Raw genomic sequence first — 144,179 nt, 5'->3', positions numbered from 1 at the left:
CTTATTAGCTCATCTGATGAATGCAGCTCTTGTTGTGGCTATATCTTGTATATACTCAACTGACCACGTCTGTCTGATTTTCTCAAACTATCATCCCACTCCTCCTCCTGCTTTTCTTTCACTCTTTCTGCCTTCGACTTATGCCTGCACGCATTCTTCTCTCTGCTTTTCCAACGAAGCATAGCTTCCTTCCTCCAATCTCTAACGATATCAAATGCCGCAGGACGTGTTTTCTTTTTCAACAACCCCTTCTCCAAATAATATATCCTCAAAATCTCAAAACTCCTGTGATTCGGCCATTGTAAATCTTCCTATTTTCTGGTTTGCCTATGCCAAATCTCACAAAACATTATTGCCCCTACACCATACTTCACATACATCTCATAAGCCGGCGACCCCACAGGTGGCGCGACCTGGCCAGTTTCCAAAGATTGTCTACTGCAGGGGAAAAATCCCACTAAGGTAGACAATACCCCAGGCATGTTTTAACCTTACCCTTGGCTAATCAACCTTACGCTGGGTGTTTGATTTTGCAAAATCAACTCTCAACCAATATCAGGGTTACTTTGAATTGGGGCATGACACACCTGATCAATCAAGTCGTCTTTCAAGACGCAATTAGTCCGTATACTGACGCAACCAATAATCGTGTCTGCGTATCTTGGTTCACTCTGGCTCGTTTCGGGACCCTCGCCTCCTTGTTCTCTGGCCGGACACGTCGATCAGGGATCAGTTGTGTACAGATCTGCAAAGGAGTCTCTCATCCCTTTCACAGGGGCGCCCGAACACCTCTTGATCCCGGCTCGACCGTCTCGTCCTCGCCGTTTTCTCTGCCTTCCTTCTTTTACAACGTACACGATGGAACAAGTGGGGGAGGGTGCCTATTCGGACGCCATTATGATGTGGCCCCTAGGGCACCCTCGCGTATGGAAACAAGGCACAATCACCACACACGAACTGATATGCCAGACACGAGGTTGTATTCCCAAAAGCTAGGGTTTATTGCAAAGCAAATAGTCTCAGTTGGCCAACTGGTTCTCACACCCTGCAACGTGTGTCTCCAGACCCCGAGGGACGCAAGAGAGCGAGAATTTTACAACAGTTATATACAAAGCAAGCATCTTACAATCAGCAGTGACACATTCAATACCGCCCATAATGTATTTCCTTTGAACTGGGTTCGATGATTGACAATTGTGACGACTATGACACCTTCAAACATTCATTTAGCATCAGTTTGCAATTTCATGAGCCTGCAGACACAATTCTTTGTTTTAAAGAACACATTGCTCCTGTTCTTGCAAGCAAGCTGCGTGCAGGGGAGAGACACATTCCAGGCCTCGCTATCTCCTAGTTTCTATTCGTGTACTGGGGGTCAGCTCACTCTCCAGGACTCTTCAGGGCTCGGGGAAGGGGGGCCGTAAAGGAGAGCATAATTCAAGCCATTAATTGTTTGTTTCTAACATTTCTATCGCACTAGCGAGACTGGCTGGCACCTGTGTAATGATTAAATGCCTTGTTGCTTACTTCCAAGGATTTGTGAGGGAGGAGACCGGGCATTTCTGTCTGGGTCGCCTGCGTTATGTTTCAACAAGTATCTTGCGGCCTTGCTCTATGCATGAACAATAATGTAATAGTGGAGCAGAATAAGCTTTCAGCAAAGCAGTTTCAACAGAAGGCAAGAGGCGAAAGTTAGGAAACAAAATGGCGATTTCAATCACATTAAAATGGCCACACTTTAGTCAAGCTTATGGATATGTATTTCTATACTAAACACATGAGGCGGTTGGTCTTCGGCCAACAAAATACATTGCCTCCATTACTGAGGGGTATCTACTTTTTCTGGACTGACAAATGAGCCCTTTAGATGTTGTAGCCCCCAAGGTGCAGTCCCACCATCACTGATGTCGCTTTTCCCCAGCAATCCATGCATTGAAGCAGGCCTGCCACACAATTGGCTCTTTCCCAAGAGTGCCTGGCCCTTCAAGGTCTCCTGACTCCCCTGTCCTTTTTCAGAAAGTAAGTCCAGGTCAAAACCCATCAAGCGAAAGCTTCCAATTGCATCCAACAGGGTTTGCTTCACTACAGGTGAGGTGATGTGGAGATATACTGCGTCCGTACGGTTCTTGTCTGTAAATCTCACCACTCGCAGATCCTCTGAGCATATTTGGCAGAGGATTGGGATGCAGTATAAAAGTGCCAACACATTCCTCCTGTTTATGATAAGACTTTCATCTCGGTCTATCAGTCTTTCCAGTCGCAGACATCTGGCCCCCTCTCGTGGCTTGTGCTTCTTCTGAGCCTGGCCTGTCCCTCTATCCAAAGTAGAGGACTGGTTCAGGGACTCTTTCCAAAGCCACTTATTTTCTTCAAAGGACCTTTCTTCTTTCAGTGTCCACTCATCTTGCCAGAGAGCGAACCAGAGTCGGGGATGTTCTTGATCACGTCATCCACCTCAGTCAAGGTTTGAAGTTGTGTTTGGCTGGAGCCAGCTGTAGCTCTGTTGGCATGTAGCACCCACGGTAAATCACTCTTTTGCTCCGGAGAAGGTTTGTTTTCAGTTAAGTTCTTCGCTGGCCAAAATTTGGCATCCACTTCCTGACGTCTCTCAGCAAGAGTTTGAAAACTGACATCCAAGCCCTCCGTGCTGGCACAAGGTTTAGACAACTCAGAAAGTTTGTCTTCCATCATGTACATTGCATTGCTACTGTCCAATGCTGCAAACGATCCAATTAAATGAATTGTCCAATCAGGGTTCCTGCTCTGATCTGTAGCCTCCCCAGCCTTCTCAACCTCTATTGCTTCCAAGTCTATCTCATAGGATTGCAGTCGACTAGTCTCTCCTGCTGCCCTTTTGTAGTATTCTTGGTGGTTTCCCAGAATGCCACGGGTGGTCTGGCAGGTTTCTAAAAAAAGACCTTGTGCTGTTAGATATTTTCAGCAGTGCCATATTATGATTTTTAGATTTCCTTACTTGGCCGGGTCGGCCTGATTTCCTTCTACGTCTGTGGCCGAATATCGGAAACGGCCTTGGAGGGTCCTTATCTTCCTCCACTTCAGCCGATACAATCTCAGTTAGTGTTGCGCTAGGGACCTCCAATGGAAGCTCTTGGTCACTTGGATCGCTCCCCACTAGTTGTAATTCCTCCATCGACTGAATGTTGCCCTGCGTACTAGTGATCTCCATCTGGACACCGACCAACGTAGCACTTTCTAGTCGTTCTTGTGTCACTATTTTTCTTTATTCGGGCCAATATTCATGCCCGGATAGACCTGTCAATGTTCATTAAACCTCTTTGGGTCGATGGAGACCACCCCCTTGTTGATTGATGAGGATCGAGTCATACTAACACCTGTAGACTCCCCTCTGGTTACCGCAGCCAGTGGGCTCATGTCCTTATGCACTGTGATATAGCCCTCAATAAACAGGACTTTGCTGTGCAGCATAGCGAGTAGATTTGATTGGTCCTTAATGGTGTCCAGTCATAATATCGAAAAAATAAAGTCGAATGACAAAAAAGTCGAATCAATAATGTCGAAAAAAAAAAAGTCGAATTTGTTTTTTTATTATTTATATATTTTTTTTGGGTTTGGTAAGTAAAAAAAAGGGGTAAAATAAAAAAAAAAATAGAAAAAAAGAGGGATTGGGGGGGAACCCCCCATTTCGAATAAAAAACGTATAAAAAAAAAATTCGACATTTTTTTTTTCGAGATTATTTTTTCGACATTTTGACTTTCGATTTTATTGATTTCGATTTTATGTCTAGGAACCGTCCTTAATACTATCATTGATTGATTCATAGAGCTTCATGAATGGAGGCAGTGCTATAGTCAACATTGACACGTTACTAGAGAAATCCGGCATTGTGATGCTGTGTGCTCTATGCATGCCACTTAAATGGTAAGAGCATCGTGCTGTTTCATGAGATACGCTTGAGGATCCGTAAGATTCAGACAAGGGGTTAGGATCCACCGATGTAAGTCCCTGGTCACCCTCCATTTCGCTCAGGTCCTCGTGCTCCATAATGGGTAGAATATCTTTCCCCTAGTGCGTTATCAAATAATACCTGTCCGTTCGCAAAAGTTGGTTGAGTTGCAGTCAAAATTTGGTTGTCACTATCTCCGGTTTTAGGTGTCCTCTGTGACGTGATTCTTGCACCGCTTGAATCAACCAGCTCAAGCATCTGCTCTATTCTCGCAATGTCTTGTCTCAAAGAATTTCCCATGGCTTCGTCGCATGCCATTAGATCTGCAATGGAACAACAACATCCTGGAGTACTTGTTGGAGCTTCAGGTGGTCTCTTAGGCACTCTTTTAGCATCACCAGATCTACAATTTAGCGGCTGTGTAAACTGGAATCTTCAAACATTCCAATGGTTGGTGCACCAAAAAAACTGGAGGGCAAATACCTCAGTTTCATTCCTCCACCCGACCCCCACGAGATTCTTTGGGATGTCAAACCCAGTGAACTCTACTGCAGAATTAACATTGTTGGCAATGAATACGCCACTTCTGACTTTGTCGAAGCTCTATGACTCACTACATGAAAAGAGCTTAGCTCAGACGGACCTACTGGCTGCACTGCTAAGAAAGGTATTGGGTATTGAAGAGAGATTATTCAATAAAGATAAACGAGATTCAATGACAGTTTCCGTGCCGAGAGATTTACCTTCAGCCCAGAAGCTTAACCATTTGGACAGAGTGTCGATCATGCGAGGTGTGACAATAGAATAGGACTATTCCCAGGTCTCTCACTCAAGAGGATGTGCTGAATACACCCCCACAGGAGACTAAAGTAGGGATCATTAGTGATGTGGAGGAGGAGTCGGGCCCTGTCTCCTTGAATTTGGGAGGCGACTCAAAAGACTCGAGGTTCGCCCATCCCGTATTTGAAATATTTGCAAAAAAGGAAGTGTCAAATTAGAGTTAAAAATCAGAAAACTAAAAGCATCAGGGAAGATCCCAAATTGTGGGGTTAAGAAAATTAAGAGCCCTAACAATCCTGCTGAGGGGCCAGCCGTCACCTATCCCACTGAGGAAAAGGTCGAGAGGTGGGAAAAGAAAAACCGGCGCTAGACCAGAAGGCGACCACCGACATAGAGCGGGTTCTCATGGAGGAAGATGATCCGACCCAGGTGCCGGAAACCTCAAGTCTGCGCCTTGCCAAATATATGCTAGATTTAACTATGTATTTGGTTGACGAACACATAGATGCAGTGTCACTCAATAAGCCATCACTGCCTGTCATCAACCCCCGGGATCCAACTCCAATCCAGTTAAATCTATTAGGTGTAGGACAACTGGCAAGGTTGACACCGTTTGGAGAAGGGGCCCCGGCGGTAGGGACGCAACCTACATCTTTCTTGACCCTCTAGCAGAAGAGGGTACGATCATCTAGCTCTCACCCTACGTCTAATCCCACTTCAGCCCATGTGGCTCACTCGGACTGGGAGCAAAATTAATATCAAAATAACCCTCTAGATGGCCAATTTGCAAACTGCAAAAGGGGTTGTAGGACTAAGGCATCAAGAAGAGCTTTTTGCTAGCCAGCAGGATTGTTCAAAACAAAGGGAGGCCTTAGCTTTGGATCATCAAGTAGAAGGGCATAATGTGGAGGAGAGGTGTTCCCTTCTTTTGGAATGTTTGTCTGACTGTACCGACCCCTGTGTATTGAACCGATTGAATGTCTTGGGAATATATGATATGATCCTGTGACTTCGACCTATTCAATCAAGAGACCAAGTGGAGTTTGACCATGAAAAAGATGTCCATAGAGTATTCCTGTATATTCCATCCAGGATGATAAGGTACATTGGGCTATGTAATATTTGAAGTGAGTACATGGGAAAACCAACAAGTGAGGCTCCTCCCACCTATCCTATCCCCCTTCATCTCCAAGCTAATAAATCTATCCTTTTCCGCCAACTCAGTACCCAACAACCTGAAACAATCATGGGTTCTCCCACTTCTAAAAAAACTATCTCTAGATCCGGCCATTCCCACTAATTACAGACCCATCACAACGGTTCCATTCTTGCTAAAAATCCTTGATAGAGTTGCCTACCTGCAAATTCAGGATTATTTAGAGACCAACCAACTGCTAGGAATGCGTCAATCTGGCTTTCGACCTCAACATGGAACAGAAACTGCCCTCGTTGACCTCAAAAGTCAGATTGATGACATTAAAGACAAAGGTAATGCCGCCATCCTACTCCTTCTAGACTTCTGAGCGGCCTTCGACCTGGTCGACCATAAAATACTCTGCAACCACCTCTCATCTGCAACTCACTTCTCCTCCTCTGCTGTCATGTGGATACAATCTTTCTTGGCCAACAGAACTATGAGGGTTTTTTCATCCACGGCAGCAGCAGACCCCATCCCTATCACCTGCGGTGTCCCACAACGCTCTTGTGTTTCCCCCACTTTGTATAACATCTTTACAAAGCCTCTCTTTGACAAACTGGACCATCTGAGTGTCACCTACACCAACTACGCAGATGACACCCAGATACAGCTCACCATCTCAGGTAACTACAATATTGTCGTCATCAGGATTAACTAAATCTTCTCCATCATTCAGGAATGGCTGGCCACACACGGCCTCTGCTTGAATGATGAGAAGACTGAGCTTCTCCTTCGCGGCTCACCTAATAACCTACAGAAACTCAGCCCCAACTACAACAACGTCATTATCGATGGCAATACAATCCCCATTGTTAAAAATGTGAAACCCCTCGGCTTTTATCTCGACGCTAATACCAACCTCTCCAAACAAGTAAATATGACCGCCTCAGCCACTGCCTACACTGGGAAACTAATTAGGGCCTGCAGACCTTTCTTATCCACCAATAGCTGCCTCACGCTGGCGAGGGCTCTCATACACTCTAAGCTAGACTATTGCAATAGCCTTTACCTAGGTGCTAACCAATCTATAATCAACAAACTATAGGTACTCCAAAACAATGCGCTGCGAGCAACATTAAACATCCCTAGGCGAGAGCACATTTCCGCCACCAGAATATCCTGTCAATGGCTCTCTATACAACAAAACATTGACCTAAAAACCCTATGCCTCACTTACAAAGCCTTAAACCACCTAGCTCCTCCCTATCTCACTAAAAAAATCACCATGACGTCGGCTACTAGAGTTACCAGATCCTCCAATACTCTATGCCTTACAGTGCCCAGATTCACCTCTAAAAGAGCTGGAGGTTCTAGCTTCACGGTCCATGCCTCTCAACTCTGGAATACCCTACCTCTGAACATCAAATCGATTGAATCCTTTCAACCTTTCAGGAAACAAGTAATTGGATGGCTACTGGAAAAAAAACTAATTCTACCATTTCCATCTCCTATGCCTGACGACACTGCCCTTACGTTAACTATAACAGTGTCCATTACAAACTGTATATACTGTACATATTTCACAAATGTTTAACTACAAATTTTATATATTTTGTGCTTCTGTAACTTGTCCATAAGCGCCCTTTTACCTCTGGTTCTGGAGCGCTATATAAATAAATAAACAAACAAACAAACCACCGTTAACAAAATGAAATGGAATCCACAGCTGCAATTTCTGTCACTGAGGGTCACTTGCACTTAAGGTCCCCATTTCGGGAGGCCGAAATATTTAGTATGGCCATATACAGGAGGAGACACATGGGGACAATGATTGGTCCTGGTTGCCAGGGGTGTTAACGGGCAATGTTGATTGTGTCTAGCCTCAGATGGCGTGTTGCAATGCAAGAGGCCACACACATCTTTTACAGAATGAGGATAACCCCCTGGGCTGCTTAGATGTCTTTTGTTTAGAAGAGACATGGATATTGGATGACCTAGTGATCAATGGTTATTCCCTTACTCGGTAAGAGCTAGTAAAGATGCACTTGGTAGACCTACATCCGTCCTGTTGACAGCATGTAGAAATGGCCAGGGTCTGTGGGTGTTTGCATGTTTGTCCCTGTCATGGTCAGACCTGGGTGGACACTGTCCTGGCGCCCTTGGCACCAGGCTCAAGAAGAAAAGTAAATAAGAACATCCATTTAACACAAAAAGCTTTTATTATGGACATAGTACTTCAGATGCATTAACCTGAACATTCCATCCATTAAGCAGGATGCATTAACCTTGAACATTCCATCCATTAATAATGATGCAATAACCTGAACATTCCATCCATTAAGCAGGATGCATTAACCTTGAACATTCCATCCATTAATAATGATGCAATAACCTTGAACATTCCATCCATTAAGCACTCCAGATGCATCGACCTTGAACATTTCATCCATTAAGCAGGGTGCAATAACCTTGAACATTCCATCCATTAAGCAGATGCATTAACCTTGAACATTCCATCCATTAAGCTGCCCCAAGTGTATTCTTGAGTGTGGCTGCTAATGGATTGCCTTTGCACGTGCTCACTCTCTAGGAGTGGCAGGGTGTGACTGGTAAGCCGGCCCTAACGGGCGTGCCCACGATCTCAGCTATATAAGCTGCCCTGATCCTCAAGACAGACGCTTCACGTTATTCTGCACTTGCAAGCAGCGTAACGCTCTGTCAAGACTTGATAGTCGTGTAGATTATAAAGGCCTCCGTCCCCAAGTACTACACAGGGAGATATAAAATGATTCCCTGTGCAATCTTTAAGGCCACAGGTGATAGGTACTGGAACGCCGGAACTACGGAACACCGGAAACTCCAAGGCCGATGTAAGGCAAATAAGTAATTAGCACAAACTTTAATATATAACTGCCAACTAAGGACAGCTGATTAGTATCAGATACAATAGTTTACCTAGTTGTGGAAGGAATGCCACTTTAACCAAACTAGGACCTCTGGAGCAAGGAACGTGGTGGGCGTTAGAATGAGTACCCTCAGTGTATGGTAAGGTCGACAGCAGTAGGATAACAATGGTAGGTCACCACTCCGGACTCGTAAGAAACAATCACTGGAAGTACATGTAGATGTTTTGAAATGGCATGGGAGACTGAATGGGAGAAGGAGCTTGAAGCGTTGCAGCAAAGGGGGGTGCCACTAGAAGTCCAGGCAACTAATCCGTAATCCAGGTAAGTTTGGGAATAACAGAAGAGAACAACAAATACAAGGGCTTGAGCAGAAGAAGTCCAAATAAGCAGTCCATAGATCGAGGCAACAAAAGATCAGTTTGAGAGGTGCCAATACAAAGGGGTGAGACAAAAGGAGTCCGTTAATCGTAGTCTGTGATCAAAAGGAAGCCAGGAATCAAGTTTGTGAAAAATGCCAAACAGTGCTAGCAAGAACAGCTGTGAAGCACTGTGGAGCGCGGAATCATGGCTTTTATCCTGTTGCTATGGAAGCAATGTCACGTGAGCGGAGCTTGCGTGCCACGTGATCCTGTTACGCTCACCTGGACCCCACAGGGGTGTCGATCGGACCAGGACAGCTGCGGTCTCCGTCAACGTGATGCGTAGTGCAGAGATGACTGTCTGGACTGGCCCGCCTAGTCTTGTCTGCTGGACCCGAAGAAGTATTTTCCTGCAATTGGAGACAGGGATTAGCCACCTGTGGGTTTTAGTGATGGCCTCCCAACTGTTCTCTCTCTCCCCTACTAATCACCTCCGATATCCCCTTAGTAACCTCACCTTATGTTTGTAAAAGATTAGCTCTCCATCCTGCATGTCTTGCAGGGGCGCGTAGATACCAGTTGATTCACTGGTTTGAAGGCGTTGGGAGAGTTCCGGTAAGTATTGACTCTGAAGTCCCAGGCGGGATTGGTAAGTATCAGGTTCAAAGAGTTCAATGTGCCCAATGTTCACTCTTGCAACTGAGTTTGTGAGAAGAAGGTCTCGTAGCTGCTGCTGGCGTTCAGGTAAGAGTCTGTGTTACCCAACGCTGTCCGGTAACTATTGCATGCGTTAACGTGTTGTTTTTCTCCCTCTTTACAGATGCGGCATATGAAGATATGGAGAATAATACCACCAGTGGTAAATCAGGTAAGTCTATGGTGGTAAGAGGTTGTATTTGTTGATTCCCTTGGCTCACCTTGTTATTCTTGTGTCCCCTAGGTGCCGGAGTACGGCGAAGAAATGATGGAGACAGTGCCGGATCGAAAGATGCTGTGAGAACTGGTGAATATGGCGCCGTGCTGGAGATGGCGAAGCGACGCGTGCAGGATTGATGTACTTTCCAGGTCCGGAGATGAAATGGATCCGGAATCAGGTGAGGAATTTGAAATAAGTTTATTTTCTAACCTTGTCCTTTTCTTCCTCTTTATTCTAGGAGCTCCGTATTCGAGGCGGGCGTGGCAGAAGACTGGATGCTGGCTGCAGGCACGCGGGCGTGGCAGAAGACTGGATACTGGCTGCAGGCACGGTGAGCGTCACGCTGCTGGATGCAGAATAACACGAAGCATGTGCTGCTGTTTGGGCGTGGTTTAAATAGCCTCCAAAGTAGTCCCAGGTAAGAAGTTCCCCAGGACCACACCCGAGTAAAAAATAGTCCCTGTAGTAAAATAGTCCCATCCAGGCCTCACGTTGGCTTGGATTTATTTGCAGCATGGTCTGCATGAGGTAAGTAATGTCTATGAGCCTGGCGCCTATGGCACCAGGACTGATTTGTATTATGAGCCTGGTGCCTACGGCGCCAGGACTGAACCCAGGCAGCCCCTAGCTGGGGCTGCTGGGGTTTTTGTAAATGTCTGGATGCCTGCTCCCGGGGCTGATGGGCTTGATCCGGATGCCCGGGGGTAGGCATCATGACAGCACTCCCCACCAAGGCCCCTCCTAAAGTTGTTCTTCCCCCTGGCCCCGGTTTGTCTGTGAAGTTCCGATGGAATTTCTTCACCAACCGAGGTGCATGAACGTGTTCACTAGGCTCCCATGACCTTTCCTGTGGTCCGTAACCTTTCCAGTCGATTAAATAAAAAAGTCTTGATTTAACCAACTTAGAGTCCAGGATATTCTTTACCTCGAATTCAGGTTCTCCATCTATTAGGATGGGGTCAGGTGGTTTCGCAAGTCTTGTCCCGGGTTGAACTGGTTTCAGAAGTGAAACATGAAAGACAGGATGGATCCGCATATTAGAGGGTAATTCCAACTTGACGGCCACCAGGTTGATAATGGCCTTAATAGTGTAAGGTCCCAAATACCTAGGATTAAAAGTCTTAGTTCCTTTTAGAGGTTTGTGTTTTGTATCCAGCCAAACTTGATCCCCAATCTGATATCGTGGAGCATCGCTTCTATGTTGATCAGCATTTTTCTTATATTTCTCTTTCGCTTGTTTCAAATGTTCTGTTGCCTCCTTAAAGGCTTGTGTAATAGTAGAGTGTAAATGACTAACTGCAGGCATTTCTAAGTGCTGAGGTGAATCGAGTTCTGAGGTTCAAGGGTGATGTCCGTATATGGTATAGAAGGGGCTTTGTCCGGTTCCATAATGTACTGAGTTATTGTATACATATTCGGAAATCCATAAAATATCCTTCCAATTGCTTTCGGTCTGGTGCAGCATGCAACGTAGGTACTGTTCAAGGGTCTGGTTGGTCCTCTCCGTCTAGCCATCGGTCTGGGGATGGTGACTGGTTGATAACCTCACGTCGATTTGCGCCAATTGACAACATTTCTTACAAAATTGTGAAATGAATTGTCTGCCTCGGTCAGAGACCAATACGGAAGGAAATCCGTTTATTCGAACAATGTTTTCGAGGAACTCCTTGGCCAAAATTGAAGTGGAAGGTAATCCTTTTAAAGGAATAAAGTGGGCCATCTTGGAAAAAAGATCCACAATAACTAGGATGGTGTTAAATCCATTACATGGAGGTAGATCTGTAATAAAGTCTAAAGACAAGGTGTGCCATGGTGTAGGTGGAATATCCAAAGCTTGTAAAGCCAGCAGGTTTTTTCTTCTGGCTTTTGTTTTGGGCACAAATGCCACAAGACATCACAAATGACTTTACGTCTTTTCGCCAAGTGGGCCACCAGAACTGTCTCTTAATTTTCGCTTCAGTTTTTGCGATAACTGGGTGCTCTTCCATCAGGGTGTCAAGGTAATTGGAGACGACTAGTTCTTGTATTTCCTTGTGTGGTAGAAATAGTCGTCCTTGATAGTAAGGTAGGTCATTGATGACTGAGTAGTCCGGGCCTTTCTTTACCCAGTCCTGCAGGGTTGCTGGATCGAAGAGTTGTTGGATTTTTGAATGAATATCTTCTAGTGTCTGTAGAGTAGTTATGCCAAGAATTCTTTGCTCGGGAATTATTGGCACCGGTTCCGGGTTTGCATATGCTTCTCCCATCCCTATTCGGGATAAGGCATCTGCTTTGCCATTTTTGCAGCCTGGTCGATAAGTGATCACGAAATCGAATTCGGCAAAGAACAATGCCCATCGAAGGTGTCGCGATGATTGGGCTTTGGCTGTTTTTAAATACTGCAGGTTCTGGTGATAAGTGATTACGGTAATGGTATGCCTGGCACCAAGAAGGTACTGCCGCCAAGCCTTAAAGGCGGATTTGATGGCTAATAGCTCTTTATCGTTAACCGCATAGTTTAACTCAGGTGCTGAGAACTTTCTGGACCAAAACGCTACTGGATGAAGTTGACCGGTTTCAGGATCCTTCTGGGACAGGACAGCTCCCATGGCTAAACTGGATGCATCAGTTTCTACTATGTATGAAAGCTCAGGGCCTGGATGCTTTAAGACAGGTGTTGATGTGAATTTCGCTTTCAGCTCTTGGAAGGCCTTTTCAGCCTCTTCGGTCCACAAGAAGCGTTTGTTTTTTCGCAAAAGTGCTGTGATGGGGTGTACAACATGGGAGAAGTCCGGAATGAATCTGCGGCAGAAATTAGCAAATCTGAGCATGCTTTGTACCCCTTTGACTGAACTGGGTGATGGCCACTTGAGAATTGCGTCCACCTTTCGAGAGTCCATTCGGACTCCTTTTGGAGTCAGGATAAATCCAAGAAATTCAACTTCCGTAGCATGAAAAACACATTTTTCCAATTTTGCATATAACTTGTGCTGGCGTAGTTTCTCAAGGACTGCACGCACTTAACATGGTCTGATTCTGAGGAGAAGTACACTAGAATATCATCTATGTATACGACGACACAGACGTCAATGAGTTCACAAAGGACATCGTTCATAAAATACTGGAAGGCTGCTGGTGCATTGCACAACCCGAAGGGCATCACCTGATATTCGAATAATCCGTACTTGGTGCGAAAGGCAGTCTTCCATTCGTCGCCTTTCTTGACACGTACCAGATGATATGCCCCTCGGAGATCTAACTTAGTGTAGATACAAGCATCCTTTACCTGGTCTAGTAATTTGGGGATCAGAGGCAATGGGTATCTGTTTTTTACCGTATCTGATTTAATGCGCGGTAATCTATGCACGTTCTAAGGTCACCTTCCTTTTTTGGCACGAAGAATAAAGCGGAGGATGCAGGAGACTTGGAAGGACGAATAAAGCCATTAGCAAGGTATTGGTCCAAGTATTGCCGTAGGTGAAGATTTTCAGGTTCCGTGAGGGCGTAGATTCTACTGCATGGGGGGTTGTGCACCGGGTAGGAGGTCGATTTGACAATCGTATGATCTGTGAGGAGGTAATGTATTGGCCTGTTCTTTTTGAAAAACATCCTGAAATTCTTGGTATTCCTGAGGTAACTGCACGATTGGGTTAACTACTGTAGCCAGGCCTTTGTTCAAAGTTTTCTCTGGGTAACAGGTGTGTGCACAATCCGGGAAGGTTATTCTCTTCTCTCGCCATTCTATACAAGGATTATGTCTTTCCAACCATGGCATCCCCAGTATTATCTGGAACTGTGGGGCTTTGATTAGATCAAACACAATAGTCTCTTGATACCCATCTTGACTCAACAGTGTCATCCCTGTAGTGGAATGAGTTACAGGCCCCGAGGCAATCTCAGTTCCATCAACTTGGTGATGACATCCGAAGTGGTCTTTTTGCAAAGGGGTAGATTCATCCTTGACACCAATTCGTGGTCCATATAGTTTCCTATGGCCCCGCTATCTATGTATCCCTTACTGAGTGCATACGTGATGGCTGCCTGGGATCAAGTAGGACCATTGGGATGATCAGATGCGAGGTCTGAGTGTCCTTCTTTAAGCTCGGCAAGCGGACCTCTATGCTTGTCGGGCGTGGTCGTTTCCCGAATCAGGCTCTATGTGGCTTTTATCAGCAACTCCTACCACTTTCTTGGGTGGTTTTGTAGGGCAATCCCGTAGAAAATGTTCTGAGGTTCCACAGTACAGACACAACTGCATCTGTTGTCTTCTTTCTCTTTCCTTTTGAGTTAAGGGTCCTTCCCCCCCCCCCACGATCTGCATAGGTTCAGATGCATCTGTTCCTTTGGGGGCAACGTTGGATTTAACCAATACCCGATTCTCGAACTTAGCTTGATCAGTCTTTCGGTTCTGAAGTCGGTGGTCTAGCTGGACCACTAAGTCTATAAATTCTGTGCAATCCTGAGGTGGGTTCACAACTTGAGCCAAGACGTCTTTGAGTTCTCCCTGAAGTCCACAATGAAACAATGTAATTCGTTTTTCCTCCGGCCACCCGGTTTCCACCACCAACCTATTGAAGGTTGCAATATAGGTTAGCAGATCCTGGTTACCCTGTCGTAAGGATAAAAGTTCATTGTCCAGGGCTTGACCCTGTGAGTATCTGGCGAATAGTTTTTCCATGCTCCTTTGAAAACCCTGAAAATCCCGGAGAAGAGGATCATCCTGGTTGACTAATGGAATGGACCAATCCGCTGCGCTGCCACTAAGATATGACAATACAAAGGCTACTTTGGCTTGGTCATTTGGAAAGGCTCCCGGTCTGCATAAAAAGTGCAAGCGGCATTGGTTCATAAACACAGTGAACCTTTTGGGGTCCTCAGCAAAGCGTTCGGGTGGAGCTAACGGAATATTTCCTGGTAAAACACTTGCACAGGATTGCTTGATGAAAAAGGGGTTGGGTTTCCCCCATATCCAGGTAGGGGCGTTTGCCCAGCTTGATTTTGCAGTAGTTGCCTAGCCAGATCATCAGTGCGCTCCTTTGAGACAATCAGTTCTCTCCTGAGGGCATTAGTCTCTTGGCGAGCGGCATGTACTTCCGCCCTAAATTCCCCCAATAATTGGGCCAGTTGGTCGGTTTCCGAGGTTTCCATAACACCCGGGTGGGTATTTTTAGAGAGGCTTCGTGTTCTGTTACACTCACCTGGACCCCACATGGGTGTCGATTCGACCCGGACAGCTGCGGTCTCCGTCAACGTGATGCGTAGTGCAGAGATGACTGTCTGGACTGGCCCGCCTAGTCTTGTCTGCTTGACCCGAAGAAGGATTTTCCTGCAAGTGGAGACAGAGATTAGCCACCTGTGGGTTTTAGTGATGGCCTCACAACTGTTCTCGCTCTCCCCCACTAATCACCTCCGATATCCCCTTAGTAACCTCACCTTATGTTTGTAAAAGATGAGCTCTCCATCCTGCGTGTCTTGCAGGGGCGCGTAGATACCAGTTGCTTCACTGGTTTGAAGGCGTTGGGAGAGTTCCGGTAGTATTGACTCTGAAGTCCCAGGCGGGATTGGTAAGTATCAAGTTCAAAGAGTTCAATGTGCCCGATGTTCACTCTTGTCCCCTTCCTTCCTTAAGTTGCAACTGAGTTCGTGAAAAGAAGGTCTCGTAGCTGCTGCTGGCGTTCAGGTAACTGCAACGGTGTCTGGTAACTATTGCATGCGTTAACGTGTTGTTTTACTCCCTCTTTACAGATGCGGCATACGAAGATATGGAGAATAATACCGCCGGTGGTAAATCAGGTAAATCTATGGTGGTAAGAGGTTGTATTTGTTGATTCCCTTGGTTCACCTTGTTATTCTTGTGTCCCCTAGGTGCCGGAGTACGCCGAAGAAATGATGGAGACAGTGCCGGATCGAAAGATGCTGTGAGAACTGGTGAGTATGGCGCCGTGCTGGAGCTGGCGAAGCAACGCGTGCAGGACTGATGTACTTTCCAGGTCCAGAGATGATATGGATCCGGAATCAGGTGAGGAATTTGAAATAAGTTTGTTTTCTAACCTTGTCCTTTTCTTCCGCTTTATTCTAGGAGCTCCGGATACTCTCTCAAATGGGACTCCCACCACTGGGAGAGGCACTAAAGGTGCCACATTCTTGGAACCACTCTTACCAGAGGTTTGGCAGGTGTGACAGCTCTTGCAGAACTTATCTACTTCAGCCCCCATCTTTGGCCAATAAAAGTAGAGTGAGAGCCTTTCCTTGGTCTTCTTGAAACTCAAGTGACCAGCCAAAGGAATCTCATGGGCTAACTGCAAGAACTGAAGTCTGTTTTCTTGAGGGACTACAAGTCGTTTGTAGTCTCCAGGTGCAGACTCAGTCGGTTTACTGTAGAAGACGCCATCTTCCCAGTACAACCTATACTTCCCAGGCTCTTGCCCATCAGCCTGAGAAGCTGCCTGGTGGCAGAGACCTTCCAGAGTTGGACATTCTCTTTGTCCTTTACGGAAAGCTGACCTGCTGGGTCCACCTTCTGCCAGTAAAGACTGCAGCTCAGGATGGTCAGCAGGATCCAGATCCCCAATAAGATCTTGGCCTCCTACTAGCTCTTCTTCAGAGTCTAGTTCAACCACACAGGGTTGTACCTCCCTCTCAGCCTCAGCTGGAGGTGGAGTTACAGGTGTAACTTTGGACAACCTAGGGGAAGTCCTTGTTGGAAGCACTGGAGTGCTTGCTGCTGGTTTCCTTCTAGAAGTCTTGGGTTTCCCCTTTGCTTCTGGTTGTTCAGCTATTGCAGTAAGTAGCTCCAGTGGAGTAGGAGTGATTTCTTTTTCTATCATCTCCTGAGAAGAACCTCTCAAGGTTTTCTCTCTTGCAGGTCTGGTTAGTCCTGTAACCTTTTACTAGGAGGTCTGGGGGTATGTGACACGACTCCAAGTGTTTTCAGGTAATTTCCCAACAGAACCCTTCCTGGTACCTCACATTGAACACTGACAGGTATCTTCACAGTCATATCATTGCACTGGATAAGAACTGGTAACTGGGCACACATCTGCACAAGCCCTCCAGCTAACCTGGTGAGGCATTTGGGTGCCCTGGCAACCTCCTCTGCCTTGAAAAAAGATTCATCCACCACAGTTATGCCGGCCCCAGTGTCCCGAATGGCAGGAGTCTCCTGACCATTCACCTGGACACTGTCCTTATAATACTCTTTAGTATTATCTGGGATAGAATTATAGACATCTAAATTCTGTTGTTCCCACAACCCCAGGGACACTAAAGAAACACTGGCTGAGACTCCAATGGGATCATCAGCCAGTAGTAGAAAGTTTTCACTTGTCATTGGTACTTCCTCCTCTGGAGCGAAGGCTAGGGAGACAAGCTGGACCCCTGAAGGTTTACCCTTACATCTGGGATCCCCTTTCCCATGGTCAGCAGAGGTACAAACATAGCATTTACCAAATGCTTTCACAAATGGTGGCTTACTCTGACCTCCTTCTGGTCTGGGACTAGAAGGTAGACTAGCCTGATTAGGTTTCCCTTGTGGCTTACCCTTATGGTTTTTGTTTGCGGCCCTCTTTGGGATTGGAATTGTTTGAATTCTCTTTGGAGTCCTTTTTAGGCTGTTTTCCCTCATCCTTTTTCTGAGTTGCCCCAGAATCCTGTGAGTATCCCTGTTGGCAACCCACAAGTCAGCAGCCTTAGCTAGCTTCTTGGAATCTATTTCATTTGAATCAGCTAAGTGCTGTCTGAGCTCAGGACAGCAGGCATCACAAATTGACTCCAACATCACAAGGTTTCTCATTCCCTCATAAGTGTTCACTCTGTAACCCTTAATCCATCCCTCTAAGTTCTTCAAACTTTCACTCACCCAGGTAGCCCAAAGGGTACCATCATGCTTTTTGAGGGTCCTAAACCTCTTAAGGTACTGGGAAGGGGTCTTCCCAAATCTAGCTATCAAAGCTAGTTTCACACATTCATAGTCCATCCTATCCACCTCCCCAATTCCATTACGACATCAGATGCAACAGAGGGGAGCCTAGAGAACAACCAAGGAAGCAACTGATTCCCTGTGATGTCCGGGAGCCCATGATTATATTCAAACGTAGCCAACCAATCTAACGCATCCAACTTAGGTTCATACATACCCACAATCTCTTTAGGCATCCAGGGTCTTTTGGACTGGAACTCCTAGAGGATCGGGGGAGAGAAGAATTTTCAACAGACAATTTCTTCATCTCTAGCTCATGCTTGAGCTCCATTTCTCTGAGCCTTAGTTCTTGGTGTTTTTGTTCAGATTGAGCACTAATTCTTTTGAATTCTAGTCCAAGTCTCATTTTTTCTAGTTCAATGAATTCAGGACTTAGTCTGGGACCTGGAAAAGGTCCAGTAGCCATAGCTTGAGGTGGTAGAGCAGGCAGAGGGACAGGGGGAACAGTTACATTAGTTTCACCGTTCTCATCTGTATCTACAGCAATGCTATCAAGACTTTGATTCATTTCACCTTCATTACTGTTGTCTACATTTGCTGGGGAGGTAGGTTCCTCTGAACCACTACCCAGACTTTGGTTTGCTAACAATCTTTCTATCAATTCGATTTTCTTGCATTTAATAGGAAGTTCCTTATGTCTACAAAGAATTCATAAACAATCAGCATTTTTGGCAGACAAGGATTTCTGGCTGTAACTTTCCATAGTTTCGACTTGTTAAACAATAGTTTTTACAGTGCTAAGCTTTGTGGTTAGTTGCACTAAAGTATCAGAAGCACTCTAAAATGTATACTCAATACAAATCCCACCGCTGAACACCAGTGTTAGGCAGAATCCTGTGCAGTTCCCTTAGGGAGCACTGCAAAAAGATTAAGACTACAGGAGCAAGCAGTAAACCCAATTGGTAGCGGTCTGCACCACCCAGATTTACCTGGTAGCTGTTGCTGAGCAGTCAGTCTTCTCTCAAGAAGAGTTAAGCAGTATATAGAGTATACACAATAGGGCCAAAGTACAGTAGAGCAAACAAACACTGACCAGAGCTTTGAATAAAAGTATAGAGTTATTTATTTAAAACACACTTTAGGCAATACACTAGCACTCTTAAGTCAAATCGGTTAAAACACAGTCAAGTAAAGTTTATACACCTCCCTTAATAACTATTAGACAAGTCAGGGTTAAAGCACTACTATTTGTTAAAACAGAGTGAGCGCTTAACCTATATGGCACTCCAATAGTTTAGGTTAAAAAGGGAGAGAAAAGGCAGATCATTGAATAAAACAGTTCCCAACACTTTTAAGAGTTCAGAGCAAGGGAAGAAAGGCAGGTTATACTGTAGAGCCAAAGTTCATAGGCCAGGCCCACGTTAAATGGAGCAAAGCGAAATGTGCCCAGGATCACACGGTTTAAAGTGCACTAAAAGTCTTTGCAAAAATGTTCAAAAGAGGTTGAGGTGATCTTAGAAGATATAGTTAGATGTCTGGAGCCAACCCAGTATAGAATTCAAGGATTTAAGGGTCACCTTGAGCAATCTGTAGAAAGGGAGGCCATGGAGGACACAGTACCTTAAATGGGAAGGATGCTCCTGCGGGGGCAGTTGTTCCTGGCAGTGGTTGCAGTTCATTGTTCCAGCCAGGGGAAGAGAGGATCTCGTTGAGGAGGAAGTTTGGAGTCATTGCACTGCACGGGGATGAAACCAGTGCGGAGTTCCCGATTAAAAGGTGTAGTCCTTTTATTCACGGTTGAAAGTGGTGAGCTTGGCTATCCGGCCGCCGAGGTGCTTGGCACGGGCGATTCGACCAAGAGACATCTTTGAAAGCGAAAAAGAGCCAAACTGGTTGGTCCTACCAGCTCAAAGGAAGAAGACTCTCCTAGCAGAAGATCTTCTCTGTCGTTGGGAAAGTGGTGAGACGGTTACAGCAGGGCTCCACCGGTGGTGTCATCGTTGTAGATGGCTCAGCTTCTTCCCTCTTCAGATTCTTAGGTCCTGTGGCGACTTCTGAAATTCCAGTCCCAAAGGCCCTGCTTTTATGCAGAAAATCCCCCATTCATCAGCCTAGCTGTCAATCACACATGGGCCAATCAGAGTAGAGTGCGACTTGAGTTGCTGAGGCAATGCAGTCCAGGGTGCCTATTCCCCCCTCCGCCCCTCCTGTGAACCCCAGACAGAGAGGCACCACTTGGAGGGCTTCTGTGGAGAAGCCCGCCAAAATACTGAAACAAAGGGCTCGACCTTGGTCAGAGTTACAGAGATGTACACGAACGTCATTTTAGAACTGAGTTCTGGCAAAAAGACCCAACCGGGGAATTAATACTAAATAAATAAACCGGCGGTATCTTTAACATTGCACCAAAAAGTGGTGCGTTTAAAATCAATGGGAAAATCCCATAGAGAATATTCCGAAGAAATATTTCACGTGGTAACCACTGCCACCAGCCAGAAACTCGACAAAGGGGGAATGGGCAGTGCCCCCTTGAAAACAGACCCAGGGGCAATCGAATTACCCCCTACCCAGTACTTCCACAATATGATGGTTTGTACTGGTTCTGTTCACAATTTTGGACAAGTAAAGCCAATTGTGACTTTACATACCCTGGGAGACAGTAGTCAGTCCCAGGGTATGGAGTCTCTGTTTGGGGGTCACTATGGCACCCCTGTGTTACTGCACTGAGGGTGCTGTGTAACACACATAGGAAAAACAGATGATACCCTATGGAGTAAAAAGGCTACCCCATAGCCCATAAGGACATACAAAGTCAAAGACACACCTCAAATCATGCCTAAGAGTGGGAGGAAAAGAGTCTCACTCTTAGCAGGAGAAAAAAACAAACCCCAAAAATCCAGCAAAGCTGCTGGGGGACTAACTAGGTTTGGGAAATTAGCCTTATAAGAGAATTCTCCCTGACAGCCGTAACAGTCCTCATAGGTATGGCTTCAGGAAATCTAGTGGCATGGTCCACTACAACCAGGATAAATCTGTTGCCTGAAGATGTGGGAGGGTCAAGAGGACCAACAATGTCAATCCCCACCCTCTCAAAAGGAACTCCCACTACTGGGAGAGGCACTAAGGGTGCCACATTCTTGGATCCACTCTTGCCAGAGGTTTGGCAAGTGTGGCAGCTTCTGCAGAATTTGTCTACTTCTGTACCCATTTTAGGCCAGTAGAAGTGCATAGATAGCCTTTCTTTGGTCTTCTTAAAACTTAAGTGACCAGCCAAAGGTACCTCATGGGCTAACTGCAGAAACTGGAGTCGGTTCACTAGAGGTACTACCAATCTTTTGTAGTCTCCAGGGGTTGACTCAGTTGGTTCACTGTAGAAGAGGCCATCTTCCCAATGTAACCTATACTTCCCAGGCTCAGTCCCATTGAGCTGAGAGGTGGCCTGTTGGCGAAGGCCTTCCAAGGTAGGGCACTCTCTTTGTCCCTTGCTGAAATCCTCCCTGTTGGGTCCACCTTCTGCCAGTAAAGACTGCAGCTCAGGATGGTCAACAGGGTCAGGATCTCCTACCAAGGTAAGACCTTCTTCTAGATCTGATTCCTCAGTATCTAGTTTGACCATACAGGGTTGAACCTCACACTCAGCCTCAGCTGGTGTGGGAGTCACAGGTGTGACTTTGGACAGTCTCGGAGATGTCCTTCTGGGCACAGGAGTGCTTGCTGGTTTCTTGCTGGCAGACTTAGGTTTCCCTTTTGTCTTTTCTTGCCCTGCAACGGCAGTAAGTAAGTCCTGTGGACTTGGGGTGATAGCTTCCTCTATCATGTCCCCAGGAGAGCCTCTTAAGGTTCTCCCCCTTGCAGACCTTGTGAGCTCCTGCTTCCTTCTACTGGGGGGCTGGGGGTACTAGACACAACTCCGAGAGTTTTAAGGTCATTACCCAGCAGGACCCTCCCAGGTATGTTATTTTGCACACTTACAGGTATCCTGACAGTCATGGCATTACACTGGATGAGAGCTGGTAACTGGGAAACCATTTGCACAGGGCCTCCAGCTAACTTGGTTAGGTGTTTGGGTGCCTTAGCAACATCCTCCACCTTGAAAAAACATTCATCAACCGCAGTTATGCTGGCTCCAGTGTCTGATGGCAGGGGTCTCTTGACCATTCACAAGAACCCTATCTTTGTAATACTCTTTAGAGCTGGTTAATGAACACAGCGGAGCATTGAGATTGTCGGAAGCGGCCTCAGAGACGTAGACACAGAGGAGGAGGTGCGGCTTGACACGAGCGTGAGCAGAACGCGCGGGTCCTTTCCTCAAACTAACGAGGCGAGGCGAGCGCGACGAGAGAGATGGGAGTGGTCCGTGAGTACGGCGGATTACCTTTGGTAACCGTGCGGACTGTGCGGATAGTGCGGACTGTGTAGACTGTGTAGACTGTGGGGACTTTTTCTTGCGGAACCCGCGGAACCCGCGGCACCCGCGGCACCCGCTGTATCTGGACGAGGGGCCCGCGGGAAGAAAGCGGAAGGAAGACTCAAGCACACACGGCACACAGCACACGGCACTCTGCATGGGGAGCGGAATCCCGAGTGCGTGGAGGCAGCCCCCAGTTTCGGAGGCAGTGTAAGTAGAAGGACAGCGTTGGACAACATCAAGTCCAACATCAGGTCCAGCGGCTTACGAGGGTACAAGTAAGTGAAGTGAAGGGGTCACTGGGCCTGGCGGGAGACGGGGTCTCTGAATAGGGCTTGCTGGGCATAGATCTGTGTGCCTTTTTGCTAGGGCAGCCCATTGACTGAGCTGTCTGTGAGATAAAAACGGAGCAGCCTTAAGACTGTGGAGACCTCATTATTGTTATGTGGCTTGCTGGGCATTGATGTGAGTCTATATTCTGCAAGGGGAAGGCCACGAGTGAGCTGTCTATTTGCAATAAATTGTGCAGCTATCTGTAACTGGCAGACCCCACGAATTCCCCAAGCACATTAAGGCACAAGAATAATAATGATGCAGCGGGGGAAGAGAGCGCCACACTCTATATATAATCTGAGGAATAATAAGACACAAACTCAGAAAGAGTCCAAGGAGCCCAATAAAAAAGGGGTCAAACGAAGGAAGAACGCCAAATATGAACTCCCGGTAGCACAAGGTGCCATCACTAAGTTTTTTCCGGTGAATCCCCCGCCTGAGATAAACTCCACTACAATTGATGAAGAGCCTGTGCAGAGTGAGGGGCTGGCGCAAGTGCCTAGGGTCAGTCATTCTATCAATTCTTCTAAGTTTGACGATATCGATAATAACTCCCTCTTGGACTTGTGTTTGACAATACAAAGAGAAATGCAATCCTATACCCCACAGACTATCCCAAGTGGCTCACCGACCCTGAAAGATAATAGCGGGAATCCTGCAGAGGGGGAGTATAACGCGACAGGTCACCGCAAGCGTCTATCCATTTCCCCGAATCTTGCAATGGCTTCAATGGAAGATGAGCCAGACAATGAGACAATGGGGGATATGGGATCTATATCTGGCTCTACTCAATTAGCTGAGCTGCAAACGTCCGTGGGTGCCCTCCAATTTGCTCTAAAAATCCTGCTACAGATGACGGGTCGCATCCTGGTGAATTCCAACGCCATCTCACTAGCATTGGAATTGAAAAATTTACCAAAAGAGGATACGGAAGAAAAGTTAGCAGAAGCCCTACAAATTGCCAAGGAGATGGAAGACAAGGCAGATGAGAGAGAGGAAAGTGTGGTACAGGAGGAACTGGAGACTAATATCTCGATCGAAGAGGTTTTCATCGAAGAAGTAGATCGGGAGCAGAACTATAGTCCTCGGGGGCCCCCTCACATGGAAACAACGGTGACTGGCAAAAAAGGCTCTTAAAAATAGCCCCCCTACAACAGGTTCTCTGCCTCTCTCGGGGAGAAGTGGCCCGGCGAGGGAGACTCGCTCTAAAAAAGCCCGGAAAAGGATGAGGAGAGCGGCGGTTCAGATGGCAGAGAAAAAAGGCCCTCTCGCTGATTGGTTGAAACCCAAAGTGAAGCAAAATGAGGAGAACCTCGATCTCACTACCGGGGAGATCTCTGAAATAGAGTGTGAAGCAAGTATAATAACCCAGCATGATACCTCATACGAGAGACGGTCATTAAGAGAATCATCGGAACCTATATTGCCAGAGAAAACGAAGGATACCCAGATTAACCACACGAATCGCATATGCCTTATAAAGAACCTATACCCAAGGGATAACCACTCCTGGCTGGCACGATCGGAGCTACTGACCAGGTTATATCATATCCCTCAACTCCGAGTATTAAAATCAGAGGATTTCCTATTTGTTGAGCCACTATCGGGCCCTGATCCTAATGTCTCTGCTCTACACTGCGTGTTCCTGAATATCGCCCAACTACTCAGAGAACATGAGGAAGAGCTGAAAGCAGTGGACATCGCTATTGATGTGGATCTACAGGTGAAAGATCCCACAGCAATTCCTGAAATCCCAGATATAACTCTGAATTTGGAAAAAGACTCCTGCCGGACGGTAGGGCTAAACCCCATCCTGGCTGAAGTACAACAAGCAATCAAGTCCCTATTGGAGACACTTCCGCAGTTGGTGCATAAGCATTGAAGCCTATCACTAATATCTTGGAACTGTAGAGGCTTCTCCCATCTACTCAGGGCAGAGGGATCGGCAGATCTTCTATTCCAGCATAGCTTTATATGCCTACAAGAGACCTGGGCCCGGGAACCCCTCTTTTTTGATGGTTATGTTATATACCAATCACCGGCACACCGGGGAAGCAAAGGACGCCTGTTTGGCGGCTTACTTACGGGGATTGCAAACTACATGCTGTCACGTAAAATTCAATGCCGAGCTGAGGACCAATTGTTGGCCGTAGAGGTAGCTTACCCTCAAGATAAGGGAAGTGGTAAGCTCCTGCTTATCAACCTCTACAATCCCCCCGGCGCAGGTGTAAGAGACGATCTTCAAGAGGCCATAGCGGACTTACTGTCCACCTGGGCAAATAATGCTGCAGTCATGATAGCGGGGGATTTTAATTGTCACATGGAAGATGAAACTACTATTTCCACTAATCCAGACCTCAGCACTAGATGTAGGATGACCCATGGAAAGAGAGAAAAGGAAGGCCTAGGGTGGTTGCAATTATTTGATGCTTGGGACCTGGCTATGATCAACGGTCGCACCATGGGGGATAGGCCGGGGAAGCACACTTGGTCCAATGGATCATCACGGTGTACATTGGACTATATATTTATGTGCCCCCTGATGCAAACTAGAGTGGCTGACATGTGGGTAAAGCCCAACAGCTGGAGTGACCATGCAGCAATATTATGCTCATTTAGGACTTCGATTCCGGACACTCCCAAGCTCAACATCGGAAATATCGCAACCAATGGTCCAGGAAACAGAATTATTTGGTCTGAGAAGAATGTTAAAGCGGCATCAGAAGCGATAAAGTGGGATACAGAAGAGAGCGGATGGGATTTCCTGGATATGTCTGCTAATAAAATAGAAGAGTGGATATCAGGTTTTTCAGGCCATCACGCAGCAACCAAAAAGAGATATGTTATGAAAGAAGGAAATGATCCTCTCCCATATAATGGGAACATTAGAGATGCCAAGAGAGGACTGAGAAGAACGATACGTAGCATAAAAGGTCAGAATCTCTCTGAAACCCTATACCAACAGAAATTAAGATCAATTAAAAATCGATACAGGTCGGAGGTGAAGAGCATCAAGTCAGCGGAGAGGAACGGCGGCTATCGGCGACTCATTGAAACAATCTGCTCTAGAAACTCCCGAAGCATCTGGGCACTCTTAAATGAAAATAGGACTAAGGCCAAAGGCTCAGTTGCCAACCCAATAAGTAAGAAATTATGGGAGCAATTTCTTCAAAATCGTAATATGGAAGTAGAGGGGTCGGTAAGCCGGCCTATGGGGAAACCTCCGATCATTCAACCCTTTGATGTTTCACCTGGGGTAATACTTAACAAAATTGTTACCCTTAAATCTTCCAGAGCCCCCGGACCCAACGGGCTAGCGAATGTGGTAGTAAAAAGCAACTCGTCTTTTTGGGCAGAGTTATTCTCCGTACTCTTTAATAAGGTATTTGCACGGGGGGAAATTCCTCGATCTTGGCAAAAGGCTATTTTGATCCCGGTGTATAAAAAAGGCAACCGTACAGATCCTAGTAATTATAGATTACTATCCATGCTGGATGTGTCTGGGAAATTGTTTGCCTCCCTTCTACTTAGTGAAATGCAAAAGTGGGTGGAAGATAAACAAATACTCAGCAGATTTCAATGCGGTTTCAGGAGGGAATTCTCGACTTCACATAACCTCTTTGTAATGGACGTACTGCGTACGAGAGCACTTAGTAAGAATCAGCCCCGAATGTACGCGTTGTTCATAGACTTTAAGGCCGCTTTTGATTCAATCCCTAGAGCTAGGTTTTGGAACAAATTGGAAGCACTGGGCTGTCCCACAGGTCTGCTATATTATCTTAGACTGCTTCACCGATATACATCGGTAAGCCTCCGACTCAATCAGGAGGAGCAGGCAACCCAAAATGTGATCCAAAATAGAGGGGTGAAGCAGGGTTGTGTCACAGCCCCTCTCATCTATAACCTTTATGTACACGACATCCCGGCGACAATTGCGAAGGCTAATAATTGTCCACCAAAACTAGGCGAGGTGACGTGTGCAGTCTTGGCGTATGCAGATGATTTGGTGGTCTTTGATAACACCATTAGTGGTCTCAGGCGGTCTGCACATGTCCTTTGGGAATATGCTAAGATCAATGGCCTGACCATCAATCTGCAGAAGACCAACGTATTAAGATTCACTAAGAAAAGAGTTACCTGTGTGAATCTAATAATACATAAACAGATAATCCTGTACGCCCCTTCCTACCGCTACCTGGGAGTAGAAATAGAGCCTCTAGGAGACTATGCGCTCTGTAAACAGGGCCGTAACACCAGGGCCCTTCAAGTGATTGCACTTATTGCATCTTTCACCAACAAACAAGGGGGCTTAACTCTATGGGGAACACGCCACCTCTACATGCAGGTTTTTGCCCCCATGGTTATTTATGGCCTGGAATCACTGCTGACGGTAAATCTGGCGTGGCTACAAGTGCTAGAGGGAAAGTTCTGGTGGCGTATGTTTGGGCTTCCCCCGGGAGTGCCAATGGCCTTGATAAGATTGGAGCTGGGCCTTCCGTCACTTAAGGCTATGGTGTTGAAAAAAAGAACTGGGTTCTACCTGAAACTGACAAGTGGCTTCCCAAATCCCCTACTAACGGCCCTACATCAGGAACTAAGTAAAAAAACTCACCACCTCATCCCTGTATAAAGATACGGGAAAATTCCTAAATGAAATTGGCTGGACGCAGAGAAGGACAAGTGTGACTAAAGAAATGCTAAATGCACTGGGGAAAAAGGTGGACCATTGGGACTGGCTAGAGAACTTTGCCCATCTAGACTCCCTTAAATCTTATCATTTTGTGAACTACAGAGTATATAAGTTCATGAAACCACAGGACTATCTTTTTCTCTGCCCAACTAGAAGACTCCGCCGTTTCATTATTCTATTCAGACTGGAACAACTGCCTACTTTGACTAAAATAGGAGCAAGGGAAAATATACCTGCAGCAGAGCGAACTTGCCGAATATGTAAATCTCCTGTGTGCCTAGAGACCGCTAGACATGTACTAACACAATGCAGTGCACTCAAGAAGACTATTGTTCATTTTTTGGGTGAATTTGTGCATGATCTGCTTTATATACCCAAATTTAGATTTTGGCAGTACTGTACCAACACATCGAACATGCATTTATTCATAGCCCTATACAACGTCTGGCAACAGATAGAACATGAAGTGGAAACTTGAGTGAACTTTAACATTGATTTTTACGTAGTAACTTGAGGGTGTCTGCAAACCCGGCAAAGCCGTTTAAAAGCATGTAATTAATAATACGAAGGTCTTCAGTGACCATATCTATCTCTCTTCTATTTAGATGCACATTTTCTCTTATTTTTTTTTTTATTTTTTTTGCATTTCGCCTCAGATGTTATTAATAGTGATTCTTTGATGTGTTGATTTTATGTGTATGATTTTATATATATGTATGATTTTCTTTTTTGTTTTTTTTGTTTATGTATATTAATAAATGTGTAAAGTTTGAATTTATTTTCATACTATATCACATTAAAGAATTTGATTGGATTACCTGGGATTGAGTTGTAGACATCTAAGTTCTGTTGTTCCCAAGGACACTAAAGAAACACTAGCTGAGACTCTCATGGGCTCATCAGCTAGTAGCCGAAAGTTTCCACCTGCCATAGGGACTTCTTCCTCTGGGGAGAAGGCTAAGGAGACAGTGTGGACCCCTGAAGGTTTACCCTTACATCTGGGACCCCTTTCACATGGTCAGGCAACCCACAAACAAAGCATTTCCCAAATGCTCTCTGGAATGGGGGCTGTCATGATGCCTAACCCCGGAGCATCAGGCCAGGCCCAGCACCCCCGGAAGCAGGCATCATGCCCTCGGGTAAAAGCCCAGAGGCCCCTTATAGGGACTCTTTGGACTCAGTCCTGGCACCTTTGGCGCCAGGCTCATGTTGGACATCAGCCCTGGCGCCATAGGCGCCAGGCTCATAAAGGGAGGTGTTTGGTGCACTTACATGATGCAGACCATGCTGCACGCTTCAGGCCTCCCTGAGACCTGAAAGGGACTATTTTTTCATAGGGACTATTTTTTCACTCGGGCGTGGCCAGGGAAGGATACAAACCTAGTTGGGGAAGGATACATACCTGGGACTTCTTTGGTGGCTATTTAAGCCACACCCAGACAGCAGCTCATGCTTCGCGTTGTTCTGCTTCCTGCAGCTTGACGCTCACCGTGTCTGCTCCTGCTCCTGAACTACAGCCACGCCCCTCTTGAACCTGCAAGACCTGCAAGGAAGGAAGGGAAGAGAAAGGTGAAAACCAAGGATTATTTCAAGCTTCTTACCTGCATCCGGAATCTTCTCGCCAGCATCCCTGAAGGAAGACTTCAATTTAAAAGCATTGCGTTGCTCGCTGCAGCGCCACGCTTCACTCACCTGTCCTGTCCTCGAGACATCTCCCGGCTCCATCGCGGCTGTCAGCATCGGACGCCACATCTCTGCACCTAGGGGAGAGAGGAAGAAACAAAAGGTGAGCAGAAGGACACACAGAAGGAAAGCCTGATTAACAGCCATAATACTTACCGGCTTTTCTTCCACATTTCGGGTCGGCGCCGCCCCGTTGGCAGGTACCGTACCCCGGCCCCTATGGGGAAAGGACTAGAGACATTTCAGAGGAATGATAAGGACATCTAGAGGGATCGCCCTCATTACTACTCACCTCGGCAGGTTAACCCCTCGACGCATCGCCTTCATTCTGCACCTGAAATAAAGGACAGATCACAGGTGAGAAAGACAGCATAAAGGGGGCCTCACTTGAACTTTGAACTTTCATACTTACGGCGCATCGCTCAGGAAAGTCAAGTGGATTTTGCCAGCGCCATTCTGAAAAGCAGTGAAGTAACTGGACGAACGCGCGCCCCTGCACCAGAAGCAGGATGGAGAGTTCAACCTTCCAAACCATAAGGTGAGCTTAAACCGGGTTTGGAGGAATAGAGAGGAACGGAAGGGGCAAGGGGGGAGCTAGCACACCATTCTGCAGACTGTTAATCCCCTTTCTCATCTGCAGCAGGATATTCCTACAGGCCAAGGAAGCACGATTTGGAGGTCCTGTCCAATCGGTGTTCCGGGTCCTGCGCATCACGCTAGAAGAGGCCGCAGTAATCCAGACTAGATCAGCGCCCCCGTGGGAACCAGGTGGGCGTTACAGGGGCTTGCTCTGACCTACATCTGGTGTGGAACCAGATGGGACACTAGCCTGATTCGGTTTACCTTGTGGCTTACCATGGTTATGTTTGGGGACCTCTTTTGGACTGGAATTATTGGAATTCTCCTTGTTGTCTTTCTTGGGCTGCTTTCCCTCTTCCTTCATCTGAGTTGCCCCAGAATCCTTGTGAGTAGCCCTGTTGGCAACCCACGAGTCAGCAGCCTTAGCTAACGTCTTAGGATCTATCTCATTTGAATCAGCCAAGTGCTGTCTAAGCTCAGGAGAGCAGGCCTCAAAAATAGACTCCAACATTACAAGATTCCTCAAACCTTCTTAAGTGTTTACTTTGTAACCCTTAACCCAACCATCTAAGTTTTTCAAACAGTCACACACCCAGGTAGCCCAAGGGGTACCATCATGCTTTTTGAGGGTTCTAAATCTCTTAAGATACTGGGAAGGGGTCCTCCCAAACCTAACTATTAATGCTAGCTTCACACACTCATAATCCTGCTTATCCTCCTCCCCCAACTCCATTACAGCATCACTTGCAATAGGGGGAAGCCTAGAGAAAAGCCAAGGAATCAACTGATTCCCTGAGATACCTTGAATCACATGATTGTACTTAAACATTGCTAACCAATCCAAAACATCAAGTTTAGTCTCATACATACCAATCATTTCCTTTGGCATACGGGGTCTCTTAGGGCTGGAAGACCTAGAAGACTCTGGGAGAGAAGCATTTTCTAGAGACAGTTTCTTCATTTCTAGTTCATGATTCAGCTCCATTTCTCTGTGCCTTAACTCTTGATGTTTCATGGCAGTTTGTGCATCAATACGTTTCACTTCTAATTCAAGTCTCATTTTCTCAAGTGCAATAAACTCAGGAGTAAGTGTAGGACCTGTGGAGGTCCCTGTGGACAGAGGTTGTGCTTCCTGAGCAGGCAAAGGAGTTGTAGGGTTTCCTAACAAGGACTCATCTGCTTCTTCTAAAGTAACACTCTCAGAATCAGAAACATCAAAATCCACATTTGCTGGAGTTGTAGGCCCTTCTGCCCCACTCTCCAGACTTTTTCCCATTAACTTTGCAACCAGTTCAGATTTCTTTCCTTTACCAGAGAGATTCTTATCCCTACACATGGTTCTAAGAACCTCAGCAGTATAGAGTAAAAGACTCTCCTCAGTGTAGTTTTCCATACTTGACATGATTTCTCAGTCAAAATAGATTTAGTGGTTTTAGCCTTGTGATTAGTTGAACCCAAGCAACAGCAGCACTCTAAGTGTAATCACTCTACTTCCAAATCCCACCGCTGTACACCAGTGTTAGGCAGAATCCTGTGCAGTGCCCTTAGGGACCACTACACCTGATTAAGACCACAGGTGGCAATACAAGGTTTACCTTTGGTACAAGCCTGTACTACTAAGTTATAGTGGTAGCAGTAGCAGAGCAGCCAGGCTTATCTCAAGAGTATATGAGCAGTAACAGAGATTACACAAAGGGACCACAATTACTTATACTCAAGCAAACACTGATTCAAGGTTTCAGGTAGAAAAATATAAGTACATTTATTTTTTAACCATCTGTTATAAACACAACACTTCTATGAAACTTAAACACAAACCACACGTCAAATATACTACAACTAACCAATTCACTTTGTACAGTATTTCTCAAGGTAAATACCCTATGTTTGAATGAACCAGTGTTACGAACAAAACATGTTACCGCGAATACGATTGCGATCACTTTTTGACAGTTCGGTCTACTAAATAAACGGGTATCCGTGACATGAAATGCTACCGGGGCAAAAATACACTTAGCACCTGAGATACCCAGAGGGAGTTGGTGGCAAAAATCACAGGCAATATTTTGGTTAGGCAGACAGAATCGAGAAACACTCAGAGACAGGAGTTCAAAAGTCAAAGGGCCGGAACCAGGTTCAAGTGACACCAGAGACCTATTGCCGAAGATCACACAGTCAGACAGTTCACGATTCAACGTAGCTAAGAGTACTTCGATATTGTCAATGTTTGGAAGCAAAAGTTATAAGAAGGAGAGAAGACAAGGGCAAGCCTTGGAGATGAAGAAAAGGGATTCACCCAGTTTCCTCAAGCAGAACACAGTACCTTATTCCAAGGGTGCAGCTGGTGACCTGGCAGTTGTTCCTGTTGGTTTCCCACAGACCCACGATTCCTGGAACTTTGTTGTGAAGGAGGACGTCTGAAGGGGGTCTGCACCACACAGGGATGAAGCAGGCAGCAGTGACAACGAATAAAAGGTGTGCTCCTTAAAAACAGGAGAGGCTCATCAGGTGGCTATCCAGACCACTACAGCAGTGTGCAGTGATTTCGACCACGAAGGCGACCTCTGGCTGAAGATGAGCTGGTTATCCCCACCAGGCTCAAGGGAAGAAGACTCCGGACTGGATATTCTCTGGTCGTTGAAGGGTAGATAGCTCAGGACTGCAGCAGGGCTTCACCGGGACAGGGTAGTTGCAGCAGCCGTCGTTCTCTCCGCTACTCTTCGGTTCCTTGTAGTTCCAGTGACAACTCTGACTTCTAGCCCAAGAGACCTGCCTTTTATGCGCAAAACCCCCATTCACACAGCCTGGACAACCACCTCAGCCAATCATGGCAAAGTGTGACTTGGGTTTCCAAGGATACCCTGTGCAGGGGGTGACTACACCCCTCCCTCACATTCAGCTCACCTAGACACCCAGGCGCCAAGAGGAGAGCTTCTCTGCAGAAGCCCGCCAAAAGACGGTGAACAAAGAAGGCAAACCTGGTTTGCCGCGCAAAGTAAAACACAAGAAGAACTTTAACAAAAAGAAATGGCGAATAAACCCGACCGGAGCCAAAAGAAAGACAATTTGGTCAAGCGGGTTTATGCTTGAGGCTAATATAATAGCCTAAAACAGTACCACGTTTATATAGTATAATCGCGGTAGAAATGTTAGGGTAGATACCACTGCCACCAGCCAAGTCTAAATGTTAAAAGAGCGAAACAATGCTCTAGGAGGTACAGATAACAAGGGCTAAGGAGTAACCCTTTCCAGTACTCCATGTAAGATGGGGTGTACTGGATCTGTGGTTCAAGTGACTATGTAAAGTTAATGGTAACCTTACTTTTCTCTGGGGGACAGTAGTCAGCCCCAGAGAAATGGAGTCAGAGGGAAGTCTCAAAGACAACCCTGTGTTACTGCACTGAAGGTGCTGTGCAACACACAACAAAAAGGGGGGTCCTGGAGTGGTGTGCTCCAGAGCCCAAGATCACACAAATAGTAGCAACACACATGGCAAAACACATGTAAGAGTGGACAAAAGGTGTACACTCTTACCAAGTGAAAAAAATAAACTCCAGAAAGCTGCTGGGGGACTCACTAGGTGAGGGAAATTAGTCCTAGAAGGAGAATTCTCCCTAACAGGGATCTACAAAACCCAGAGTGGCTACCTGGCAGGGGAGTACACCTGGTAACCCATTTAAAGGGTATGAAAGAAAAAGACATTGTGAAAAGATACCTGGCAGGAGAGTATACCAGGGATCTAAAGAATCCACTGAAGGGTTCCTGGCATGGGAGTATACCAGGGGATCTAAAGAATCCACTGAAGGGTTCCTGGCATGGGAGTATACCAGGGATCTAAAGAACCCACTGGAGGATTCTTGGCATGGGAGTACACCAGAGGATCTAAAGAACCCACTGGAGGATTCCTGAAATGGGAGTACACTAGGGGATCTAAAGAATCCACTGAAGGATTCATGGGAGTACACCAGGGGATCTACAAAACCCAAAGTGGCTACCTGGCAGGGGAGTACACCAGGTAACCCGCTTAGAGGGTATAAAAGGAACAGACATTGTGAAAAGATACCTGGCAGGAGAGTATAAAGAATCCACTGAAGGGTTCCTGGCATGGGAGTATACCAGGGGATCTAAAGAATCCACTGGATGGTTCCTGGCATAGGAGTATAACAGGAAATCATTCTTGAGAAGTTGTATATAAGATACACTTTTACCATCCTTGAAACAGTTGTTGTATAAAAGAAACACCTTTGCCAGCCTTGAGAAGTTGTTGTATGGAAGAGACATTCCTGCCATGCTTAAGGAAACATTGGACATCATTACGGGTCTGACGGTAAGCCTGCCGGTAATACCGGTGGCTTGCTGCCAGACCTGGAAAAAAAGTTACTGGCGCCTGACTTCCCGGTAACACTGGAGTATTACAAACCTGGCATCCGGGAAGTCAGGTGCGGGTAATTCTGTTACTTCCCATTCCCATAGAGACTCTATGGGAGTGGTGACCACGGAAGCACCGGCACTGTTAATAACGGTGCCGGTGCTTCCGTTACGGCCTGCTTACTGTGGACGCTGTGCCCGGCAGGGTCAGTCCTGCCAGGCACAACGACTCCGGCAGGCAGACCCTTAGTGTGCCGTTCCGGTAACAACGGCACACTTATAATGAGGCCCATTGTTTGTCCATCCTCCCTGAAACAATCCAGGGGAAGGGAACCACCCTCTGGATACAAGGACTTCTCCTTGGAAAAACCCTTTTTGTTGGATTTATCTATTTGCTTTACATTTGAACACTTTTTGGCTAAACCTTTTTCATTACAGTTCTTAGTTGTTCATTTCTAGTGTGAGAGTCAGATATGTTTTGGACACAAGGACAGTTTGTATCATTTTGACAACGAGACACAGACTGATCTTTAGTTTTAGTCTCATAGGCAGGGACACTCTTGTCAGGATAGGGACAGAAAGGCCTTTATCCAACCCTTTTCTTTTAATAAAGATGTCGGATGTTGAAAGTACTACCACTTTGTGTCTGCCCCTCATTTCTCAACCCTCACACATGCATAACAATACAGGAGCAGTGCCCTCAATGCAAGAGTCCATCATAGTGAACGCATAAACCATTCTGGTTTGGACTCCCTGGTAGTCCTCCTTAATGGTAGGGGTGGTGAATAAAGGTAGCATTGGATAACGGCATAAATATTATAAGTGTTATAGCTGTCAGCGCCAAGGAGCATCCCCCAACTCTAATAGCCAATACAATGATTTCAATCATGGGTGGGGATACACTGACAAAAGGCACCCTTTTTCTGACATCGAGACCCAACTACCCCAAACCTATATAACTTTGGGGAATGAGAAGGCTTCCTCAGTGTCCCCGAAAATGTATTCCCTTTCTTTCCACGTGGCCTTCAGCTTTGCTGGTCTGAGCAACCCAGCCTTCATCCCAAGGTCCAGATGAACAATTCAACCCAGCAAGACCAGCCATTCAGGGCCAGATTAAACTTTAAGCATTCATGAAATTGCCCCTCTCACAAAGAATTTCTAAGATCAATTGTTAACTCACCAAATTCTGGATTAAAGACTATTCTTCCGGCTTCCTCGGTACAAGGACCAATGAACACAGAAGCTGGGTCTTCATCTTTCCTCAAACAAATCATGAAGAAAAAGTGTCAGAAAGTAAGGACTGAGTTTTAACCATGTAAATCAATATCTTCCAAAAGCAATCAAATATTTGAATTACAAATGTTACAAGTTTAACCTTTTTTACTTTAGTTAATTGTTTATTTATTTATTTTCATTAATAAAACATAAAAACCCGTAGGCATCGAGGCGCTGTTACAGGTCGCAGACATTATGTACAAGGTATATATGAATATAAATAGCGGTTACACAACCAGATTACATACAGAGAGTGAGAATCCCGGCTGGAGCGTCAGGGCAACGTCCACCATATTAAGAATACAGCCAAGTTTTGAGGGCTCTATGGACGACTGTGAGAAAGCTAAAGGTGTCTCCCTAGCTAGTCTCTGTCGATCTGTCATCCAGGTGGCCAGGACACGGCCATCGCTATTGGATCCAGTTCCTAGGGGTGGACCAGTGCAGGAGGATCACCTGGATGGGGGGTCCTCGGGGAGTGGGAGTGGGAAACTGACGGGTGAGACGCAATATCCCCCTTTCTTTAACACCTTTTCCCCATCCTTTTTTGTAAGATGTTCCAAACCACTGCCCCCCCCCTTCCAACACGAACCCTTTTGCACAACATTTCTACCACTCCATCCCTCACACGGCCCTTTGTTTCCACCTAACTGCAAGGTAGCGTGGTAAATGTGCACATACTGATACTCTTGCTAATGCTTCCTAACTTATTCAGACCATCGCTTTGCATTTAATGTATCCTGTACCTTGTACCTTGTATCTTGTTCTTATCACAATTACTGCTCTATGTATTTCTACCTTTGCACTGTAACTAAGTTTTAAGATTTCTTGTTTCTGTTGAGCCCGTCTACACAAGGGCCTGGTGCGCATTACCAAACAAATAAATAAACAAACAAACAAACAACACAAAGGACAATGGACTAACACCAGAGCCATTTACCTCACCTGTCCCAATACAAGGGTCAGGCAATTGATCAAAATCACACACACCTGATGGCCCTTTCCCTTCCCCACAGGGATAAAAGGTGGAGCCAGAGAACACAGTTTGAGCAAAGCGAGCACGGCAGACAGCACGACAAGACAACTATCACGTGGCAGTTCAAGAGTAGGCGGCAGGAATCGAGAGGGTGGCGAGGAGAGAAGTGACTGTGCCCTTTTCGTCCCAGATCCACAAAGCCTTCGTGAAAGAGAGCCTAAGACCATGAACAATAGCACATGTGTCCTGCAGCAGATGTCAACGGTACACGGGGCAAACCTTTGCCAATAAGCAGGAGCGAGGGAAGCTCCCGCACCCGTGGTACCGGCCTTAACTCCAGAGAAGCCAACAGTCATGCGGTTCATCAAAGCTGGTGAGTCGAGGGGAGAACCGATAAGAAACGGGCTGTGTTGAGTAGGAATCACAAAGTGGCAAGTTTTGAACCAAAGCTGATGAACTTTGAATGAACTGTAAAAAGTGTGAAGGGGAGACCAGCGGCACAGGGAAACCGGCACCATGTGGGTGCTAACTCAAGTGACTCTGGTCGAGCCCCATAGAGAGAAACTATAAGTACCAGAAGGCCGTAGGAAGGCCAGCAAAATAGGTCAGAGTGGTCATAAAGAGGGTCAAGCAAAATCCCTCTACAATCGAAAGACTTTGATCTACAAGCACTTTGAAAGAAAGGGACGTGAATCCCGCATTGAGAGAAAGCAAGGGAGGTGAAACCCACATTGAGAGAAAGCAAGAGAAGCGAATCTTGTAACACTTGAGAGTAAAGTGAATGTGAAGTCAAGAAGGGTCAGCGCCCAGAAGAGCGTGGGACCAGGGGTGAACCCATCACTCAATGAATATTGGAAACAAACTTTCATTTGTTAAAAGAACTTTTGTTTTTGTTAGCTGAACATGTCAGGTCCTCGAAGCCAAGAGACTTCCAAGGGAAACTAGACTTAGCCATCAGCGTCCTGCAAGCTGCCATTGGAACTGTCGTCTCATGCTGAAGAAGCCCAAGACTGTACTGTGCTCCAAGCTCCCATCTTACCCTGTGGTCAAAACATGGGGAAGGGAGACGCAGGCTACCGCATCCGGACATATTATTGTGTGAACACCTTTCTTTTCTTGAGAAATATCCCACACCTTTCTTTTTTTTATTAGTTGTGTGGTTTGGCAATAGGTTTCTTAGTATAGGCCTTTCTTATTTTGACATGACACCACTAGGACTGACTTATTTTTCATTTGATGGTCGACGCTTGCTTCCATCTTAGATTTAGGTTTAGAATAGGCATTTTTCCAACCTGCATTACAGAATTCAATGCTCAATAAAAACAATTGAACTGTGTCGTTCTTACTTGATGTCACCATGAGTTCCTCACATATGGTGTAAGAGTGGGATGTGACTCAATTGAAACAAATGGGGGAACCCTACAAATTCAGAAGCTTAGTCAGAGAGCCTCCAGCCCTTCCATTGCCACCAAGGAATCAGTAGGGTTTGATATCTATAGCAGTAGGGAAGCTATTATCCCCGCTCCGAAAAACCAGGAAGGGTAAGAAGTACATATCATTACATTCGAACTACTAAAGGCAAAGTAGTTCACCTAAAACCTTATTGTCTACCCGAGGCGCGAAAACAGGTAGTGATGGAGGAAGTCAGATACCAACATCCCCCTCTTCATCACTCCGCTCCTCAAGCCCAATATTAAATTCATCCTCTTGGGAGATTTCAATCTAGGCTGCAAAGACCCCTCTGCCCTCGCAGCCACCCTTGAAGAAATTAACTTCAGTCCATTGGTCCTCTCACCTACCCATGAAAAAGGTAGAAGATTTGACTGGATTCTCCCATGCAACACTCCCCTCCAGATATCCTCCGTTCTCCCCCTTCCTTGGTAAGATCACTCCCTGATCCTATTCTCTTTTACGGCTACTGCCAAAAACACCCCTACTACAAGCAAACCCCTTCCCATCACTGCCAGACCCACCTGCAATCTCACAGCCGAGCGTATGACTCCCACCATCCTAGCTGCACTCAAATCAGCCCAGACAATCCCCCCCGAAGTCCTTCTAGCATCCTACAACTATGCACTGCTCACTGCACTTGATGAGCATGCCCTCCTTAAAACCACCCCCGGAAAGAAAGGAACCCCCAGAACTGGCACACTGATGATCTAGCCTCTCTCCGGAAAAAGAAACGTGCCCTCGAACATCTCTGGAGCACGAACCCTACACCCACCAACAAAACAGCCTTCCAGTGCTCAGCCGACACTTACAAAACAGCCCTCCAGTGCTCAGCCGACACTTACATTTACATTTACATTTATTACATTTATAATGCGCACAATAGACCCATAGGCATGATGGCGCGGACAAAGTACAAACAAACAATAATACATAAAAGGAATATGGCTTGGGAGCAAGTTCCATATGGGGAAAAAGGCCAAACACTGTGGCAGTGAACAGCAGACTCTTAACAAAGACGACTGTGGGACATTCATCAGATAGCAGAATAGCAATAAAAGGGAGGGTACAAGAGAGGAAGTCCAATGAGGGACTATAACATTTAGAGAATCAGATTACAAAGCCGGAGGGTCTAGCTTCCAAAAACAAAGCAGCTATCATTGCTACCAAAGCCAATATATTCAACACTAGAATCTCTGGCGCAAGCTCAAATACCAAAGAGCTCTTCAGAATTCTCAGAAAGCTCGAAACCCTGGTCCCTCATCCGACAATTTCTAAAAGAACAAAACATGGTACACACTCATCCAATCTTCCCTGGACACCAAAACACGGAAATGAAGAGACAAAGGCCTGCTCAAAAAATCCCTACTTCCAAACTTGCCACCTACCCCCCTGGTCATCACCCATCCCCTGCAGTTCCAATTCTCTGCTGTCTCCCCCCTTGAAGTCCTTACAATCATCCAGCACCTGAAAGCATCCAATTGTGTTGGCAATACATGCCCAGCTCATATTGTCAAAATGTGTGCAGAACTCTTGGCTCCTGCTATAGCCAACTTCATTAATGCATCATTTAAATCCAACTCAATTCCAACTGCCATCAAAGAAGCATGGGTCATGCCCCTTCTAAAGAAGCCCACCTTAGATCCCACCGTCCCCACAATCTACCGCCCTAGCACCACAGTACCTTATCTCCTCAAAATCCTGGACCGCACTGCCTACACACAACTTCAATTACACCTTAAAACCCACTACTTACTAGGTACCCGCCAATCAGGCTTTAGATCCAAACACAGTACGGAATCTGCCCTCCTTGACCTTAAGATCCAGCTTGACCATGTTAGGGATAACGGTGAGCTTGCAACATTCCTCCTACAGCGCCCTTAAGCTTTCAGGTCAGTGGTCTCTGCGCTATATTATTGTTTAAATAAATAAATAAATACTTGACCTCTCTGCAACCTTCGACTTGTTAGATCACGAAATCCTCTGCAAACACCTCACCGCAACTTTCCACCTCGCCCCAGATGGCACCTTATGAATCCAATACTTCTGATCTGGCAGATCCACTAGGTTCTTCGCAGGGCCTGAATCAACTGACCCCATACCTGTCTCCTACGATGTCACACAAGCTTCCTGCCTCTCCCCTATCCTCTATAAAGTGCAGACGAAACCCCTCTTTGACCACGTAGACAGCCTCAACATACCCTACACCAACTACGCCGATGATACGCAAGTCCTTCTCAAAATCACTGGAAACCACGAACTAGACTCAGCCAACATTAACTGCGTCTTCAGCATCATACAGACTTGGATGGCCACTCGTCATCTTTGCCTGAATGATGAAAAAACTGAGCTCCTTATTGTGGGATCCCCACACCACCTCAAACACCTCAGTCCTGCCTTCTCCTCGTTCTGCATCGATGGCAACACCATCCCAGTCTCCGCCCATGTCAAAACACTAGGTGTCTACCTGGACGCTGTCCTCAATATGCAAAAACATGTCAAAACAATCTCCTCCTCAGCAGCCTATTCCACCAAACTAATAAACCACTCCAGAAGATTCCTTACTGCTAACAACTGCCGCAACCTAGGTAGAGCCAACACAGGCAGCAAATTGGACTATTGCAATGTCATCCTAGCAGGGACCTCAACCAAAAACATCAACAAACGCCAACTGCTTCAAAATAACGCTCTCAGAGCTGTTTGGGGCATGAAACGCTCTGATCACATCTCACAAGTCAGACGGGAGGCTCATTGGCTCCCCATCAAAGCTTGTATCAACTTCAAACTCCTCACTATCACCTACCGCTGCCTATAAAACACTGCCCTCCCACCTCATGAACCGTATCACCAAGAAACACAACACACACAATTTCCATTATTCTACCACATCTGCCCTGCACATACCTAGACTTGCCAGAAAGAGATCTGCGGGCTCCTGCTTCACCATCGCTCCCACACTCTGGAATACCCTCCCTCAGCACATCCAAAACGACCCATCTTACACATTCTTTCGAAAATAAGTTAAAACCTTACTATTTAACAAATATGTGCAACTCCTATTATCAATGTTTGAATAGGACTATGTCTGATGAAATTCAACCCAACTGTTTCTAACCATCCTGTAATGCATTATGTCCTGCCTTCCGCCGTGATACCTCCGGGTCTGGGTGCTACCAACAAATACAATTAAAAAAAATAAACAAAATGTTGACGGCTAATATCAGCGAACCTTCCTCAAGTCCCTGGTCCTTTCCTATCGTGTTAGTCACTAAACCTGATCGGTCCGGGAGGTTATGCATCATCGTCCGTCAAGTTAATGCCATATCGGACTTCAATGCCTGTCCCATGCCATGCATCAATGATAAACTGGGAACATCCACCTTTCTATCTACCCTAGATTTAACCAAGGAGTATTGGCAAGTCCCAGTATAGGGGCCGGATAAGGAAGAAACTATGTTTTCAACACCCCTGGGGTTATTCCAGTCCTCCCTTTCGTCCTACACGGTGCACCAGCTACGTTCCAACGTCTTATGAATAACATCCTACAACCATATTCAGACTTTTGTGGCACTTACATTGACGGTATCATCATTTATAGTATGTCCTGGGAAGACCATCTCTTCCATCTTTATACCATCATGAAAGTCCTTAGGAATGCTGGCCTAGCTGCAAATCCAGCTAAATGCAGATTAGCCAATTCACAGTGAAATATCTTGGCTTCTTCGTAGGAAACGGAACTGTACAGCCCCAACATAAAAAAAGTAAAAGCAGTCTTGGATACTCCAACTCCCAAGACCAAACGAGACCTTAGTGCTTTCCTTGGGTTGATAGGTTATTACCGTAGATTTATCCCCAACTATTCGGATAAAACGGCACGGTTGACAGATAAACTTAAAAATACTGAACCCCAGAAACTTCAGTGGAGCGAACACGACAAGGTATGCTATAACATCCTAAAGCAAACACTATGCTAAAACTAGTCCTAAAGGTAGTTGACTTCTCGAAGGAATTTGTGTTACAGACAGACGCCTCCCTTACAGGGTTATGAGCTGTCCTGTCCCAAATTTGCGACTGATTAGAGCACCACATACAATACACCAGTCATAAGTTATTCCCACATGTGAAAAACTACTCTGTGGTGGAACTAGAGGCCCTAGCTATCAAATGGGCCATTATCAATCTCAGGTACTAGCTATTAGGTAGAAGGTTCACACTGGTTACCGAGGACTCACCCTTAGTCTGGATTAGCCAACGTAAAGAGTCCAATCCTCGGGTCATGCAATGGTTTCTAGACCTGCAACCCTATTGCTTGACGGTGGAGCACCAGAAGGGAAAAGACCAGGGAAACGTGGATTTCCTTTCCCGGTTCCCCTGTGAAACAAATGTGGCTACATCGCATGGAGGAAGGGTATGTGAGAAACCTGAAGGCTTTTCCCTAGCTAGTCCCCGGGGATCTGTCATCCAGGTGGCCAGGACACTGCCTCACTATTGGATCCAGTTCCTGGGGTGAACCAGTGAGGGAGTATCACCTGTATGGGAGGTCCTCGGGGAGTGGGAGTTGGATACCGACAGGTGAGACTTGGAATCCCCCTTCCTTTAACACTTTTTCCCATCCTTTTTCATAGGACATTTCAAACCAATTATTGTAATGCCCTATTCCTAGGCGGCACCTCTGTCAACCACCTAAAAAAACTCCAAATCACGCAAAACAACGCGCTCCGGGCAACGCTGTCCATTCCCAAAAGGGAACACATCTCTCAAGCAAGGAAAGAGGCCCATTAGCTACCGGTAAAGGAACGCCTACTCTTTAAAACCATGGCCATCACACACAGATGCCTTACATCTGATGCCCCACCCTACCTCTCGGAAAGAATCACCCTCAACTCCTCTAACAGACCCACTAGAGTCCACCGCGCCAACCAGATCTATGTTCCAACATTCAAAAGAACCAAAGCCCCCAAAAATTGGAATGCCCTGCCAACCTCACTAAGGAATGAAAAATCATACACCACCTTTCGCATAAACCTAAAAACCTTCCTGTTCCGCTAATGTTCTATTACCAGCCTGTATAATTACGCGATTGCACTGTAACCATAGCAAAGCATAACACTTGACCCGCTCTGTCTACTACCACTTGTCATTCTCAATGCTGCACTCAGAGTATGTAATCTGCTTTACCACTGCAACTGACAATGTTTAAATCTTACCTGTGTCAAGTTCAAGCTCGCTGTAACAGCGCCACGATGCCTCAGGGCAGTTTCTGTGCGTTTTTATAAATGCAAATAAATAAATAAATAAACCACTGCCCCCTCCACAACCTATTCCAACACAAAGGGCCTCATTACGACCCAGGCGGTAAGTTACCGCCTGGGCCGTGACTTTACCACCATGGCGTAAACTACGTTTACGCCATGGTGGTTGGCGGACTTACCGCCCCATTCCGAGGTCGGCGGGGCGGTAAGTCCCCAATCCCCATTTACCCTTCCCCATTCCCATTTTTGCCCCATAGGGCATAATGGGAGTGGGGAAGGCGTTAATTACGCCACCGTAAATTACGGTGGCGTAATTAACTCCATGGTCCCTTAGCGCCATGGATTTTAACACCTGCTAAAAGCAGGTGTTAAAAGCGCCATGGCGCTAAGGGACCTCGTAATTGGCGGTAAGGGGTCGGCGCAGCTAACGCTGGCGTTAACCCCTTACCGCCAGGGTCGTAATGAGGCCCAAACACTTTCGTACAACACAAAGGACAATGGACTAATATCAGAGCCTTTTACCTGGCATGTCCCAGTACAAGGGTCAGGCAAAGTCAGACAATTGATCAGAATCACTCAGACCTGAAGCCCTTTCTTTCCCCAAAGGGATAAAAGGTGGAGCCAGAGAACACAGTTTGAGCAAGGCGAGCACGGCAGACACCACGGTGAGACGACTATCAAGCAGCAGTTCAAGAGAAGGAGAAAGGCAGCAGGAATCGAGAAGGTGACGAAAAGAGAAGTGACCTTTCCCTTTTCGTCGCAGACACGCAGAGCCTTCCTAGAAGAGACCCTAAGACCGCGAACAATAGTACAAGTGTGCTTCGACAGATGTCAACGGTACACGGGGCAAACTGATGCCGATAAGCAGGAGCGAGGGAAGCCCCTGCGCGCCTGGTCCCGGCCTTGACTCCAGAGAAGCCAACAGCCAAGCGGCTCATCCCAGCCGGTGAGTCGAGGGGAGAACCAATAAGAACCGGGCTGTGTTGAGTAGGATTAGCAAAGTGGCACGTTTTCTGATGAACTTTGAATGAACTGTAAAAAGTGTGAAGGGGAGACCAGCGGCAGAAGAAACCGGCACCCCATGGGAGCAAACTCAAGAGACTCTGGTCGAGCCCCATATGACAGAAACTACCAGTACCAGAAGGCCATAGGAAGGCCAGCAAAATAGGTCAAGGTGGTCATACAATCGAAAGACTTTGATCTACAAGCACTTTGAAGGAAAGGGACGTGAATCCCACATTGAGAGAAAACAAGGGTAGCAAATCTCGTAACACTTGAGAGTAAAGTGAATGGGAAGTCAAGAAGCGTCAGCTCCCAGAAGAGGGTGGGATCCAGGGGTGAACCCATCACCCAATGAATATTGGAAACAAACTTTCATTTGTTAAAGGAACTTTTGTTTTTGTTAGCTGAATACGCCAGGTCCTCGGAGGCAAGAGACTTTCAAGGGAAACGAGACTTGGACATCGACGGTCCTGAGAGCTGCCATTAGAACTGTTGTCTCGAGCTGGAAAAGCCCAAGACTGTACTGTGCTCCAAGCTCCCATCTAACCATGTGGTCAAAACATGGGGAAGGGAGACCAAGGCTACGGCATCCTGACATATTATTTATGAACACTCCTTTCTTTTCTTGAGAACTATCCCACACCCTTTTCCTGTATTAGTTGTGAAGTTTGGCAATAGGTTTCTTATCCTTTCTAATTTTGACACAATGCCACAAGGGCTGACTTATTTTTCATTTGATGGTCGACGCTTGCTCCCATTTACGTTTAGAATAGGTGTTTTTCCAACCTGCATACCAAATTCATTGCTCAATAAATACCCTTAAACTGTGATCAGTTGTGTCGGTCTTACTTGTTGTCACCATGAGTTCCTCACAAGACCCAATACAACTCTTCGGCCCTCAGCGCATGAGAGTTCCATTGTTTTTCTGCAATGGATGAGAAACTCGCTCCTCTGGTTTTAAATTGTGTTTAGAGCTTTCCAGTCTAAACAGAAGAGCCGAGATTCTCATATAAAGCACCGAATTTTCTAGTGAGTAACACTCTTCAAATTCAGCTATTCCTTGCAGTACCAGGCTACAGCCGAGTTTTGTTATCAATTTTCTATGAACCTTAAATAACACAACAGAGCAAGTTAAAATGATAACCACTTTGCTGGTATAATTCTGAGGTTTGCATGTGATCCCCCTTTGGGGACTGGAGTGAGGAGGGTGGGGTACTTGTTATATATGTTGAATGTCAGTAGTATAGACACTGTACCTTTGCATTCTCCTGAGCGGAGACCATCTTCCTTTCTCTCTCTCCCTTCTGTCTCCGGAGGGTGGATTAAGTGGAAGTCTTCCTCTCTCTTTATGCTGAATGACTCTTCAGGATTGGTCATCGTGCCACCTGTCATATAAAGTAAATATCTATGATTTCCACTCGCAGGACATACATATAATTCTGCTGTCAGACCTACCAAGCATTTGGGTCTTTACCCGACTTCCCATGTCTGCAAGAACTGGTGTTCAGACTGGTCAGCATTCAAGACCACGGGCAAATGTGGCGTATTACTCCCCACGGTGGTCATTCTCCATTGAGAGGGTGCAGGGGATGGCGGCTGTACCGAGGCCATCTGACCCCACAGAGGAACACCACCACAAACTATACGTGCCAGCAGCTCGGGCCGTCAAGCGCGCACGCACGCTGCATGAGCCATATCAGAAGGAGTTGGGGTCTCTTCCACTGCTCCTCAAACATGTTCCGGGCCGTGTTAAGGCATGCCCCTACATCATACATCCTCTCTTCTGTGTGGATTGAGTGCCTCGCCCATGCCTGTCCTCGCTTGTGGGGCTGTTTGCTTCCCCTCTGGATCACATGCATGAAAGGGCTCAGGCCACGCCTTTAGTTTTTGCTTTTTTACTCACCAGCTCTCTACAGTGGGCGCAATGCTGCTGAAAAGAACTTTTTATTCTGGACTACATGTTTAAAGCCTCAGTTTGGTGTTTGGATTGAGCAAATGTAACAGAACCTGGACCTGTTATTCTTTTCTCTGAGGAATTTGTGTTTAGAATTCCTTTGGAACTGTTTTTCTGCCTCTTTTCATCGCATGCCCTTTGGGATTGAACTCTGTGATTCTAGATTTCCCTGGACCTCATTCCCTCTACAATATGGGAACTTTTATTTTTTGTCTGCGTGCTGTCGGGTGCTGGCTGTCCTTGTATAGTCGGGGTTCTGATGGATTGCTGCTTGTACCCAGGATTGGCTAATAGTCTTTTCATGGTACTTCTGGGGCTCAACTCTTCACATTCCCTCCCTTTTTCCACTGGGGTGGGGGTCGGCTTAGCTTTGGGAATTCTGAATCTAATCACTCTTCTTTCCACTGCTGCTTCTGGGCGGGTGATGCCAGGAAGGGACAGGAACTTGCATTGGTAACATCTTGGAGATCTGTGAGGGCTGTTATGGGACCACAAACATTTCCTGATTAAACTAAAAATCTACAGCAGATCATCTGCTGGCAACAGACAAAGACAGGGCTTCATGGAACATGTTAGGTAAGTTCTCCTTCTAGCAACTTTCCCTCCTTCTATGGACCCCCAAACGTTTTGCTTTTGTTTTTGTTCTCTGCCTTGACTTTTTCCACTGCACTTCTGCTCATAAGTCATGGGGAAACTGACCGGTCCTTCAGGCTGTCAGTCCTGGGAAACTCTTTCTTCCCTTAGTCTTTTGACTCTGTTACTTTTTCTGGTAACTTTTTATCATTGCACAATGCATCTTCCAATGCAGTGCAATGGGGTTTCTTTTGTATGACCGTAGACTACACTCAAAGGGATTTTTTGGTTACTTTAGTTGTTCCTAAAGACAAGCTGGTGGTAGTAGCTATTTTTGCATACCTTTTGTTAGCCCTAGAGCGTTTAACATGTGTGGCTACTAACTGTGGCTAGTGTCCCAACATGGTTTTTGCTTGTTCTTTTGGCCATCTTGTTCTGTAGCCTTCTTCCTGCCGTGCCGGGCCAGGTCACGACATTCCTTTAATGGTCATGCACTTGCCGGGAAAGCCTTGGTTTCGGCCCTGTCACCGACCAGAGACTCCCTCGAGCCTGCAACTGCTGGCCACCAAGGACTGGAAGTAACAGCGGGGAAAGGGACCTCCAATGACCCTCTCAAGACCCTCGAAGCCCTAAGAGAAACCGGAGTACGGGGTTGAGTTACATACTTACCTGAACCTCCATCTCCTCGCTTTAAAGGGTTTCCTGACTCTTGAAAGTTATACATTAGTTTGGCTTTCCCATTGCTTGTTTGTGAAAGCACTCTGAAAGCTTGGGGCTATTTTATTCACTAAAATACACCCTCGCCTGACTTTTGCAACCATCCAACCATCCACAAGACCCTCCTAACTTGTTCCTGCCTTACAAAACGACTTGGAACTGGGAAAGTTTTGGGTACAAGGCTCCAGTCAACAGTTTCAAAACAAGGAAACAAAACATTAGCTATTATGGCAATCCATAGGATCCACAACAGCCTCTTCATAAAAAGGAAGCTAAGTCCAGTTATTACCCTAATTACCCCAGTATTAGACAAACACAACAAGCCTGTACCAAAAACTGATTCAAGTAGTTATGACAATTTACAGAATATTGCAGACATTTTTCAAAAATCAGACAACCGCTATCTTTAGCGACATCCCAGAACCATGCAACATTTCCCACCACAGCTTATCAGAAAGAACCCACTCAATAGAGTTTACACATTCTGAGAAATACTCAATCCGTTCTGTCATTAAAGACTTACATTCTAACAAAAGATGACGTAATGTTTCCTTTTCTTTAGGATGATGACAGAACCTACACAGAAACTCAGTTTTCATTGATTCTCTCTGTCGTTTTTCAGACCGTATTTCTAGGATTTCACCCGTAAAGCAAACATTAAAGCGAATTCTCATAATCTCATTCTGGAAAACCTGACTAGGGTATTTTATCAGATATGATTCTGGAAAGCCCACGGCCTTCTGGTGAGTAACTAGATGACAAAACAGCTTCGAGTTAACCACATTAGCTATGGTGTTAGACCAATCTGCACATTGTAGTAACTTTTTAACATGCAGTGGATTGTTTATCAGTGTCTCACTTCCAAACCCCAAATTCAGCAGATATTCGTTACTCCACGCCTACAATTTCAAAAGGTGGTCGAGACCTGAGTTACCAGTCTTAAGGCCACTTCCCAAAATTCTATATAAATTGTCCCCAGAGACATAAATTAATCTTCTATAGAGGGCTAACTTACGCCACTGTGCCCAAAAGTTCCATGTGAGCAATCCCAGCTCATAGTGCAATGCTTCGGAAGCCAGTAAATAATTGCTTTCAGCATTTTGGACTCAATTTTAGAGATTTCGGCTGTTGCACTACCAGGAAAGATTTCTACCCCATAGACCATTTTCGGGGTCACTTTTAGCCTGAAATAACGAAGTAGGGGGGTTATTGAAAATTTCCCAAATTTGTTGTTGATTTTTTTCAATTCTGCTATTAATGGTGTACCTTTCAACAGAAGGTGTTCTCGATACCTACATTGGTTTTTCTTATTAAAGATGGGAAAACCAAGATATATCATGGCTGACTGAACCTGCAATTTTTCGTTATTCAGAAACTACGATATCTCCCTACCATTTTTTAATCCTTTTTTGTTTGAGAGAGTTAAAATAACAGTTTTACTTACATTAATGGAAAGATGGTTTGCGACCGTATACCTATGGAAGGCCGTAATCATACGCGGTAAGCCTTTTGGGGACCGATCAACTAAAAGAAAATTGTCCACATAGGCTATCCAGGTAACTGAAGTCCCTCCAATTTTTGGTGGGATGAACAAACTTTTCTCTAAGCAATTCCCTGCATCGGAGACATATAGATTGAAGAGTGTCGGGGCAAAAAGACACCCCTGTCTTAAGCCATTCAGGTTTTCAATGGGGCTTGTCAAGAGACCATCCATATTTAACCTGATCTGAACTCGCGAGTGACGATGGAGATGGATAAGGATGGATAGAAGATACCCAGTAGATTCAATTTCCACCCTATCAAACGTCGTACTCAAGTCAATAGCGGCAAGGTAAACAGGAGTTGCATCCGTTTTTCATGCCCTATTTTGTACAATAGTCAGAAACAAGCCACCCACTTCCGTCCCAATACCTTTTCTAAGTCCATATTGCTGGGGGCACAAGATGGATTCTCGCTTCATCCATAGCTCCATCTCCTTTAGTACCAGACCCGCAAAGATCTTCGAGTCTGCGTCTAGTATGGCGATTGGACGATCATTTTTAGGAAGATTCCCATAACCCTTTTTAAATATGGGGATGATGTACAATAGGTGCCATGTTGTTGGAATATTTTTGGTTTAGTTTAGTATATTTTCTTATATTGTGCGCCTCACCCAGGGATAACTGGGCGCTTAGACTTAGACATAGAAATAGTGTTACAATACATCTGGTACAAATCCCGCCAGACGGGGAAGGGTTACAGTTCACCTTTTTATGGAGATAGATACTGGAGGTGTGTTACAGATCACCTTCAGGTCAGAGTCGAAGAAACAGGAGATCAGAACAAGGGCGAAGTATTATTGGTTACAATTATACATTATTATTAATTATGCTTCTACATATATTTACGGGTGAAGCCCGGTGCGAGTCAAGGGCGGTGCTTCGTTTTGTATTCACACTGTTTTACTGCTGTGGCTCTGGTCAGGACTACCGACCATTGCAGTGTGAGCTACAGCGCTTTTTTCATCTGAGTTAATTTGGAACTTTGAGCTTGCGGGACCGCAGTACCGAAGCATATTCATTAGATAGGGAGCCTTTCTCCTTTAAGGCTTCCCGAGCAGCAGGCCACGCCCCCTGGAGCCAGGAAGTAAAACGAAGAGTCCTGAGCCCTTGCGACGTGAAGCCCGGTGTGAGTCAAGGGGCGGTGCTTCGTTTTGTATTCAGCCTGTTTTGCTGCTGTGGCTCTGGTCAGGACTACAGACCATTGGAGTGTGAGCTACAGCGCTTTTTTCATCTGTGTTAATTTGGAACTTTGAGCTTGCGCGACGGCAGTACCGAAGCATATTCATCAGATAGGGAGCCTTTCTCCTTTAAGGCTTCCCGAGCAGCAGGCCACGCCCCCTGGAGCCAGGAAGTAAAACGAAGAGTCCTGAGCCCTTGCGGCGTGAAGCCCGGTGCGAGTCAAGGGCGGTGCTTCGTTTTGTATTCACGCTGTTTTGCTGCTGTTTGGCTCTGGAGGGCCTGGAGGGCAGCAGAAAGTGATATCATCGTTGCTGGTCCTGGAAAGGGAAGGAGCATGCACAGAAGGTAACCAGCGGTGGCTTTTAGTATTAAACAGCTAGCGCTACACAGCTTTGCAGTTGATGAACTTCTTAACTGGTATGAAGAAAAGCAAAAATACTGCGAGGCAAACCCGCATTATTCCCTGTTTATACCCCCTGCCGGGCACACTGATCGTTCTGGTTGCTGTTGTTACGATAAGACAGCTGCAGCACTCGCAGCTCAGTGAGCTAACTAGAACTCTGCTGGAGCGTTTACTTAGCATTTGAAATTCGAGTAAAACTCGACTTGGCTGTCTATTAAAGGAGTCTGCTCTTGTGTACGGGGGCTTGAGCAGGGTTCAGCGGGAGTTCTGGGCGGCAACTGTGGGCCGTTGGCCTTTGAACCGCTCGGGCTCTCTGCAGTCGGAGAACCCCTGTGCAGGAAGTAATCACGGGCTCACTCTCGTAAACGGACGCTTTGCTTAAAAACCTGGGCGGTGACTGTGGGCTTATAGCCTTTGAGCCGTACGGGCCTTACGCCCAAGGAAGAGTGTGCCATTATATAACAGGTTCAAAGGCAGATATTAATAAGCCAATGAAGTTACGGAGCAACTTGCTCCAGGATGATCCCCGAGCCACAGAATGGGAGGAGCCTAAAACGATAAGTAGCCCCCCAATACATGATCCTAGGGGGCTACATGAAGTAAATAGGAAGGACCAGGCCTCTGGGGAGGAGGCCCACCAGATCCAGGTGCAAGTGCATGTACATTCCCTCTCCCCTGTCCATACACCAGTGAGATGCGTGGGGGTACAGGAAGCTGAATCCGCTCTGGCAGAAAATTAGAAAAAGGGGTTGGAATATACAATAACTACAACTAAAATCCAAAAATAAATTGAGGAGCATTTTGGAGAAAAAAAACTGTCACGTGAAAGAGCAACTCATAGAGATACTGCCTCGACCCCAAGCCCCACCAGAAGCTACGAAGGATCAAAATAGCCCGTCAAGTCCTTTTTGGACCTTGATATAAGCTCTCCCACGTTGAGGAAACTGAATCTATCTGGTATAGATAATATTCAAGAACCTGCTGGTTTAGTGCAGGAAGAATTACCAGCAGAAAGGATAACAGCAGTAGACTCAAGAGAAATCCAGGAGGAAATTAGGGAAGAGGGAGGCCAGCCTAACGCTAACACACTGAGTGCACTAAATTATGTATTAGACTCCCTGGTCTCTGTCTTCGAACTTTTGAAAGCTGAAGTACAACTTCAATCTGGCTCCATAATGGAACTGACAAAGGAGGTGGCCGCACTGGATGGCTCAGTAGTGGGCTGCTGTAATGTTGTCAACACAAATGTGCTGCCAAGACTACAGGAGATGCAGCTTGAGTCTGTTAAACAAGGGCTGGATATTTCAGCATGTCAGAGATCTATGGGAGCCTTAAACAAATTGGAAGAGACTGATAGATCTCTAAATCAAGCTGTATTACACCAACTTCAACTGTTCAATCAGAACCAACCAGAGCGGGTTGCGTTAGAGCAAAAAGAGATTGATATCCAACAAATGGATGATACACCCCTCTCGGAGTCGATTTTGGAAGAGTTCATGAGATTGGCCAATGTGGAAGAGGGTTTCCTAGATGAGATCCCAGTGGGAAAACCTCCCCTAGCAAAACAGAATGCTCAGCCGGAGCCCCTTGACGTGGAGACTAAGGAAGCTTGTCCTCAAAGTATAAACCTAGGGGGAAAAAATTCCGAAAAAGGGAAGCAAGAAGGCTGAAAAGACTCAAAGAAAAAGAAGTTAAAAAAAAGTGGGAGAAAAAATCAAAGAAACAATTGAAAGCAAAATATAAGAACTCAGAAACTAACTAATTTTTAAAGAAAGTTGGAACTCTTCATCCTTCGGTGGCAGAGGATGACCAAGAAATTATTGAACTAGAGTCACTGAATAGTCCCCAGAAAAAAAGGGGGGGCTCAAAGAGAGAAAATAATCAGGAAAGACCCTCTCAAGATGTCCAGGAAGCTGTTATGAAATCACGCTCTAATACAATCAAGGTTAAGCATAGCGTGTCATCAAGAGGCTCCCAAACGGTTAATATTTTGGATAAGCCGGAAGTGGCTCTAGGTTCAACAAATTTGAAGAAGGGCGTTAAATTAGCTCCAATCTTTCTTAAAGCTAGACCAAAAGTGGGGCCCAAATCACCCCAATTTAAGGATGGGCAAGTTGCAGAACCCAAAATCAATGTGAAAATCGCTCCAATTTTCATAAAAAAAATCTCCAGCTTTAATCGAAATGAAACCTAAACCTCCAATGGTGGAAATAAAATTGGGTGATGGAAAATTCAGGAGTTTGGGTGACTCTATCATGGTCTCAGGTGAGCTTAGCTTGTCGGAAGAAAGTGTGACTTTAACCCATTGGCCCACTGGGACACTTGAACAAATGTCTGCGCAGGAAGGGGATAAAACTATCATGGGCTCACCTTACGCGATGCCGATCATCTGGCTATCCCTAACTGCAAAGAATTATGCAAAATTTTTAAATCGAGGGACCATACTCACACTCCTGAAAAAAGTGCGAAGTCTGTTCTTAATTAACAGCCAAGATATAGAATCAGTAAGATTCCCAGACCCAAACAATTCATTGTTGGCAGAAGTTGGCTGCGCCTCCAGGGAAGTGTTTCAGGCAATTGAAGACACAAAACTGGAACTAAAGAACCTGGATTTGCTGGTACTAAGAAGCCAACCGAAATCCTTACAGCTTTTGAATATGGCAGGAAGAAAGAACGATCATAGCAATAAAGGGGCTAATAAACTGCCAATGGAAATCACGAAGCCCATGGGCACAGTGGAACAGACAAATGTCATCAGCAAGGATGGTACTTTAGCCCTACTTCCGAGTATTTTAACAGAGGTCTTTCAGAAACTGGGTCTAGGCACCCAGCATCTTTGAAAATGAAGGGTTGAGAGTTATTTGTTGGAATACCCGGGGACCGAATAATTGTACATCAAGGACAATAAAGAACTATCTGTTTGATGTGGGAGATGTTATAATGTTACAGGAGACTTGGCTGGTAAACCCAATAGCAGTGGAAGGGTACCGTATAAATACCCAAGGGGCACTACAGAAAGCTAGAGGGAGGCCTAGTGGAAGGTTGCTTATTGCCTTTAAAAATTTGAAATGTAAGGATGTTGTCTCCCTTGAAGTGAACATCCAAGGGATACGACTGTGTAAAGCTACGCTCAGAAATGGGACATGTGATAGGGAAATGATATTCTGTAATATCTATTGGAATCCCTCAAGTATGATGCTCACCTCATTTCTAGATGCATTAGCTAAGGCCCTAGGAGACATGAAGTTAGCTTTTCCCATGGCGGACATAATCCTAGGGGGCGACCTAAACACACAATGCATTGATCTTCCAAGAAATCAGAAAACCATAACATGGAAAAGAACCATGAGAAATGGCCACCATTGGGTAGAGTGGTTAAATGTTTGGGGTTTGAAAATGGCAAATGGATGTCTTCCAGGAGATATACCGGCTAATCCGACTAGGATTCAGGGTTCATCTGCCTCAATATTGGACTACCTCTTTCTATCTGGTGGCCTATTTGAACAGAGAGTACATCTAAACATAAAAGAAGGGGGGGTAAAGTACGGCTACTTAAATATAAAGCAGGAGGAGCTCTCCTTAATGAAAGGTTGTTAGCACTATCAGAAGAGGTACAAAAGGTGAATTGTTCTCTGTCAGGCTTTATTAAATTCATCTGGCATATCTGCCCCCCGAAATTAAATGGGGGAGGCCGAAACAGGTTCATCGGCACGCTTATGACGAAGAGACGATGTTAAAGAAAAAAGATCTCAATAGCAGGTTAAAGTTTATAAAAAAAGATTCATCAGTTGGTAGAATGGAACAAGGGCTGCAAATTAGATCACTCAAAATTAGGTAAAAACAATGGTCTGTGGCACGTAATGCAAAAAGGTTTCAACTGGATGGAGAGCACATTTTGGAGGTCCTAGGGAAAAGGGATGCAAAAGGGTTTTGGGACATCATGCGAGATATGGAGGGGGAGAAAACAACCCAAATGTGTAACCTAGTCCCCGAGGATGACTGGATCAAATATTTAAACTCAGTATTCGGTCAACCGGTCAGAACAGCCTGTAATTATACCACTGAGGCAGAATGGAGGCTTGAATTTAACATCTCGGATATTGAAAATATCATCAGGAAGGCCTCCTCCTCGAAGGCAGCAGGGCCGAATGGCTTAACATATCAATTTCTGAAGAGCAACCCGGCACTATGGGCAAAACTGTTAAATTGGCATTTTGAGGAAAGTCTGTCTCAAAAACAACTCCCGTCTTCCTGGCATACTGCCACAATCATCCCACTATTCAAGGGGGGCGATAGGGAATTGGCAAAAAACCACCGTCCCATCGCCCTGTTGGATATTGACAGCAAGATTTTTATGAAAAACAACAGATAAGACAGAGACCAAAGCAGTGTGAATAGGTTGAATAGGTGGAGCAGGTAGGGGGCCAGAGAGAGCAGCAGTGGAATCGGAACGAGAAATGAGAGTGAGAACGTCTGCCTCAGAGATGGGACTGAAGGCGAAGGGAGGATGGTCAGGGGTCAGAGGAAGGAGATTTGTGGAGATATCAGGAATAGTAGCAGCCTGTGGAATTTGAGAGTATCTAATGCTCTCTATTTTAGAGAGGAAGAAGATGGCAAAGTCATTGGAAGTAAGAAAAGAACAAGAAGATGGATCAGAGGAGAAAGGAACGAGGGCTTAATTCAAGGTAGAGTGCAGATGTTTTGGAGAAGTCCTCAGAGTCCGAATGCGATTCTCAAAGCAGTTGGGTTTAGCTTGTTTGAGTTGCAAAGTGAATGACTGACAGAGTGCAGAGAACAATTGGTAAGCAGTAGTGCTAAGAGATTTTAGCCATTTTCCGCTCCGCTCTACGGAGCTCGATTCTCAGTTGTTTAAGAGAATCTGAGAGCCACGGGCGAGGAGCTTTCCCCCCAGGTGTAAATTTAAAGATGAGGACATAGCATAATGGAGCTTATGAACTGCAGAATCCAGATCAGAGGAAGAGAAGTCTGCGAGATCTGTTAAAAAGGAAGAAAAGGACGTAATTAGAGCACAAGGATCACGATTCCAAGTATTACAATATTGTAAAGAAGACGTAGAGAGGAGGAAAGGAAAAAGAGAGAAAGTGGTCAGAGGGTGGAAGGAAATGGGACCGAATAGCATCAAGAACGGAGCATTCACGTGAAGTGAAGACCAACCTACGACCCCAGCGATAATGTGAGTAGCAGCGGAAGGCAGTAAATTAAGATTATCAGAGCGAGTAGAAATATCAAGGGCAAGAGGCAGGATCAGATAGAGCAAGCTGAATATTAAAATCTCCAAGGACGATGAAATGGGAGGCAAGGGAGGACAATGGAGATAGCAAGGAATCAAAGTGGTCATAAATATCCGCGATAGATTACCAGTAGGGATGGAAAAAGAGAGGGCAGGAGTTTCAAAAGGAGAAAAAGAAGGGAACGGAAATGAAAGAGGGGCAGAAGTTCAATGCGGGTGAAAGACCACACCAGTCCCGCCACCAGACCTGACAGTCAAGGTGAGTGAAAGAGGAGCAGGAAGAGGTTAAAGCACCTGCAGTAGCAGTGTCGAAATGGCAGAGGCAAGTTTCAGCAATACAGAGGAAACCAAATTAAAAGGAAATAAAAGAGAGCTCCAAAACCAAATCTGTTTTGGAGACGATGGAGCGAGCATTCCAAAGCCCTAAATTAATAGAAACAGGGAGAGAAACCTGAATAGTGGGATACGCCTGGGTCTAGAGAGAAGTAGAGGAGGAATATTCATGGAGCAGAACCATGTAATAAGATAAATAGTGAGGAGATAAAGATAGAGCTTCATGGGGAGCAATTAACAATGGTAACATAACCAAGTGGCTACAGCAAGAAAGAGGGCGGATGGCGGTGCGCGCTAGCGCGAACAGGTGCCAACAGGGAATGGCAGCGCCCTTAGAACATCTGCTCTGACAAGCGGACGCTCGGGTGCCAGATGCTCAACTCTGACATTAAAAATAGGGAAAGGGACACGGACTGATGGAGGTTGGGGGATAGAGCCTCAGACGCACCCAGAGACCAGAGGTAAACCGGTTTCTTAAAGGTAAATCAATGTGAAACATAAATGTCAGAATGGCAAGTATATATGGTGCTAGGTCGCCCCTTCCCCACGTGTGTATCGCACATGGGTTTCCTCTTGCTATATGTAATGGTGGTTCTACATTTTAGAGAAGGACATGGTTGGGATGAGGTGGAGGTAAAATGACAGCATCCTACGAAAGTTCAGAGGACATTGGGTAAGGACATTAGCGTAGTGGAGGGGGGACACCCCATCTCACCTAATGGTGTTCTCCTCTTTTGGTATTCGTGTTAGGCAGAACCCTGTGCAGTTCACTTTGGGAACACTGCAAAGGATTTAGGACTACAGGTGTTAGCAGTAAACCCACTTGGTAGCAGTCTGTACCACAAAGATTCACTTTGGTAGCTGTGGCTGAGCAGTCAGACTTCCCTCAAGAAGAGTTAGGCAGTATGCAAAGTATACACAATAGGCACTCAGATACAATAGCACAAGCAAACACTGACCAGAGCTTTGGTATCAAGGTATATAATTATTTATTTAAAAACACACTTATTGAAACACTCCAGCACTATCATTGTAAATCACTCTAAACACAGTTACTATTATTATATATACATCCCTTATTCCTTATCAGACAAGTCTTAGTTAACACCACTTATTTCCAGACAGAGGTGAGCGCTTAACTATAGATGGCACTCCAATAAGTTAACGAAAAGGGAGGGGAAAAGGCAGAATGTAGGAAGATACACCACTCTAAGATTTAGGAACACTTTAGCAAGGCAGAGAAGACTAAAGTTCCTTGTGAGCCAAAGTCCATAGGCCGGGCTCACTCTTAGAGAGAGCAGAGCACAAATGCGCCCAAGATCACACAATTACAATAGGCTTTGAAAGTCTTGCAGAGAGTTCAGAAAGAGTTTAGAGAGGCTCAGAAAAGTTTAGCCTGGGTGTCCCAAGCTAACCCAGGTTCGAAAGCCGGGGGCTAAATCTACCCCGTACAGTCGGTTGCAAGGGAAGCCAGGCGGAACACGGTACCTTAGGTGGAAAGGATCCTCCAGCGGGGGCAGTTGTTCCTGGCAGCGGGTGCAAGTTGCAGCGTCGTCCAGAAGAAGAGAAGATCTCGACGTGGAGGAAAGATGAAGGTCGTTGCACTGCCAGGGAAGAAACCAGCCGCAGAGTTTTCCGGTTAAAGGTACTACCCTTTGATTCGCGGTAGTGGTAAAACGTGGTATCTCGGTTGCCGGGGTGCTTGGCACAGGCAAGGCGGCCACGAGATGCTCCAGGAAGCGAAAAAGGAAGCAGACTGGTTATCCCCTCCAGTCGAAGGAAGAAGACTCTCCGGGCTGGAGATCTCCTCTGTCGTTGGGAAAAGGGGTGAGACGGTTCAGCAGGGCTCCAGCGGTGGTGTCGTCGTAGCAGGTCGGCTCAGCTTCTCCCTCGTCGGATTCTTAGGTCCTGTGGCGACTTCTAAAGTTCCAGTCCCCAAAGCCCTGCTTTTATGCAGAAAACCCCCATTCCCTCAGCCTAGCTGTCACTCAAACATGCTAAGTGGTGAGCCGGCCGGCTCACCACTTGGGCCAATCAGGACGGAGTGGCCTAGGCAACTCAGTCCAGGGTGCCTAAATCCCCCTCCACCCCTCCTAAGTACCCCAGGCAGAGTGGCACCACTGTGGAGGGCTTCTGTGGAGAAGCCCGCCAAAAAGTGGAACAAAGGGCTCGACTTGGGTTGGAGTCACAGAAGAGAACACAAACGCCATTTTAGAACCGAGTTCTGGCAAAAAATACCAACCGGAGAATTAATAATAAATAAATAAAAGATCAAAAGGAAAAATGGACATCAAAAGACGATAGCTATTATAAACTGCTATTGGAACCCGCAGCGAATGTCTACCAAAATATTCTGCAACAACATCGCTGATACAATTGACCCGCTATATGCAGAATTTGATAAAATCGAGCTCATCATATGCGGCGACATGAACGCTAAATGTACCGAGGTCTTGGAGTCCATTCCGAGGGTCCATGGGGGAGACATGGATTCTGCTACCGAAAGAGGCATAGCCTTGAATGAAGTTATGAGTAAAAGAAATGTCCAAAATGTAGCGAGGTTATTCCCCTATCAAATTAACTTTCCAACATGGGAACGAAATGAATCAAAAGCAACTTTGGACTACATCTTTATCTCCAATGGCTTCAGCGAGGAGCTGTCAGGTTTCAAGGTCAAAAAAACCATCCATAGTGATCACAACCTTCTGTGCTGTTCATGGAGTATCACTACCAGGATATTCAAAACCTACAATTGGACGACAGAGGTAAACCAGCAACAGACTCGCCTGCGGTTAACCGAACGAGATATTGAGAAAATCAGAAATACCTGGGAGGTGAGAGTAAAAGATCAGGCTTGGACCGACATGAGAGAAAGACAAAACTACCTACCGTTATTGCTAGCTTTCCAGGTCAAAGGAGCAGGGAAAGCGAAGGATATGCCCCAGAACAATTACACGTATGATAAGACGCTGGTAGAAAAAAGAAAAATTGTACATCGTTTGCGAAGAAAAGCTAAGAAATCCAACGATGAGCTTGATTGGGAAAATTGGCGCAAGGAAAATTTAAGCTACAGAAATTGGCATAAACATCACAAAGCCACTCTGTACCAAAACGATGCCGAGGCGATGATGCAAAAACTTCACACAAAAAAATCTAGTGACTTTTGGGGTTTAATAAAAGAGATGAACAGGCCCCTGTCCGCCGCAATGGGAAATGCTGTAGCGGAAGAAAATTGGATCCAATATTTTACGGCTGAATTCGACGGACCCACCAGTGACAGCCAAGGGGCAAAGCAAAACCAAGTGATAACGTGGGTCGATCTATCAAATACTATGGACATCGAAACAGCCATACGGAACCTGAAAACATCTAGAGCGCCGGGCCCTGATGGACTCTCCAACATGGACCTGAAAATGTTCCCGGAAAAATGGGCTGAAACGATCAGTGGTATCTATTCGGAATGTGGTAGAACCAACATGGTGCCGGAATCATGGCAGAAAGCAGTCATTGTCCCGATTTATAAAAAGGGACCGAGACAAGAACCGGCGAGTTATAGACCAATCGCCCTTTTGGACATTCTGGGTAAAATCTACGCGACCCTTCTACTCGTCCATTTTCGAGCTTGGGAAAAAGACAGCCAGGCCAAAGATCAGCTTCAAACTAGCTTCCAGAAAAATGGATGTACATCAATCAACCTTCTCATACTTAACATCATGAAAGCCAAAGTCAAAGAGGGGGCGCCTAAAGTATATTTGGCATTCGTGGACCTCTCAAAGGCCTTTGATAAGATCGACAGAAAAAGCCTGTGGACGAAGCTTCAAGATTGGAACTGCCCGGCAAAAATATTGGAGCCAATAAAAGCGCTCCATTCGAACACCAAAATAAGAGTTAAACTCAACAATCAGGGCATGCTCTCAGAGGAGATAAATGTTAATCGAGGAGTAAAGCAGGGATGTCCTTTGGCACCGGTACTGTTCACAGCTTTCTTGGGCGATTATCAACTCTCCGAAGAAAAAATTCAATCTTTTCCCCCAAAAATCGGGAAAACTGAGATCCCACGGTTACTCTACGCAGATGACATCATTGTGGTCGACCAAACGAAGGTGGGCCTGCAAAGAAAACTCTGTAATTTGGAGGCCTACATCCTGGAAAATAAGCTGGAACTTAACAAATCGAAGACAAAGGTCATGGTACTCGAGAAAGTCCCCTGCAAAAAGACGAAAAATCTAAAGTTCTTCCTGGACGAGTCAAAAATCGAAATCGTAACCGACTTTAAATATCTGGGGATTCAATTAGACAGTTCAGGTGTGGAAAAGAGCCTTGTTGACCAACTCTGGGAAAAAGTGAAAAGACGGACTATGCAAACCAGAGCAGTAGACCGCAAATATGGCAAATTCTCCCTGATCCGGCTATAACTTTCTATAACACCAAGGTTGTTCCGGCCCTACGTATGGTACGGAGTGTGTGCTATATCTCCAGCGCAACATCTGGAGCAAAATCGAAGGCCACCTCTGGAAAACGGTCTTAGGCCTACCCAAATCTACCGCCATGCCAGCCATAAGGAGAGAGTTGGGGCTCATATCATTAGCATCGACAGTGGATCAAAGCGCCTTGCGCCTCTACAGACGAATCATCATGTCTGACACCCTACCCATTTATAATACCATACGGGATGAAATTGATTTAGGCAAATGTACGGCTTTAAATGGGTGGAAGCGAGAAAGAATGATCTGAGAAAAGTTGAATGCACCGAGAAAGAGCTAATAGAAAACCCAGAAAAAATTTAAAAAAAGACGGAAAACATGGACTGGATTGTGACAACAGAAAAGGCGGTGGAAAACAAACTCCTGAAACATCTCCCACCCACTTTCAACAAGGGGACAAAACCGCTCCAGTACTGTGTAAAGTTTCCAAATAAGAAGCTGAGAATTTCTGTCATGAGAGCCAGATTCAACCTCCTCCCTACAAGAGAGATCATAATTTTAAGAATAAATGGAACTGAAAGCCGCTGCCGTTTATGCAACAACGAGTCCGCTACTGACACTTTAAAACATCTCGTGGTCGAGTGTCCCAACACAATGGAAAACAGAAGGCTATACCTACCCTGCCTGGCCGAAAATATGTGGATTTTCCAAGTAGATGAACTATGGAATAGACTGATATCGGATGAGAAGACAAGATGGACCCTGGCTCTGGCCAAACTCATCGACCTAGCATTTGAACAAATTAACAGTCTTCGGACTGAAAGTACTTTGGTGACGGTCCATGACCCTGCTGAATGAGGCCTTTTAGCTTCCCGGACAAGGTTTAGGACTTGGACTGTGGCCCGGTTTGCCACTCTCTAGGGGAGGTTTTTGCGAGAAGCTACCATTCGTGGGTTCGCTTTCTGTTATGATATGCAAGATAGAGAAGGTTTTTGACAAAACTCAGTCTTTACTGAGTAAAGTTCAAATTAAAAAAAAATATATATATATATAAATAAATAAATAAACCGGCGGTATGTTCGAGGCTATAGGAATTAAATAATTAAAGTTGGTAGCCTCGAACAATGGGAAAATCCCATAGAGATATATTTGCGGTTGAATATAAAAAGTAGTATCCACTGCCACCAGCCAAAACTCGATCAGGGGGGACGGAGACGTGCCCCCTCGACTAAAAGACCCTGGGGCAATCGAATTGCCCCGGCCAGTACGTCCACAATATGATGGTTTGTACTGGCTCTGTTCAGAATGTGAGACTAGTAAAGTCAATGGTGACTTTACATACCCTGGGAGACAGTAGTCAGTCCCAGGGTATGGAGTCTATGTTGGGGGGTCACTATGACACCCCTGTGTTACTGCACTGAGGGTGCTGTATAACACACATCACAAAAACACTGAAGCCCTATGGAGTAAAAGACCCCATAGCCCATTAAACACATCTAGAGTCAAAGAAACACACTCAAATCATGTCCAAGAGTGAGGGTAAAAGGGTCTCACTCTTGGCAGGAGAAAAAAATAAACCCCAAAAATCCAGCAAAGCTGCTGGGGGACTCACTAGGTTAGGAAATTCAGCCTAAACAGAGAATTCACCCTAACACTCGCCCCCCCCCCCCCAATCTAAGGGACAGGAGGATTTAATCCACTCCTGGATGAATCTCATACCTCTAGTCGATGACATAAATCCTAGAGAGACCATCAGCATTTTGGTGGTGACACCATGACCTGTGCTCAATGGTGAAATCAAACCCTTGCAGGCAGATTGACCATCTCAATAGTTTTGGATTTTCTCCCTTCATTTGCATTAACCATCTCAAGGGTTGGTGGTCAGTCTGAATGACAAAAGTAGAACCATACAAGTATGGCCTAAACTTCTTCAGTGCCCACACAATAGCAAAGCATTATCTTTCGATTGTTGCCCACCTTGTCTCAGGATCCTTCAGCTTACGGTGGATGAAGCAAATTGGGTGCTCCCTACCTTTCCCATCCAGTTGGCTAAGGACTGCACCTATTCCTACATTGGAAGCATCCGTTTGTACAATGCAGGCTTGCAGGTAGTCAGGAACTCTCAGTACTGGAGCTTGGCAAAGAGCCTTTTTCAGGCTTTCAAAGGCCTGATTGCACTCCTCATTCCATTTGACCTTCTTAGGGAATTTTGGAGAGGAGATTACATTCAGTGGAGAAGCTCTGGTCCCATAGTTCTCAATGAAATTCCTGTAATACCCAGTGAGGCCTACGAAGGCTCTCACTTGAGTCTGAGTAGTAGGTGTTGTCCAATTTTGCACAGCTTCAATTTTGCTGAGCAAAGGCCTTATTTCTCCACCTCCTACCTCATGTCCAAGGTAGACCACTTTACTCTGTCCTATCTGGCATTTACTTGCCTTGATGGTCAGATGGGCCTGCTCAAGAGCCTGCAAAACATGTCCCAGGTGGTTCACATGTTCCTCCCAGGAGTGGCTGAAGACTGCAATGTCATCCAAGTATGCCATACAGAAGTCCTCCATCCCAGCTAGAACTTGGTTTACCATCCTTTGAAATGTAGCAGGTGCATTTTTCAGTCCAAAAGGCATAACCTTGAATTGGTATAAGCCAACTGGGGTAGAAAATGCAGTTTTCTCCTTGGCATGGTCTGTCAGGGCTATTTGCAAATAGCCTGACGTAAGGTCAAATGTGCTGAGGTACTTGGCTGCGCCAAGTCTATCCACCAACTCATCTGTCCTTGGCAAAGGGTGGGCATCGGTCTTGGTGACTGCATTAAGAGCTCTATAGTCCACACAGAATCTCAACTCCTTGGATCCTGCCTTTGGTACTAACACAACTGGGCTAGACCATGGACTAGTAGAGGGCTCTATTACCCCGAGATCAAGCATCTTCTTGACCTCACCTTTGATGTGGGTTCTGACATGTTCTGACATTCTGTACCCTCTGCTTTTGACTGGCAGACAGTCACCAGTGAGAATATCATGCTGTCCCCAAGGGGTCAAGCCTGGTAAAAGTGAGAACAGGGAGGCAAAGTGATTTAACATAGATGTGCACTCCTCCTGTTGCTCAGGTGTCAGATCTGAAGAGAGATTAACTCCTTCAACCTTTTCGTCCAAAGGTAAGCCTCTCAGGAGGTCAGGTAGAGCTTCACTCTCCTCCTCCTCTTCCGATGAAGCTAGAAGCAAGGCTCCTACTTCTGGTCTAGAGACATTGGGCCTCATTACACGGTAGGCGGTGGACCAAGGTGCTATTAGCACCTTGGTCCATGCCGGTAAAATACCGGCACCGCCTTGGCGGAAAGGGGATTTACCGCCCCATTCCAAGGTTGGAGGGGCGGTAAATCCCCCTTCCGCCATTGCCCTTCCCCATTCCCATTTTGCCCCATAGGGCTCTATGGGAATGGGGAAGGCGCTAATTACGGCACCGCAATTTTGCGGTGCCGTAATTAGCTCCGAGGTTCCTTAGCGGGTTGGATATTAACGCCTGCAAGAAGCAGGCGTTAAATCCTCCAACCCGCAAAGGGACCTCGTAGTACGGCGGTAAGGGTTAACGGTCACCGTTGCCATTAACGGTGACCGTTAACCCTTACCGCCGTCCGTGTAATGAGGCCCATAGACTTTGAGGCGGTTGGTGTGGAAGACTCTGGGAGCTTCCCTGGGTTTGCCCAGATCCACCAGATAGTTGACCTCTCCAAGTTTTCCCACAACCTTGAAGGGTCCCATCCATTTGTCTTGCAAGGCCCTCTGCCTTGTTAGGAGCATAACGAAAACTGGCTGGTCTTGAGTAAACTCAACCATGTTAGCCTTCTGATCATGCCAATGCTTAACCAGAGCTTGTCCAGCTTTCAAGTTGTCACTTGCTTCTGCCATCATGTGTGACATTCTCCGTCGGAGACCTATCACATAGTCAGCCACTCTGACTGGCTTGGGGGGGGGGAGAGGGAGCACTCTCCAACCCTTCCTTGATCAGGGCCAATGGACCTCTGACCGGATGGCCATAAAGAAGTTCAAAGGGAGAATAACCTACTCCCTCCTGAGGGACTTCCCTATAAGCAAAGAGAAGGCATGGCAGTAGAAGGTCCCACTTTCTTTTAAGAGGTTCCTCTAAAGCACCTATCATGCTCTTCATGGTTCTGTTGAACCTTTCTACCAACCCATTTGTCTGAGGGTGGTATGCTGTTGAGAACTTGTAAGTAACTCCGCAGGTTTTCCACATGGCCTTCGTGTAGTTGGACATAAAATGTGATCCTCTGTCGGAGATTACTTCCTTAGGAAACCCAACCCTGGTAAAAATACCAAGGAGGGCCTTAGCCACAGCCGGAGCTGTAACAGTCCTCATAGGAATTGCCTCAGGGTACCTAGTAGCATGGTCTACTACAACAAGGATAAACCTGTTGCCTGAGGAGGTGGGAGGATCAAGGGGACCAACAATGTCAATCCCTACCCTCTCAAATGGGACTCCCACAACTGGGAGAGGCACTAAAGGTGCCACATTCTTGGAACCAACCTTACCAGAAGTCTGGCAGGTATGGCAGCTCTTACAATACTTGTCTACTTCAGCCCCCATCTTTGGCCAATAAAAGTAGAGAGAGAGCCTTTCCTTGGTCTTCTTGAAACTCAAGTGACCAACCAAAGGTATCTCATGGGCTAGTTGTAAGAACTGTTGTCTGTTTTCTTGCGGTACTACAGGGTGCTTGTAGTCTCCAGGTTCAGACTCAGTTAGTTCACTGTAGAAGAGGCCATCTTCCCAGTGTAACCTGTACTTCCCAGGCTCTTGCTCATCAGCCTGAGAAGCTGCCTGGTGGCGGAGACCTTCCAGAGTTGGACATTCTCTTTGGCCCTTATGGAAAGCTGATCTGCTGGGTCCACCTTCTGCCAGTAAACACTGCAGCTCAGGATGGTCAGCTGGATCCAAATCTCCAATAAGGTCTGGGCCTTCTACTAGCTACTCTTCAGAGTCTAGCTCAACCACACAGGGTTGTACCTCCCTCTCAGCCGGAGGTGGAGTTACAGGTGTAACTTTGGACAACCTAGGGGAAGTCCTTGTTGGAAGCACTGCAGTGCTTGCTGCTGGCTTGTTCCTGGGAGTCTTGGGTTGCCCCTTGGCTCCTGATCTGGTTGAGACTGCAGTAGTTTGCTCCAGTGGAGGAGGAGTGATATCTTTCTTCATCATCTCCTGAGAAGAACCTCTCAAGGTTTTCTCCCTTGCAGTTTTGGTTAGCTCCTGTAACCGTTTACTAGGGGGCCTGGGGGTATATGACACAACTCCAAGAGCCTTCAAGTCATTACCCAACAGTACCCTTCCTGGCACCTCACATTGTACACTGACAGGTATCTGTACGGTCATATCATTGCACTGGATGAGAACTGGTAACTGGGGACACATCTGCACAGGCCCTCCAGCTAACTTGGTGAGGTATTTGGGTGCCTTAGCAACATCCTCTGCCTTGAAAAATGATTCACCCACCACAGTTATGCTGGCCCCAGTGTCCCTAATGGCAGGAGTATCCTGACCATTCACCTGGACACTGTCTTTATAATGCTCTTTAGTATTATCTGGGATAGAATTATACACATCTAAATTCTGTTGTTCCCACAACCCCAGAGAGACTAAAGAAACACTGGCTGAGACTCCAGTGGGTTCATCAGCCAGTAGTAGAAAGTTTCCACTTGCCATATGTACTTCCTCTTCTTTAGCGAAGGCTAAGGAGGCAAGTTGGATCCCTGGAAGTTTACCTTTGCATCTGGGATCTCCTTTCACATGGTCAGTAGCCTTACAAACATAGCATGAGCCAAAGGCTCACTGGAATGGAGGCTTGTTCTGACCTCCTTCTGGTCTGGGACCAGAAGGTACACTAGCCTGATTCGGTTTCCCTTGTGGCTTACCCTTATGGTTTTGTTTGGGGCCCTCTTTGGAATTTGCAGTATTAGAATTCTCTTTGGAGTCCTTTTTAGGCTGTTTCCCTTCATCCTTTTTCTGAGTTACCCCAGAATCCTTGTGAGTGGCCCTGTTGGCAACCCACAAGTCAGCAGCCTTAGCTAGTTTTCTGGAATCTAATTACGTTGAATCAGCCAAGTGCTGTCTGAGCTCAGGAGAGCAGGCATCATAAATTGACTCCAACATAAACAAATTTCTCATACCCTCATAAGTGTTCACTTTGTAACCCTTAATCCATCCCTCTAAGTTTTTCAACCCTTCACTCACCCAGGTAGCCCAAGGGGTACCATCATGCTTTTTGAGGCTTCTAAACCTCTTAAGATACTGGGAATGGGTCTTCCCAAATCTAACTATCAAAAATCTAGCTAGTTTCACACATTCATAATCCTTCTTATCCTCCTCGTCCATTTCCATTACCACATCAGTTGCAACAGGGGGAAGCCTAGAGAACAACCAGGTGAGTAAGTCATTTCCTGTGATGTTCTGGAGCCCATGATTATATTCAAACAGAGACAACCAATCCAACACATCCAACTTAGGTTCATACATACCAACCAATTCCTTAGGCATCCGGGGTCTTTTAGGACTGGAACTTCTAGAGGAGCCAGAGAGAGAAGCATTGTCGACAGATAATTTCTTCATTTCTAGCTCATGCTTGAGCTCCATTTCCCTTAACCTTAGTTCTTGGTGCTTTTGTTCTGTTTGAGCACTAATTCGTTTAAACTCTAATTCCAGTTTCATTTTCTCTAATTCAAGATGTTGAGGACTAAGTGAGGGACCTGGCAAAGGTCCAGTAGGTACAGCAGGTAGAGCAGACAGAGGCCTAGGGGGGGACAGTCACAGCAGCCTCACCCTCCTCTTCTGACTCTTCCTCAAGATCATCAACATTTGGTTTAGTTTCAATCTCAATACTGTTATCTACAGTTGCTGGAGTGGTAGGTTCCTCTGAACCATCATCCAGACTTTGGTTAGCTAACAACCTTTCTATTAGCTTCATTTTCTTGCCCTTAGTCATGAGATTCTTATGCTTACAGAGAACTCTTAAACAATCAGCAGTTTTTGTAGCAAGGGACTCTTGACTATAACTTTCCATAGTTGACATGTTAGAGGATTACTTTTTCAGCACTAAGCTTTGTGGTTAGTTGCACTAAGGTATCCTAAAGCACACTAAAATGAATACTCAATACAAATCCCACCGCTGTACACCAGTGTTAGGCAGAAACCTGTGCAGTTCCCTTTGGGAACACTGCAAAAGATTTAGGACTACAGGTGTTAGCAGTAAACCCACTTGGTAGCAGTCTGTACCACAAAGATTCACTTTGGTAGCTGTGGCTGAGCAGTCAGACTTCCATCAAGAAGAGTTAGGCAGTATGCAAAGTATACACAATAGGCACTCAGATACAATCGCACAAGCAAACACTGACCAGAGCTTTGGTATCAAGGTATATAATTATTTATTTAAAAACACACTTATTGAAACACTCCAGCACTATTATCGAAAATCACTCTAAACGCAGTTACTATTATTATATATACATCCCTTATTCCTTATCAGACAAGTTTTAGTTAACACCACTTATTTCCAGACAGAGGTGAGCGCTTAACTATAGATGGCACTCCAATAAGTTAACAAAAAGGGAGGGCAAAAGGCAGAATGTAGGAAGATACACCACTCTAAGATTTAGAGAGAGCAGAGTACAAATGCGCCCAAGATCACACAATTACAATAGGCTTTGAAAGTCTTGCAGAGAGTTCAGAAAGAGTTTAGAGAGGCTCAGAAAAGTTTAGCCACGGTGTCCCAGGCTAACCCAGGTTCGAAAACCGGGGGCTAAATCTACCCCGTACAGTCGGTTGCAAGGGAAGCCAGGCGGAACACGGTACCTTAGGTGGAAAGGATCCTCCAGCGGGGGCAGTTGTTCCTGACAGCGGGTGCAAGTTGCAGTGTCATCCAGAAGAAGAGAAGATCTTGACGTGGAGGAAAGATGAAGGTCGTTGCACTGCCAGGGAAGAAACCAGCCGCTGAGTTTTCCGGTTAAAGGTATTATCCTTTGATTCGCGGTAGTGGTAAAACGTGGTATCCCGGTTGCCGGGGTGCTTGGCACAGGCAAGGCGGCCACGAGATGATCCAGGAAGCGAAAAAGGAAGCAGACTGGTTATCCCCACCAGTCGAAGGAAGAAGACTCTCCAGGCTGGAGATCTCCTCTGTCGTTGGGAAAAGGGGTGAGACGGTTCAGCAGGGCTCCACCGGTGGTGTCGTCGTAGCAGGTCGGCTCAGCTTCTCCCTCGTCGGATTCTTAGGTCCTGTGGCGACTTCTAAAGTTCCAGTCCCCAAAGCCCTGCTTTTATGCAGAAAACCCCCATTCACACAGCCTAGCTGTCACTCAAACATGCTAAGTGGTGAGCTGGCCGGCTCACCACTTGGGCCAATCAGGACGGAGTGCGATTTGAGTTGCCTAGGCAACTCAGTCCAGGGTGCCTAAATCCCCCTCCACACCTCCTAAGTACCCCAGACAGAATGGCACCACTGTGGAGGGCTTCTGTGGAGAAGCCCGCCAAAAAGTGGAACAAAGGGCACGACTTGGGTTGGAGTCACAGAAGAGAACACAGACGCCATTTTAGAACCGAGTTCTGGCAAAAAGTACCAACCGGAGAATTAATAATAAATAAATAAACCGGCGGTATGTTCGAGGCTATAGGAATTAAATAATTAAAGTTGGTAGCCTCGAACAATGGGAAAATCCCATAGAGATATATTCGCGGTTGAATATAAAAAGTAGTATCCACTACCACCAGCCAAAACTCGATCAGGGGGGACGGAGAACGTGCCCCCTCGACTAACAGACCCCGGGGCAATCGAATTGCCCCGGCCAGTACGTCCACAATATGATGGTTTGTACTGGCTCTGTTCAGAATTTGAGACTAGTAAAGTCAATGGTGACTTTACATGCCCTGGGAGACAGTAGTCAGTCCCAGGGTATGGAGTCTATGTTGGGGGGTCACTATGACACCCCTGTGTTACTACACTGAGGGTGCTGTGTAACACACATCACAAAAACACATGAAGCCCTATGGAGTAAAAGACCCCATAGCCCATTAAACACATGTACAGTCAAAGAAAGACACTCAAATCATGTCCAAGAGTGAGGGTAAAAGAGTCTCACTCTTGGCAGGAGAAAAAAATAAACCCCAAAAATCCAGCAAAGCTGCTGGGGGACTCACTAGGTTAGGAAATTCAGCCTAAATCCAGCAAAGCTGCTGGGGGACTCACTAGGGTAGGAAATTCAGCCTAAACAGAGAATTCTCCCTAACAATTCTTCCCCGAACCTTCCACTCAGCATGGGAAAAGGGGGAAAAAGACCCTTGGCTTTTTTACAAAGGCTGCAGCCGTGTTTTGTTTTTCAATTTTCTATTGACATTAAATAACACAACGGAGTAAGTTAAAATGATGAACCCTTTGCTGGTATAATTCTGAGGTTTGTATGTGATCCCCTTTGGGGACTGGAGCAGAGGAGGGGGGGAGGGGAAGGGTACTTGTTATATCTGTTGAATGTCAGTAGTATAGACACTGTACCTTTGCATTCTCCTGAGCAGCGACCGTCTTCCTTTCTCTCTCTCCCTTCTGTCTCCGGAGGGTGGATTAAGTGGAGGTCTTCCTCTCTCTTTATGCTGAATGACTCTTCAGGATTGGTCATCGTGCCACCTGTCATATAAAGTAAATATCTATGATTTCCACTCGCAGGGCATGAATACCAAGCATTTGGGCCTTTACCCAACTTCCCATGGCTGTAAGAACAACTGGTGGTCAGACTGGTCAGCATTCAAGACCACGGGCCAATGTGGCACATTACTCCCTACGGTGGTCATTCTCCATTGAGAGGGTGCACGGGATGGCGGCTGTACCGAGGCCATCTGACCCCACCGGGAACATCACCACAAACTATACGTGCCAGCAGCCCGGGCCGTCAAGCGCGCAAGCACGCACGCTGCATGAGTCATATCAGAAGGTGTTGGGGTCTCTTCCGCTGGTCCTCAAACATGTTCCGGGCTGTGTTGAGGCATGCGCCTACATCATACATTCACTCTTCTGTGTGGATTGAGTGCCTCGCCCATGCCTGTCCTCGCTTGTGTGTGGGGGGTGAGGGGCTGCTGTCCCTCTGGATCACCTGCATCCAAGGGCTCAGACCACATCTTTGTTTTTGCTTTTTTACTCCCCACCCCTCTACAGTGGGCGCACTGCTGCTGAAAAGAACCTTTTGTTCTGGACTACGTGTTTAAAGCATCAGTTTGGCGTTTGGATTAAGCAAATGTAACAGAACTTGGACCCGTTATTCGTTTTTCTGCAGAATTTGTGTTTAGAATGTCTTTGGAACTGTTTTTCTGCCTCTTCTCATCACATGCCCTTTGGGATTGAACTCTGATTCTGGATTTCCCTGGACCTCATTCCCTTTACAATCTGGGAACTTTTATTTTTTGTCTGCGTGCTGTCAGGGTGCTGGCTGTCCTCGTGTAGTTAGGGTTCTGTTGGATTGCTGCTAACTCTTATAATCAACAAACCTCCCACTTTCTCTCCTTGAGATCCCGGTGGGTAGATGTGGTGGGATGTCTGCATTATCATGTGTTAACAAGACATGTATGTGTGCTACTGCGTATCACAGCTAATGCGCAAAGCCTACCATGAATTCTCGCCGCCTCCAGCGTGTCTGTGGGACTCAGGTCTTGCTTTTCTTTGGTTCTTAATGAAAAGATAGTGCTGACAATAAGTGGACCTGTTCATAAAATAAATTTAAAAAAAATCACATTATTAATTGTACTACTTGCCCCTAATATACAGAGAATAATCTGTTATTTACCACATGGCATATGTTAGATGAAGATTCTAAATTCCGAATTCTCACAGTATGATTATTTGACAAAGGGTCTCCTGTCCATGAAAATGCTGGCAAACTATTTTCCCAAAAAACATAAGCCCCAGCAGTCGGGGACTCACTGTATGCGTGATACTTCTTCCAAGAGCAATATGAACGTGATATATAAAGAATAAATGTCCTAACAAATGTTGGATTGTCACACAATCTCTTACATGTATTGCAACAAGTTACAGGACATTCAGCAAACACATGTTTCGAACAAAAAAGGTCCTCTTCAGGGCCAATTACATCAGAAAATGATTTGAAACCAGGTTGTACAAAGAAACATTTATTTTTGGTTAAAAATTGGAAATACAAAACAAACAAGTTGACATATCATTAAAAGTCAAATTCACATGTCATTTGAATTCACATTTTTTTTTTAAATGGATCAATATGAACAAATGCAAAAAGACACAAAGAAAACATAAAACAAAAGCGGAAAAAGACAAGTAAATCATGTTAGGTCCAAATTCAAAAATACCTATGGAAATCTGACAGCAATTCAGAAACAGATCTCCAAAGTTTTCAAAAATTCCATGTCGGTTTGTAAATACCAAGATATTTTGAATTAATACATTTTTTAAATGAGAACCAGTTTTTTAAAAAAAAAGTGTGTGCGGATCAAGGGACTACCTTCATAATTCGGTTAATGGCAGTGGCAAAAGAGATCCTACATATTCCCAACTTAAAGACCTCTGTCTACCATTCCCATACTAATGGATTAGTCGAACGTTTGAGACCTGCACTGAAATTGTATAAAGAAACTGCATAAGAGATAGAGAAGTTAGCAGAGGAGTATACCAGGTGCTTTGCGAGTCTGGGACCCACACCAAATTTTGTAAAGAAACTGTAGCAGGGCACCTGGCAGGAGAGTATACCAGGTGTTTTGCGAGTCCGGGACCCGCACTAAAGTTGTGTTATCTTGGAAAGAGAATCCCAATGAAGATCCATTCCCTTAGGATCCGAATCATATTGATTGTGGAAAAAGGCCTGGGAAAGCGAGTAATTTCCCTGGAAGTGAATTGCAACACCAAGAGTAGAGATTCCAACCAACATAGGGGCTTATATAATACCCCCAGAAGTCCCAGAATGGAGGAAGAAAATAAAAATCTTACCTCTCATATACACTGAACAAGAAATGGAGTTCATCCTCTTGAACTTTTCATTGGATCCCATTTGCATCCAAAGAGGAGAGTTGGTAGGGTATGTGGGGTGTATTCAAAGGCCCCAAATAGAAGTCCCTTTCACACGAACAGCAGGATTTTAAACGGCTTGGCCTTTGCTTTTTTTTTTAAGTGAAATTGAAGAGCCATGTGGAAAAGGGGCCTACCTGCCAGTACCAAAGGAAAAGCAGCATTTTAATTTACAAAAAAGGAAAAATCAAAGATCCCTTTCACATGGAAAACAGGATTTTTAAACAGTGACACCAAAAAACGGCTTGCACAGGTGTGTGCAAATAAAAGCAGTTTAAATGTGAAAATGTATCACTGCTAACAGAAAAATGTCAGGGAAAAGATATGATGTGCGGGTTGACAAAAAGCAATGTACATTAGGTTCCACATACAAAACTCTAGTGACATTTGAAAAGCCACTTTGTGTTCATAAAAAATGTCAGCCCAAGACAAACCCTTTTGCTGGCTGTGAGAATCTTCACAAGGAAAGGGCCCACTCCCAGTCTGGATGTCACATCTCCCATCTAATTACCAACTGCAATAAAGTTCCCTGCTAAAGGTGTCAAAATGCCATGTTCTTCAAACCGCTAAATCGCCGTGTGCTTATTTTAAACCAAAAGTGTGGGCAAAATCATAATGGACATAGGCATTTGTGCCAATCTTGAAATCCTTTTTAAACCCGCAGGAAAATCAAAATCGCACAACACTACATGATAATTGCTTTTTTTTAGTGTAATTATTTTGTGAAGTGAAATTTGCAGAAAGTGAAGAATTGTGATTGTGTTCTTTTCAAACCACTTGTTTACTTATGTGGAGAGAAGCGGATTGTGTAGTGCCACAAATAAAGTGGTGTTTGGCATTTTCGTGCTAATTTCTATTACTGTTATTTAAATAAATACCCAATATATTTCCCATATACCGGCCTGGTTCCTGGCTCATTATTAGCTTCGGGGAGAGGGATCCAAGGGGCATGATATGTGGCAGATATAGGGCTAAAGAAAAGAATCAGTTAAACAGTTTGTTGTGTCACACCTTAAGTGGGGAAGGAAGGAAATCCCTCTGTTGAGGGTGGCTTCTCAATAAACCGTTACAGGCATATAACATATAAGTCCTTATGGGAGATATTTTCAGACAAACCACAAGCAGTAAAGACTCTGATAACCCAGACGAACAACATAGTGGGGAGGTGATACCAAGAGATTTTTCCAAAGGGTTTCTTAGTGCCCCAAAACACTGGGAAAATATCCCAAAGAAAGAGAACCCTGAAGCTTCCAACATGGCCACAGTGATCTCAGTCCATCAGAGTCATACTCTGAGAAATCAAGGAGTGGGCGAAAACCTGTGTACAAATCGGAATGTACTATACGGCCCAGAGGAAGTTGATATATCTGAAATAATGAGAGCAGGAGACTCTTCAAATAAGGGAACATATTTCTTTAACACCCCATGTAGAACTCATCACCAACCAATAAGACCCCCTTAGGCATTCAGCCACTGAACGAGACCAGATCACCGAAGGCTGCCCCCGTGTTTGGAGTCCTTCTCTCCTCTCCCCATTAAGGAAAAAAAAAACTGGTTCAAACAGAGGAAGGGAAAACACTCCAACTGTATCAAAATTAAAAACTCAACCTAGAACCAGACAACAGATACCAGCCTATCTGAGATTAAAGCCGAACACCTCCGATTATTGAGGGAGGTTCTCCAAGTTAGGGAATCTTCAAGTTCTGAGGAGAACTATCAGCCTGAACAAGCGTTACCATCCTCACTGTGACTGCCAGTTAACACCACCCAATGCCACTCGTGTGGAAGAGTAGGCCATCTCACGAGACACCGTCCCTTAAATCAGAAAGTTTCATCCTCTTCACCTACAAAAAAAAAGAGGTAGGAATGGCCCCAAAAGAAAACCCAGAGGTATGGAATGCCAACATCCTTTTTGCCCAGACCTCAACATTGATACAGCTGTTGAGAGACAAAATCTAGACCACTTTTTGCCCAAAGGAAGCACAAATAAAAAGGGGAAAGGGAAAGAAAAATGTCCTCTATGTGGGGAACAAAACTGTATAGGGAATTCCTGCTACCATACAAGGGAAAAGAGTATGGGCCCAATTAGACATTGGGAGTAAAGGGTGTGCAGTGAGACCAGAACCGATTCCCTGGGGATCGAAAGAAACACAAAGTACACCCTTTTGTTAAGGTCCCTATAACCATCTTGGGAAAAGAGGTGGATCACAGCAGTGGTGAGTCCTAACTTACCAGCCCAACTGATTCTAGAAAGCAGGGTCCCGCAGTTTAATGAATGGGTATCCCACATTGGCCAAAAAGAGAAAGCAATGAAGTCTCAAGAGAGTAATAAATTAATACCTTCAAAATACTCTCCCCTAAACATTAAGGAGGGAGGAAGGGTCAGAGCAGACTCCCGAATTGACGTTTGGAGGGAGGTTATGTAGAAGTTCCCCATGAAGATCTTTGGAGGGTGAACCCGAAAGTAAATTTAGATGGGGAAGCCAAAGGGCTTATGGGAAGGGTATGTGACGAATCCTTGAATGTAGTCCCTTCTGCCCGAGGGGGAGCCTCTTGCCGTGAGGCCAGGGTGGTGAGCCCACTACCTGATAGTCCCCCTGGGGGTGGTGCACAGCAGGAGGATCTCACAGGGAGATACTCCCCCTCTGGGGACAAGGACGCCCATCTCACAGATATGCGGTATGGTCACAGCCAAACTCGCCCTAACCTCTCACCTCCTTCTCACACCTCTCCTCTTAACACTTCCACCTATTATAGCAATACTAGCTATGCACTGCCTACCAGTACTGAGACGAGGTGGCCCAAAGGAGGAATGAAGAGTAACCCGACAGCTTCAGTAGCAGGTGTTGACGTTTGACGTTACGCCACGGAGAAGCGACCGCCATAGATAGAAACCTGAAGACAGACGATATGTCTTCAGCCTGTGACGAACCTAGGAAGTTCAAATCGCAGTCCAGGAAGAACCCCGGCAGAGCAGGAGGCGCCTTTTGAGTGGAGCAGGGAAGCGACCATGCTCAACAGGACCACATGGTCCAGTAGCAGCAAGAAGGGCACAAGGCGATGAAGCCGGAGAACCGAGGAAGAGTAAGCGTCGGAGCTGCCACCGAACCACCCAGTCCCAAGAAGAACCGGAGTGCTGTCCGACCCCGACAACAGGTATAAGGAATCTCGGAAGGCCAAGTAGGGACGCTGGGCGGGCAGCAAGAGGGTCTGGCATCTGAGGTGCGCCTCCTCAGCCCAGTGGGAGAAGGAAAACCACTGACCACCAGGGAAGGGTCAAGGACCCAAACGTAAGGGAGTTTAACTCTTGCATCAGAGGAATTCTTCCTTGTGTCAGTGACAACACTGAAACCACTGATCACCAGATATGTGATGAGGACCCCAACTTGTGAGACTATAACTTTGGCATCCGAGGAAATATTCCTTGTGTTGATGCATTCTCAAAGCCACTGACTATCAGAAAAGGGCTGAGGACCCCGAAGGGCGCAAACCAAGGAGAGACAAAGCATCTTCTTTGTGGCAGTACCAGGCAGGAGAGTAAAACCGGTCTGCCAAACAAAATCAATAAAGCAGCACATGTCTGGGACCTGCACCTACAGAAAGAAAGTAAATTTAAATACTGAATCGAAGATCAGTTATGGACCTTCTACACTCAATTCTGAATTTGAGATCCCTGCGCTCTTCTGATTTGTCGCTGATTGAATTCTGTGAAGATACTGTTTTTCTTCATCTCACTTCTCCTGTTGTAAAAAAACATGCTGATGGAGGCAGCCGAAAAGCTTACTGATTCTGGGTTTCGATGTTACGGCCTTAAAAACAGGACAAGTGGCTAGTTGCACCCTGGTAAATCAGATGCCGGTGCAAACTTCTATTTGCCGGTGGATCGCGATCACCCTAGTAGAGAGACAGATGCATCTAAGATAATTCTGCCTAAGCATCAACCTACCTGGAATAGAGGCAGAGGGTCGGTGGGAACCCCGCACAAAGAGTCTAAGTGCGAACTGGCCTATTGTTTACAACCCAGACTCTAATCCACTTGTGCTCCGGCTCTGTCAGCTGGATCAGGATTGTTGCAAGGAACTTTGAAGAGTAAAATAACGTATAAAGACCCGGTGGGAGTGGGTAGAGTCCCAGCTGGGCCACCGGAAAAAATATCTGTGTTAGTGGAAGCTGCTTCATCCACCCGCCTGGTCATATGCAATCCTGTGTCTACAACTGCAAGAACACCATCCTTGCTTAACAGGGATTGGTCGTGGCTCTCGGGGGGCATAGTGGCTAATAGGCCTTTGTAGCCACTCAAGGATGACAGCCATGGGCTGCCCAGAGCAATTTTCACTGCTACTCCCACCGTGAAAAGAAAAGGTAAAATTGATCTCATGGAACACCCAGGGATACTCCCACCTCACTGTCCCCTCAGACATAAATTTGGGCGACTTCGAGTTGATCTGCTTACAGGAGACCTGGCTGAGGGAGACCCCGGGCATGGGTGGATTTGAAGTCTCCATCAACCCTGCTAAAAAAAGAGATCATGGGCCGTCCCTATGCCGGTCTTCTGACGGCAGTGAGAGCAGGAAGCCCTTTCCACCTATTAAAATCAGCAAATGAGAACTTGCTTACGCAAGTTTCTATTATTGGTTGGGACAAATATGGCCCCCAGAGAGATGTCAAAAGTCGTACATCCATCAGACTGATTAATGTCTACTGGAATCCCGTTTGGATGGGTGTTGAAGAGTTCATAGACCAAATTGCTGAAATTCGGGACGATAATGTACGGCAACAGGGGCCAGTTTACGTGATTCTATGTGGGGACCATAATATCCCATACTTAGCGATAGTGGCGCAAGATTTGAATTGGAACTCAGATGATCCTCGCTCTACTAGACGTCAACTTTGGTGCAATCGGATAGACGCTCATGACATGCACATCTTGAACGGCAACTGTTCAGGGGACAGGCCACCGCAACAGGCGTGGGAGAACCTAGGGATGACCTCTACTATAGACGACATATACGTCTCTAAAAGGTTTGCGCCCTTTAATTGAGTGCTTTCAAATCATCAAAATCACACACAGCAACCACCATTCACTTCAATTGGAGTGGTCTGACACTGATTGTCCGGTTCGTGAGTACTTTTCACCTGCCCTCGTTACTTGTAACAAAGGTCTTCGCTTGAAACTCGCTTCGCCAGAGATTAACTTACTCTTAGCTGAATTTTCTTACTCAGGACCAACAGTAAACTATTCCCCTGTTTTGGAGCAATTCCATCGTGACCCACGGAGGGGTGGACCAGCTCACAATTTCAAACACGTATTTGACCCTGAACTAGTCTCATGAAGGAAAGTGGCAAGGAAATCTGCCCGAAGAGATTAAAAAAAATCAGGTCTCTTAAAGGATGCTTTAGTAGCAAAAGCCACTAAATTCCTCTATAAGAACTGGTTACGTGACTCCAGATATATGCGCCTTCCAACGAGACGCTGAGGCTATGCTATCAGCTCTGGGGAGTAGAGATTCAAACAGATTTTGGTCTGTGATCAAGGGGGATGATCTTGCTTTGAAAGCAGATCAAACTAATCTGATGGGGGAAACAGCTGGTCCTCACATTTTGGCAAATTATGCACGGCGCCGGATGGGTCGGACACTTCATTTAACAGCAATGATGACACGGATCCGTGGGGTGTTTCGACCTGCCCAGTGGCTATCATCTGAAGAATAATGAAGTTGAAAAATTCCAGAGCTCCAGGGCTCGACGGTTTGTCACACCTAATGCTGAAGGAGTTCCCAGAGGATTGGGCTGCCTTTATTTCACGCCTGTTTGAGAAATAGCCCGGTTCCATCTTCTGCCCTCCTCATGGACGAAAGTAATAGTGGTCCCCATTCGTAAGAAGGGGGACTGGAGCAAGCCTGAGAGTTTTCAGCCTATTTCCTTGCTCGATGTGTTGGAGCAGTTCACTGGGTGGTGTAGAGAATCAGGATCTATTGATATTCTTCACACTGGTTTTGTTAAGGGCCTCAGCACTTCTATTAATATTATTCTTCTTCTTCAACTACTGAAGGTTAGCTTGAGCCCTGCGAGACCAAAGATCTATATGGCGTTCGTGGAACTAGTGCATGCCTTTGACCAGATTAATCGTGGCAAACTATGGTCCAAATTAACTTTGAAGAAGTGTCCTACGTCCATACTCCATCGTATTAGAGCCCTGCACACTAATACATCTCTGCGCGTGAGGCTCAATAAAGCCGGCTTACTCTCTGATGAAATAAGAACCTTTTGTTGAGTGAAGCAGGGTTGCGCTCTGGTCCCGGGGATTTTCAATTTCTTCTTGGAGGACCTCCCTGAAGCTTTTGCAGAGACGCGTGCATTTCCACCGAAGATTGGGGGTGTTCACTTACCACGCCTGCTCTATGCAGATGACGTCGTGCTGATCGACCAAACCCCTGTTGGCCTCCAACGACAACTTGACACCTTGCATCGTTACATTAGTAATAATGATTTGGAGATCAACAGGGGGAAGACTAAAATCCTGACATTTCGTCTCAGCACAAAGAGCCTAAACCGTCACTCATGGTTTATTGACGGGTTAAAAATCGAAAAGGTCCAGTCCTTTAAGTACCTGGGAGTGTGGTTGAGTAACTCTGTTATAGAAACCACAAAGTCGGCTCACCTGCAATCCAGAATGAAGCTGCTTTCGAGTCAAGCATCGGCAGTTAACAGGAAGTTTGGACATTTCTCGTTAACTCTGGTATTGAAGTTCTACACGGCCAAGGTGGTTCCTACGCTAACATATGGGGCAGAAGCTCTGGTCAATCTTCCGGACCATCTATGGCACCGTCTAGAAGGGGGGTTCTGGAAAAAAGTTTTGAGTCTTCCGCCCTCTACACCTATGGCTTTGATCCGGAGAGAGTTGGGTCTCAACTCCCTGAACTATACAGTGAGCTGGATTAGTCTGGCTTTGTTCAGAATGTTAGAAATCCCAAAGAAACCGAACTAGTAGACAAAGGCAAGGATAACGGAGTACACAAATAATTTGTAGCTTGGTTTCAGTTCCCAAGGCTTTTTATTTTATTCAAGCAAATATGCTAAGTCTAAAAACGTATTAAACATTTCCTGTCACACTATGGCCCATTCTATTTTCCATTCGTTCACATTCATACTTTCCTCATCAGTCTCTCAATCAACAATTCATTCTTTGAAAAAATGGTCTGGATATAAAAAAAAACAGTTAAACATCTGTTATATCTCAATGTGATTACAATTCATTGTCAAACATCCCCACTAATTTAGGGTATCACAGAAGTATGTGTTCTATTGTTCCCACAGCTCTCACGTCGACACGTGTTTCAGTTGCTCTCTGCGAGCATCACCATTAATACTCTCTCTGTACGGCAACCAATTAGTGGGGATGTTTGACAATGAATTGTAATCACATTGAGATATAACAGATGTTTAACTGTTTTTTTATATACAGACATGTTTCCTTTCCCAATTCCACCACGAAAGCAGCATTTTTGTTGTCACACTTAGGTGGCACAGCCGCCTCCGGGGCAAATCCACTGTTGGAACAGGGCAGTCCACTGCTGTTTGACTGTGATGCCCTAATAGAATCGATGAGCAAAGTCTTTGATACCAGATAGAAGATCCAGGCTACGGATCTTGAGCTTTTAAGGTTGCAACAAGGCGACTCATTCCTATTGACATACCTGGCAAAGTTCAATCAGCATGTGGCCGAAACAGAGTGGCCGGATGACAAAAAGGCGTCCTTATTCTATAAAGGACTCTCGGATTCCCTCAAGGATATCTTAGCAACAGTCCCTATTGTACCCACAACTTTCCCAGAACTTCAAATAGATGCCCGTAAGGCAGAAAGGAAAGGGGAGAAAAGAGCAATGGTTCCTTTGGCCATGACCTCACCAGCTCCGGTTGCAGGGAGTCCTGAACCAATGCAGATAGGCGCAGTAGAAGGTCCTCTATCTGCTCAGGAGAGAGAATCACGTAAAAGGAACACTTTATGCTTTTATTGTGGGTCCCCGGAACATCTGTTAAAGGACTGCACTAAGAAACCCAAGAGGCAGGGAAACGCCAGAGCTTGGCAGTAGATGGAGTCGAACTGCCGAGCTCTGCTGCTCTTGACTCCGTAAACTCAAGACCATTCACCATTCCTATTCAATGCTTTTGTTCTGCTGAGCAGGAGTGGTTTATTTACACAGTATTGGACTCCGGGGCCACTGGCAACTATATTGACAACACCTTTGTCAGGAAACTGGGTATTCCGGTAATCTCCCAACCGCATCCCAAACTGGTCAATGCAGTGGAAGTGTCTACCTTGCTTTCTGGTCTTGTTACCGAACAGACGACCAAATTAACCATGATCACATCTAACGAGCATCAAGAAACCATAAGTTTCGATTTTAATTGCTGCTCCTCAATACCGATTGATCCTAGGCCTGCCTTGGCTAAGACGCCACAATCCTGTGGTGGATTGGCATTCTGGCAAGGTGGATTTCGTTTCCAGTTATTGTGAAACACTATGTTTTTCCGCTGATTCAGAACCTTCAACCCCTTGTCGTCCTTTGGGAAATGCTTTAGGTTCAGTCGGGGCTATCCTGTCTACACCTATGCTCAAGGAATACGAAAGGTATAAGGATGTGTTTGATGCCAAAGGGGCTGATGTCCTTCCTCCACACAGACCTTATGATTGTCCCATAGACTTGGTGGCTGAAGCCAAGATCCCTTCTGGGCACATATATTCCTTGTCTCAAAAGGAGGATAGGATCCTTAGGGAGCATATTGACAAATCATTACGGTAAGGTTTCATCCGTCATTCACGTTCTCCAGCAGCCTCCCCACTATTCTTTGTACTAAAGAAAGAAGGGGATCTCCGGCCATGCATCGATTATCGGGCCTTAAATGCTATAACCATTTGAATCCAGTATCCCATTCCTCTGATCTCCGTCCTTCTAGATCAGTTAGGTTTCTCGAGGATCTTCGTGGGGCATACAATCTGGTTAGAATAAGACAGGGTGATGAATGGAAAACCGCTTTTAAGACTAGATACGGCTTGTTCGAATATTGTGTAATGCCCTTTGGTCTGTGCAATGCACCAGCAACCTTCCAACATTTCATTAACGACATATTCAGAGACATCATGGATCAGTTTGCCATAGTTTACCTTGACGATATACTTGTGTATTCTGAATCTTACGAACTGCACGTGCAACATGTTAGTCAGGTTCTACAGCGATAAAGGGATCATTCATTATATGCCAAGTTGGAGAAGTGTATTTTTCATGTTCAGGCAGTGGAGTTCCTGGGTTATGAGATCACTGACTGTGGTATACGTGTGAGTCCCTCCAAAGTCAGTACGGTTCTTGATTGGCCAACACCAAAAACCCTGAAAGAACTACAGTCAGTCTTAGGTTTTTCGAATGTTTACTGTTGCTTTGTAAAGTCTTTTTCAGAGACTCCCCTCACAGCGCTTACAAGCACCAAGAGAACATTTGAATGAAACTCCTCAACGACTCAGGCTTTTGAGGCACTCAAAGAAGCCTTCACGTCAGCACCGGTGTTGCAGCATCCCGATCCAACGCTTCCTTGTGTGGTAGAAGCTGACGCCTCGGAGATTGCGCTGGGGGCTATCTTATCACAGCACTGTCCTGAGTCCAAGGCTCTCCACCCAGTGGCTTACCATTCACGGAAACTCAATGCTCATGAACAGATTTACACCATTACCGAGAAGGAGTTCCTAGCAGTTAGAGATGCCTTCATTGTATGGAGACATCATTTACTGGGTGCTTCAGTGCCGGTTCAGGTTTATACGGACCATCGCAATCTGGTCGCCCTGCAATCTGTAAAGTGTACAACAGCCAGACATGCCAGATGGCATGAGTTTTTTTCCATGTTTAACTTTACTATCACGTACATGCCCGGTTCATGGCATTCAAAGGCAGATGCTCTTTCACATATTCCTGGTTACTCAGCCCCACGTGCCGACCAAGGAACATTATTGCTACCACATCAGGTGGTATGTGACTGTACTATGAAACCTTCCATGAGGTTAATGCTAAAGGCTTGGGTTGAGACCAATGCACCAACCATCTCTGATGTGGGTATTGATGTTGTACAAACATTACCGTATATACACGGCAGGGTTTATCTACCCGATGACAATACACGCACCATGGCCCTTCAGTGGTGTCATGATTCCAGATTCGCTGCTCATCCTGGCACAAGAAAGACCTTAGAACTACTGCACAGGTGGTGTTGGTGGCAGGGCATGCTGTCTGATGTGACAGGTTGCATTTCCACTTGTGCAGCCTGCGCCCAGGGCAAGACTGCTCACATGAAACCCATGGGGCTATTACATCTGTTGGCAGTACCTCGAATCCCCTGGACCATGATTTCCATGGATTTTATAGTAGACTTGCCTCCTACTCAGGGTTTTGACTGCATGTGGGTTGTTGTGGATTATCTAACCAAATACGCCTTGTTCATTCCGTGTCAGGGTCTGCCTACAGCTCCTGTTTTGGCTGCTCTGTTTGTAAAAGACGTATTCAGGTATTTTGGATTGCCAAGTATCATAGTCTTGGATCATGGTGCTCAATTTACCTCCCGTTTTTGGAGAGCTTTAACCCAATCTCAGGGCATAGAAGACAGATACTCAAGTGCCTATCATCCCCAAACAGATGGGCAGATGGAGCAACTTAATGCTACCATTGAAAAGTATTTAAGGGGTTTGCTTATTCAACACCAGGACTCTTGGCGACTTAATGCTACCATTGAACAGTATTTAAGGGGTTTGCTTATTCAACACCGGGACTCTTGGCTTTCTGTTTTGACCATGGCAGAGTTTGCTTACAACAATTCATTGCATACTGCAACAAACACTACTAGCTTTTTTGCTCTCTATGGTCACCATCCTCGCACGCTTCCTTTGTCTCTCACGTCTGCAGTAAGCAATCCCGCTGCCCGCTCATGTGTTACCGATCTACTCGCCTTGCAGGCTGGTGTTCAGCAACACTTACTGGAGGCTCAGCGCTGTACTAAGGTTTTTGCCAATACTCACCAGCTTTGCTCCCCACTGTAAAAAAAGGGCATGCAGGTTTGGCTTTCCATGAAGAATCTACGTTTACCAGGGCCTAGGTCTTTGTTGCCACGTTTTGCGGGACCTTTCCTGGTGTCAGAGGTTATCAATCCAGTGGCTGTTCGGTTGACACTTCCTGACTCCTGGAAGGTTAATTCTGTATTTCATGTGTCCCTTATGAAGCACCTCCATGACTTACCGTTCCTGACAGACCCCTGCCAGTGGTAGGTTCTGACGAGTACAAAGTTAACCGGATCTTGGACACTAAGGTCTCAAGGGGGATTTGCTTTGTTCTTGTCGAATGGAAGGGGTATGGCCCAGAGGACCGTACCTGGGAACCGTTCGACAATGTGCATGCTCCGGATCTGGTGGCCGATTTCTGGGCCTCCCGGCGGGGTAGGCGTTCTTTGAGGAAGGGTACGGTCAGGAATACACTCAGGACATCCGCTTTTGCTGTCCAACCTTTGTTTAATCAGATCTCCTTTTCTCAGAACACATGCATACGGCCACACTTTCTATCCATTCACAACAGACTCGGGGCCTCATTACGAGGTATGCCGGTAAGGGAAAAATGATACTGGTATGTAAATACCGGCATCATTTAACGTTCTGTAGCATTCGGACCCACAAACCCGGTATTTACGGCACCGTTATTTACGGTACCGATAATAGCGGCATAGGCGCGTACACGCGCCTCTTCAGGCAGTAAATACAGGCATGCCGGTAATAGGGGGCAATTACAACCCACGCAAACATGCAAATACCGGCATCGCGAAACCCGGTAATAACGGGCTGCATGATGCCGGCAAAACAGGCATCGCGGACCACCCGCAAACAGCAAGCAAGATACAAGGCAGCTGCCACAGGTGCACACAATCCCCACAGGTGGAGTCAAAGGAGGCTCTGCCAGTATGAACTGAGCACACCCACACACCACAACCCCCCCCCCCCGGTGTATGCAATGCAGAGTTGGCCAGTACAAAAGGAGCACAACTAAACACCACACCCCTTCCTACACCAAAATGCCACCACTAGCATTTGCAACATGGCGCAGGAGCACCCGCCTACACTGATACAACTACAGCAACAACTGCAACAACAACAACAACAGCAGCAGCAAGAACAGGCAGCACAGAGGAGACACAGGAGGAGAAGGAGGTTTAGACAGGCCCATCCATTACCACCAGCGCAGCCACCATAGCCTCGTAGGCAGCCAGCAATCCCTCGCACCAGACCCAGCCCATTCAACCTTACCCCTGAGCAGATCCACACCCTGTACCGGTTGGACCGCGACACCATCACCACCATAGTGCACATGATACAGAACGACATTGGCAGCCACATACAAATGTGCACTGCCATCCCCCCACTACTAAAGGTGCTGTCTGTGCCACACTTCCTGGCCACAGGCACCTACCAACACACAGTGGGCCAGCTGCATGGCATTCCACAACCACCATTTCCACGCATGCTGAACCAAGTGCTGGATGCCCTCCTGAAGCACACAAGCACCCACATACGCCTACCACGGACTGCCCAGGAGATAGCCAAAACCAAAGTAGGCTCCCATGCACTGGCAGGCATGCCCAATTGTTTCAGTGCCATCGACTGCACCCATGTGGAAATGATAGTCCCCCATGCAATAGAGGCCGTGTACCGCAATCGCAAACAATACCACTCCATCAATGTGCAAATGGAATGTGACTCCAGGAAGATCATCACCCATTGCTGCGCCCAATTCCCTGGATCAACACATGATGCCATGTTACTGGGTAAATCCACGGTACCCCATCAAATGGAGCTACATGCCGGACCACATGCCTGGCTGCTTGGTGAGTTGCACAACCGTCCCATGGCAGTGCTTTGGGGTACTGATGTGTGGGGATGCATGAGGGGGGCAATACTGCACCTGGGTGGGAATAGCCGGTGATTGGAGAATGCATGCAGAGCCAAACACTTGTGACCTGAACCAGTCAAATGGTACATGACACTTCACTGGGCCACATATCACAAATAATGCATATCAATGAGAACAAGTAAGAGGCACAACCAGGCCACCATGGTGATGGCAAGCAATGCATGAATGAACAGGACGGCAAGTGTGGCTATGTGGGCAGTGTGACCATGCATAGTATAAAATGAACAGCATGAATTGGAGTCATAACATTGTTGCACTACCACAGCATATCTGCCTCAGCATGCATGATTACACCCTGCATCATCTATTGAACGCCATCCAGACTACCACACCTCATGCCAGTACAGATTGCACCTAGATAACATTTTTTCATTCTTACAGGGACATGTGCATGGCCACACCAAATAGCTGGCGGCATGACTGTGCTCCCTGAATTACGGGAGTTCAGAGTGACACACACCTATTGAATGTGCTTGCAGGTGATGAGGATATCCCTAGAGGCCGTGGCTACACACCCCTGTGCCTAACCCGCAGAACGGCCATGAGGAGGAGTACAATCGTGTGCACACCCGTACCCGTGTTGTCATTGAGCAGACCTCTGGCCTGTCGAAGGGGCGGTTCAGCAGCCTCAGCAGGTCTGGTGGGGCACTCCCATATAGGCCTGAGAAGGTGGCGAAGATCAGCATGGCCTGTGTCATGATGCACGACATGTGCGTCCGGAGAAATGTACCATTGTCACCTGACATTGACATGCATGGGCTGGGTGAGGATGAGGAGGATGGGGACGGAGGTGAAGTAGCCCCACTGCCAGTACGTGATGCACGGGATAGCCATGCTGTACGGCAAGCACGACTTCAGGTATACTTCTGAAACACAGGGACTATGAAAGACTTGTGTCAGTCAGACACTGGGCCAATGTGAACATGCACAAAGGGAATGTTGGGAGTTGGGCACTGAACACCGTAACACATTAAATGGATGCACACGAAAAATAACAATGTCCAGCCATGGATTTCTCTTCTCACAACTTGTGTATTATTTGTAACAGCAAAAATGTGCCCACTCCCCCCTCCCAGACCCTCCCAACAAACTCCCTCACCCACCCCACAGACCCCAGTGAATACCCCAACAAACTCCCTCACCCACCCCACAGACCACAGTAAATACCCCTACAAACTCCCTCCCCCACCCCACAGACCCCAGTAAATACCCCAACAAACTCCCTCACCCACCCCACAGACCCCAGTAAATACCCCAACAAACTCCCTCATCCACCCCACAGACCCCAGTAAATACCCTAACAAACTCCCTCACCCACCCCACAGATCCCAAATGTCCCCATGTGTGCAACAAACAGTGTTCCCTTCACCAATGTAGTTCTTCACATTTTGTCATTTAACATAATGTTATTTCTTTGCGATTTTTGGGTCTGGGGGTGTCATGGCCGAGCGCCGTGCGCTCCTGCGCGTTAACCGCACAGGGCTCGATTGCACCGAGGTTGAAGGGGTTGTCGTAGTGGAGGTGTCTTTTGTCAGTCCCCTGGCTGGGCCATGGTGTGGCCGCAGCATTTGCGGGATGTTCACAAGAAGGGCCTGTGTCAGTGACCCCATGCACTCCCTGAATGCACACGTAGACGCCTCCACGGCAGCTGTATTGGCAGCAATGGCCGTGGCTATGGCCTTCATGGCCTCATTCCCAGCGTCGACCTGTTGACACATTATTTGAAGCATTGACTCTTGGCGGGCCTCTACCCTTGCCAGGCGGGCCTCAAAGAGGGTTTCAGCCGCAGGTGTACTGGTGGCTGGCAGGGTGGTGGAAGGCAGGGTGGTGGAAGGCACCTGCGTGGGGTCCTCGTCCTGGGCACTGTCCTCCTCGAAGATCCCAATGTCCGATTCTCCTAGGTCGGAGTCATGGAGACATGGATCGTCCAGGCTCTCAGTCTCCGCAGGTGGGGGGGGGGCTGGCAATGGGCGTTGGGGTGGGTGTTCCAGACATTACTTCAGCCTCTTCATCCACCTCTGTGGACACGACGTCCGTGGTGGCCGGCGGAACAGCTACCACTGTCGCAGCAGGTGTCCCCTGCAGGGTTGATGCCTTGCGTGGCACACTAGGTGTTGGCTGCAGGCATTTTCTTGGACGAGGGGGTGGCGGTGGCCCTGGTCCCCTTGCGTGCACTGGATGTGCTCGCACCCCTGTCCTGTGTTCCACCTTCCTCATCGGTGCCTGGGAGATAGAAGAGATGCAGGTCATCAGGGATGTTGTCAAATGGCAGCTGTGATGTATTGCGGTGTGATATGTTCATACATTCAGGCATCATTTCATTTCTGTTGTGTGGCATTTGGTATACTGAGGGGACATGTTGGCAATCAATGCATGGCTGGTGGCATTGCATTGTTTTGGTGTCTGTGTGGTGGGTCCCATGGGCATGGTTGGGTCATGTTGCACCTCTGTTGGGATTGGAATTTTCACTCAGCATGCGTGTGGTGCAGGGTGTGGCACTCATTCTATGGATGTGTTGATGTCGCCTTGCATTGCCTTGCCTAATCTGACTTCCACATCACTTGTGCCACATCATGTTTTGGTATACGTGGATGTGATGGTTCACTCACCTTCCTCTGTGGTAGTTGCAGCACGGAACTCCTGGTCTCCTATCCCCTCTATGGATTCCGGGTCAATAAATGCACTTGCGGTCTCCTCCCATGCGGTGAGCTTTACAGGGGAGTGTGTGCCACCGCCTGTCGCCATTGCGGCCCTCTGGTTCTCCGCCAGGATCTTCCTGACCCGGAGGTCGTCCTAGCGCTTTCGGCAATCACGTACGCTCCTTGGGGTGCTCCCCACTGCCGACACCCTCTGAGCGACCTCCTGCCACACCTCTTTTTTTCTGGTTTGGTCCGCATGCTTGAGGTCTGTGCTTCTGATGGTGTCTGCATGCTGTTCGAGGGTGTTAGCAAGCATTGTGAGTTCAGCATCAGAAAAACGCTGCTTCCTCTTCCTTTGGGTGGATTTTGTGGTGGCCTTCGACATCCTGATTGAGTTGTGGCACACAACAACACAAGTGTAGTGGTGGTTATGGAGGATGGCAATGGATTGTGTTTTTAAAGATGGCCGCCGGCCCATTTCCCGTTCCTGCGCGATGACGTAATTTCCGGGTCTGGTTTTTACGTACACAGTAATACCGTGCCGGTATTTAGGTGTTGGTATGAGGCGGTAACGCTATAGGCGGGCCACGCGGTATAAGGGGGTTGGTGGCACTTTACCGGCATGGCGGTATTGCCACTACCGGCATGGGGGGGAACGCGCATGCTCACGCACTCGTAATCACCCGCTGTTAGCGGGTTCATACGAGCACGGACCCTCTCATTCCGGCATGCCGGAAATGAACCCGCTTTTACCGGGCAACTCGTAATGAGGCCCTCAGACACTGTTCACTGCATTCTAAATATCTTTTCACACGATTCAAGTTCTATCATCAAGGAAAAGACATGTCTCCTTTAAAACACGTTGCCAGTTACCTTGGAGTTTAGGGCACTCCTGTTAACGTAGCTACGTCAATTCCACGTTACTGCCTGTCATGTGATTGGCTTCATAAGACCCTCCTTTCTGGGTTTCAGTGCTTCCGATTCTGTGAAGTGTGTTTGCTAAGTTTTTGTCTATTGATCTTCTGGTTTCCTGTATCCCTGTTTTGCTTCCTGGACTGCCTTGATCTTTTGCCCTTTAAGTTTGGTTGCCCAAGAACTCCCTGCTTTACAAATATTCCTTGACCTCGAATTGCTGTATTGGATTTGCCTTGCCGTCTCCCTGGATACCTCATTGCCCGATTGTTGCCGACTCGGATTTTCTACTAACGTCACCCTCCACGTGGCCTCTCCCCTCACGCTCCTTTCAAGAAAAAACCTTAGGGTCAACTTCGACTCCTCTCTCTCTTTCTCCACTCACATCTCGGACCTTGCCAAGAAGGCTCACTTTCAGCTGCACCTCCTCAGAGGCATTCTCTGTTTCCTCACCTTCTGCCAGAAACTCAATGTCTCCAGAGCTCTGGTTCGTTCCAGGCTGGACTACTTCAACAGCCACTTCCTCAATCTGCCGAACTCCTCCCGTTGCCCCTTCAACTAATCCAGAATAGGACTGCAAGACTTGTCCTTGGCCTCAAGCTCAGAGACTGCATCTCGCCAGCCCTTAAGTCTCTCCACTGGCTCCCGGTTCAAGACCCTCTGTATCATCCACAAGGCTTTCTGTTGCCTGGGACCCCACTACATCCAACCCTCTCTCTAAATACTTCCTGCTAGAGCCCTTCGGTCATCTAGCTCTAACTCCCTGCAGATCAGACGCTTTTCCAAGCAGAAAGTGGGGGTAGATCTCTTTCCTCCGCAGGTGCCTCGCTCTTGAATGGCCTCACTGCCCCTCCGAGACTTGAGACGGATCTCCTTAAGTTCTGGAAGCTCAACAAGTCCTTCCTTTTCTCTTCTTCCATCCCTCTCCCCCTCCCCAGCTAATGTACCCTTCTGCCCTAGACTGGCGGACTGGTTACTTCAGAGTCATACAGGGCACCAGGACCCCCTACCCCTTGACTAGTCCACCCCTACACTTGGTCTCCCCTGACCCAATCCCACCCACCTCCACATCTAGCACTTGTCCTTACTGGCCCCCCACATGCGCTTGTCTGGCTGGCCTTCCCTCGCACTTAGCTTGGGGCTCCCTTCCCCTGCTTTCTGTGCTTCTCATGGCCCTGTCCCCTTGGCCTACCCTGGCACTCTCCTTGTCACGGGCCCTTCTGGCCTGTTCCTGCACTTCCTCCCACTTTTCCTCCCCCTGCACTTCTCGTTACTGCACTTGCACAATCTGAATGTCACGATGCCTAGTAAGCTCGCTACCTTTTGACTCCCCTGTTCCTCCACCGTCTTGCTTCATTGCTCCTCGAACCACTTGTATATTTGCGCATTACAAATGAGAAATAAATAAAAATAAAGGCAATGTGAAGCTGAAAAGAAAGAGAAGAATCAAAGATAAACCCAGGATTGCGTGCTCGCTGATAGACAGGAAGTTCAAGAGGGGGGGGGGAATAGACAAAGGAGAAGAAAACCAGAATTACAATCTTTTTGGGGTTAAGACAAAGACATTGGTTAGCCATTCACTCCTTAACCCCAGAGAGGCAGGAAGAAAGTTGTTGATGAATAGAATCATTAGATGAGGAGCACAAAGTGAAACTCTGTGTGTCGTCACCATATAAGTGCACATGAAACCCACAGGCAAGAATTAAAGTAGCCAAAGGAGATGTGCAGAGGGAAAATAAAAGGAGACCAAGGACAGAATCCTGCAAAACTCATAAAGGGAGAGAATGTGACTGCGAGATAGCCCCTTCCAGGATACGACAACAGAATGGTCAGATAATAAAGAGGGAACCCAATGGAGGGCAGTGCCAGAGAAAGAAGAGAGTGTGGAAAGCAGAGTCTGATGGCCACAGTATCAAAGCAGCGCTAACATCAAGTATGACAAGGATAGAAGATGCTGAAGATGGCTGGCCTGAAGAATGGAGTTTAACACAGAGAGAAGATCAGTTTCCCTGGAAAAGACAAAACATAAACCAGACTGTTGAGAAGCGAGAAGATAAATTAAGATAAGATGACAGCCGAGTTGAGAGTGGACAAGTCACTCAAGTAATTTTAAAAGTTAAGGAAGAAAAATGGGGTGGAAATGAGAAGGTACAGAAGGATGAATGGAAGATTTCTTGAGGAGTGGAATAACAGTGGCAGCTTTAAATGCAGACAGAAAGTAACCAACCAGAAGATAAAGAGGAATGAAAAAGGAGAAAAAGAAGAGAAGGGAAATGAAAGAGGGGAAGAAGTCCAATGCAGGTGGAAGAGCACACCAGTCCTGCCACCAGACCTGACAGTAAAGGTGAGGAGCAGGAAGAGGTTAAAGCACCCGGAGTAGCAGTGTCAAAATGGCAGAACCAAGCTTCAGCAATACAGAGGTAATCAAATGTAAAGGAAAAAAGACTAAATCTGTTTTGGAGACGATGGAGTGAGCATTCCAAAGCCCCAAGTTCATAGAAACAGGGAGAGAAACCTGAATAGTGGGATACGCCTCGGTCTCGAGAGAAAAGTACGGGAGGAATATTCATGGAGCAGAACCATGTAATAAGATAAATAGTGAGGAGATAAAGACAGAGCTTCATGGTGAGCAAGTAACAATGGTAACATAACCAACCATGTGGCAGCAGCAAGAAAGAGGGAGGACGCGCGCTGGCGTGAACATGGGCAAACAGGGAAGGGCCGCGCCCTTAGAACATCCGCTCTTAGTAGCGGACGCTTGGTGACAGATGCTCAACTCTGACATTAAAAATAGGGAAATGGACAGCGTGGACTGATGGAAGGTGGGGGATAGAGCCTCAGACCCACCCAGAGACCAGAGGTAAACCGGTTTCTTAAAGGAAAATCAATGTCAGAATGGCAAGTATATATGGTGCTAGGTCGCCCCTTCCCCACGTGTGTATCGCACATGGGTTTTCTCTTGCTATATGTAATGGTGGTTCTACATTTTAGAGAAGGACATGGTTGGGATGAGGTGGAGGTAAAATGACAGCATCCTACGAAAGTTCAGAGGACATTGGGTAAGGACATTAGCGTAGCGGAGGGGGGACACCCTATCTCGCCTAATGGTGTTCTCCTCTTTTGGTATTCTTCCCCGAACCTTCCACTCAGCTTGGGAAAAGGGGGAAAAAGACCCTTGGCTTTTTTACAAAGGCTACAGCCGAGTTTTGTTTTTGTTTTTCAATTTTCTATTGACATTGAATAACACAACAGAGTAAGTTAAAATGATAAACACTTTCCTGATATAATTCTAAGGTTTGCATGTGATCCCCTTTGGGGACTGGAGTGAGGAGGGTGGGGTACTTGTTATATATGTTGAATGTCAGTAGTATAGACACTGTACCTTTGCATTCTCCTGAGCGGAGACCGTCTTCCTTTCTCTCTCTCCCTTCTGTCTCCGCAGGGTGGATTAAGTGGAAGTCTTCCTCTCTCTTTATGCTGAATGACTCTTCAGGATTGGTCATCGTGCCACCTGTCATATAAAGTAAATATCTATGATTTCCACTCGCAGGACATACATATAATTCTGCTGTCAGACCTACCAAGCATTTGGGTCTTTACCCGACTTCCCATGTCTGCAAGAACAACTGGTGTCCAGACTGGTCAGCATTCAAGACCACGGGCAAATGTGGCGTATTACTCCCTACGGTGGTCATTCTCCATTGAGAGGGTGCAGGGGATGGCGGCTGTACCGAGGCCATCTGACCCCACTGGGAATGCCATTGCCCGAGCAAGCACGCACGCTGCATGAGCCATATAAGAAGGTATTGGGGTCTCTTCCGCTGCTCCTCAAACATGTTCCGGGCTGCATTGAGGCATGCCCCTACATCTCGTTATTCTTCATGTCTGGTTCTGTCTTGGTTTTTTCTTTTGTCTGTTCATTTTTCTGCGTGGATTGTGTGCCTCACCCGCGCCTGTTCTCTCGTGTGTGTGGGGGGGGGAGTTGCTTCCCCTCTGGATCACCTGCATTAAAGGGTTCGGCCCACACCTTTGCTTTTGTTTTTTACTCCCTACCCTTCTACAGAGTCCTCACTGCTGCTGAACAGAACTTTATGTTCTGGACTACATGTTTAAAGCCACAGATTGGCTTTTGGTCTTTAGGTTGTGCAAATATAACAGAACTTGGACCTGCTCTTTTTTTTCTCTGTGGCTTCTTCTTCCTAACACCCATGTCACCATTCAAATGTTGTGATTTTTACCAGCTAACTCTTATAATCAACAAACCTCCCACTTTCTTTGCTTGAGATCCCGGTGGGTAGATGTGGTGGGATGTCTGCATTCTCATGTGTTGACAAGACATGTATGTGTGCGACTGCAGATCACTGCTAATGCGAGATGCCTACCGTGAATTCTCACCGCCTCCAGCGTGTCCGTGGGACTCAGGTCTTGCTTTCCTTTGGTTCTTAACAAAAAGATAGTGCTGACAATAAATGGACCTGCTCAAAAAATAAAACTCACATTATTAAGTGTACTAGAGAGAATAATCTATGATTTACCACTTGGCATATGTTAGATGAAGGAGCCGAATTACCCCACAGTATGATTATTTGACAAAGGGTCTCCTGTCCATGAAATTCCTGGCAAACTATTTTCCCAGTAAAAGGAAGCCCCAGCAGCAGGGGGCGCTGTTGCTAAAGAGGGTGAAAAGCAACACGAGCATCAATGTGTTAGGAAAGCGAGAGTAAGACCACTGCAGCCGCAGGCAGCTCGGGGAGCAAAACTCGGTGGCAGAATAGAAGGATGCAGACTGCTCCAAAGGGCAGCACCCCTGTGGGGTAAATCTGTGGGACCATGGACGGGAGGTGAATTGAGCTTCAGGAAGCAAGTAATCAAGTAATGAGGAGTCCAGCAGAAAACATGGATGACTTGAGTTGTTAGACACCACCATCCTGTCACCAGCTACATAAATACTCTAGCAAGCCTTGTGAGAGGAAGGGGCGTCTAAGCAACGGCCATCTTGAATTGGGAGAATCCTTCCAAAACAGGCACCTAAAGGAAGAAAAGCTCTATATGGAGGATTCTAAGAGTTATTACACATCACCATCCTGTCACTGAATACATAATCACTCTAGCAAGCCTTGTGAAAGGAAGAGGGCATCTAAGCAACGGCCATCTTGAATTGGGAGAATCCTTCCAAAACAGGCACCTAAGGGAAGAAAAAGTCTACATAGAGGACATCTTAGAATGGACTGAATTTCAGAAACTCCTCCTACACTACAATCCTCACGTGGGTCCCTAGCGACCATTTATGAACAGGAGTGCAAAAACACCAAGGTGCCAGAATACTATTATTGTCATGACTCCCAGAAACCACGGTTCTAACCGCTAAGGCCACCACAATACACCAGTGCCATGGACCACCACAAAGATCCTGACACTGCTATACTGGAGACTACCCGTGACAGGAAAGTGCAGTACATGCATACATCTCTGTAGTAGACACATTCACCTACTAAGCAATTGTTCTGGAATTTATAATTGTAACCTGCAGGTTGCACATTAACCATCTGAGCTATATCGCGATGATTAGATTCTATAACCTGCAGCTTGTGTCGCTCTCCCTCACCAGTGGAGGGTCCTTACAGAGTTTTCCTGCATCACTGTGATTGACATGTGGAAATCAGGAGAGAATTTACTGACTATATGTCTGTCCATGTTACGGGGTTTCATAGATAATGTCCATTTCTTGTAACCATACATTAATAAACGGGTCCCCGAATTGCTACGTTTCATCCAGCTAATGATTATCAAAAGGGGGCTCCATTTTAACCACACTCTTGAGATCAGCAGCTTCACCAGAAATGCCAGATACAATGATCGCATGCGGGAGAGAATTGCTATCCAATCAGATGGCTGGGAACAAGGACGGAATCTGCCAGTAGCCTATCAGTGTACCGCTCACCCATCAAGGCAGCCATGGAAATAGGAAAAAAAGGTAAGAATTACACAAAATGGAAACTGGTGCACAAAGCCAAACAGTACTTTTTCAGGGACAACGATGAACTGCACACAGTGCACCCTACAAAAACAAGACAGTGCTTCCAGAACCAGCATTGGTGCAGGTTTAGGAGGGGCCACACAATGGCCTTACAGACACTTACACCAAGTGAGGCTGAATTTATCACTGGCAACGCGGCATAGTAGTAAGGCTTAGTCACAAGAGAGAGAACACTTATATGAAGCACAGGTCACATACACAAACATTGTCAAGTTATAGAATTTCCACACAGCTACGTAAAAATACCTATCATACTAGATAATAAAAGGCTAGATGTATGTTTGTCCGAAGCCGCCCTGCCCGCTTGGCCTGTTATCACCGCTAGAGGGAGCTGTTGCCTTAAGCAGACAACCATAAGACTTCAAGTTCATCTTCCGGGCGAACACTTTAACAGCAAACTTCAAGTTGCATACACTAAGTAAATCTATTGATATGTTTTTTTTAAATGGATAGAAATTAATTTGATTAAGCACTATTTCTCCCACAAAATAAATTACTTTTTGTATGATCTCATGTCTGCTTGGAACCATGCTGCACATGAATCAATTGGCCGTATGTGCTAAGTTGAACTTTCAATGGTTTCTGTGAGCTTTTGGTTGAGGTTACTACTCCTCCACGTAAAAGGAGCAAGATCCTAACGTACATAAATTACGTTAAAATACACCACATAATATGTTTACACTCTGAAAATGTCTTCTTTTACGCACATTAGCCTGTGTACACAAGCTTTTCCACTAGTATATATATAATCTAGCAATACAGACACTTTGTGTTCAGTCACTACAAGGCCAGGGAAGGCATTTATAGATATGGGCCTCATTATGACCCGGGCGGTAAGGGATTTCCGGCACCGGTGCCCTTACCGGTGCCGGTAATCCCTTACCGCCCTATTCCGAGGTCCCTTTGCGGGTCCTCCGTTAACGCCTGGTTTTACGTTAAGGACACGACCCGCAAAGGGACTTTGCAGCTAATAACGGTACCGCAATTAGCGGGACCGTTATTAGCGCCTTCCCCATTCCCATTGAGCCCTATGGGGGCTCAAATGGGAATGGGGAAGGGCCCTAGTGAATGGGGAATTACTGCCCCCGCCAACCTTGGAATGGGGCGGTAATAGCTCCATTCACCAGGGCGGAGTCGATATTGGTTTGGAGGCAGCCATGCCGCTAATAGCGCCATGGTTACCTCCAACCTCGTAATGACCCCCATATACCGTTATGCTCAGTAGACAGACAAGTCATGATAGGCCTTATCTAACTTACAGGGCCACACTAGCACACCCACCGCAACTACACTTGAGAAGTCCAATCAAAATCTAGGCTCAAGTGATGAATGACTTTCCACGTATATAGGCCTGTCTTTGGTACTCACAAGGAGTTTGGAAAGCTAGTCAAAGTTTTCCCACAGGAAACATACTCAATTTAGTATTTGTGAGTTTTATATAGTGACACTTATCGCACTATGGAGATTATGGATTTCCTGTAAAGGAAAAGGGCAGCGCCCAATTTCGAGGGCCTAGGGCCTGAGAATCCTATACCCAGGTTCTTCCACTAGAAGTCAGACAATGGTGGCTGCAAAGAGCACATGATACCCGATATAAAATGAATGCTGCCCAGGAAGGCACAAAGACCAGTAAGTCAGAAGGCTTCTTGGACCCCGAATGAGACAGACAGTGACTCCAAGAGATGTTATCACTGTTGGTTGCAACACTGAGAGTCCAGGGTTTACAGGTTGTGACTAATTAAAGGATTCACTTCTCGCAGGGGGTGGGGGGTTTGCTTGTGAGGCTAGGGAGGTGAGCCCACTATGCAACAATCCCCCTAAGGGGGCGGGAAGTGGGACTACACAGGGAGAGACTCCCCCCTGAGGGACAAGGACTCCTGTCCCATAGAGGAACTCTCTAAAACCATCCCCTTTCGAACCACAGTAAAATCAGGGCTTCAGACTCATCAATCACTCCAAGGCACAATGTGTTATTGTGATTCCAAACCTCAGATACAAGTGAAGAACAATACAGAAAAACTACTGTGAAGAGGAAGAATTATGAATAAGTAATATTGATTACTCAATGTGTAAGATCCGACACTACTGTAACTAAGAAAAGTGAACAGGGAATGAAGAGTACTCAACAGAACGAGAAAACAGACTATCAGGGAGGACCAAGCAAACTGGCATAAACCGGGAGGAAGGACTACTGTTAGGGGTATGCAAAGCCAGGGAGCTTCTGAACAGCCAAGTCGTAAGTGCTGCTGAGGAGAGAGAGATCCTCCATCAGAAGGAAGCAGCAAGGTGTTGTGGGCAAGGGGCTGGCGAAGAGAACCCCAGGAGAGAGAGAGACTTGTGGAGAATGTGGCGTGACCTAGGAGAGGTGGACTATTCAGTCTGACAACATTGCCGAGACAGTCGAGGAAGTGGTGCCGCAGAGATGCAGAGAAGATGCCAAAAAAGAAGCCAGTGCAAGAACCGAAGCCATCCTGATTGGAAGGAAAGGCCCAATCCTGCAAAGAAGCCCGGTGATGGCCACCTATTTAAGAGAAGATAACGGGAACGGTGGGAGACCCAGGACGGTGCACAGGGATGAAGAATACCCTGCTCATCCCATTGGGTGGACCGAAAGGAAACAGATTAAGAAACACTCTGGGGCTCATTCTACTCGTCCCAGTGAGTGGTACAAAGTACAGTAAAGTCCGAAACAATTCCAGATTCCTGTTGCTCGACACAGCAAGATAAATCCTGAGATAAGAGATAAGAATAACTGTTGGATCTACAATAATTGTCGCAAGGAGAAAGACAGTAAATAGTTCCAAGGTTTTGTTAATAAGGAGTTGAATAAAAAAAAGAGCCCAGGAAAAGAAAACCATGTGAAGAGGGACTGGAGATCCCTAACAACCTCAAGGAAAGAGAGACTTTCAGAGACACTTAAGAAAGACATTTCAAAGCTAATAACATGGAGGACCAGAAGTACATAACAAGAGTGAATAGGGGAGCCAACGACTTGGGAAAATCCCCTCGAAGATCTGCACACGTTGGTACAAGAAATAGCCATTACATATCTCAGGATTGTCAGCTAAGGCTGGGGAAACCTATACCGGAGAAGAGTCATTCTCCTGGTCTTTCTATACTGAGGCTGGGGAAGCCTATCCAGAAGAAGTGAGTCATTCTCCTGGACTTTCCATACCGAGGCTGGGAAAGCCATTCCAGGAGAAGGCAGTCATTCTCCTGGACTTTCTATACTGAGGCTGGAGAAACTATTCCAGGAGAAGGGAGTCATACTCCTGGGCTTTTGATATACCAAGGCTGCGAAAGCCTAATCAGGATAAGGGGGTCATTCTCCTGGACTTTCTATACTGAGGCTGGAGAAGCCATTCCCGGAGAGGGGAGTCATACTCCTGGGCTTTCGATATACAGAGGCTTGCGAAAGCCTAATCAGGACAAGGCAGTCATTCACCTGTACTTTCTATACTGAGGCTGGGGAAGCCTATCCAGAAGAAGGGAGTCATTCTCCTGGACTTTCTATACCAAGGCTGGGAAAGCCATTCCAGGAGAAGGCAGTCATTCTCCTGGACTTTCTATACTGAGGCTGGAGAAGCCATTCCAGGAGAAGGGAGTCATACTCCTGGGCTTTCGATATACAGAGGCTGCGAAAGCCTAATCAGGAGAAGGGGGTCATTCTCCTGGACTTTCTATACTGAGGCTGGAGAAGCCATTCCAGGGGAGGGGAGTCATACTCCTGGGCATTCGATATACCAAGGCTGTTAAAGCCTAATCAGGAGAAGACAGTCATCCTCCTGGACTTTCTATATTGAGGCTGGAGAAGCCATTCCAGGAGAAGGGAGTCATTCTCCTGGACTTTTGATATACCGAGGCTGGGAAAGCCATTCCAGGAGAAGGGAGTCATTCACCTGGACTTTCTATGCTAAGGCTGGAGAAGCCATTCCAGGAGAAGGCAGTCATTCTCCTGGACTTTCTATACTGAGGCTGGGGAAGCCTATCCAGGAGAAGGGAGTCATTCTCCTGGACTTTCTATACTGAGGCTGGGGAAGCCTATCCAGGAGAAGGGAGTCATTCTCCTGGCTTTTTGTTACTTTCTCTGCATGGTAGGGATAGAACAGCTTAGCTTTGGACAGAGGACAGACTATTTTTCATTTTACTTTGTACCAGACGACGAGCACCATAGTTAGTTTTGTTTGGCAGGCACATTCATAGAATTAGGGACAGAGGCCTTTTCACCTATTATTTTGAATAAAAGAACTCAAGAAAGGCAATAACTGGTCTGCCTCCTTCTTCTGGCCTCCCACAAGGTGCAGAGGTAACTTTTCTTTACAGCTGGCTCTGGTGGTTTGCGATTCCGATCTCCTATTGCGATCTCAGATTTCCGAATACTACCAGGCTGGATTTCAAGTTCTTGGCGAAGGTGGCACGCTGCTTCTGATACCATAGGGATGGAGGACCACAGAAATCGAGATATGCAGTTATTGTGACCTTTTGCCCATTTCAAAGGGATCATCATCTCTAGAGAACGACCCACTAGGGGACACAGAGGTGAGTGGGATTCCTCTGGAAGTGACCCCCCTCTAAAGGGACAGGAAAACCCCAGAGTGAGATAAAAGTCACCATTCCTCCCCCAAGACACTAACACCTTTGTGGGATATGTGGGAGCTAAGATGTATGATAACCCAGAAACCCGTTTTGTAACGGCTGACTCAGCTTCTGGCTCAAACTTTCCCCGTTTCTCATGGAAGACAGCGGAAAGGTGAACAGACCAGTCTATTGGAGGAGCGTCACTGAAAGAACCAATCAGAAGAGTACTTTGCGAAGCCTGCAGAGTTCAACTGAGCTGAAGCGCCCAGAGGAGGTGTGGTCAGTAGCAGAGAGAACTCCAGACACGCTGTCCCGACCCACGGTCTACATTGCAGGAGTGCAGCAAGGCTCACAGACGAGTAAGTGGAAGAGTCCGGCTCGACAAAGCAAATGAGAACTAAGTACCGAAGAGCAACGAGGTGAAGGCCCAAGGAGAAGCAGCAGTCGAGTCTCCCCACAGAGCGAGCGGGAGAGAAGAGTCACAAGCTGCAGATGTGGACTTCGGCTGATGAATCGCATAAGTGGCTCCATAGTGAGAGGAGGGCTGGGCAGACTCAACACCCCTCCAGTAGAGCACCGCTCATCAGAAGCAGGTATGTGGTGGCTCCAGTTGACCGTGAGGTTTGCTGGCAAAGCGAGGAAGAGGGCGAAGAACTCTGAGTCGGGAGAGACCAAACAAGCCCTTGAATGGGGAGAGAGGACAAGACCAACCCCGGAGCATGGAGAGGACAGAGAAGTCCCAGAGTGGGGGAGAGAGAAAAAGACAGACCCCGGAGTGGGGAGAGAACTGAGACGCCCAGAGTGGAGAGTAGAAACTGATCAACCCTGGAGTGAAGGGAGAGAAAGAGACAAGCCCCAGAGTGGGGAGAGAAAGAAGAGACTTCAGAGTGGGGAGTGTTTAGGAAGAGAGCCCCATAGTGGGAAAGGACAAAAGAATGCCAGAGTGGGGAATAACAAGGGGCAAAGAACCCCAGAGTGGGGAGGAAAAGACAGAAAGAAACACAGACTGCAGAAGCAAGAAAGACGACAGTCTCTCCGAAGGGAGAAAGACTGTGAGACTTATAGTTTTGAAAGAAAAGTAGAGAGACCTGGCTGGACCCTGGGACGGTAGTCCAGCTCTACATAAACTATAAACTATAAACTGGATCTAGGAACATAGGCAAGGACCTTTGGTAGGGAAACAAATTGGGTGCGGTTCAGAAGCCATCCTCATACTTTCATTGGGAAGTTCCTCAAAGTTATCTTGGTTGGAAATAAACCAGGTTAAAGACAGACTCCGGACAGAGGACTTTGTTTATGTTTAGACATCCTGACATCCTGATCAGAACCCTTTTATACTTGTTTCTGTTCAGAGTATGGTTAGAGTAGGGTTAGAGTCCCAGGTTTAGGGAAATATTAGGCCTTTTTAACATCGGAGAACAAATAAAAGGTTTGGAAATCATGCCTCCTTGTCTGTCTCCTAATTCACTCCTATCTGAAAGAGTTTGCAGGAATGCGGACAGAGGGCAAACGAAGCAGGCTCCAGCAAGGCCCTTCTCATGGTGACGATAGCAGAGGAGTGCAGTCCAAATCTCAAATCTAGGATCCACTGTGTATTCTACTGCCCGAGCATTGTGACTGACCAGGAGGCACACAGCAGTGTCCCCACTTCTTCAAGTGATGCAAGCCAGGTACAGGCCTAAGGCTCTTCGAAGGTCGAGGGGGATGATTTTGGTGATTCTGAAACTCAGAACTGGTTAGGCGTGTGTTCAAGGAAGGGACACCTGTGAAAGAAAGAACATAGCTTCACCTTGTGGTAGGTGTCCTTGACAATGGTTGCCATGGCAGCAGCTTCCAGCATCCCTCTGTGGCTCCAATGGTCGACTGCAGAAAGGCTCCAGAGCCCCTGATAATATACATACAGGTTGCCTGGGGAAGACCCCCATCCCATCAATGGCGGGATCTGCGCTATTCAAACCCTCAATGGCTGACCAACCCTGTACAGCCAGCCCAGCTGCCACAGTAACCAAACACTGGCAGCTTTGTATATTGGTATTGTCTGTAGACCCCTATTCAGACTAAACCAGCCCAAGCACTCAGAGGCACCAGAGATCCTTGCAAGAAGCCTACAAAAGTGAATGCCCATATATGGACATTTATATCTGCCTGGTAGGACAATAGCCAAAAGAATACAGTGAACCACAGAGGTAGGACTTAAACCAGAAGGATTAGTCCTTTTGTCTACCATGCTGGCCAAAAAGACTATCCTGCAGTACAAACTAATGGTGCAAAGGACTACACCTAAAAAAACACACAGAGGTAACAGTGCCAACAGCCTTCCTGGTCTACACTAATCTTCCCAATCTAGGCCCCCCCAAACCACCAGGTATCAATGTAAGCATGAGTACCTTTCACACCAGGGCAATAGACCTCTCGTCACACCAAGCGTCAAGATCCGCCCACCACCAGATTACCTAGAAATCATCCCAAATAATGCACTACTGGGCAAACATACACCCAGCATGACCATGCCACCAGTGAACTGTGCTCTAGTCAATGCCTTAGACATCAATTATCTTATCGCTGTACTCAACCTCGATATCCTAGCTGTCATGAAAAGTGGCTACATGCAGCCTCTGGCCCAGCTCTATCAATAGCTGAGATAAAGACCCAACGCCAGGGGTGGTGGAGCAGTGCTGATAGCAAAGGACTCCCTACCCATCAGAGAATTCAGAAGCACCATGGATGGCAACTGTAATATCCTAGCAGTCAGGAGAAGTGGCTACATGCAACCTCCAGCCCAGCCCTATCGATAGCTGAACGAACGACCCAACGCTGGGGTGGTGGAGTGGTGCTGATAGTAAAGGAGCTCCTACCCATCAGAGAATTCAGTGCCACCCTGGATGGAAACTGTGATATCCTATCGGTCAGGAGAAGTGACTAAATGCAGCCTCTGGCCCAGCTCTATCAATAGCTGAGATAAAGACCCAACGCCAGGGGTGGTGGAGCAGTGCTGATAGCAAAGGACTCCCTACCCATCAGAGAATTCAGTAGCACCATGGATGGCAACTGTGATATCCTAGCGGTCAGGAGAAGTGGCTACATGCAGCATCCGGCCCAGCCCTATCGATAGCTGAACGAACGACCCAACGCTGGGGTGGTGGAGTGGTGCTGATATCAAAGGAGCTCCTACCCATCAGAGAATTCAGTGCCACCCTGGGTGGAAACTGTGATATCCTATCGGTCAGGAGAAGTGGCTAAATGCAGCCTCCGGCCCAGCTCTATCAATAGCTAAACGAACGACCCAACGCTGGGGTGGTGGAGTGGTACTGATAGCAAAGGACTCTCTACTCATCAGAGAATTCCGTAGCACCATGGATGGCAACTGTGATATCCTAGCGGTCAGGAGAAGTGGCTACATGCAGCCTCCGCCCCAGCCCTATCAATAGCTGAGAGAAAGACCCAACGCCATAGGTGGTGGAGCAGTGCTGATAGCAAAGGACTCCCTACCCATCAGAGAATTCAGAAGCACCATGGATGGCAACTGTGATATCCTAGCTGTCAGGAGAAGTGGCTACATGCAGCCTCCGGCCCAGCCCTATCGACAGCTGAACGAACGACCCAACGTTGGGGTGGTGGACTGGTGCTGATAGCAAAGGAGCTCCTACCCATCAGAGAATTCAGTACCACCCTGGATGGAAACTGTGATATCCTAGCGGTCAGGAGAAGTGGCTACATGCAGCCTCCGGTCCAGCCCTATCGATAGCTGAACGAACGACCCAACGCTGGGGTGGTGGAGCGATACTGATAGCAAAGGACTCTCTACTCATCAGAGAATTCAGTAGCAGCATGGATGGCAACTGTGATATCCTAGTGGTCAGGAGAAGTGGCTACATGCAGCCTCTGGCCCAGCCCTATCGACAGCTGAACGAACGACCCAACGCTGGGGTGGTGGAGCGGTACTGATAGCAAAGGCGCTCCTACCCATCAGAGAATTCAGTACCACCCTGGATGGCAACTGTGATATCCTAGCGGTCAGGAGAAGTGGCTATATACAGCCTCTGGCCCAGCTCTATCAGTAGCTGAGAGAAAGACCCAATACTGGGTTAGTGGTGCTGATAGCAAAGGAGCTCCCTACCCATCAGAGAATTCAGTACCACCCTGGATGGAAACTGTGATATCCTAGCGGTCAGGAGAAGTGGCTACATGCAGCCTCCGGCCCAGCTCTATCAATAGCTGAACGAACAACCCAACGCTGGGGTGGTGGAGCGGTACTGATAGCAAAGGACTCTCTACTCATCAGAGAATTCAGTAGCACCATGGATGGCAACTGTGATATCCTAGTGGTCAAAAGAAGTGGCTACATACAGCCTCCGGTCCAGCCCTATCGATAGCTGAACGAACGACCCAATGCTGGGGTGGTTGAGCGGTACTGATAGCAAAGGACTCTCTACTCATCAGAGAATTCAGTAGCAGCATAGATGGCAACTGTGATATCCTAGTGGTCAGGAGAAGTGGCTACATGCAGCCTCTGGCCCAGCCCTATCGACAGCTGAACGAACGACCCAACGCTGGGGTGGTGGAGCGGTACTGATAGCAAAGGCACTCCTACCCATCAGAGAATTCAGTACCACCTGGATGGCAACTGTGATATCCTAGCGGTCAGGAGAAGTGGCTATATACAGCCTCTGGCCCAGCTCTATCAATAGCTGAGAGAAAGACCCAATGCTGGGTTGGTGGAGTGGTGCTGATAGCAAAGGAGCTCCTACCCATCAGAGAATTCAGTGCCACCCTGGATGGAAACTGTGATATCCTAGCGGTCAGGAGAAGTGGCTACATGCAGCCTCCGCCCCAGCCCTATCAATAGCTGAGAGAAAGACCCAACGCCAGAGGTGGTGGAGCAGTGCTGATAGCAAAGGACTCCCTACCCATCAGAGAATTCAGTACCACCCTGGATGGAAACTGTGATATCCTAGCGGTCAGGAGAAGTGGCTACATGCAGCCTCCGGCCTAGCTCTATCAATAGCTGAACAAACAACCCAACACTAGGGTGGTGGAGCGGTACTGATAGCAAAGGACTCTCTACTCATCAGAGAATTCAGTAGCACCATGGATGCCAACTGTGATATCCTAGTGGTCAAAAGAAGTGGCTACATGCAGCCTCCGGTCCAGCCCTATAGATAGCTGAACGAACGACCCAACGCTGGGGTGGTGGAGCGGTACTGATAGCAAAGGACTCTCTACTCATCAGAGAATTCAGTAGCAGCATGGATGGCAACTGTGATATCCTAGTGGTCAGGAGAAGTGGCTACATGCAGCCTCTGGCCCAGCCCTATCGACAGCTGAACGAACGACCCAACGCTGGGGTGGTGGAGTGGTACTGATAGCAAAGGCGCTCCTACCCATCAGAGAATTCAGTACCACCCTGGATGGCAACTGTGATATCCTAGCGGTCAGGAGAAGTGGCTATATACAGCCTCTGGCCCAGCTCTATCAATAGCTGAGAGAAAGACCCAATGCTGGGTTGGTGGAGTGGTGCTGATAGCAAAGGAGCTCCCTACCCATCAGAGAATTCAATACCACCCTGGATGGCAACTGTGATATCCTATCGGTCAAACTGACCATCTCATACACAGACACCATCATTGTCCACGTCATGTATCACCCCCCCAAGTCCAGCACTATAATTCAAAGAGAACCTCTTAGACACCCTGGGCACCCACACAAAATAACCCTGCTAGGGGATTTTAACCTGGGATATAACCACCCTGCCGACCTAATTGCCAGCTCAGTAGCCAACTTGCTCAGTGCACTAGGCTTCAAGCAATGTAGCAACACACCTGCCCAAATCTGGATTGCAGACCTAAACTACCAGATAGCTGTCCATACCAATGACCCCTGTCTTTGGTTCTACCACCATATAGTGCACTTCACAATCTCCTCTATTGGGCACACCACACTGCCTCCCTGGCGCTGCCCCCCACCCTGGCCTGCAGTGCAAGAAACCTCACTAAGGATCGCATTGTGCCCTTGCTCAGTGCATCGCATTCTAATTCTGCCAACGCTATGTACCCTAATGCTCTTGCTGACCTTTGAGACCTTGACGGCAGCCATTGACGTCATTGCCCCATTAGTACAACGCAAATCTAAACCTTCAGCACACAAACTCCTGGTTTACTTCTGACCTCCAAGAACTCCAGACCAACAAACGGCTAGCAGAATACAGATCACTCCCAGACGCCCTGAAGCTGATGTTCAGTATCACAGCCAAACGATATAAACAAGCGATTCTCCCGGCCAAATGTTCCACATGCCAAGTCCAACACCCACGAGATCTTCACCATCCACAGGGAATTAGAAACCCTCTCTAAAAACCACTGTCACGAAAGATGAGACTTGCTGCATTAATATTCAAGCAGTCCATTCTGGATCCCAGCAGCAGTCGTTGCCGACCTCCCCACTCCTCACTGCTGCCCACAAAGTCCTTCCTAGGTTTCACTTCACCAATGTCACTGAGGCGGAAGTCATTACCATATTAAAGGGCCTGAAACCATCGAGATGCAAAGGGGATATTGGCCCAGCGGCCCTCATCAAGGACTTCTCTGAGGCCCTTGAACCTTTCACATCTACCTTTATTAACGCCTCCTTCTCTCCCGGAGTAGTCCCCACTAGCCTCAAGGAAGCCTAGGTTCTCCCACTCAATAAAAAAGCTTCTCTAGACCCCACAATCCCAAACAAGTAAACCCCAATTACAACGGTCCCCTTCTTGCTGAAAATCTTGAACAGAGCAGCATATCTGCAAATTCAACCCTACCTGGAGAGTAACCACATCTAGAGCGTGCGCCAGTCAGGGTTCCGCGGCCAGGTCACGGTACAGAATCAGCTCTGCTCGACTTGATGAGATAAGGGATTAGGGTAGGCCTGCTCTTCTGCGCCTCCTTGATCTATCAGCTGCATTGGATCTGGTCGACCACAAAATCCTCCACCACCAGCTAACTATGGCAGACAACTTTTCACCAGAGGCCGCCACATAGATTGTCTACTTTCGGGAGGATAGAACCAATAGGGCATTTGTTGAGAACGCTAGTGCCCCTCGGGCACCCATCTCTTGCGGCATGCCTCAAAGGTCATGTGTATCCCAACCCTCTATAACATCTTCATGAAACCACTGTTTGACTTATTAGGCATATCTTATACTAACTATGCCTATGATACCCAAATCTTACTCCCTCTTTCTGGCAACTACCAGCATGACGATGCTACTCTAAACACTGCCTACACAACCGTTCAAGCCTGAATGGCCACTCACCGCCTCTGCCTTCATGATGAACAGAGATCCGACATTCTGATCCCTGGGAGTCTCCCTGGATGCTACCCTTTGCACACCTGCCAAGTGAACGCCATTGCCTCCTCTACCGCCTACACCACAAAAGTGATCAGCTCCTCCAGACCATTTTTATCGCGGCAGTTGCCTCACAGTTGTCCGAGATATCAACGCACTGTGAGCAGCACTAAACACCCCCTAAACTTGAACATATCACCTCTGCAAGAAGAAAAGCCCATTGGCTCCCAGTCCATGAACAGACTCTATTTAAAACCCTGATATCTTTCCAATGTGGCTCCCATTCACCTCTCACAAACAATTACGAAAGTAAAGTCTTTCAGACCCACTAGAGCGACTTATGCTGACCGTCTCATCCAACCCAAATTCAAATGGGCAAAAGTGGGTGGCTCGAGCTTGCCGACTATTGCAGCCAAACAATGCAACTTACTCCTAGCGGCCGTGCGAGCTGAGCAATGATACTGGACCATCCGGAGATCACTAAAAATCTGGCTGTGTGCCTAAATGGTCTTTTGCTTTCTGTCTGATCTACTGTGCTTATGTACATGCCATGTCGAGTGACTGCTGGTTTATGAAACCGCGCCTTCATGCCTTTGGGTTTAGTGCTCTTTATAAATGGAAAATAAATAAGCGAATCACTTAAATGTAAATGAAATGGGTGACAGAGTCCCTCTGCAAAACTCTCCACAAGGAAGGTAGCACTGCTGCACAAAAGGGAAACTGCGAGTGGGAAAAGATTTCCACTCAATGCTACCTGCAGAGACTCACCAGTGCTCCCAAACAATGTGAGTTGCACTAGTGGGAGAGGTTGAACCTGAACCAGGAATGCTGGCGTGAAGTAAAAAGACTTTTACAGATCTCAAGTGAGCCCCTGCCTCAGGTGTAATTAAAGGCAAGATCCTTCCAGCCACATTTTCTGTGTCTCTTCCACCAACCTTGGCCTGCAAAGGTGGCGGAGAAGGTATAGAGAGAGAAAAGAAGCTAGACGCATTGCTAATTTGGTATCCTAGATATGTGTATCAGGGTGGCCTAGTAAATATGGCACCGCAAACGGAATAAGGATGGTTTACGAAATGTGACACAGCTTCATATATTAAACACAAAACTGGGAAATGGTGCACAGTTCCATGTGGTGTGGGCACTACAGAGGAAGGTGACCCAGATCCAGGAACTGAGGACAGCACTGGGAAATGTGCCCAGCTTCACGTGGTGTGGGCATTACAGAGGAAGGGGACCCAGATCCACTTACTGGGGACAACACTGGGAAATGTGCCCAGCTTCACGTGGTGTGGGCATTACAAGGAAAGGAGACCCAGATCCACTTACTGAGGACAGCACTGGGAACTGTGCCCAGCTTCACGTGGTGTGGGCATTACAAGGAAAGGAGACCCAGATCCACTTACTGAGGACAGCACTGGGAACTGTGCCCAGCTTCACCTGGTGTGGGCATTACAGAGGAAGGGGACCCAGATCCACTTACTGAGGACATCACTGGGAAATGTGCCCAGCTTCACGTGGTGTGGGCATTACAAGGAAAGGAGACCCAGATCCACTTACTGAGGACAGCACTGGGAACTGTGCCCAGCTTCACCTGGTGTGGGCATTACAGAGGAAGGGGACCCAGATCCACTTACTGGGGACAACACTGGGAAATGTGCCCAGCTTCACGTGGTGTGGGCATTACAAGGAAAGGAGACCCAGATCCACTTACTGAGGACAGCACTGGGAACTGTGCCCAGCTTCACCTGGTGTGGGCATTACAGAGGAAGGGGACCCAGATCCACTTACTGAGGACATCACTGGGAAATGTGCCCAGCTTCATGTGGAGTGGGCATAACAGATTAAGGGGACCCAGGTCCACTTACTGAGGACAGCGTTGGGAACTTTGCCCAGTGTTAGGCAGAAACCTGTGCAGTTCCCTCTGGGACCACTGCAAAAGATTTAAGACTACAGGGGTTTGGCAGTAAACCCACTTGGTAGCAGTCTGTACCACACAGATTCACTTGGTAGCTGTGGCTGAGCAGTCAGACTTCCCTCAAGAAGAGTTAGTCAGTATACAGAGTATTCACAATAGGTACAGAGACACAGTAGCACAAGCAAACACTGACCAGAGCTTGGTGTAAAAGTATATCATTATTTATTTAAAAGACACACTTGTAAATTACACTAGCACAAAGAGGTAAGTAAAGTCAAATCACAGTCACTATTACGATATGTACATCCCTGATTACTTGTTGAACAAGTCTTAGTTAACACCACTTATTTTCAGACAGAGGTGAGCACTTAACGTAAGATGGCACTCCAACAAGTTAGTTAAAAAGGGAGGGAAAAGGTAGAATTAAGAGAGCAGCAAGGCAAAACACTTTTCAAGTGTTAAGAAGGCAAGTCTACTGGGGAGCAAGGACGTTCAGTGCCAGGCCCACTCTAGGGAGAGCCAGGCGAAATATGCCACAGTGTCAAAAAGTCTTCAAAAGTCTTTACAGGTGAGTAAAAAGGTTTTGCTAAGTTCATAAAAGTTTAGTTAGGGTGTCCCAGGCTAACCCAGGTTCGAGAGCCGAGGGCTAAATCTACCTCATACAATCGGTGGCAAGGGAAGCCAGGCGGAACACAGTACCTCAAAAGGAAAGGATCCCCCAGCGGGGGCAGTTGTTCCTGGCAGTGGGTGCAAGTCACGTCGTCGTCCAGAGGAAGAGAAGATCTCGAAGTGGAGGAAAGCTGAAGGTCGTTGCACTGCCAGGGAAGAAACCAGCCGTGGAGTTTTCCGGTTAAAAGGTACGACCCTTTTATTCGCGGTTGTGGTAAACCATGGTATTCCGGTTGCCGGGGTGCTTGGCACGGGCAAGGCGGACACAAGCAGATCCAGGGAGGCGAAAAAAGGAAGGCAGACTGGTTATCCCCACCAGTCAAAGGAAGAAGACTCTCCGGACTGGAGATCTCCTCTGTAGTTGGGAAGTGGTGAGACGGTTCCGCAGGGCTCCACCGGTGGTGTCGTCGTGGCAGGTCGGCTCAGCTTCTCCCTCTTCGACTTCTTAGGTCCTGTGGCGACTTCTGAAGTTCCAGTCCCCAAAGCCCTGCTTTTATGCAGCAAACCCCCATTCACCAGTCCTAGCTGTCGCTCAAACATGCTAAGTGGTGAGCCGGGGAGCTCACCACTGGGCCAATCACACAAGAGTGCGACTTGAGTTGCCAAGGCAACTCAGTCTAGGGTGCCTAAATCCCCCGCCCACACATCCTGTAAACCCAGACATAGTGGCACCACTTTGGAGGGCTTCTGTGCAGAAGCCCGCCAAAACTGGAACAAAGGCTAGACTCGGGTTCAGGGTTACTGAAGCGAACACAGACGCCATTTTGGCGGCGAGTTCTGGCAAAAAATCCCAACCGGTGAATTAATATTAAATAAATAAACCGGCGGTATCTTTAACATTGCACTAAAAAGTGGTGCATTAAAATCAATGGGAAATCCCATTGGGAAATATTCCGGTGGAATATTTCCGTGGTATCCACTGCCACCAGCCAGAAACTCAGCGAGGGGGGACGGGACAGTACCCCCTCGACAAACAGACCCAGGGGCAATCTAATTGCCCCTACCAGTACTTCCATAGTATGATGGTTTGTACTGGTTCTGTTCACAATTTAAGACTAGTAAAGTTAAAGGTGACTTTACATGCCCAGGGAGACAGTAGTCAGTCCCAGGGTATGGAGTCTATGTTTGGGGGTCACTATGACAACCCTGTGTTACTGCACTGAGGGTGCTGTGTAACACATATACAAAAACCAATGATAGCCTATGGGAAAAAAATACCCCATAGCCCATGAGCACATAACAAGTCAAAGAAACACACTCAAATCATGTCCAAGAGTGAGGGTAAAAGAGACTCACTCTTAGCAGGAGAAACAAATAAACCCCAAAAATCCAGCAAAGCTGCTGGGGGACTCACTAGGTTTGGGAAATTAGCCTTTACAGAGAATTCTCCCTAACACTCTCCCCCCAGACTAAGGGACAGGAGGATTTAATCCACTCCTGGATGAACCTCATACCTCTAGTCGATGACATACATCCCAGAGAGACCATCAGCATTTTGATGGTGACACCCTGACCTATGTTCAAGGGGTAACCCAAAGGTTTTCCTTTGTAAGTTATATGACCTACAAACCCTTTGAGGAACATCAGTATTTTTAAAACTATAGGGGATCTGGTTGACCAGTCCCTCAGAAGTTGGTACAACTTCTGAACCTGTGTTAGGCTTTTTCAAGGGGTCCTTATAAAGGATACCCTTAGATCTAGAGGGCCCTCCAAGGTTCCTCACCACCTCTCTGTTGGGAGCAGGTTGGGTCTTAGGCCTCTTGGGTGGAGGGGTTGGGGTTAGGCAATGCACCTGCTTCCCCTTCCTCTTCCTCTTAGATCTAACCTTACCTACTTTAGGAGATTCCATCCTAGCATTAGGATTTTGGTTGGAGTCTTCTGTGAGTAAAAGCAGTGGCTGCGAACTCTCAAGTGGTTAATAACCACTGAACAGGTTATCAGGCCTTGTTCTGTCGAGAGAGGGGCGCCCGCTACCTTTGCAGACTAAATTTCAAGGAACCTGGGATTGGTAACCCTAGGTCTCCTGGGGGCAACCAGACGTGGTCTCCCTCTCACTGTGCTTAGAGAGGCATCAGCTTCACCTCACTGATGATCCCCAACAAGGGTGAAACACGTGTATGGGGTTGCTGGTGGTACTCTCGTTCAGGTTGGAATTGCCATTGCATTTCGGTGCTGGACTGCCCCTGGGCAGGACAAAGACTGATATGCAAATGGATATTTCCCATCTGTGAAAGGCACAGTGAGTAAAAGCAGTGGCTGCGAACTCTCAAGTGGTTAATAACCACTGAACAGGTTATCAGGCCTTGTTCTGTCGAGAGAGGGGCGCCCGCTACCTTTGCAGACTAGTCTTCTGTAGAAGGTCCAACAGTCTGAAGGTTTTTGGCCTTAGACTTTTCTTTTCTGGTTTTCCACCAGCACTGAGAATTACCAGTTCTCTTAGGCCTAGGTAGGGGCCCAGTAGGTCTATCCACCTCTTCCTCAGAAGCAGGGGGAGTCAGAGACTCTGAAACTAGGGGAACAATGATGGAGCTTGGTTGTGGCTCCCATGTTCCTAACATATTATCCTGAAATGTGCCTGGGTTAGAGGTGAACTTACTAACACCAGGGCTTGTAGTGGGGTTCTCAGTAGAGGTTCCCACAGGCTTAGAGTGGTCCCTTAAGGTAGCCTCTCTAGCCAATTTGGTTAGGTTCTGTTTCTCCATAATGGGAGGCCTGGGGGTACTGGATACTACTCCTAGAGTTTTTAGATCATTCCCCAGCAGTACTCTCCCAGGCACCTCAGTCTTAACACTGATAGGAATCCTCACTGTCATGTTATTACACTGAATGAGGGCTGGTAGAATAGGAACCATTTGGACAGGGCCTCCAGAATTTCTAGTGGGACCTTTGGGTGCCTTTGCCACATCCTCAGATCTGAAAAAGCTTTCATCTACTACTGTTCTGCTAGCCCCAGTGTCTCTCCTGGCAGGAGTATCCTGTCCATTGATGAGAACACTGTCCAGATAATAGGTTTTAGAGTTTGCAGGTAGAGAGTTATAGATTTCCCTATTCTGGCTACTAAGCAGATCCATAGGCTCTAAGTTTACAGTTGCTTGAAGACCCAAGGGTTCTTCAGCAAAGAGTTCAAAGTGGGCACTAGCCATCTGTACTTCATCCTCAGGAGTGAAGGCTAAGGAGACTGTGCTGATACCTGCAGGTTTACCCTTGCATCTGGGATCTCCTTTGATATGGTCAGTAGCCTGACAGATATAGCATTGTCCAAATGATCTCTGAAAGGGTGGCTTGTTCTGACCTCCTTCTGGTTTGTGACCAGAAGGTACACTAGCCTGATGAGGTTTACCTTGGGGCTTACCCTGGTTATTTTGTTGTTTGGGGCCCTCTTGGGGATAGGAATTATCAGAATTCTCTTTGGAGTCCTTCTTAGGCTGCTTCCCCTCATCCTTTTTCTGAGTTGCCCCAGAATCCTTGTGAGTAGCCCTGTTGGCCACCCACAAGTCAGCAGCCTTAGCTAGCTTTCTAGGGTCTAATTCCTGTGAATCAGCCAAGTGCTGTCTGAGCTCAGGAGAGCAGGCATTATAAATTGACTCCAACATTACAAGATTCTTCATTCCTTCATAAGTGTTCACCTTGTAACCCTTAATCCATCCCTCTAAGTTTTTCAACCCTTCACACACCCAGGTAGCCCAAGGGGTACCATCATGCTTTTTGAGGCTCCTAAACCTCTTAAGATACTGGGAAGGGGTCTTCCCAAACCTAGCTATCAAAGCTAGTTTCACACATTCATACTCTTTCCTATCCTCCTCCCCCAACTCCATTACCGCATCTGTTGCAACAGGGGGAAGCCTAGAGAACAACCAGGTGAGTAGCTCATTACCTGTGATGTTCTGGAGCCCATGATTATACTCAAACATAGACAACTAATCCAACACATTCAACTTAGGCTCATACATACCAATCAATTCCTTAGGCATCCGGGGTCTTTTAGGACTGGAACTTCTAGAGGAGCCAGAGAGAGAAGCATTTTCAACAGATAATTTCCTCATTTCTAGCTCATGCTTGAGTTCCATTTCTCTTAGCCTTAGTTCTTTTTTGGTTTGAGCATTAAGTTTCTTATACTCTAATTCCAGTTTCATTATCTCCAGTTCATAGTATTGAGGACTAAATGTGGGACCTGGCAAAGGTCCAGTAGGTACAGCTGGAAAAGCAGACAGAGGCCTAGAGGGAACATCTACAACAGTTTCATCCTCCTCTTCTGGTTCTGACCCAATATCATCAAGACTTTGATCAATATCAATACCATTGCTGTTATCTACATTTGCTGGAGTGATAGGTTCCTCTGAACCATCATCCAGACTTTGGTTTTCTAACAACCTTTCTATTAGCTCCATTTTCTTGCCTTTAGTCATGAGATTCTTATGCTTACAGAGAAGTCTGAGACAATCAGCAGTTTTTGTAGCAAGGGACTCTTGACTATAACTTTCCATAGTAGACAGGTGTATCTAGGCACACGTTTCCTAATGTAGTTACAATATTCTGATTACATTTTGTGTTTTTCTATATCTGTGATAGTTTTACACCAGTCATTCTCGTATAATTTTTTATTAGCATAAGCTGGTCTTACACATAAATCTTCGGCTGTAATGTTACGATCTGCAAGGGTATCCTGCATTTCACAGTGATAAGTGTTAATTGAGGGAGTATTTAACAATTGAATATTTGTTTTCAAGTCAACATATAGGGAGTTAGGTTGGGGAGAACACATTTTTGCATAGTTTCAGAGTGGACGCCATTTCCTTCTTGAAGACAAAGCAATAAGACCCATTTCATGTCTAACGACACAGTTTGGTAAACTCAGTGGAAAATTCATAGTGGTTTTCAACAGTGATCCCTGAAGACTGTCTAGATAGTTGTCCATATCAGCGAGACTATTATCCAAGGAGTACAAAAGAACACTTTCTATTTTTAAGGTGATGACGTTTATTACCGGTACCAAAGAATATTTGCAATATTTTGCATAAATTAACTTCAACTGAGAGAGCAAGGGACAGCTTTTGAGTTTAAATAAGGATGCACAAAATTTGAGTGAATTAGCCTCATTTATAGTATAACCCAGGTAAATTGAAAAGTAGTGGTAGAGGTGTTTTCTGTAAGTACCATTGAAAGGTTTTGGTCTTACTATTTACTCCAAATTTCATTATTGCTGTTTTAGATGGGTTTGGTGATAAATGATGTTCTCTTGCAAATTCTTCGAATAAGTAGAGTTTATTTTGCAGTCCCATTGGAGTAGGATCGAAGATAATTATGTTGTCTGCAAAGGCGAGCAATTGCAGATGCAATATACCTAGTTTTACAGAGAATAGACTTCTATCCCACCAAGTATGATCCATATCTGCGATGTACAAATGAAAGAATGAAGCAGCCAAAGTACAGCCTTGCTTCAAACCTAACATGGTCTTTATTGGGGCGGTGGTTCTCCCATCAGCTGAGATACGTATCTTATATGATGTGTCCGTGTGTAATTTAATAAACCAGTTGATTAATGCATCTGGTATACCCATTTTTACCATTTTTGCCCACAGTAGATTGTGTACAACACTATCGAAGGCTGCAGACATGTCGATCATGGCCATAAAAACAGGGTATGAATTCTTAGATTTTGTCCCCGCTTTTATATGTGCAATGATTGTCGCATTTAAGATGGTACTCATTTCTTTTCGAAAACATGTTTGGAATTAAGAGTAAAGTCTGAGGTTCCGAATAACCTTTTCAAGCTCGCATAGGGGTAATTTGTCGAAAATTCTTTGCCTCTGTGTCAATGAGCAAGATTGGGCGATAATTTTCTGGTAAAGAAGGATCGCCCTTTTTAAAAATCGGAATGATATTGGAGGTTGTCCATGATTGAGGGATGTATCCGGTCGCAGTTATATAATCAAATTTGTTTTTTAAGATTAAGGACCACAAGTTTACATCGGTCTTAAAGACACATGGGGGAGCCCATCAGGGCCTGCAGATTTTGAATACGATAGATTGTTTATCGCCCATTTTATATCATCTAATGACCATTGATATCAGACCAAGTCACTATAACACAGAGGCATATTTGGAAGGTTCCTGAATTGTTCTGGTAGCTGAAATGTGCATGAGATGTATTCACACCACATGTCCTCTGAAATGCAGTTCGTCTTTGGGGGTATCAAGCAATTATCTGTACTTTCTATAGTTTGCCATATTGCTCTTGTGTCATGGCTGCATATGGACTTGATCAAAGTACAATCCACTCTGCTATAGCTAAGGACTCTGAGATGTCTAAGCTTATTTTTATATTTCAGTGTTATTTGTTTATGCAGCTTCTGACACCATTCCTTCATTTTCTCAGATCTTTATTTTCTTCCCTTTTTAAGAGTTTAATAGACGAGTCAGAAGGGTGTAAATATACTTTAGGTTTACACTTATCACGAAAATATTCTAGAGCAGTTTGTATTATCTTGGAACATATCCTCTCCATATTGGAAATAGATATGGATTGGGCTTTAGTGATATTGGAAATATGCTCTGATAAATACCCAGAAAATTGTTTGCATAAATTCAGGTTCCATCTGAGTGAGGTTAGCGGGTGATCCATTTCAGGATAGGCTAGGGAGGGATCTACGTCTAGGAGGGGACAGTGTTACGCTCACCTGAAATCCACGGGGACGCCTGTATGCCCTGGTTACCGGATTTCCCCCCAGATGTACTCAATTCGGGATGATGTCTTCTATGGCAAGTGGGCCTGAAAACACAGGAGGACTGGGCTTAAGTTCAGATTTCGTTTCCTTCCACCAGCCCCTTGGACTCAAACTGAAGGCCCCCCTCCTCACCTTGTAATGATGTCTGCTGTGCTCTCCATCCTGCTTTCTGCGCAGGGGCGCGTAGTTTCTGCGGGTTGAAGCGACCGAGTTAACTTCACTGATGCCAACCCATTCAAGTGTCTTTAAAGAGGTAAGTTCGATTATAGTACTCCTTGAGGGCCTTTGCTTGCTTTCGGGCGCTTAATGTCTTTCCCTGATTGTTTCCCCCTTAGGTATGCAGAGGTTCGCTGGGTGTGCTGCTTGGGTTCGGCTCCTGCCGGGATTTATGGACGCGGAGCGTATGAAGAAAGGTAGGTTCAGCGCGAAGTGCAGCGCGCTAATGTCTTTTTGGGCTAACCTGTATTCTTTATTCCTTTTCAGGTTACGATGGTCTTTCTGGGCGTGCAGTGATTTCCGGAGTGGAACCGGCCAAGATATGCCCAGCCAGGTGAGGAGATTTTGGTTGCTGCTGAGATTGCTGTGAGTAACCTGTTTAACGTTGTCCCTTTTTCTCTCCTCCCCAGGTGCTTTGTTCCGCTGCGAGCGCAATGTCCTGAAGATGCTGCCAATGGGATGGAAGACTGCGAGCAGCCGGGATCGAAGGATGGAAGACTGCAGGTAAGATGGAACTGCTAATGATGTTCTTTTGTCTCCTCTGCAGGTCTGCGATTCCGGGAAGGCCGGGTGCTGGTCTCTGAACACGGTGAGCGTTACGCTGCTGGCTGCAGAATAACGTGAAGCATGTTCTTTAGCTTGGGTGTGGTTTATATAGCCTACCCTGTAAAGTAGTCCAGGTAAAGTAGTCTGGGCTACCACACCCTAAAACACTGCACCGCACAGTCTGGTTCTTAGGGACTAGACTGTGTGGGTGCCTCCATGTTGGCTGCAGGCCTCCACATAAAAAGTAGTCCCTTCAAGTCCCATTCCCAATATGAGCCTGGCGCCAACGGTGCCAGGACTGACTCCAGGAGAGTCCCCAGTGAAAATGCAAGGCCCTTGGGGCCCCAAATGAACCCCGAGCCCTAACCCTACCTGGCATGTGTCCATGCCAGTGGGGTTCTGGGTCATAGGTCGTGACAACAGTCAAGTTTAAGGGAGGTAGATAACTGGGCATGGTCACCATATAGAATCACACTAATATCTAACGGTGATGCAACCTGCATGATGTTATAAGAGAGAAATATATAATCAATCGTCGAGGAGTTACCACCTCGACTCCATGTTGGGTGAGCTCCTTCAACAGCAGAATCCATCACATCAATATCCCAGTCTTTAAAATATGAATTCCAGATGGACCCTCGCTCTTTCATCAGTCGTCTACCTTTTTTTAGCTGATATTTCAACCCAGAGCGACAATCGGAGTTAAAGTCCCCCCCAATGACAATATCACATTCACTCATTGTTATAGTCGCTGTTTCTAAACAAAGATCAAGTTAATTAAGGATGGTTTCAATCAAGATGTTAATAGGATTCACATACAGGCTTACGACTAGAATTGCTTTGCATTTCTTATTGAACAGGGTCAACCAAACCGCCAGAATATTCGATGACTCGCATATTAGCTTAGTTTGTACTATTTATTATTATTGCAATTGCTAATCCACCTGATGGGCGCCCTAACATTGTGCGTTTTGCTGGTGAACAATATGTAGTGTAGCCCACCAGGATAAGTGGATTCAATTTCATAGTTTCCTGGAACAAAATGATAGTGGGGTAGTTAGCGGCAGACATAGTGCTAAACCAAATGAATATATTGTGAAAGCCGCATGAGTTCCACAACATGATTTCAAATTCATGCCGTTGCCCGTCGCAGTGGCTATGGCTTAGCAATATTCGATTGCACATTTAAAATGGATTTTAGCATTGGTTCCAGCCATGGAATGTCTTTGTTTTTCCCCACAAGAGCTAGCAGATGGATAATGGGAAGGCTTTTGGCATTGCAGACATTATTCAAATGATGATGGGGTTCAGTATTATTGGTGACCAATGTACAGACATAAGATAAGTATTCTTAGGCAGCGGGTTCATTGGAGAAGGTTGTTAATGTGAACCCCTGTTCCCTAATTTCTGCTCTGCAAGACCAAATGAATTTAAGGATATGTTCCGATGTCAGGTAACATATCATGCGGCGATTGTGCCCTCTTGCAAGTGAGACTCTTAATATATTCTCTGATTTCAAACTTCTTAGTTGTAGGATATGAGAGAATAACACAAGCAAGTATGGCCGATTTATGAAAGAGCTTCCCAGCGACTTTGACGTGCCTTCCAAGCCAATAATATGATGCTTTTCTATGAGTGGTTGAGTTGTGGACGGTAAGAGTGTTAACTTCGCGCCTTGAAACACTTGTGTATAGGCGCGTTACAAATGCCATATCATATCATATCATATCATAACAAATGCCATATCATAACTGCTCCTCCCTAGAATAAGGGGTGCAGTTAAGGTGAGGATTTCCCTGTCTTGAATCGCCTTTCTCAGGACCACCAAGTCCTCTTCCCTCGCGCATCATTTTGACATGTAGTAGGCACGGGCAAGAGCAACTTAAGCTCGTCCCATGGGAGAGTGATTGGGATGTACTCTCATTAGTTGGGCGTACAATTAGAGCATCAACCTGCGATGCACCCTCTTTAATAGGAAGAGATTGTACTTTGCTCTGTCCATTGATTACCATAGAGACGGGCCTTTCTGCTAGAGAAGGAGTTGTGGCCCTCATTTGTTCTGCCGTACAAACTTCACGATAGGTTTTTTTCCCTTACAACATTTGGTCTGGTGCTGTTGAAGGTACTATGGTCGATGGAATGTGTGATCTTGGTTCGTTCCGCTGGTGGTCATAAGAGGTGCAACTCCTTCCATTTACAGGGAAGGGAAGGTTAGATTTGATCGCTTTCAGGGAAATATCACTAGGCCCTGGTTTTACTTCCATAGCTTTGAAGTGAGGTTTAACTTTTTGTGTTGGTAAAGTAGGACTTGGTCAGTCTATCGGAATTTTCAGAAGTAATGGATCAATTTTGGGAATGATTTGATCGTTTATTGGAGGGGTATGGTAACAGTACTTTTTAATGAAAAAAGTAAAGCGGCTTGGCTCTCCTTGGAAAGCTGCTGTACATCAATCGGGTCATCCTCAATGATGGTAGCTGCGTGATCGGTGCCGGACGAGGGATTGATGTTACCATCAAGTAATGGTTTAGTATCTGATTGACCCCCTTTTTTATTTTCAAGTGCCTCTTTACGTCTTTTGGCGTAACGTTTTACTGCCCGCAAGTGGGTTTTTTTTGGCACGCCTTGAAAGGAACCCTGTTTTTTCTTCAGGTTCATAAGGTGTAAGTTCCTCTTTATTGAGCTGTTCCACTGCTTTTAGTAATAGAGAGGGGCTGTTTGAGGGGTCATATCAGTTTGACAGATGGTAAGTTTTAAATCATCTATAGCCGCTTTTAGATTGTTCATATCCTCACTAGCACCACACTTGCAAAAGGCTGCATGTGTGGTAGAGGGTGCTGACAAAGATGAGCGTGGACCAGGTATAATGGCATCGTCTTCAGAGACTTCAGGTTGATATTGTGACCCTTTTTTGGCAGACAACATGCGCTTTTTTTCTAACTCTTGCTTGTTAATCGTGATTGTTTCCCACACTAGTATGAAACCTTCAATACGGTCCATTTTAGAACACAGCGGTCGCATCGTGGATTTTATTTCACATAATTCCAGGTGCGACAGGTCATGTCCTTTATCCAAAAGGTCAAGTATTTTTATTATGACCAGGAATGTGTGAGGAGATCTCCCTTCTATGCTCTCCCGCATATGGGAGTGTATAGAATCTTCGTGGGAGGGATAGGTCTTTTGAGGGAGTATTGACTCTGGGGAGGGTACAATTTGTAAAGGGAAGGGTTCGTTATTTATATCATTATCCTGCATGGAGTTGTTCAGATGAGCCGAAGTATTGAATAAATGCTTGTTAGAATGTTGCTTCCATTCCGGTGATCTTATAACTAGTGGGGTAAGCATACTGATCGATCTTCTACCTTTGGAATCCAAAGTCGTCATTTTGGTCAGATTCGCTTCACATAAATCATGGCCTTGGATACTTTCCTCAATGTCTATTGGAGCTATAATTTTTGGAGTTGTTGCCGTATGGATTTGGGCAGTGTGAATAGAAGAAGGGTATGGGCCTACGTCAGGCATGTGTGGCGCAGCGGGGTCGGGCGCGGTATGCTCAACGTATGAGGATTTACCTGCACATATCATCGAGTCAATGCTCGTGCTCGTAATTTGGGCAGCAGCTATGTCCGTCTTTCGACTACGCAGCCGAGTCGCCATGTAAATACACTGACACGCCTGTAAGCTCACGCGTCAAAAGAAAACCGTATAATAGTACGTAATTGCAAATCAGTTTTTGACCCTGATAGGTGATCGGTCCAACAAAAAAAATAAGAATTACCTCGGGGCAACCAGACGTGGACTCCCTGCTCACTGTGCTCAGAGAGGCGCAGCTTCACCTCACTGATGATACCCAACAAGGCTGAAACACGTGTATGGGGTTGCTGTTGGTACTCTTGTTCAGAGAGGAATTGCCATAGCATTTCGGTGCTGGACTGCCCATGTGGGCGGGACAAAGACTGATATGCAAATGGTTATTTCCCATCTGTGAAAGGTACAGTGAGCAAAAAGCGTGTGCTGCAAACTCTCACCTCAGAACATGTTATCATGCCATGTTCATTCTGGAGAGGAGCGCCTGCTTCCTTTTTTTGAAATATGTGCAAGGAACTTGGGGATGGTCACCCTGAGTTACCTGGGGGCAACCAGACGTGGACTCCCTGCTCACTGTGGTCAGAGAGGCACAGCTTCACCTCACTGATGAGGCCCAACAAGGCTGAAACACGTGTATGGGGTTGCTGTCGGTACTCTTGTTAAGAGAGGAATTGCCATAGCATTTCGGTGCTGGACTGCCCATGTGGGCAGGAAAAAGACTGATATGCAAATGGTTATTTCCCATCTGTGAAAGGTACAGTGAGCAAAAAGCGTGTGCTGCAAACTCTCACCTCAAAACAGGTTATCATTCAATGTTCATTCTGGAGAGGAGCGCCTGCTACCTTTTTTTGAAAATAAATAAGAGGATGCTTACTTTCATTACAACCCACAGCGACCTCAGTACGTGTCTTGTTACTGGAGTAATAAAGGTAGTTGGAAAGAACTAAGTACACGTAATCAGTTAGTTTATATGGAGACGAGAGAAAGAGTGAGGGGGAAGCCACTCCGCCAGCGAGCCAGCGAACAGCAAACAGCAGTACTTAATCGAGTACTTGATGCGCGCGCGCATATGCGTGTGACCTGCTGTACTTAGGTGCTTCTGGGTGAAAAGGGGGCGGGGCCACCTAAACAAATACACAAATACAGACAGTAAGTAATGTATTTCACTATATAAGTATAGTAAATAGTGTTCAATAGCAAAATGAAGATATATCCATTCAGTGTACCAGTAAAGTCCGAATGTGTCCACAGTTAGAGTTGACACAGCATTTTCCCAAGGTCCAGGACAGCGCGGAGAGCCAGCAAACAGCAGTACTTAAGCAATCACTTGATTCGCACGCAACCCGCTGTATTTAGGGGCTTCTGGGTGAAAAAGGGGCGGGGCCACCAATAAAGTCCAAATGTGTCCACAGTTAGAGTTGACACAGCGTTTTCCCAAGGTCCAGGACAGCGCGTGGAGCCGGCAAACAGCAGTACTTAAGCGAGTACTTGACGCGCATGCGCAGATGCGCGCAACCTGCTGTATTTAGGGGCTTCTGGGTGAAAAAGGGGCGGGCCACCAGTAAAGTCCAAATGTGTCCACAGTTAGAGTTGACACAGCGTTTTCCAAAGGTCCAGGAAAGCGCGGGGAGCCAGCAAACAGCAGTACTTAAGTGAGTACTTGATGCACTATCTGAAATGTCTTCAGGCCTTGTACGATAGTCGCTTGTTTTGTTCCTCCCCTCCCTTTCTGCAACCCTCTGCCTCACCTTTTATTTTTTTACAGCTCTACCAGAAATGTCGTCAGGCCTAGTACGGTAGTCGCCTGTCTGTTTCCAGTTCCTCACCACTCTCCTCCTCCCTTCCTTATCTATGTCTTAGCACTTGCACTATTTGAAATGATGTCAGGCAGAGTACGATAGTTAATTTCACATCCTTACTGTTCATGGCCTGTAAGAACGTCATTGTATTTTCCCTTGTTCCCTCCCTTGCCTTGAAGCGCTTTGAAACACATTGTTTAGAGGCGCTATATATATAAACTATGATATCATATCATATCAAGGGTACGCAGATCCACTAACTGAGGACAACACTGGGAAATGGGCCCGGGTCACATGGTATGGGCATTACAGAGGAAGGGGACCCAGATCGACTTACTGAGTACAGCACTTGGAAATCTGCACAAATTCACATGGTGTGGATATTATAGAGGAAGGGGACAGAGGTCCCCTTATTGAGGACAACACTGGGATATGTGCCCAGCTTCACATGGTGTGGACATCACAGAGAAAGGGGACCCAGATCCACTTACTGAGGACTGTACTGGGAAATGTGCCAAGCTTCACCTGGTGTGGGCATTACAGAGGAGGGGGACCCAGATCCACTTACTGAGGACAGCACTGGGAAATGTGCCCAGCTTCACGTGGTGTTAACATTACAGAGGAAGGGGACCCAGATCCACTTACTCAGGACAGCACTAGGAAATGTGCCCATCTTCACGTGGTGTGAACATTACAGAGGAAGGGGACCCAGATCCACTTACTGAGGACAGCACTGGGAAATGTGCCCAGCTTCACGTGGTGTGGGCATTACAGAGGAAGGGGACCCAGATCCACTTACTGAGGACAGCACTGGGAAATGTGCCCAGCTTCACGTGGCGTTAACATTACAGAGGAAGGGGACCCAGATCCACTTACTCAGGACAGCACTGGGAAATGTGCCCGGCTTCACATGGTGTGGACATTACAGAGGAAGGGGAACCAGATCCACTTACAGAGGACAGCACTGGGAAATGTGCCCAGCTTCACGTGGTGTGGGCATTACAGAGGAAGGGGACCCAGATCCACTTACTGAGGACAGCACTGGGTAATGTGCTCAGCTTCACGTGGTGTGTGTATTACAGAGGGAGGATACTTAGCACCTGGGGCGTGTTGCTGCAGCCAATCAGGTTGCTCCAAACCCGATACAAACTCGGGTTCAGAGCAAACTGTGAGCTGCTCACACCCAAGCCCTCATCTTACCCACGTCTCCCCTCCCTTCCGCTTGCCACATCCACCTCCCTCCTCACCCTTATCACCTGTTTTTTAAGTTATCGACAATGGCGCCACCATGCTGCTCCTGGATTCCAGACCGCCATGGAAATGGAAGAGAGGCTCTGCATGTGGCCCTCACCTTCCATCTCCATGGCAACCATATTGAGGGAGAATATGCTTGAAACAATGGTCAAGGCAATCACGCGATGCAATCATTCGACCAAATACAGTGCTAATAGCATCGCAGGATATTAACCCTGATAACCGGGTCCCAGGGCTGTGCTTGGTAGCAACGTCCCGGGAAGCCTTGTTAGAGGCCAGCGCTACACCCAGGCCTATGTGACGAATCACAGGTAATTTCCCTTTTTCTCCAAGGTGGAGCCCCGTTGTGAGGCTAGGGCGGTTAGCCTGCTGCACAAACCCTGCCTGGGGGTCAAAGTAAGGGGGACCTCCCCATGAGAGACTCCCACTTTGGGGACAAGGACTCCCATTCCTGTGAGGAACTCCCTACACCAACAAATGTAACTGCATACATGGAACTACCTGATAAGCCTCAGAATGTGGCATCTTTATCTTTGGCTGAAGGCATTGCAAGATGAAACCTAATGGCACCAGAAAAGGAAGATCTCTCTTTAATGTGAGAAGCATATATAACTGTGCCGAGGAGGAAGAGAAAAGAGGAGAAGCCCAATGCGCAGGGGAAGACCCTGACATCATTACGCCGGCCGGAGGCAGAGCAGAAGTCCTTTTGCGGAGCCCATGACTTCTGGGAGAGAGAGAATGCGAGCAGAAGACACCAGAGTACCGGCGCATGCAGAGGCGAGAAGAGTCTTGCCTCCACCGAGAGACTAGCAAGCAACCCGTTGGTGGCATGACCACAAGCTGAACGTTGTGAGCATGATGCCCCAGGAACTACAGCGATACTGCCATACAGGAAGTGAGGGTCGCTTCACACCAGCAGCAATAGTACGAAGCAGGAGTCCAACGTGGACCTGAGATCCAGAAGCCGAGCAGCAGAGAGAGAGCAGTCCCGAGCCCCTACCAAGCACCAGCCCCCACCAAGTAAGAGGTACCTGGGGGACTGCGAGAAGCGGAAGGTCTGCTGGATATCGTTATCTATCAGAAGAAACTCATCCCAGTGCTCAAAACGAGTTTTCAAACACAGAGCAATCTCATTTAAGTAGCTAAAAGCCTAGAAGACAGAAGCTGAACACAGACAGTTGTGTGAGCAATAAGTGGAGAGATACCCAAACCAGAGGAGAAAAGCCTAGAAGGGAGGAACTGCATCAATAGAGCTGGGGGATAACCAGTAAAGAAAGAGACACTCAAAGTCTGAGAACAGATGCGTAGAAAGGGGCAGAGGAAAAACCATACCTATCAAGTGCTCCACAAGGAGAAGGTCTGGAAAGTGGGTACAAATTACTATCTGAATAGCAAGAAAGGTGATTGTAAAAGACATTCGGAAAAGGGGGCCACAGAAAGCAGGAGAAAGAAAAATGCCCTGGAGGAGCTACGAGAGTTGGTCGCAGAGACTATCTGTTCCACGGGGAGGTGGCCTAATTCCAGACTATTGAATGACCTGGACGGGAGACCAGGCGAAGACAAATCACATCCCATTTATTTATTGGGTTTTTATAACGTGCCTATACACAAGTGTTTCAAGGCGCAACGAGACGAGGGGCGGGGGGTAACAGGGATGACAAAAACGGCCCTACTAGGTCTTGTGACATTTGGATCATGCAAGTGCAGTAAGCAGAAGTGCAGGGGAGAGGGGGTGGGGGGCTGGAGGGTAAAGCGAGTGCCAAGGGAGGCCAGGTGGACAGAGCCCAGGGAGAGTGAGTGCAGGGGCAGATTGTCCACAAGCTAAGTGCGAGGAATGGGGCTGGAGGGGATCAGGGGGCGCAGGCCCAGCCAGGCTAGTGCAGGGGGAGGGAGTCCCGAAGGGCAAGTGCAGGTGGGGTGGGGGTCAAAGGAGACCAAGTGCTAGAGTATACTGGTCATGGGGGGGCAGGCAGGAGCCTTTAGAATCATCAGAAGGAAGAGGCAGAGGGGGAGCATTAGCAGGGGAGAGGGTGAGGGAATGAGGAAGAGGGAAGGAGGGTCTTCAGCAGCTTCATGAACTTAAGGCGATCTGGCTGAAGTCTGAGAGGGCCAGGGAGGCCATTCCAGATGGAGGTACCTGCGGAGGAGAGAGATCGGTCCCCCACTCTCTGCTTGGAGAAGCCTCTGATCTGCAGAGAGTTGGAGCTAGAAGACCCAAGAGCTATAGCAGGGAGATATTTAGGGAGAGAGAGTTGGGTGTAGCGGTGTCCCAAGCCCAGAAAGCCTTGTGGATTATGCTGAGGGTCTTGAACTTGATCCTCGCAGCAACCGGGAGCCAGTGGAGAGATTTTAGGGCTGGAGAGATGCAGTCCCTGGGCTTGAGGCCAAGGATAAGTCTTGCAGTCCTATTCTGGATTAGTTGAAGGGGGGAAAGGAGGGAGTTAGGCAGGTTGAGGAAGAGACTGTTGCAGCAGTCCAGCCTGGAGAGGACTGTGGGGTGAAAATACAGCCCCAGAGTGACAGAGATGGAGAGGCCATGCTAGGCCCCTATTGTGAGAGTAAAGCTGGCTGATGTTGATACCCATTGGAAAATGCAGGCCAGTTCAAAACATTGTTTTCCGATATAAGGCCTAGTGAATGAACAAACATGGGCCTATTTCAACTTAAGTAAAATACAAAGACACTGAGTTGAAGGAACTGTATTATTGTAACTGTATCCAATGGAGAGGTGGTGCGGTAGCTGCTGACTTTGTGTAAACTGGGCAAAGGCCCCTATTGACAAATGTAAAACTGCAGCAGTGCACGTGGAAAGAAAAGACACCTTTGAAATACTGCGTATTTGGAAGATAAAAAGGAAGAATGATGCCAGACATGTAAGAAATAAAGTCAAATGACAGATTGCGTTATCAGGAATAAAGAGACTTAAGTTTCATCATATAAAATCACAGCATGTAAAAGAGAAAGGCCTATTTAATTTTTGTGGAAGTGAACACTGGTTTCCTATGCTCACTGTGTCCTATCTGTGTGCACAAGATTAATAATGAATCTACCTCTGTTCTAATACAGTAGAAAAAAGATTGTATTTATGAACAGCAGGCCTAGGTGTAATACAACATGTTACATTGTGTCAATGTAAAATGCTATTCTTTAGAATTATGTATGTAGCTTGTTTTTCCCATCGAACTGGAAGGTCTGTGCCTCTGAAACACTGACCTCAAGACCTTTGGCTGATGACCTCTAGGAGAAGAAGGTCTGGTTTTCAGGTTAAATGCTAAAAAATACAGAGAAGTAGATCAGAATTGTGGGATTTGCAGAAAACACAGCCAGCAGAAATAACCTTTAAGGTCAGGTCTACCCATTAACTGTACATTAGCTTCTAATAAAAACCTTTGAAGCCCAGGGTTGGAGGGCATGATCACATGGGTCAGCCAGATGTCCTGATCAGGTCCAGGATAGAAATGAAACCTAAGAAATGGAGGGGGCTGGTATGAAACGCAGGGAGACTTGTGGTGCCTTGCCATTGACTAACATTGAATACATTTTCTTGAATACAAAGTGCATCGTGTGTTCCACTGAGCTCATCCCGGGTTCATATTAAAAGGGGATCAGAAGCCCGCCGGGTCCAATGAATTTTGTGTGATGGATACAACTTGAGTTATGAAGAGTTATGAAGACAATTATGATTCTGGCCTTCTCATAATTCTGAGGGGGTAGAAAGTTGTTGTGAAAGTAAGGTTTGAATCAGGAGGGGCCGATTTGTGACTATTTCAGCTCAGGAGTAAATCGATAAAAACGGTAGCCCCTCCCAGGAAAGGCATGCCGAGATATGATTAGTAATTTCCGACTTGCCATAAAATATAGAATTAAAAAATATATATGTGCCTGTAGTTATCTGAAAGATTAGGGTAGCTGCCATGTTGTTAGATTTTCAGAACTCAAAAGTGTAAAACTACCTGTCAAATGATGTATTTTTCCTCCTCCCTGAGCTTCCATAACCCATACCTCCCAACTTCTGGTCCTATCAGCAGCCAGGGGGCGCCTTGGTGGGAAGTGAAGAAAGAGAGCTAGCCAATCTGTTTCGTGGGAATTATGAAAATATGTACGTGTCATCAGCCCTATATCTTGGCAATTTCCAATCTAAGAGGCGACTTGCAAGAAAACAACTAGGGAAAGAGACCAGGAGAGCTGCCTAATCCATCGGATTGTGGGTGCTCTCCATTAGTGGGAGGGGGGTGAAAGCGTGTATACCCTTAGCATATTTAACTAAAAATATAATTTAATTAATTCCCATATGGTCATTTATCACGTGGTGATGTTTTTGTCAAAATGTGAAATTGACAAAGGATTATCCCAGTGCACTGTAAATGACTCTAGTCTGTAATGCAATTGGTTACTCTGCTGTTCAATTGATACTAGTGTCCCCAAAACAGAAATCCCAACCCCTTGCATTCCCTTTGAAAACAAATTGCGCAAAACGAATGTTCCCTTTCAGTCCAAACCAGAATCCCAGCGCCTTGCATTTTTATTGTAGGAGTGGTGCAAAATGAAATTCCCCCTTTATTCCCTTACATCCCAAATCAGAATTCTACAACATTGCATTTTACCTAAATAAACGGCCCTAAACAATGTTCCTGCTGGAGTTCCTTTTCCAAACATTGCCGTTCTTATAAAAAGCCAAAACTATTTTTCCATTGTGTTCCCACTTCCTGTACCTTGCCTTCAAATCAGAGGGGTCATATCTAATTGATGCCTGGAGGGTGGCCGTTGCTGGGAGAAACTAGTATTGTGCCAAACTAAGCAATCACAGTGTGTTTTGTATTTTTCCTATTAGTTAATTTGCAAGAAATCTTATTTTTCCTATTGGTTAATTTGCAAGAAATCTGGTGTAAATTGTGACTGAAAACTTCAAGATTTTATCTGTGTCTAATAGCAACTGAAAGTCTTTGAAACCTATGTTAGTTAATTGGTGCAAGAAATTTGAAAGTGTGATATTGTGTAGTGCCACAGCATTGGTGGTTGCTGTTTTTCTGATTGCCTATGAGTCTTTGCAAAAACTTAAATAAATATATATTCTTACTATACACCAGCCTGGTTCTTAGCTGATTGATGGTAAAGAGGGCATTTTGACGTAGGGTACGATAGAAGTGGAGGCCTCACTAACGTTGAATCTGTAAAGCGTTTTGTTGTGCGCCACCTTGCTTTGAGGCTGGGGGGGGACTCTGAGTTGATAATGACCGTATAATAAACCATGACAGGACCAGAGCTCTGGAGACATTGGGCCTCAGTACGAGTTTGGAGGTAGCCATGCCGTTTTTAGCGGCATGGCTACCCCCAAACCGGGTAACGGGTCCGGGTCCCGCAAAAGGGGACTTACCGGGCAATTCCGACCTTGGAGGGCCCGGTAATTCCCTTTCGCGGGACCCGGACCCGGTATATCCCCATTCCCATTTGAGCCCCCATAGGGCTCAATGAGAATGGGGAGGATGCTAACAACGGGTCCGTTAATGGCGGGCCCGTTGTTAGCATCCTGGTCTGCTAGCGGGACCCGCTGTGCACGTCTAGTCTGGCCAGGCGTCCAGAGCGGGACCCGCTGCAATGTGGCGGCCCGGAATGAACAGTGCCGGTCCCTTACCGGCACCGTTCATTCCGCGGCCGCCTATGTTGCAATGAGGCCCATTGAGTTTCTGGGGGAAGGTGAAGAAAGGGAGACTGCCTCGGGAGCAGGTGCCGCTGAAAGGTGGCCTTCTTGGCAAGGTCTGTGATGTGAGGAAAGATGGAGAGAGATGAGTTGAAGATAGCACCAAGGGTTTTTGCCTGACAGGAGGGTGAGGGGAGGGGACCCATGGAGGGAGCTGGAGTCCCAATGAGAAGGATCTCAGTCTTACTGGCATTAAGGCAGAGATCGTTGATAGCACACTATGCCTGAATAGCAGACGGACAGTTAGGAATGAGAGAGAAAGAGGAGGAGGCGGAAGAGGGAAGTTTGACGGAGAGTTTCGGGTCGTCCGAATAACATTGTAAGGTAGGAGAGAAGGCAGATATCAAATGGGCTAAGGGGCGCAAGGTAGATGTTGAAAAGCCAGAGCGAGAGAGTAGAGCCCTGAGGGACCCAACTGATGGAGTGTGAGATGGAGGAGAAAAAGGGGCCAGCTGAACCTGGGACGGTCGTTCAGAGAGGAAGGAGGTTAATCAGTCCAGAGCCAGGTCCGTGATGCCAAGGGTGTCATGAACCGATTTATAAGGGTGGCGTAATTGACCTATCAATGGTAGAGGAAAGGTCCAGAAGGATCAGAACGGAAGGAGAGTTGGAATCGAGATTATACAGCAATCTTCACAGGTGTTCAGGAGAGCAGGTTCCGTGCCTCTGGCAGCTCTGAAGTCAGACTGGTGGCTGTGGAGAGAACCAACAGATTCTGTGTGGTGGAAAAGCTGGGAGATGGACTGCTTCTCCAATAGTTTGCCCAGGAAGGGAGTAATGGAGATAGGGTGGTAGTTAGCTGAACAGGAAGGGTCGGCAGAAGACTTTTTGAGGGGAGAGTGCGCAGGGGAGTGCTTGAGGGGTGACAGGAAGGATCAAGTGGCAAAGGAGTGATCCAAGGCTGGAGCAAGGGCGACAATGTTGTCCTTGATAGATCTGGAGGAGCAGCGGAGCACCTGTTTGGAGGAGACTTTCATAGAGCGGACTTGTCTAGAAACCTCATGAGAAAGAGGAGAGAAGGAAGGATGGGGGAGGGGGACCAAGGGAATCCTGAGAGCGGGTGAGGGAGAAGGGAGTGGTGAAGATGAGAGTGAGGACAGGATGTCCTGAGTTTTAGTAATGAAGTGAGAGGCCAGAGAAGTTCAGAGGGCCTGGGAAGGCAGAGGAGACATGGAGACTGCAGTAGGATTGGAGAGTTCCTTGCAGATTTTGAAAAGGTCAGCCGTGCTGTTAGTGGCCCCAGAGATGCGGGCTTGGAAAAAGGCCCTCTTCTTCGAGCAGAGTCTGTATTGGCTTTGGAGCAGGCAGCAGGCCAGTTTGCGGATCCACGTGACAAGGACTACGATGTCCGAAGTGTTGGAGATGGAGAGTTGAAGGTTAGTAAGGGCTGTGTCAGAGTGAGAGTCAGAGGCAGGTGTAGGAGGGGGATTGAAGGTGGCTGCAACAGCAGCAACTGACACTCGCTTCATAGGTCGAATGATGGAGAAGGAGAATGGCAGTGCAGGCGGGGGCTTAACCGGGGGACCCAGGATGTCCAGGTGAGACTACAGGTGAGAATGATCAGACCAGAAGAGAGGAGTAATGAGATGTTTGGCGATGGGGATGTCTGCAGAGATGAGAGCATCCAAGGTGTGACCAGCTGAGTGCATCGGACCAGGGGGAAGAATGAGAGAGAGAAAGAGTCACTGAGGTTGCGAAAAAGTCCAGAGGCCGTATCAGGGGAGTCAAGGTGAATATTGAAATCTCAGAGGAGGAGAAGCTTGAAGATGGAGGCCAGGTGAGAAGAGGTAAGGACAACCTACTCTGAGAGGAAAAGGAAGACCTGGCCAGGAGGCATGTAGATGATGGCCAGAGTCAGAGGGAGGACAGGAAGGTCATCAAACCTGCAGACAAGGCATTCAAAAGAGGAGTAGGCCTGAGTGGATATGATAGTAGAAGAGAGCCACTCATGGAAGATTGGGTCACTCTGCGTCCGGACCGGTTGGGCCTGATCCGGTTGGATCTTGTAGCCCTCAGGGAGGAAAGTGTAAAAACATGCGACAGAGCTGGCAGTGAACCACTTGTCGGTAAGAGCAAGGACGTCTACGCTGAGGTCTTCAAGGAGGTGGCAGATGTGAGAGGAGTGTTTGACGGCAGAGCGAGAGTAGAGGGTAGCTAAGTGGAGCAGGTTGACACTTTTGAAGGTCTTCCAAGGAGGGGTACAGCAGTGTGGTACACCTGTCAGAGGTGGCAGAGGGCCAGACGTGAGGTATTGGAGGAGTGGCAGGAGAGGGCATGAAGTTGATGAGAGACGGAATACACCTATCAAGAAGGAGGAGGTTTGGCTAAGAGCCCTGGACCATTACAGTGGCATTAAGGTAGACATTATTGATGGCCCTAGAGGACAGGAAGGATGCCAAGAGTACTTCTCAACGGGTGTCTGTCATGATGCCTGCCCCTGGGGATCCAGATCAAGTCCAGCAGCCCCGGAAGCAGGCATCAAGTTATTCCAAGCAAGCCCAACAACCCCTGCTAGGGGCCATTTGGGTGCAGTCCTGGCGTCTATGGCGCCAGGCTCATATGGAGAGTCAGTGCTGGCGCCATAGGCGCCAGGCTCATAGATTAAAACTTACCTGATGCAGACCATGCTGCAAGAGCTCCAAGCCAAAAGAGGCTTGAAAGGGACTACTTTACCTTGGGACTATTTTTTCACTCGGGTGGGGTCGGGGAGGAATACTTACATGGGACTACTTTGGAGGCTATTTAAACCGCGCCCGAAGAGCAGCACACGCTTCGCGTTATTCTGCATCCAGCAGCGTAACGCTCACCGTGCCTGCAAGTCAGCATCCAGTCTTCTGCCACGCCCGCCTCGAGTCTGGACCTCCTAGAAAAAGGGAGAAAGAAGGAGAAAAGGTTAGAACAAGAGCAATACCTTTGATCCTTACCTGAATTCCCGATCCACCGCGCCTTCGACCTGGAAGAAAGAAGTTATTTTATGCGCGTCGCCTCGCCTGCTGCAGCGCCGCGCTGAACTCACCGGCCTTGGCAACATCTTCACTATCCACCGCATCCTTCTGCATGTTCCCGCCGCACTCCGGCACCTAAGGGGAACACAAGAACAGCAAGGTGAGCCAAGGGAATAAACAGAGGCAATATTAGTTAACCCCCATAGACTTACCTGATTTTACCACCGGGGGTACTATTCCTCTTCACGGGTCGGCGCAGCCTCCACCGCATCCTCGCCGTACCCCGGCCCCTAAGGGGAACAAAAGGACAGCAAGGTGAAACAAAGGGACAAACAAGGGGAAACCTCCTCACCACAATAGACTTACCTAATTTTACCGCCAGAGGCATTATTCCCCGAGACTTCATACTTTCTCTCAGCACCTGAATAAGGGAGAAAGCAACAGGTTACATACTGACATCATTTTATCGAACTGTATTGGATAATACAAATCCTTACCTGAAAATTACCGTTTTCCACAAGAAACTCTTCGCTAGGGGCAAGCTGCAACCTGCAAGGAATCGGACAAGAGTGAAAGTCAGACATTTGAACTCTTACGAACTACATACTTATGGCGTCTTGCCGGAAAACTCAGAGTCAATATAGTTCTGGAACTCACCAATTCCTTCGAACCAGTGAAGCAACTGGTTATCTACGCACCCCTGCGCTCAATGCAGGATGGAGAGCTCATCTTTCCAAACCATCAGGTGAGACTATAAGAGGGGACATCAAAGGTGATCAGTGGGGAGAACAGCGGGGGTGGGGGGTTTACGCTCAACTCAACGGGTGGTTAATTCCCTTTCTCCATTTGCAGAAGAATATTCCTACGGGCCAAGCAAACGAAGCTAGGTGGGCCAGTCCAGTCCGTCATCTCAGCACTACGCGTCACATTGGTGGAAACCGCAGCTGTCCAGTTCAGATCGACGCCCCTGTGGGAACAGGTGAGCGTAACAGAACGCGAAGCCTACCCACAAATTCCCACCCGGGCGTTATGGATACCTCGGAAACTGACCAATTGGGCCAATTACTAGGGGAACTGAGGGCTGAAGTGCATTCCGCCCATCAAGAAACCAATGCTCTTAGGAGAGAACTGTTTTTGTCAAAGGAGCGAACTGATGACCTTGCTAGGCAACTACTGCAAAGCCAGGCTGGACAAGCACCCTTACCAGGACCCGGGGGAAATCCAGCTCCTGTGTCATCGAGTAACCCTGTGCCAATAAACCTACCAGGAACTATTCCATTAGCTCCGCCCGAACGATTTGCCGGGGACCCCAAAAGGTTCGCTGTGTTTATGAACCAATGCCGCTTGCACTTTTTATGCAGACCCAGAGCCTTCCCAAACGATCAAGCCAAGGTAGCCTTTGTATTGTCATATCTCAGAGGCAGTGCAGCTGATTGGTCAATTCCACTAGTTACTCAGGATGACCTGATTCTTTGGGATTTTCAGGGCTTTCAAATGAGCATGGAAAGACTATTTGCCCGGCACTCCCAAGGACAGGCCCTGGATAACGAACTTTTGTCCCTACAGCAGGGTAACGAGGACCTTCTATCCGACATCGCAACCTTTAATAGGTTGATAGTGGAAACTGGGTGGCCCGAGGTAAAACGAATCACGTTATTTCATCGAGGGCTTCGAGGAGAACTCAAGGATGTCTTGGCTCAAGTTGTGAACCCACCTCAAGACTGCGCTGAATATATAGACTTAGTGGTCCAGTTAGTTCACAGACTTCAGAACAGAAAGGCTGATCGAGCCAAGTTTGAGAATCGGGTGTTGGTCAAAACCCACGCTAACCCCAAAGGAGCAGATGCTTCAGAACCCATGCAAATCAGAGGGGTTAAAGGACCCTTAACCCAGAAGGAAAGAGAAAGGAGACGGCAAATGCAATTGTGTCTATATTATGGAACTTCTGGGCATTTTCTATGGGAGTGCCCTGTAAAACCACCAAAGAAGGTGGTAGGAGCTGCTTATAAAAGCCATATGGAGTCAGACTCGGGAAAAGACCACGCCCGACAAGCGTAGAGGTCCGCTTGCCGAGCTTGAAGAAGGATACTCAGACCTCGCATTTCATCATACCAATGATCCTATTAGATCCAAAGCAGCCATCGCGTATGCACGCAGTAGGGCATACATTGATAGCATGGCCATAGGAAACTATGTGGACTACGAATTGGCTTCCAGGATGAATCTACCTCTCTGCCAAAAAACCACCTCAGATGTCATCACCACAGTCGATGGAACTGAAATTGCCTCTGGGCCTGTAACTCATTCCACCGCAGAGATGACACTATTGGGTCAGGATGGGCATCGAGAGACTATTGTGCTTGATCTAATCAAAGCCCCACAGTACCAAATAATACTGGGGATACCTTGGTTGGAAACACATAATCCTTGTATTGATTGGCGAGAGAAGATAATAACCTTCCCGGATTGTGCACAAACCTGTTACCCAAAGAAAAACCAGAACGCAGGCCTGGCCACAGTAACCACATCAGTCGTGCAACTACCTCCAGAATATCAAGAATTCCAGGATGTGTTCCAAAAAGAACAGGCAAACACCTTACCACCTCACAGATCGTATGATTGTCAAATCGATCTCATACCCGGTGCACAACCCCCTTGTAGCAGGATCTATGCCCTTACGGAACCTGAGACCCTTCACCTACGGCAATATCTAGACCAATACCTTGCTAATGGCTTCATTTGCCCATCCAAGTCCCCTGCATCTTCAGCTTTGTTCTTCGTGCCCAAAAAGGAAGGTGACCTCAGAACGTGCATAGACTACTGCGCATTGAACCAGATCACTGTTAAGAACCGATACCCATTGCCTCTGATCCCCGAACTACTAGACCAAGTAAAGGACGCTTGCATATACACTAAGTTGGATCTCCGGGGGGCATACCATCTGGTACGAGTGAAAGAGGGCGTCGAATGGAAGTCTGCCTTTCGCACTAAGTACCGGTTATTCGAATACCAGGTGATGCCCTTCGGGTTGTGCAATGCACCAGCAGCCTTCCAATACTTCATGAACGATGTCCTTCGTGAACTCATTGACGTTTGTGTTGTCGTATATATTGATGATATTCTAGTATACTCCTCTTCAGAATCTGACCATGTGAAGCACGTCCAAGCAGTCCTTGAGAAATTGCGCCAGCACAAACTATATGCAAAACTGGAAAAATGTGTTTTTCATGCCACGGAAGTTGAATTCCTTGGGTTTATCCTGAGTCCAAAAGGAGTCCGAATGGACTCACGAAAGGTGGACGCAATTCTTAAGTGGCCATCACCGAGTTAAGTTAAAGGAGTACAAAGCATGCTCGGCTTTGCCAATTTCTACCGCAGAATCATCCTGGACTTCTCACATGTTGTACATCCCATCACAGCACTCTTGCGAAAAAACAAATGCTTTATGTGGACTGAAGAAGCTGAAAATGCCTTCCAAGAACTGAAAGCGAAATTCACGTCTGCACCTGTACTAAAGCACCCGCGCCCTGAACTTCCATACATAGTGGAAACTGATGCATCCAGTTTAGCCATGGGAGCTGTCCTGTCCCAAAAGGACCCTGAAACTGGCCAGCTTCACCCAGTAGAATTTTGGTCCAGAAAGTTCTCGGCACCCGAGTTAAACTATGCTGTTACCGACAAGGAGTTATTAGCCATTAAATCCGCCTTCAAGGCTTGGCGGCACTATCTTCTCGGTGCCAGGCATACCATTACTGTGATCATCGATCACCGGAACTTGCAGTATTTAAAGACAGCCAAGGCCCAATGGTCACACCAGCTCCGATGGGCATTATTCTTTGCCGAGTTCGATTTCGTGATAACCTACCAACCAGGTTGCAAGAACGGTAAAGCAGACGCCTTATCCCGAATAGGGATGGGAGAGGCAGAAGTGAACCCAGAACCAGTACCTATAATTTCCGAACAAAGGATTCTTGGCATGACTACTCTACAGACACTAGAGGACATTCAGGTGAAGATCCAGCAACTCTTTGATTCCACAGCCCTGCAGGACTGGGTAAAGAAAGGCCCGGACTACTCTGTCACCAATAACCTGCCTTATTACCAAGGGCGGCTATATCTGCCACACAAGGAACTACAAGAGCTAGTCATTTCCCATTATCATGACACCCTAATAGAGGGGCACCCAGGTATCGCAAAGACTGAAGCCAAAATTAAGAAACAATTCTGGTGGCCCACCTGGCGAAAGGATATTAAATCATTTGTAATGTCTTGTGGCATTTGCGCCCAAAACAAAAGTCAGAAGAAAAAACCAGCTGGACTCTTACAACCTTTAGACATTCTGCCTACACCATGGCACACCTTATCATTAGACTTTATTACTGATCTATCCCCATGCAATGGATTTAACACCATTCTAGTTATTGTGGATCTTTTTTCCAAGATGGCCCACTTTATTCCTTTAAAGGGATTACCTTCAGCTTCAATCCTGGCCAAGGAGTTCCTCGAAAACATTGTTCGCATACATGGATTTCCGTCCGTATTGGTCTCTGACCGGGGCAGTCAATTCATTTCACATTTTTGGAGGAAATGTTGTCAATTGGCGCAAATCGATGTGAGGTTATCGACCAGTCACCACCCCCAAACCGATGGTCAAACGGAGAGGACCAACCAGACTCTTGAACAATACCTGCGTTGTATGTTACATCAAACTGAGAGTAATTGGAAAGACATTCTTTGGATCGCCGAATATGCATACAATAACTCAGTACATTCTGGAACTGGACAAAGCCCCTTTTATACCTTATATGGGCACCATCCTCGAACCTCAAACCTTGACTCACCCCAACACTTAGAAATGCCCGCAGTGGACCATCTGCACGCTACGATTACACAAGCCTTTAAGGAAGCAACTGCACATTTAAAACAAGCGAAAGAAAAATACAAGAAAAATGCTGATCGGCATAGAGGCGATACTCCACAATACCAGATAGGGGACCAAGTATGGTTGGCCACAAAACACATACCTCTAAAGTAAAGGAAAACAAAGATGTTCCCAGTCTCACTGCGCCAAGAAATTACAATTAGTTGTTTGTGCAAAGAGAAGCCTTTATTGTTTGTGTGAAGAGAAACCTGACACGTTTTTTCAAGCTGTGTACAGCTTTTCATCAGAGGCTTAAATTGCATAATACATCATTTCCATACAAATTGGGTAAAGTTAAAAACATACACATGATTGTTTTGTGCAAAAAATTGTTACATAAAGAACATAGGCACAAGTTGTGAGCAAGCAGTCCAGGGCGCGATGCAACCACAAAAAATATAACACATGTACATCACATGTAGGAAAAGTAAAAAAGTAGAAATTAAATTACTACAAATTAACCAATTTCATTCGTAGTAGTCCGTTGACAGACAAACAAAATGAGAAAAAGAAACATAATTTTAGAAACAAAAGTTGCCCATAGCAGCGCAATCAAGTTCCACTTAGTAAGCTAAGTCTTAAATCAAAGACTGTAATGTATTCCAAAAATAAGTACCTTAGGTTGCAGCAATAAGAACTCCACATTTAGAGTAGGACAATGCCAGATACAGTTCTGTAGGCAGATAGATTAAGTAATTACTGGAAAGCCAATTGCAGAAAAATATTACGTAAGTTACCAAAACAAACCGTAATGCTGTCAATAAAAACATACCTCAAAATGCCTCGCAGTTGCGGAAAGCTAATTTAGCCAAAGAGAAAATAAATCTCAAATTAGTATTAAAAAAACCACCAAAGTACCCATTAAATTAACTCCAATTAACTCGTGATTCAAAAGGACTGTGGACAATTCCTAACTGGTTAACCAAAAAAGCCAATTAAAAGTTAAAACTACAACATGGGGAGAGAAAAATAAACAGACCTACCTCGATGACCATTTGTTTCAGTCTACTCGTGTTACCATTGCACAATGCACGAAAGAAAGGTAGGATTAAATATACTGGAATGCAGTATAACACAATGCATGGCCTTCCAAGTGAGACAAACAGAAAGGGGCGAAAAGGATCACCATGTTGATCACCTTTAGAAATGCCTAACTTAGTGAAACTGGTCCATAAGCCCAAATTAGCCAACAAATAAAAAGGAGAATTTAGCAAACAACTATTACTCATGTTTTGCTGAGGAATTTTATTTTTTATTTTTTTTTATTTTTTTTAGAGACAAAATTAAGTTAAAAGTAACAAGCCTCAGCTAGTCATTAATAATTGAAGTGGTATTTAAATAAACCAACAATTCCAATGCACTAAAAAAAGGGTGGGGCTGAGTGCGCTGCTACTGAACACCATTACAAATAAAGGCACATTGCACAGTAATAATACACATGGAACAAGAATATAATTACAGGAGGGGATCTCCCCAAGAGGATAATTAAAGGCACTTGTCAACCCCAACAGAGGAAATATGAATTATAAAAATATGGCAAACTCATGATCCGAATTAAGTCCTTCAGAAACAGTGCAATATTTACAAATTAATTTGGCCTCCAACAATTGTCGTAATTTTAGTGTAAGGTTACCACCCCGTGGGGGCAATGACACTTTGCACAGCCCCACAAAACGAATGTCATTTTTGCAGTCCATTTGATGAGATTTTTGCCAATGATAGGCAAGGGGGTATTTGGCATCTTGGCTCCCAATGGAAGCCAGATGTTCACGAATTCTAATTTTAAGTGGGCGAATAGTGCTCCCTATATATTTCAGGCCACAGGTGCATATAATGCAATACACTACAAACTTAGAATTGCAATTGATGAAAGACTTGATTTCATGATTACCTCGTAGCCCAAAAGAGACTGCAGATGTTTCAAATGTAAAGTTGCACATATTACAAACACCACATTTATGAAAACGAAGGACTCTGGCGGAATTGAGCCAAGTCTTGGGTATAGATAAGGGGCTCATAAATGATGGACTCAATACATTTTTAAGGGATGTACCTTTGCTGTAAGTCACACTGACATTAGTGTCCAACCAATTTGAGATGTCTTTGTCGAGATGTAACAAGTGCCAATGTTTACTTAAAATAGCATGTATTTTGTGACTATCAGAGTTATATCTTGTGATAAACCTGATATTTTCAGAGTTTAATGATTTAGACCGAGTTTTTGGCACCAATAGATCCACTCTCTTAACCTGACGTACTGTGGCTGATGCTTGTTCGACACACTTCTTATGGTAACCTTTATTCAAAAACCGGGATTTGATAAGAGCACATTCTTGATCATAATCCACTGATTGGGAGCAATTTCTCTTAGCACGAATGAATTCCCCTTTGGGAATATTGGCAATGACATGTTTTTTATGGCATGATTCTGCATGTAACGTGGCATTCACTGAGGTCGATTTGCGAAAGGTTTTGGTAATTAGGCCGTCAGGGGTTAGTTCTATGGAAAGGTCCAAAAAGTCAATGTGAGATTGACTAAAGGTTGAGGTAAATTGTAATCCCCAATCATTATCATTTAAACAGGATACAAATTCAACAAGAAGATCTTTTGTACCAGTCCACACTAAAATAACATCATCGATGTAACGTTTCCACAAATAAATAAAAGGTGAATAAATGGATTTATGGATATCATGTGTATGTTTTTAACTTTACCCAATTTGTATGGAAATGATGTACTATGCAATTTAAGCCTCTGATGAAAAGCTGTACACAGCTTGAAACATGTGTCAGGCTTCTCTTCGCACAAACAATAAAGGCTTCTCTTTGCACAAACAACTAATTATAATTTCTTGGCGCAGTGAGACTGAGAACATCTTTGTTTTCCTTCAACTATTCCTGTGGATGTGTATTGGCAGTACACCCACACCGCCCAGATAACCGCAGCCTTGATGTTTATTTTCTTAATCACTGTATAAGCGCTGTGGACTCGTGACTTTTTCTGCCATAACTTTGTTCTTACCTCTAAAAGGAACACAGACCTTTAACCCCAGATATTTGGGACCTTACTCTATTAAGGCCATTATCAACCCAGTGGCCGTCAAGTTGGACTTACCTGCTAATATGCAAATTCACCCCGTTTTTCATGTGTCACTTTTGAAACCAGTGTACCCAGGGACAAGACTAACCAAGCCACCAGACCCCATCCTTATAGACGGGGAACCCGAATTTGAGGTCAAGAACATCCTGGACTCCAAGTTGGTGAAGTCAAAGCTTTCTTATTTAATCGACTGGAAAGGTTACGGACCACAGGAAAGGTCATGGGAACCTAGTGACCATGTTCATGCACCCCGATTGGTGAAAAAATTCCACCGAACATTCCCAGACAAACCAAGACCACGAGGAAGAACGACTTTAGGAGGGGCCTTGGTGGGGAGTGCTGTCATGATGCCTACCCCCGGTGACCCAGACCATGTCCAGTGACCCCGGAAGCAGGCATCAAGTTATTCCAAGCAATCCCAACAACCCCTGCTAGGGGCTATTTGGGTGCAGTCCTGGCGTCTATTGCACCAGGCTCATATGGAGAGTCAGTCCTGGCGCCATAGGCGCCAGGTTCATAAATTAAAACTTACCTGATGCAGACCATGCTGCAAGAGCTCCAAGCCAAAAGAGGCTTGAAAGGGACTACTTTACCTTGGGACTATTTTTTCACTCGGGTGGGGTCGGGGAGGAATACTTACCTGGGACTACTTTGGGGGCTATTTAAACCACGCCCGAAGAGCAGCACATGCTTCGCGTTATTCTGCATTCAGCAGCGTAACGCTCACCGTGCCTGCAAGTCAGCATCCAGTCTTCTGCCACGCCCGCCTCGAGTCTGGACCTCCTAGAAAAAGGGAGAAAGAAGGAGAAAAGGTTAGCAAAGGTTAGAACAAGAGCAATACCTTTGATCCTTACCTGAATTCCCGATCCACCGCGCCTTCGACCTGGAAGAAAGAAGTTATTTTATGCGCGTCGCCTCGCCTGCTGCAGCGCCGCGCTGCACTCACCGGCCTTCGCACATCTTCACTATCCACCGCATCCTTTTGAACACAAGAACAGCAAGGTGAGCCAAGGGAATAAACAGAGGCAATATTAGTTACCCCCATAGACTTACCTGATTTTACCACCGGGGGTACTATTCCTCTTCACGGGTCGGCGCAGCCTCCACCACATCCTCGCCGTACCCCAGCCCCTAAGGGGAACAAAAGGACAGCAAGGTGAAACAAAGGGACAAACAAGGGGAAACCTCCTCACCACAATAGACTTACCTAATTTTACCGCCGGAGGCATTATTCCCCGAGACTTCATACTTTCTCTCAGCACCTGAATAAGGGAGAAAGCAACAGGTTACATACTGACATTATTTTATCGAACTGTGTTGGATAATACAAATCCTTACCAGAAAATTACCGGTTGCCACAAGAAACTCTTTGCTAGGGTCAAGCTGCAACCTGCAAGGAATCGGACAAGAGTGAAAGTCAGACATTTGAACTCTTACAAACTACATACTTACGGCGTCTTGCCAGAAAACTCAGAGTCAATATTGTTCTGGAACTCACCAATTCCTTCGAACCACTGAAGCAACTGGTTATCTACGCACCCCTGCGCTCAATGCAGGATGGAGAGCTCATCTTTCCAAACCATCAGGTGAGACTATAAGAGGGGACATCAAAGGTGATCAGTGGGGAGAACAGCGGGGGTGAGGGGTTTACGCTCAACTCCACAGGTGGTTAATTCCCATTCTCCATTTGCAGAAGAATATTCCTACGGGCAAAGCAAACGAAGCTAGGTGGGCCAGTTCAGTCTGTCATCTCAGCACTACGCATCACATTGGTGGAGACCGCAGCTGTCCAGTTCAGATCGATGCCCCTGTGGGAGCCAGGTGAGCGTAACAGTGCCACCATTAATGGGAGAGTGAGAGGAAGAGAACGGGGAGTGTACTGAGACCATATGGGGAGTTCAAAGGTCCAGAGAGTGAACGACAAAGAAGATGGCGGTGAAAGTCTGCCTGGAAGAAGCGTTGACATAGGTGTCAGCGATAGGCAGGCTTGGATTGGAGACCAGAAGATCCTTCTTGAATGTTCTCCTTCCAAACTTCAACAGGGGGATAGAATAGGTCATAGCACAGCAGTTAGAGATGATAAGGGAGATTGAGAGCACCATTGAGAGCAAGGAGAGAAGGAAGGGTGAGACAGGGCGAGAGGGAGAAACTGCAGTGCACGATACCGAACTATACCACACAGAATGCAACACTTTAGAATCAGGTGTCCAGGAAGGGGAAAAAAGTCTAAGTTATATCACACTGCAGAGAAAGCAAGAGACCTAGAAGTGAGTTATCTGACAGAGTGAAAATCTTAGATAAAAGGGAAAGAGGATAAGTCTCATTTTTAAGCACAACAGCAATGTAAAAGCACCTAGATTCAACTTTCCTAGAAAGGGGGGGAAAGCCTAATTTTCAAGCACAACAGCAAAGCACCCAGATTTGACTTTCATAGAAGGGGGGAGGAGGAAGCCCCAATGGCTAGTTACAACAGTTAACCTAGTGCCAGATATGGATAACATACAACTACACCGTGCAGCAGACAGTACAAATAGCTATTAGAAGTAAAAAGGTAGGAGGGACACTTAAATAGGGAGCAGTAATGGCTGTTCCCCCTGCCCGTGCCTTTCTTACCTTGTCAGTCGCTGCTGGATGATGGCTGCACTGCATGCTCCCATGGCAAACACCAGCAAACACACTCTGGAGCTGCTATTGAAATGAAATGAAATGAAATGAAATGATGAAATGATATTTTATTTATATCGCGCTCGTACACAAGTGTTTCAGAGCACGACCAGGCAAAAAGTGAGGGGAACAAGGGAGAGAAAAAACAGAAAACACTGCGATCTTACTAGGCCCAGTGACATTTAAGAAAGCGCAATACAGGAGCTGCCCTTTGCCTCTGGGCCCTTCTTCAAGGGGGCTGCATGGGCAGTGGGGCTGCCCTAGTGGGTTAACATAAAGGGGCAGTACACCAATCAGAGGACAGGGGAGGGAAGGAGAAACCAGGAAGTGGCAAAGATCAAGAGAGCACGAGGCAGCGATTGATCAGAATGTAAAAAGCAGTTTAGATTTTAAAAATGGAGCGGGAAGGCCGCGTAGAAATTAGCACTTACCCTAGGCTTACTCAGATGTAAAAAGCTGCATAGGCAAGGGATCCAATCTCACTACAATACAATATGGCAGTGCGCCACTGAGGGGACATTGGTTTATTTAAGTTAGTTAACATTAGTGGCAGGGCCAAATAGGGTAGTATGGGCGGAGGACATATTTTCTTTTGACTTTATGACAACAGATTAGCACCTTTCATTTTTTTTTATTTGTAGGGTATTCCCTTGTGTCATAGGGAAAGTAAGGCCTTCTACTTATAATTTCATAAAAAATATGAGTCATGTCTTCCAAGTGTCAGACTCCTTCTTCCGACCCGCCACACCCATTAACTCGGGCCCCAGGCATTATCAACCGGTACAGCATTGGGACTGTATTAAGAAACATACATCAAGGACAGAATAGCAAGACCCATTTTCAGAGCCGAAAATAACAAGCCACCTATTTCATGGACTCTAAAAACACTTGTTAAAGGTCAGTGGTGTAACTTTACCCAGAGAGAGCAGCGCTTGGTGAACTTCCTTCATCACATTGCTGTAAAGTTCCTTCTGCCATTCCTTCAAAATCACCCACTCCTCTTCAGCGAAACAGGCAGCACCTCCTGGGATGGTGAGCTGTACCTGGAACAGAACACATGACATCAATTATTTACTAATTCGATTCAACCAGCCCTTGTTTCTATATTAATCGTCAATGTAAATTCAAGAAAAAGAGACAAAGAAAGACTAAAGAACCAGGTGGAGAGCGATCCTTTGTGTATGTACACCTTGGGGTGACTCTTACACCAGTCAGTGTATCTGAAACTCGAAAAAGAACTAGTGAAGCTCCCACTCAAGAACTAGGTTATGTTA

General features: G+C 46.5%; 1 long non-coding RNA gene across 1 annotated transcript; it reads right to left on the bottom strand.

Annotated features, from left to right (window-relative positions):
• Positions 1-69,851: 69,851 nt before the first annotated feature.
• On the bottom strand, positions 69,852-143,942 carry LOC138489506 (uncharacterized). The gene is made up of 3 exons (XR_011274806.1): positions 143,822-143,942; positions 70,956-71,048; positions 69,852-69,982 (listed from the first exon to the last, which is right to left on the bottom strand). It is a non-coding gene; the product is annotated as an uncharacterized lncRNA (long non-coding RNA).
• Positions 143,943-144,179: the final 237 nt, after the last annotated feature.

The sequence above is a fragment of the Ambystoma mexicanum genome, chromosome 9 (assembly GCF_040938575.1).
Source record: "Ambystoma mexicanum isolate Mex_15411 chromosome 9, UKY_AmexF1_1, whole genome shotgun sequence".
In the NCBI taxonomy this organism is placed as follows: domain Eukaryota; kingdom Metazoa; phylum Chordata; class Amphibia; order Caudata; family Ambystomatidae; genus Ambystoma; species Ambystoma mexicanum.
The sequence above is the reverse complement of the archived record's forward strand: the minus strand, read 5'-3'. Positions and strand labels throughout refer to the sequence as shown.